The 130,544-nt window shown below is 40.3% G+C and overlaps 2 long non-coding RNA genes across 2 annotated transcripts; one reads left to right on the forward strand and one right to left on the reverse strand.

Annotated features, from left to right (window-relative positions):
* Positions 1 to 3,965: 3,965 nt before the first annotated feature.
* 4930467J12Rik (RIKEN cDNA 4930467J12 gene) lies at positions 3,966 to 24,538 on the reverse strand. The gene is made up of 2 exons (NR_152116.1): positions 24,373 to 24,538; positions 3,966 to 4,334 (listed from the first exon to the last, which is right to left on the reverse strand). It is a non-coding gene; the product is annotated as an RIKEN cDNA 4930467J12 gene (long non-coding RNA).
* A 143-nt stretch (positions 24,539 to 24,681) lies between these two features.
* 4930544M13Rik (RIKEN cDNA 4930544M13 gene) lies at positions 24,682 to 115,276 on the forward strand. The gene is made up of 7 exons (NR_045976.1): positions 24,682 to 25,090; positions 26,394 to 26,459; positions 28,812 to 28,950; positions 100,431 to 100,544; positions 107,249 to 107,396; positions 114,634 to 114,993; positions 115,101 to 115,276. It is a non-coding gene; the product is annotated as an RIKEN cDNA 4930544M13 gene (long non-coding RNA).
* The last annotated feature ends 15,268 nt before the right edge of the window (positions 115,277 to 130,544 follow it).

A 130,544-nucleotide genomic window follows, 5' to 3' on the forward strand; every position in this document is an offset into this window, starting at 1 on the left:
ATACTCAACTGCCTTATCTAATCAAGTTTGGAGTCAATAAACACAAATTCCTAATTGTGCCAAACTTTTCTCATTATTCAAGACTGAAAAGGTATTTGGATTCAGCACAAAGATTTCTAATTCTTTATTATATAGAGAGTGTTATAAGGAAAAAGAGATCTCGCCTGGTTCTTGGGAAACAGAGACTAGATGCTATGGTTACTTGCTTGCTCTTCACACATTATACTTAGGTTCATCTATTTCCTTCTCAACCATGGTTTACTGTTTATTTGTTAATGGTTTTATTATTGATGTCCCATTTGTTTTAGAAATTCTCTGTCTTTGGTAAGAAGGAATCAGAGGTCTGAATAATGAATACATAGAAAGAATCCCATTCTATGGTGACTGTGTTAAGCACCTCCTTTCAACCTATATACCTTTGAATGAGAATTAACTTCTTCAGAAGAAGCAGACAGAGTATCCACTATGCGCTAGGTCAGGACATACAGCTGTTCACAGGGGCCATAGACCTTTGCTCTTTCTTTTGAATAGAATTTTAAAAACACTCATATCTAAAAACACAGGCTACTAAAAAAAAAGTACCGTGACTGATTTTATTATATGCAGGATATTAATGACAACAAGCATTTATTAATAATGCATGCTTTCCTGCTTACTAACAAATATTTCAAGGAACTAGTTGATATATATTTCCACTAACAGAGGACAAGCCAAGGCATAGGAAAGACTCTAGAGCTGGGGTTTAAAAAAATATGCTTTGCCCTTAGAATCAATTGTAAATTTAACACTTTGAAATTCACTTTGGAAACCTTTAACATGATGTTGGAGGGAGATATGAGATCCAAAAAAGAAACCTGGCGGTGATGTATGTCATATTGGGAGGGGGGTCATCAACTCACCATGCTCCTTAGTTACCAAGGTCCCCGGTGTTCTCCACTGTCTTTGGAGATCGAAGGACTTGGTGAAACTCCAGATTCTCGAACACCCCTTGCTTTGGCTCTGAAAATTTCTTTTCCTTGAAACACGTTGTTGTTTTTAGCAAGGGATGGACATTATTGCTTTAGTGTGTTTATTTAATATTTTTCCTTTACAAACCATTGTGAGCTCCCAACCAAGAAACACAGCATTTAAAATGAGAGGCCTCTGCATGGTATATGAAGCTTCATTTTTTTTTTTTTTAAGATATGGTCAATCCACGTTGGCTTTTATGAGTGATTAAGCTGAGGAGGTGAAAAAGGCTGATAGTGGCCTAGTGATATTGTAAGAAACGGGACACCTTGGCTAGAGTGACTAATTGATATTGTAAACAATTAAAACATCAATTGTTTTAGATGATACAATGATTTTCTGCTACTGTTTTAATTAGAGTGATGGATTGGAAATACTATGGGAACAGTAGATGGGAATTTGGGACTCAGGCACATGAAAGCTTGTTATCAATTCTGTCTACTATATTTTTATGTTTGTATCATAAATAGTTTTAGCATAAAGCTAAAAAAAAAAAAGCAAGGCATTTAAAACAATGTTCTACAATTTTTTTTCAGTCTTTTTTTCCTGTTTGTTAGCTCAAGCTTTAGGCCTAGAAACTGTGAAGCAACAACAGCAGGCCTAGAATTGGTGACCACCAGAGCTGTGTATTTGCTGTCATGGCTTTGTCGTGTGTCTGTGTAACTGTGTGTTACACAATATCTACATAGGACATTCATTAAATGGAAAATTCAAAACTCCTTTAAGTGCCCTTTAATGTCTTTCTTAAAAAACTTAAATTGCTATGCTTTGTTTTTCTTTTTTATTAGTTACCTGCAACCATGTAATAGCCCTTGAGACTTGGAAGTATATTTAATTCTCATTTTGTGAGTAGTCTTATCAGCACACTTACGAGCAAACGAGCTACTTTTACTCACTCACTAAAAGTTTTTTTAGGAACACTTTAGCAGCTTGCTATCATCCTCAGAGAGCGAAGTAAGGGCAGAAAGCAAGCGATAGGGATAGTTTTAACTCTCAGTCGATCCCTCTTCATGTTATCTTAACATTCCCATGAATTCTATTCACAATTTTTATTTCCTACTATAACCAAATCAAATACTTTAAAACTTAGGCATCATGGAACAAGTTCAGAAAATGAAGTGCCAGCTGGATTTTGGCACCATTCCGCACATATTTGTCATCAAGAGTCAAACATAATAGGGAAGAAATTAGCCAGATGAAAGCAGTTTGGTTTCACAGAAACGGAATAGACATCGTACAGTCAGTGCTGTGGAATTCTGGGTCCCACTTCCATCACCAGCACCCCCCTCCTCTAATCAGTTTCAGCAGACACGTTGGGTCGAATTAACACCCGGAAATGTTTCCCTACAGTGAAACCAAATCATCCTGCTTACGTCTCCCAGGTTTATTCATAGCTTATGTTTATGCATTCAATGTTTCGAAACTATTATAAGTGGCCTGTCACTGACTGATTCTCAATTACTATCCCCTTGGTGACTTTTGTCAGGAAGGTTGCCTAAATTTTTGACCCCCTAACGCATGTTTAGGTTGCTTTTGGGGGGCATTTTTGTGGGGAGAGGGTAGAGGTTGTCAAAGTTTTAATTCTATTTTTTTTTTTTTGGCATGGCTCTCTGTTATCCAGGACTTTTAGCAAAAAAGTGATCCCAGTTCCAGACAATGATTCGTATTTTCCTTCCTCAACACAAAATTTTGAGCTCCTCTCCTTACACACAGACTTAAGTTCACCCGATTCTCAGACATCATATTTTGGGGATTTCAGATAAAGCTGTGCGTGTCTAGATTGCAGAGCCGAATTGTTAGGGAAGAGTCATTAATTTGTCTAGAACAGAGTTGAAATGTATGTACAATGCCTGAGATCACCATGGCTTAGAATACAAGACTCCCACACCACTGAGGAAAGCAACAGGCAGTGTTCTTACGGTTGTGGCTTATTTATTGCCCTACATCACAGATTGAACACCGAGCTAAAGATTGCAGAGGATGCTCTGTTTTGGTGTCAGTAGGCACAGTTGTGACCGAGGAATAAATAATATTCAAAGATTACCCTTTCTTACTGGTAATTTCTAGGTAATTAATTTTTTTAAAGTTTATGTTGTTTAGAATTCGTAGATGAGCATTATATTTATATCATTTTTGTCCTCTCCCTTTTCCAACTTCTCCCATAACCCTCATCTGACCCCATAAATTCCTTTCAAATTTGTGACTCTCTTTTTTATTAATTATTATTGCTACATATGCATATTCACATATATGTGTACATAAATACAACATGCTGCGTTCATTTAGCATTGCTTGTATGTATATATGTTTAGAGACGATCACTCGGGATTAGATAACCTATCAGGGGGCTTCTTCCTGGAGAAGACTGAATCTCCCTCTCTTGGGAGCCATAGCTCTTCATCTAGGGGAGAGGCCTTTTGAGATTTCTCCCATCCATGTTGGCATACAAACTGATATTTTCATTGTGCTGGCCTTGTTTAGGTGACCATATTGTTGAGACCGTATTCTATGGCTGAATATTCTCTACCATGTATAGAAGATATTATCTCACTGCAGGCATCCTGGTCCTTTGGCTCTCAGTCCTTATGTCTCTTCTTCAATGTCTCATGAGCCTCAGATTGTATTGTACTGGGGAGAGGGCTGAGCCCATGGACAGTTCTTTTCTGCATTTTGACCAGTTGTAGGCTTCTGTACTTATCATTGTGTTCTGCAAAAAGAAATTTCTTTGATGCTGAGAGTTACATTTACCTGTGGTAATAAGGATAAACATTTAGAATGCAGTTAGAAGTTATATTGGTTTAGAAAGAGGGCAGTAATAGGTTCCTGGTTAGGCTTCATGGTCTCACTAGCCATGGATAGTTGTTGTCTAGGTTTACAATACCAGGCACACATTCCTTCCTATCTAATGGGCTGTTTGTAACAATCAAGGTCTGTGTCATATTTGTACCCATGGGATATCTTGACATACTGTTTATTACTGTCATTTATAGGGTTCACATCTGTGTAGGACTATTGATTTCTGCTTTTGCAGCTGACACGGTGCCTTTCAGAGACTGCGAAAGATAGTCTCAAGGAAGAGGCTTCTAGGTCATTGGCAGCTTTCTCTCCCCAAGTCCTGTGTCTGAAGTATGTGGTGTCTTCAGCAGTAGAGTCTTATTTGCCACCTTCAGATGTCATAACAGTTTTGCATCGTGGTTACCCTTGGAGTTACTCTGGGGATTAATGACCTTGCTAGTGGCAGCTCTGCAGGAGACAGGAGCAAATAGCATTGTATGCTTCACTTCCTTTGAATGTTGAGAATGGTTTAGTCTCTTCAGTGAAAAAGTCTAAGGAAAGAGGAAGAACAGTATAATGATAACAGTTGTGTACCAGTGCAGAGCTGATTATAACAACAAAAGAATCAATTCCTGTTCATCATATCATCAAAGAGATGGTTTACCTTGGTTCTAAATGGTAAATTCTACCAGATTAAGTAAATTAGTCTGCCAGTGGCCCTTAGGGAAAAAGAGAAGAAAGGAAGAATACTGAACATGTGAAAAATGGTGCTTCTGAATTTAACTATCCTCCATGTGTCCTTTTAATGGCAAATCTCTTCCTTGCTTTCCAACTGGGACAGCCCTCCCTGGACTACAAATACAGCTGAGATTACAGTTTACAATCTTTCAGTGATAGTGTTATTGTGTGTCTTAGGGTTTCTGCTGCTGTGAAGAGATACTATGACCATGGCAAATTTGGGAAGACTTACTGCCAGGCAGCCTGGAGGAGAGTTGAATTGTTTAACCTCACAGTGACACTCTTCCTCCAATAAAGCCACACATATTCCAACAAGGGCACCTCTCCTAATAGTGCCATTCCCTGGGCCAAGCATATTCCAACCACCACATTCCACTCCCTGGTCCCACTCAAACACATGAATCTATGGGGACCATACCTAGGCTTAGAATAATGAAAAATACATTTAGTCCAACTTCAAAAGTCCCATAGTCTATAACAGTCTCAACAATGCTCAAAAATCAGTCCAATCAATTAACTGAAATTCTGTATGAAATTAAAATCAAAAAAGCAGATCACATAACTCCAACAACATAGAATATATATTACCATTCCAAAACGTCATAGTAAGAAAATACTGGACAAACGCAAGACAAAAAACATGCAGGGCAAACTCCAAATTCTGCATCTCCATGTCTGATGTCAAAGCTATTTTTAGCTTTTTAATTGCTTTCATCTTTGTTGACTGCTGTTGGCAGATCTGGCAGTCAGCAGCAACAAACTTTGCTCTCTTCAGCTGGCTCCACTCCCAGGTATCTCATGGCTGTGATCTCTCTAACATCTTGGGGTAACCAAGGCAATGCCACACATGATATTCTGGGCTCTTCAAAAGGATTGGGTTAATTCTCTAGTTTTGCCCTCTGTAGCACTTCAAGGTCTGGTTGACTCCACACCACTCCACTGCTGCTGCTGTTCCTGGTGGTCATCTCATTCTACTGGCATCTTTAGCATGCTGGGGTTTCTCTCTGCAACTAGGCTTCACCAATTGCTTATCATAGGCTCCCTTTATGGTGTCAAGCCAAAACTTCTTTGCATGACCCTTTCGCTCCTGGGTTATCAACTGCAACTGAGGCTGCACCTTCACCAGTGAGCTTTTCTGAACTCTCACAGCGCCAAGTGTTTTCCATGACCCCTTTATGCTTTCAAAACCAGTACCATCTTGGTGATTCTTACATTACCAAGACTAACTGCCTCAGGAGTGGCTATATCAGGAATATAGCTTCTTTATGCTCTTGGAAAACACTTCCCAGATGATTTCACCTCAGTGATACTGGTCTCTTCTTAATCACTGATAGTTTCTTAGCTCCAGCTAACCAGTCATCCTTTCTATTTTCCCTAAAACCAGAGCCACATGGTCAAAGCTGTTGAGTCCTGCTGCTTACTGGAGCTGGAATATGGCTTCCCTTTTGTATTACATTATCACCAGTTTTCTGTTTCCAACTCCTTCACTGCCTAAATTTGGCTGTCCTGGAACTTGCTATGTACACTGACCTTGAACTCAGAGATCTGAATGTCTCTGTCTCCTGAGTTCTGGGATTAAAGGTGTTTACCACCCCACCTGTACCTAAGCTTTTCTCTACTTGGAACTTGATCTGTACCAGTGTCTTAGTTAGGGTTTTATTGCTGTGAACAGACACCATGACCAATGCAACTCTTATAAAGAACAACATTTACTTGGGCCTGGCTTACAGGTTCAGAAGTTTAGTTCATGATCATCAAGGTGGGAACATGGCAGCATCTGGGCTGGCATGATGCAGGAGGAGCTAAGAGTTCTACTTCTTCATCTGAAGACTGCTACCAGAATACTCACTTCCAGGCAGCTAGGATGAGAGTCTTAAAGCCCACACCCACAGGGAAACACCTACTCCAACAAGGCCACACCTTCTAATAGTTCCACTCCCTGAGCCAAGCATGTACAAAGCATGAATTGAACTCAGTCATATGCTTGCCTGTCTCCTGGGATTAAAGGTATATACTATCATGCCTGGGCCTAAGCTTTTCAGGGCCTCTGTTCCTCAAGATCCAGATCAAAAGCCTGTGTCTTCAAGCCCCAAGATCTGGATCACAACTGTGCTCTAAGTTTCTGGATTATAGTTCATTTCAGAGTAAAAGTCCAAATGAAAACAATGATCAAGTTTCATGTTCAACTGCAAAAGCATGAACAATAAGTTTAGCAGGGTGAGATCTTGCTTCTCTTAATTCGTTTATCTCCTTGAACACAGGATTCAGTTTCATTTTACTTCCTGGTGCCCTTTTATCCTTTGAATCATACATTTTGTATTTTTCCTTTCTAAGCTTGCTTCTCTTCATTAAAATGATCTTCATGAGAGCAAACCAGAGAACAAAGTCTATGTTGGGCTTTTCTGAAACTTCCTTTGTCAGTGCTATTAACTGAAATCTCTTTACTTCAGCCTCATGTGGAATCTTCAGACAAGGGCAAAAAGCAGCCATATTCTTCACCAAAATTATAAGAGCAGACTCTAGGCCACACAGTAAAATTCTTCTCCTCCGAAATCTCTTGAATTAGTAGGCTTACACAGTTCAAATCACCTCAGCACCAATGTCTTCCATATTCCTACTAGGGTGGCCCATGAAGCCCTACTTAAAGTATCCACTGTTTTCCAAAGTCCCAAGATTCACATTACTTCAAAAAAGCATGGTCAGGCTTATCATGGTAATATTTTAGTCCCTGATACTAATCTCTGTCTTTGTTAGGATTTCATTGCCGTGAAGAGACACCAGGACCAAGGTAACTCTTATAAAGAACAGTATAGAGAACTTCAGACCAATTTCTCTTATGAACATCGATGCAAAAATCCTTAATAAAATTCTCGCTAACCGAATCCAAGAACACATTAAAGCAATCATCCATCCTGACCAAGTAGGTTTTATTCCAGGGATGCAGGGATGGTTTAATATACGAAAATCCATCAATGTAATCCATTATATAAACAAACTCAAAGACAAAAACCACATGATCATCTCGTTAGATGCAGAAAAAGCATTTGACAAGATCCAACACCCATTCATGATAAAAGTTCTGGAAAGATCAGGAATTCAAGGCCAATACCTAAACATGATAAAAGCAATCTACAGCAAACCAGTAGCCAACATCAAAGTAAATGGAGAGAAGCTGGAAGCAATCCCACTAAAATCAGGGACTAGACAAGGCTGCCCACTTTCTCCCTACCTTTTCAACATAGTACTTGAAGTATTAGCCAGAGCAATTCGACAACAAAAGGAGATCAAGGGGATACAAATTGGAAAAGAGGAAGTCAAAATATCACTTTTTGCAGATGATATGATAGTATATATAAGTGACCCTAAAAATTCCAACAGAGAACTCCTAAACCTGATAAACAGCTTCGGTGAAGTAGCTGGATATAAAATTAACTCAAACAAGTCAATGGCCTTTCTCTACACAAAGAATAAACAGGCTGAGAAAGAAATTAGGGAAACAACACCCTTCTCAATAGCCACAAATAATATAAAATATCTCGGCGTGACTCTAACGAAGGAAGTGAAAGATCTGTATGATAAAAACTTCAAGTCCCTGAAGAAAGAAATTAAAGAAGATCTCAGAAGATGGAAAGATCTCCCATGCTCATGGATTGGCAGGACCAACATTGTAAAAATGGCTATCTTGCCAAAAGCAATCTACAGATTCAATGCAATCCCCATTAAAATTCCAACTCAATTCTTCAACGAATTAGAAGGAGCAATTTGCAAATTCATCTGGAATAACAAAAAACCGAGGATAGCAAAAACTCTTCTCAAGGATAAAAGAACCTCTGGTGGAATCACCATGCCTGACCTAAAGCTTTACTACAGAGCAATTGTGATAAAAACTGCATGGTACTGGTATAGAGACAGACAAGTGGACCAATGGAATAGAATTGAAGACCCAGAAATGAACCCACACACCTATGGTCACTTGATCTTCGACAAGGGAGCCAAAACCATCCAGTGGAAGAAAGACAGCATTTTCAACAATTGGTGCTGGCACAACTGGTTGTTATCATGTAGAAGAATGCGAATCGATCCATACTTATCTCCTTGTACTAAGGTCAAATCTAAGTGGATCAAGGAACTTCACATAAAACCAGAGACACTGAAACTTATAGAGGAGAAAGTGGGGAAAAGCCTTGAAGATATGGGCACAGGGGAAAAATTCCTGAACAGAACAGCAATGGCTTGTGCTGTAAGATCGAGAATTGACAAATGGGACCTAATGAAACTCCAAAGTTTCTGCAAGGCAAAAGACACTGTCTATAAGACAAAAAGACCACCAACAGACTGGGAAAGGATCTTTACCTATCCTAAATCAGATAGGGGACTAATATCCAACATATATAAAGAACTCAAGAAGGTGGACCTCAGAAAATCAAATAACCCCCTTAAAAAATGGGGCTCAGAACTGAACAAAGAATTCTCACCTGAGGAATACCGAATGGCAGAGAAGCACCTAAAAAAATGTTCAACATCCTTAATCATCAGGGAAATGCAAATCAAAACAACCCTGAGATTCCACCTCACACCAGTGAGAATGGCTAAGATCAAAAATTCAGGTGACAGCAGATGCTGGCGAGGATGTGGAGAAAGAGGAACACTCCTCCATTGTTGGTGGGATTGCAGGCTTGTACAACCACTCTGGAAATCAGTCTGGCGGTTCCTCAGAAAATTGGACATAGTACTACCGGAGGATCCAGCAATACCTCTCCTGGGCATATATCCAGAAGAAGCCCCAACTGGTAAGAAGGACACATGCTCCACTATGTTCATAGCAGCCTTATTTATAATAGCCAGAAACTGGAAAGAACCCAGATGCCCCTCAACAGAGGAATGGATACAGAAAATGTGGTACATCTACACAATGGAGTACTACTCAGCTATTAAAAAGAATGAATTTATGAAATTCCTAGCCAAATGGATGGACCTGGAGAGCATCATCCTGAGTGAGGTAACACAATCACAAAGGAACTCACACAATATGTACTCACTGATAAGTGGATACTAGCCCAAAACCTAGGATACCCACGATATAAGATACAATTTCCTAAACACATGAAACTCAAGAAAAATGAAGACTGAAGTGTGGACACTATGCCCCTCCTTAGAAGTGGGAACAAAACACCCATGGAAGGAGTTACAGAAACAAAGTTTGGAGCTGAGATGAAAGGATGGACCATGTAGAGACTGCCATATCCAGGGATCCACCCCATAATCAGCATCCAAACGCTGACACCATTGCATATACTAGCAAGATTTTATCGAAAGGACCCAGATGTAGCTGTCTCTTGTGAGACTATGCCGGGGCCTAGCAAACACAGAAGTGGATGCTCACAGTCAGCTAATGGATGGATCACAGGGCTCCCAATGGAGGAGCTAGAGAAAGTACCCAAGGAGCTAAAGGGATCTTCAACCCTATAGGTGGAACAACATTATGAACTAACCAGTACCCCTGAGCTCTTGACTCTAGCTGCATATGTATCAAAAGATGGCCTAGTTGGCCATCACTGGAAAGAGAGGCCCATTGGACACGCAGACTTTGTGTGTCCCGGTACAGGGGAACGCCAGGGCCAAAGGGGGGGAGTGGGTGGGTAGGGGAGTGGGGGTGGGTGGGTAAGGGGGACTTTTGGTATAGCATTGGAAATGTAAATGAGCTAAATACCTAATAAAAAATGGAAAAAAAAAAAAAAAAAAAAAGAACAGTATTTTATTAGAGCTGGCTAACAGGTTCAGAAGTTCATTCCATTATCATCATAGTACGAATCATAGCAGCATTCAGGCAGGCATGGTGTTGGATTAGCTGAGAGTGCTACATTTTCTTCAGAAGGTAAACAGGAGAAGACTGACTTCAGGCAGCTAAGAGGAGGGTCTCATTGCTCACCCTCACAGGACACACTTCCTCCAACAGGGCCACACCTGCTCCAACATTGCCACACCTCTGAATAGTGACATTCCCTGGGCCAAGCATATAACCAGCATGGGGATCCTTAGGATGAAAATATATATAAAGGCTATTCATTTGTATTCCTAACTTATTCTCTTATAATTAGTTCATTTTTTTAGCTTGAAGAGATAAACACATTTCAGAAAATGCCAGTATTCAGTGTTTGATAATTCATTTCCTGGACGATAAAGTGGGTTAGGAAGGGCCTGGGCTTGTCATCTATATAGCTTGCCTAAATGATGAGAAATATACCACAAAAAACATCTCCCCAGTGGAGCCTGGATACATAGCTATCTAACCAAAGTTATTAATCACCATGGAAAATAAAAATGAAAGACTACTGTTTTGCACAATTCTTGACAAACCATTGAAAAACACAATATGAAATGCTTATTAAACACCTTACTGACACATATTAACACTCTCACTAATATTAATGTTGGCTCCACAAACTCATACCACAAAGAAATGTGACATCTGTGGAGCATTTAAGCTCAGTAAGTAGGTCACAAAAATACTAAACAGAGACCCAAACTCACTTGGAAATGTTTACTTTTATTTAAAAACAGAATTCCCAAGTGCCTCTCTGCTTTTTGAATTCATTCAGGACAAGAACGAAAATACCGAATTATGGCATGACTTCTACCAGAATGAAAGCCAAAAAAAAAAAAAAAAAAAAAAAAAAAATCCAAAACCAAAACCAAACCAAAAAAACCCAACCAAACCACTGAAAACAGCATTCAGATTTCTCCTGATTTTCCAGGTCAAAGACTTCCATCGGTGATTCCTAACCCCTGTGACTGCATGGGTACCTGTGAAAGTATAACCTAAAAACAAAATTCTAGGCCTTTAGGCCAAGCCTTGGGAATGTGACCTCTGTGACTCATTGTTCCAAGGTATGCTAATCATAAAACAGATAGCGACATTCCTCCACCCACCCCCTTCCTGGGTTCAAAGAGTGTTCAATCGAAGAAAGTCACCCTGACCATTGCTGGAACCCGCTATGCAAATGTGCTATTGTTAGGGGCTCTTAGAAACTGTCTTGAGAGATAACCTGCACAATTACCAGGTATTCCTTGTGACTCTTGTGACTTTGCACTTCCTTGGGACTCTTAACTGGTATCTTTGGTATTTTCCAACAACGCCCTCCCCACTTCCTTGAGTTGTGGTTTCTTCCTTTAAATACCCTCTTACTCAGCTACTCAGGGCGCCACGGTCCTCTACCCCTGCGTGGTGTATGGCCGTGGACCCAAGAGCGCTCTTGAATAAAAAAGTCCTCTTGCAGTTTGCAGCAAGACTGTTTCTTGTGGGTGATTTGGGGTGTCGCCTCTCCTGAGTCAGAACGTGGGGGAGTCCTCACGTTGTGGGTCTTTCACCTGGACATCCATCATAGTTTCTTGTCTCAGTTAGGGTTTTTATTGCTGTGAAGACACAACATGACCATGGCGACTCTTATAAAGAAAAACATTTAACTGGGACTGTCTTACAGCTCAATAGGGTTAGCCCATTATCACCATGGTGAGATGAGGGCTGCAAGCCAGGCATCTGAATCCACTAGCAGCAGGAACAGAGAGTGAGCCATTAGGCCTGCTTGATATTCTGAAACCTCAAAGCCTACCCTCCAGTGACACACTTCCTCCAACAAAGCCATGTCTACTCCAACAAGATTATACCTTTTAATAGTGCCACTCCTTATGGACCTCTGGGGATCTTTTCATTCAAACCACCACAATTGTTATCAGCTCCACTGTATACACACTTGGACAAGTAACTTCCCTGCTGATGGTTTATTTGGCACCCTGTCTTGGCTCTGGTGTCACTCTGCTCCCCATAGTAGGGTGCTGGGAAAAATACTTAATTTTTTTAAAAAAAGAAAATCACAATGACTCCCAAACACCCCCCCCCCCAAAAAAAAACCTGAGGAATTTGTCTTCTATATTTTCATATTAGTTTGTTCTCAGAACACTTATCATTTGTACTTTGAGCTACTGGCTGGGCAAAAAAAGAATATGAAAGAAACATTTAGCTACCTTTTCTCCCTAAAGAACAACATTACATTGCTATTAATATAGCCTTTGTTTTGCTTCTCTTTGACACATGGCTTCTGTAAATTTTTTAGTCAGTTTTTTTCCTTTGGGATTAAGTACTCAATTCCAAGGAATAATGATGGTGATGATGATGATGATGATAATACACTGAAAGTGTGATTTAAAAATATTATGAGCTTAGTTTCTTGAGATTATCTCTCAAGTCATTATTTATGTCATAAAAAGATGCTGTCAATTTTGCCAAATTTTGATGAAATTTATTAGTATTGTTATCTTGTACTATCACAATCACACTTCCTTTTCTTTTACCCTTATCTCATTTTTTTAAGATCAAATATGGCACATGGGGGCTGATAGTCTCATATCAGCTTGACATATCTGATCTTATAAAATATGACAGATAAAGAGCTTAAAAGGGAAACAGATGATCAAATTTGTCAGGGAACAATACTTTGTTCTGTCTAAATTTTGTTTTGAAGCAGAATAAATTAGATCTATGTTATTATTTATTTATTTCCAGAATTTGGATCTGGTTTTGTTCTGGTTATATCACCACCTTAATTAGTACATCTGGGAGTGTCTTCCATAGTAACTATTGTTTGTTTTGGTCATTCTTCTGTCACCTGTAAACTATCCTTTATCTGTGGCTTACTGCCTCTGCTAGCCTAGACCTAGTCCAGTAAGCTTCTAGCCTTTGTACAATTTAATATACAGCCTCTGAGACTTGCTTTTGAATAAGCTCACCCTATCTCGTTCATTCTGATCTCTGGCTGGTTCAACTGAGCTGTTCTGGCTCAAACTCCTCTCCAAGCTAATTATATCTGGTTTTCCTCTTTCTGCCTCTCTTGAATTGCCCTGCTTGGCCTCAAACTGTCAATCTGTTCTAATTTTCTGGTTTCTTCTTATTCCCTGGCTCACTCTGTCTTTACCTGTGTCTAGCTTGTTCTCCCTCTGCAACCTGTCTCTCTAGCACTGTCCTGGTAAAACTGCCTCCTCCTTTTTTTCTTTCTTTCTTTGCACTGTTCTTGAAGGAAGTAGCTTCCCTTTTCCCTCTTTTCTTGAGAAAGTTGAGCGATCCTATTCTACCAAATCTTTCTCTGATTCGTCACTTTGTTTGCCACTCAATTAGACATCATTTTCAAACATGGTACTTCCGTCTACAAGCTAACTTTACCTTCATTGTTTGGGATTAAACGGTGGGTATGTTCTGGCCAGAGGGATAAAAGGTGTGTGTCAAGGCTAAGACAACACGACAACTAGAAATATGTTTTTTCAGTAAACAATACAATCTCGGGGTTCACAGTATGAGCATGTATCCTGCAATAGTCACCTATATTAGTTTCAATCCTACACCTCACCCATTGTGTATTATATGAAAATATAGCAAAACAATAGTAAAATCTGGTGACTATCTATGAGAAAGGTAGGGTGAAACCAAGAACATCCTGGGGGCTATGAGTTCAGCAGAGAGGATGTCTCCATAGTCAATTTGCTAGCGAGTGGACTTGGATTCAGACCATCAATTCTGATATCTGCTTCCTACACTGATGGTATCTGTCAGATGTGCCATTCAGATGGAAGCTCCTGGATGTGTGTCCTTTCATGTTCAACTTTGACCTGTATTCCTGATATTTGGTCCCCTGCTTACACAGCCTTGTACTGTAGCACAGGAGATGTCCATGTCTACGATGATTAGGAGTGAGAATCTCAGGAGAAAATGGCTCATCTTGATAGCTGGATCTCAACCACTCAGGGGGTTACTCTGATTTGTCTTCTATGCACAGTGCTTGTTCTCCTCTCAGAGATACTCGCCGATTACACTTTTATATATGCAAATCGTTCCCTCTCTGTCAGAAGGGAAGGAGAATGGTACCAAAGAATTCCTTTTTATCTCTTAAGTTGTCAGCTGATTCCATCTAGATGGCCTGGAAGAATCTTCCAGACTGCTTGCTATTTATTAGTGTGCTGGCTTTTTATGTTCGGGTACAATCTGTTTTAAAGAGATGAAGTCAGCTTACAACACATTGACACTGTATAACCTTGCCTTTTATTTCTGTGTCCTGTGCCTGATGGTTAACTAGGTACATTATACAATGGGTGGCATGGTGATGGTATCTTTTTGCTTGGTTCCTCACTTCTCTGTGCTCAGAATCCTGCTTTCCTCTTATCACTACAGCAGTCTTGCTTTTCCCCTCTGGCATCTTTTGAAACCAGCTGAGCACAGATGGGTAGGTCCTTTAAGAAAATATTTCCAAGGTCACATTGTTTCTAGCTGTGCTCCCCTTTCAGCCTGGCCTCTGCTCCTTAGCCTCTGCAGTTCTTGAGGTAAGATTGCCACCCTTGCTCTCCCTAGAGCCTTTATGACTGGACAACCTGTTCTGGTTCCTTTCAGTCTCTGTCACCAGATACTCCCACCCTGTCCCCAGATCTTGAGACCCAAAAGCTTGACAGTTTATTCTTCTGGCTCAGACATCTTGGTCCTCTCTTTCTTCCCAGCTCTGTTTTGTAAGAGCCTGACTGCTTTATGGAGTGTAACACTACATCTTTCATGTCATGTGGGTTCTGTTTGGGTTCAGTAATGGTGAAGATTAAGTAATAATTAACAACAATATATATTGGACAAAACCACCAAACCACGCAGTCCAAATTAAGTAGATATTATAGGAATTATCTAGCAAATTATTATTAATATATAATCAATCAATCCATCCATCCATCAGTCAATTAATAGACATGAAGTAAGAGTGTGCAGGTAATTTCTTCTCTCTGTTTCTTATTTCGGTAATTTTGTTTTACCTAAGTAGCCCTCCAATTTAAAAAACTTCACTACTATTTCTTTGTTTACTCACATATATGTGTAATTTGTAGGTTGGGGGTACATGTGTACTGTAGCTCACATGTGAAAGTCAGAGAACAACTTGTGGGATTTTACTTTCTCCTCCTACAGTATGGGTCTTGATAGATCAGAGTCAGGTGGTTAGGTTTGGCAGCAGCTGCTTCTCCTTATTTAGTGGTCTCTCCAGCCTTAGGTAGACCTTCTCTGAATGCTCTCATTTTCATTGGGAACAAGAGCCTCTCTTTGGGTTTTAGAGCTGTCTGAGTTTGCTTTATATCATTGTGATAAAACACTGACCAAAAGCAACCTGGGGGGGGGGAGAAAGAATTTACATGGTTTACATGTCCTGTTACAGTCCATTGTCTATTGAAATCAGGACAGGAACTCAAGGCAGGAACCTAGAGACAGGAACTGAAGCAAGGACCATGCATTCCTGACTCACTTTCCACAGCTATAGCTGTTAAGGCTCCATCACTGGAAAGCTTGTTTTAGTCGGATGGGAAGTTGAAGGTACAACCGAACCATTTCCAGCAATGTTACAGAATTGAGATGGTGTGAGTATGTATGAGAGTATGCTTGTATGTTGGTGTGCATGTGTACATACATGTATGTGTTGGGAATTAAATATAGTGAGCCTAGGGCTTTGTGCATGAGAAGCAAAAAACTGAGCACTGAGCTCATCCCAATTTTGGGCTCTGTACTTTTTACATTGACCAGGAAGAAGTATTCATCACATCTGCCTGGCCAAGAGGAATGACAAATGATTTGTTGTTTTTCTTTAGGAGCTGCAAAGTCTATCGTGACGACAGAAGTGGAGACCCATCGAGCCCCTGGTCACCCTGATGTGTATTCACTTTTTAAGGAGTACTTCTTAGTGATCAGGCAATGATATCAAATTCGAACTTCTGTTCAGACCAGTATGTTGGTCATTGAAGCATTGCCTCAGCTGGTTGAGCTACAGCCTAACACATCTCTGTACCCTTAAATCTTTTCAGATTACAAGAAGTTTGGGGTATCATGACTGTAAGCAGACACTGATATGTATTGGACCACACAGCCAAAATTAAGTAGATACTATAGGAATTATCTAGCAAGTTATTTTGTGCCAACAGTCTAATGGGATTATTTTGGATTTGATTTTTTTTTTCTCTTTTGAATTATGCAGCCAGTCTGAATTGGCTAGGAAACATGCAAGTTAGGGGAAGATTGTGGGCTTTGACACAATGACTAACATTAGCAGAATAAAATAGAGTCATGTCTATGGAAATAGTGAAATCCCTTGTGTTTCATCTGGGCTTTGAAAGGAATGGGAACAAGGAATATAAATGTAACTTATTTTTGGCACCAAGAGGTTAAAAGGGAGATAAAATCCAGCATTCCAAACTGAAGTTTCCTAGTGTGACATTTGAGGTTCTAGAGAAAAACTAACAAGGAATAGTCACCTCTGACTGATGGCAGTTGAAATGGCTGACAGCCTAGGCCCAACTTTCCAGATTTCTGCTCTGTTTTGGGCAAAGGAAGTTTCAGGCAGAGCCTGTCTTTCCCTGAATTGGATCCACAGCCTCTGTGTTTCTTCAGTTAAGAGCCGCACAACCCACACTCATGGTGAACAGAGCTATTATTTGATGGAATCTTTCCACTGTGAAAAAGTTATTTTAATTGGCCTAAAATAATACTAAATGTGAAGAGCCAAGTACATGGCCTCTGGCCTGACTGGTGTTTCAGATATCATAACCCTCATAGTTTCTGGTGAGAGTCTCAGGCCCGCCTCTGAAGAGCATCCAGATGGAAATCAATTCATAGTGTTTAGATCAGGGCTTTGCCAATGTATATTATAGCTCATATAAGCCCTGACTATATAACTTCCTTCCTTGGGTTTTACAGAGTTCTTGTTTGTTGACATTTGGGGTGTGTCTAGAAAGTGTATTTTTGATTTATGCGACTCACCTAGGCAGAGTTCCCTAGACCTTAGAGGATCTGGTTTGTACTCCGTGGTTTATTTTTTGTGGTTGTGTGTTTCTTATGTTTTGCTCATATGCCTTAAAACTTCTTAGGAAAAGCTTGACAGCTCATTTTTATAAATCAATAAATAAGTAAGTAATACATCATGGATCAAAGACCACGGAACAGCACCACAGAGAGAATTATATTGTCTTGGGCACTTATGGACTTATAATGATGATATCCTTGGACTTGAGGCCGAAGACATTTTTCATTAGAACTATTAGATTCCATATAAGATCAACAGTTACAAACACTCTAGTCAGTATGATTAAAATTTAACAGGCTTCTTTTACAAGCTTCATAGTTTAGTACTCTCATGTCCTCTTCCTTGGCCTGGCTTCTTCCTGTAGCTCAGAATCCTCTTGTTTGACTTCCAAAAGCTACTCTGTTGATACCTCTTAAACCCAGAGGCAGAATTGAAGAAGAATAAAACTTGGAATTCCTGAGTCTTTAATGAGCCTCCAAGGAGCCAGGTCTAGTTTAGGAATTCTATCCAGCCGCAAGGCCGCCTGAAAGTCTCCATGTAGCAGGTCAGACTTCAGAACACCGAGGGGTTTCTTCAGAATTATCACCCAGCATGTACACTGTGCATCCGTGTTGGCCACTCTCGCCTGTCCCCCAACATGTCCCTGGCACAGAAGCTTTGAACATCGTTTGCCAGATTCACGAACGACCATGTTCAAATTTTAAAAGCAGACAGAAGAACAAAACAAAACAAGATTTGAATGGATGGTGTCTGATTTCTAATATCTCCTTATCACCTACATTTCAAAGGAAAAACAAAGAGGATTTTATGAATAGAGGAAGATACAATGCAGAGAAAAGGAGGGATGCGATGCAAAGAAGACAAGAGATTATATTTGTTCTAACAGCTTGACTCTTTTCCTGATGATATGCTCTCTTTTTTTTTAATCAATTACAGTCATTTTCTTCTTGCTCTGTAATGGAGGCAGAGGGCATGTCCAAGGAAAATTATAGTCATTGAAATTTGTTCTAAAATCATCAGCACAGCCTTCTCTTTAATTATTTTATTACCTAATAGTAAGATCAACAGCAGTAAAGTAGCTCCTATGTTTTGAAGCCTTGTTCTTTGCCAGGTATGAGCTAAGGGTGCTAAATGCGTAAGTAGATAGAATCCCATGTTAGCCTTGTAAAGCAGACACCTTGATCTCCTTCATCCTGCAGATGAGATCCGGAAGGTTACCGAAGATAAATTCTTGCTCGGGATCGCAGTGCTTTTCCGTGGCAGATTTGAACTCAGGCTGTCTTGTCTCACACCTCCCCTAGGGTGCCTGGTGTCCTCCCAGCATCTTCTTGGAGCCAGTAACCCCAATTACAACCCTCTTTCAGGCTCTGAAGCCTTACGAGTTTTGCATTCTATCCAGACATGTGTTGTATACTGCATAATTGTGTGTGTGTGCCGTAGACTCGTATGTTGATACTTTATTATCATTATCAATGGTATTCTGGGGTGGGACTTGGGAGGCGATTGGATTATGAGGTATAGCTCCCATATGTGATGAGGCAGAGAGCTTTTTGAGCCTTCTACTGTATGGGGACACAGAGAAAGACTACGGACAAGAGGCAGGCCCTTGTCAAACATTGAATGCAACGGCACAAGCATCTTGGCTCTTGAAGCCGTCAAAATTGGGAGAAATAAGTTTCTGATGTTTATAAGCCACTCTCTGCACTGTACAGTTCCAGCAGCCCAAATGGACAAAGTTAATGGGCTTTTCTAACCTCACACCCTTCCAAACTTGTTTATGTCCTTGAGGGTCTTGCTCTGAAGCATCAATCCTTGCCATTAGGTTAAGGGCTGATAATGAATGAAATTGTGACCATTCCAAGGGAGCTCACTTATATATTTAACAGAAGCTCTCTGAAGACTGTGTCTTGCCCAAGGGAGGGATTGCACTATTGTGAAGTTCAAACCATTGGCAGATATTTGAAAAGGGGGCCCTAATTTGGTCCAGGCTGACTTCTCAGAGCCTTTCGCAGCCCACTGAAGGAGCAGATGCCTTTTTGGCTCGAGTTCTGGGAAGATGTGGTAGGGGAGAGAGTGGTGTGTGTTCTTTCATTATTGACAACTCATCCTAGTCAACCTCATTTGTATGTATAGTCTCATTTCCCCCTTTGGCTATAAGAGCACCTAGGAAAGCATTGGCCTATATCCCTTGGACAGGACTGTGGGGGACTGGGGAGTGGTGTTCTTGGGAAAGAGGATGGTATGGAGCAAGAAGAGACTGCCTGATCTTTTTCATTGGCATTCAAAAGCAAACGTGCTTTTCTGTGGGGTGGCTGTGTTCTGAATCAATGTCAGATTTTTTCCTGTAGTGTTGTTGTTTGCTGTGGCCCATGTGTGTGGATGGAGAAGGAAGAAGGTATGTATTGGGGTATGAGGAGGGATTAATGGAAGGGGGAGAGGGAGAAGAAGAGGGAGAGAGAAATAATTAAATCACATAAAATTAATTGATTGGGAAGTGAGTTTCACATCTGTACTTTTTTTTAATTGGGTATTTATTTCATTTACATTTCCAATGCTATCCCAAAAGTCCCCCACACGCTCCCCTACCCACTCCCCTACCCACCCACTCCCACTTCTTGGCCCTGGCATTCCCCTGTACTGAAGCATATAAAGTTTGCACGACCAATGGGCCTCTCTTTCCACTGATGGCCGACTAGGCCATCTTCTGATTCATATGCAGCTAGAGACACGAGCTCCGGGTGGGGAGGGGTATTGGTTAGTTCATATTGTTGTTCCACTTATAGGATTGCAGATCCCTTCAGCTCCTTGGATACTTTCTCTAGCTCCTCCATTTTGGGGGCCCTGTGATCCATCCAATAGCTGACTGTGAGCATCCACTTCTGTGTTAAGTGAGACAGTAAACATTAAAAAAAATTGATCTTGAATTAACTGATTTCAACTCTAACTGTATATTTAGCCTAATAACCACGATTCAAAACTCAGAAAGAAGCATTAGCGGTGGGAAGAACAGGGATGCCGAGCCAAGCCAGAAGGCTTTGATGTTCTATTCACCTTAGTGGGTGGTGGCTATGTAATCCTAAGCTCTGTACCTCACCTCTGAGGCTACGAGATCTTCTCTTCAAGGATATCCCGTTACTCAACGATAACGACTCAAATATTTGTCCCTTTACTTCAAGGATTCTGCCAGCTGTCTTAGGTTGTCCAGTTGTGGTCCTGCCCCAGAAGCAAGTGTTTTGTAAAGGACATGCAATAGGGAAGAGGTCGAGCAAATGGGAAACGAAGCAAAAGCGTGGAAGCCAAGCGAACAGTGTTTCGGGGAAGTCCTGGCGAGCATAGCTCCAGTCTTACTCACTTGGAGGTCTGGAACGGAATTTTCATGCCTTCGGGCAAGGGAGCTGGGATCCAACCTCCGCACACACTTGCTAGACACTACTTTGTCTATGCCGCTTTTCCCTCATTTCCCCTCGGGGTTGATTTTTCCGGCAGCGTGTTTACAGAGGGGTCCAAGGGCACTTCTCCCGAGAAGACTAGCTGCTGGCTATTGGAAGTGCAAGCCATGCCAAAGAGAACGACTCACAAGAACGTGAAGGAGATATTTGAGGAGGTCCAGGTGGGGTACCATTCTGTTCCATTCCACCACACGCTGGGAGAAGACTCTCTTGCGTCGTTAAGCTGCCAAGCCACAATCAACATGGAATATACACGGACAGACAGATGGTTAACAGCCACTTGAGGCTAAATATCATTGTCAGATGAAACTAATTCTTACCCTCTGGTCCGACTGCTTTGAAAGTTCCAGGACACATGGAGACAAGGTCTGCTCTGATTCCCTTCAAGAACATTGTAACAGGTTTTCACATCATTTAAAGGCAGAGACAGTATTAGGGTGACAGTTGTCTGTTCTTTTGGGTGGCGTTCAGAGTCTTATAAAGGAAACTCATCTAAAAGGCAATCATAAGAACGATAAAAACAAACAAAAGTGTAGCTGGAGAGAGGGACCCTTGCATATTCAAATATTCCGAACAGGCAATGCGTTTACACTCAGTTTTCAGGCAAGCATCTTATTTCCTCTGCAGATACTTTTTTTTTTTTTTAATGAGCCACTTTATTTTCTTTGAAAACACCTACATATTTAAACTGTTTTCCTTATGAATCATTTTTTTTATTTGACAGAAGTTAAGATACTTGTGCCCATAAAAAAAAAAAAGCCATGTGTTTTTCAAGTGTTAGAAAAAACAGGTCTCTGGCACTAAACAAAGCTAAGGCAGGAACACAGGGGAGCGGCTACAGGGTGAGAGAAAAAATGGAAGATAATGAGGCATGTGAGAGAATGTATAATTTAATGTGGGGCCTCGAAGCAAGTGGGAGGAAGAGGGCCGTAAATGAGAAAACAGTTAAAAATAGCGACTGAATTGACTTTAAATCCAATAACACAGAAGATGAATCAATTAGTGCTTAAATGTTGGAGGAGGCATGGTGTTGTGAAAGAATCTGGAAAAGGCGGACAGATTTCTAGTCTATGAATTTAAATTCATAGGACCAACAATCTCTCTGCCTCGAGAAATTTATACGCTGGTGTTCCTCCTCGCAGTAGCTGACAAAATGACTTCCTTCCCACTTTCTGAGACGTGGCCCAATCTGTTAGAAAAGCCTCAGTTTGCAGTTTTCTGAAAACATTGCCCAAGATGTATGGCAAAAATGTGTTCACGTTTTAGAAAATTCTCGTAATTCTCCTAAACTGTGGCTCTCTCTGCATATGGATATTAGAGGGGATTCTCAAGGGGTGACCTGGGTTGGCTATTTGTGGCAGGGCTGGCAGGGATCTGGGGAGTGATGGCAAATAGCCTGTGGTCCTTCCTTATGCTGCCGCTTTCTTCTTCTTCTTCTTCTTCTTCTTCTTCTTCTTCTTCTTCTTCTTCTTCTTCTTCTTCTTCTTCCTCTTCCTCTTCCTCTTCCTCTTCCTCTTCCTCTTCCTCTTCCTCTTCCTCTTCCTCTTCCTCTTCCTCTTCCTCCTCCTCCTCCTCCTCCTCCTCCTCCTCCTCCTCCTCCTCTTCTTCTTCTTCTTCTTCTTCTTCTTCTTCTTCTTCTTCTTCTTCGCTTCTTCCTGGCTTTAACTATATTATGCCTCTTGCTGGGTATTAGATCCTGTAACAATAACAGCTGGAGCTTTCCGGAGCTCGCTTACTCCATGGGAAGTTGCAGAAAGCCTTTAAGAGCCCAAAGGTATTTGAAGAGCAGCTTGGCTAGCAGTCTGCTTGGGATGGCTTACCTGAAGCTTGCCTTTGTGGAGGTAGATCTCTAGACAACGTTAGTGATCTTTACATGTGGAGGAAAATACAAATGCCCCTCAATTTGCAATAAAGTTATGTCCCAGTAAGCTGATTCCCCCCCCCCCCCACACACACACCCAAGTCAAACTCTACTGAGTACACCAAGCCTACCATACATTCTGGCTCAGCCCCCAGTGCATTGGTGGTGAACTGATCTGGTGATCTTAGGGCTCCTGCACTTCAGCACTGTCACAGCTATGTGTCACCTGCTCAAAAAAATGTCAAAAATTAAAATTTCTACTACTTTTCTCCTTCATATGTGTGTGTGTGTGTGTTGTATATGTTCATGTGTATGCATGCTTAAATGTGTATGGGCCCATGTTGCATGTGTGGATGCATGTGTATAAGCAGGAGCCAGAGGTTATAGTCCAATATCTTCCTTGATTGTTCTCCACTTTCTATTTTGGGGCAGGGTCCCTTTATGACGGGAAAGTTGACCGGTTCAGCTAGTCTACCTAGCCGGCTAGTCATCTTGCTCCCAGAATTCTCTGTCTTTGCCTGCTGCCCTGGGATTAGGCTCAGCTGGCCTTTATGTGATAACTCCAATCTTTCACACTTGTGTGGTGAACACTTTATCAAATGTGGACCCAGTTCCCCAGCCTGCTGCACTGTGTTCTCTACTGACAGCGTATCACTTCATCCTGGAAAACCACAAGTCCCACCAAGTGAGCCATGTCTCTGTGCTCTCTGCAATAAATATCTACTCATCACTGATTGAGGACATGAAGGGGTTAAAACAAAACAAAACAAAACAAAAAACTATGAAAATCAGATTTGTGGAGTCTATCTCCAAAAGAATTTTTTTTTTCAAAATGACATTCTTAGTTAGAATTTTGGAACACTAAGAAGTCTTTTATTTTTAGCTAAATGTCCAACCTCACCAACACCTTCTCTACTCACCCAGGTACACATCAAACCACCTTCAAATAACTATGCCTTTCAGATGGTTTCAACGTTGAAGTTTTTCTCCAAACCAATGATATAAAAGTACTGAAGGAACATCCCTGGGTATTATTCATTTCATGAGGTTAGAAGCTGTGCTCAATGACGTTCATTGGGAGAATGTATTTTACAAGGAAATCTATATCAGAATATGATGACCGCCTGTGGTCTCCAAGCAAGCCCAGCTCATTTATATTTAGATAGTGTTTCTAAACGGTGAGCCTTCCTTTCGTCTCAGAACCATCTCACCATCCTTGTTAAAATTCAGATCCCCCAAACAAAACGAAAGGGCTTAGGCACCGAAATGAAACCCACACCTTCTCCATCCCACCCTTGCAAGGTGATTCTTGTGAGCATGTAATGTTGGAAGTGCTGCTCCACGTGCGCGTGAGCGGAGTGGAGCACTGGAGAAGCTGGCCCATTGGCCTCATCTGCTGTGATCTAGCGGCTCTGTCGCCACTTGTGGCCCTGTTTGCACCTTTGACTTTGTTGTTCATCCCTTCCAATGTAATGAATTCACTCTGAAGTACTGAGGACTTGATTTGCCACCCTTCCTCGGCTATCTTCAGAATGGCTGAAGACACAAAGGTGAACCTAGATGATTAGCCTTCTCCTGGTGGACTTGTGGCCATGGTGGTGGAGCAGTTACTAGCTACAGAGAAAGTGCCTCAGTGACCATCGCATGGCCAAAGGAACTCGACACCCACACTCACCTCCTCACCAGTTGGCTCTTCTGAAGCGCTGTTAGGTCCCTGGAAACCAGAGTCGGGATAGGGGTCGGGCAAAACCAGCATAAATCTTCTGTCTCTCGTGGTTTCTCTAAAAGTTTTTAATTAGGGAAAATTCTTCCCTTGCCCCAAATGAGAACTTGTATAGTTCCATGACCTTTATGGTCTTAAAAAAATGCAGTCTCCCTGGAATCATTTATGGTGTCTAATTTCATGTCATAATCAAAACTTAGAACTTGAATTAAAATAGAACCCCACCCCCCACCTCATAGAACAGAATAAAATAGAATCTCCTTTTTCCCCAGTGAGGCTTGCTTCTGGGCTGTCTACTTGCTTTGGCCTTGATTCCCTTCCCTGTTGTTAGCCTTAGCTATTTATCCTTATCCCACAAGGATGAAGTTAAGGGGGCATGGGAGACCTGAGGATTAGCGGTCTTCACCCTTTGTCCATGTGGTCCAGATGAGTATTGGTTTAGTTTGTTCCAGATCCTATAAGGCTTAGAACTCAGATTAACTATCAAGTCGTCCTGAGCACCATTTTCAAGTGGCTTTACATGTGTGGCCACACTCATGCCTTTCCACAAAGACAGATTGCCGGCACAATCCAGTCTACAGCCCTACAGGCCTTCCCTGCTGGCTTTAGATCAGAAGCTGGCCGTTCCAGAGTATCTATGGCTGTGTACCAAGTGACTCAGTGGCTTCAAGTAAAAATGATTTCTTATATCCTGTGGCTCTTTAGGTTTGCTGAGTGCTGCCATGCCAGGTTTATCTGATACTACTCAGACACTGATAACATTGCTTCCTGCTAGAGGCTTAGATGGCCGGAGGACCCAAGATAGCCTGTTTTATTGGCTGTTGCTGGGGACAACAAGGGTGGAGTCACTGGGAAAGCTTGGTGGGTCTCTTCTGTTGTTATAGGGGCTTGGTGGCATGTGGCAGCCTTGATGCAGTGTTCCAAGAGAAACAGACAGAATCAAGACATGGCAAATGGTCAATGGGATTTGTAGTCAGTTTTATTTTTTCCTTCGCATTCTATTTTTTAAAGATTTATTTATTTATTTATTGTATGTGAGTACACTCGCAGATGATTGTGAGCCTTCGTGTGATTGTTGGGAATTGAATTTTTAGGACTCTCTGCTCTCTCCGGTCAACCCCGCTCGCTCAGTCCCTGACTGCTCCGGCCCAAAGATTTATTTATTATTATACATAAGTACCCGGTAGCTAACTTCAGATGCACCAGAAGAGGGCGTCAGATCTCATTACGGGTGGGTGGTTGTGAGCCACCATGTGGTTGCTGGGATTTGAACTCAGGACCTTTGGAAGAGCAGTCAGTGCTCTTACCTGCTGAGCCATCTCGCCAGCTCTTTTCTCCACATTCTAATGTGTGCACATGGAGGTGGGATGGAGGATGATGCTTGATTTGGTCCTCATCTTCCACCTTGTTTGAGGCAGAGTCTCTTGCTTGGTTTCTACTTTGTACTGCAGGATGGTTACCAAAAGAATTCTGTGTAAGGGAGGCTCAGGGATTACAGAGTATTGTGGTGCAGGCACAAACTTTCTTTTTTTTTTTTAATTGGATATTTTTTATATTTACATTTCAAATGTTATCCCCTTTCCATGGCTCCCCTCTGGAAACCCCCACCCTATTGCCCCACCCCACCCCTGCTTCTATGAGGGTGCCCTCCCTCCACTCCCGCCTTTTTGCCCTAGCATTCCCTTACACCAGGGCATCAAACCCACACAGGCCCAAGTGTCTGATGTCCAACAAGTCCACCCTCTGCCACACACCAGCTGGAGCCATGGCTTCTTCCATGTGTACTCTTTGGTTGGTGGTCCAGTCACGGGCAGCCACGGGGTGGGGGGAGGGACTGGCCGGATGACACTGTTGCTCCCTGCACGGAGTTGCAAACCCCCTCAGCTCCTTCACTCCCTTCTCTAACTCCTCCATCTGGGGCCCTGCGCTCAGTCCAATGGTTGGCTGCGAGCATCCGCCTCTGTATTTGTCAGGCTCTCTGAGGATTCGAACTCAGACTCTCATGCTCATTTGGCAAACACTGAAGAGTTATTTCACAGGTATGTGGTCAGACATTTTTTTAAAAGAGACATTTTGGTTTTTAGATTTATGCCAAACTCCAATTTACCGTGTCCCTATAACAGCAGGAGAGAGCCCCCTCCCCCCGAGCTTTCCCAACCACTCCACTAAAGAAATCCCCTCTCACAGGACTTGACATCAGGCAAGCGGAAGACCTGATGGACACATAAAACTGTTTATTCTAAAGAAACCCTCTATAAACATTCTGAAACCCTGTGTGCCAACAGCGTGAGCTGGTTATTGAAAGTCATGTGTGTATTATTCCATTGCAAATTCTTTTTCTGCGTGGCTTCATTTCTCCTTTAAAATGCAGTGTTTATTGTATTGGGTGACTTAGCCAAAAATCCCATTTTAATATTTTACTATATTTACTTGACAAAGATGTCCAAAGGGAGCCTGACTTCTGAGCAAGTGGTAACTCTGGTTGCAGCCACAGAGTCCCGCGGGCCAGGCTCCTCAGATCTGCCACCTGCTTTTGTCAAAGCCTTACAGGGTGATCTCAGCAGTGGGCCACAGCCCACCATTGAGAGGACTCTGCCCATTCCATTTTTGCCTGCAATTTGTCTGTAGTTGCTAACTTCCTGTAAGATGAGGTCAGCCTGGGGCCTCTCAATGAGTGTTAGAGAAAGAAACAAAAAAGAATATTCTTTCTTCTTGCCTTTCTTCCTTGTCTAGTTTTAGTTGCTAGTGAATAAGTATATGATACTCAGTTTGCTCAGGTTGCTTTTCAAGACCAAGAGGAAACAAGCCGGAACACAAAAGGCCTTTTTAATTTTTATTTTACTTTTTTACACCAAAAACAGTCCAAAAAAAAAATTCTGGAAGATCCTGGACTGAATTGGAAATACCACTTTCAAAACGCTTTACTATAAAGGGAGCAAAATGTTACTTGTATTTTGTTACTGATGGCTGAGTGTTTTTTTTAATTTTCATTTTTTTATTGTAGCCTACAACATCCTAATTTAATATAGTGGTATTGTTGCAGACAAGGGAAAAATTAGTATTTGAGCTTGTCATGTAAATTTAAACAAATATATAAAATAGTTGAGAGAATTAGTGTGCTGGCTAAGACATGTCACACAGCAGTAGCAATCAGGAACCTAAAGACAAGGGACTTGCATCCACACACCTACTAAACGCAAGTCCCCAGAAAGCACACCGGGTATGGCCTGTGTTCTTGAAGTCTGCCCTCTCCTATTTGTCCTTTTCCTAGCAAGTTGCTTATGTAAGTTTTTAAAAATTCTTTATAGTTAAACCCTTGTATTGCACAAATATACCTGAAATCACATTTAAAAACTAAAAGTTGGGGGTAGATGCTTTTGGCAATAGTTTCTTGTCTGGCTATGACAAAAATATGGGAGAGGGGAGTTAGAGGGGGGACCTGGGAGGAATGGAGGGAGAGGATGCTGCGGTCAGAATGTATTGTATGAAGGAATCCTCCTCCTCCTCCCCCCTCCTCCTCCCTCTCTCCCCCTCTCCTCCTCCCTCTCCCCCTCCTCCTCCCCATCTTCCCCCTCCTCCTCCTCCTCCTCCCTCTCCCCCTCCTCCTCCCCATCTTCCCCCTCCCCCCTCCTCCCCATCCTCCTCCTCCTCCTCCTTGTTGTCATCGTTGTCGTCGTCGTCATCATCATCATCATCATCATCATCATCATCATCATCATCCTATCCCAGGCAGGGCAGTTTAAGAAAAGAAGGGTTTATTTGGGGTCACAGCTTGAGGTGAGGCAGCCACTTTTACTGAGCTTTAGTGGCAGGTCAGGGAGCAGAGAAAGAATGCAGGTACTCAGCTCTCTTCCCCCTTTATATTAAGTTAGGGACCCCAGCCCATGGGACGATGCTGCCCACGTCAGTTAACCTATGTAGAAACACCATCACAGACATGCCCTGTCGCTTGTCTTTTTGTTGATTCCAGACCTGAGAAGTTGCTAACCAGTACTGACCATTACAGTAATCATGGAGAACTTGTTTGAATTTTTAGTTCCTTCAGATTCTCAAATATTAATCATAATAATTTTGTCAGATAATCAAATAATAACCATAATAATTAATTATGTCAGATTATCAAATAATAATCATATTAATTATGATATAAATAATCTTCTTTTTGTCCTCATTATGATTATGATGGTCAGAAACAATATTGGCATTTACCACAGTGGCTGAGATGGGGTAAGCTGTCAGTGGACAGGAGCAGGTATTATGGGAAAGATAAAACATGCTCTTCTGAGACAGTTCAAACAGGGATGATTGGTGTTAACCTCAGTGTTATGTATTTCCATCACTGTTTTTATGTTAGAATCAATCTCAAAAGGACTTTTTTCTTCTTATTTTAGAAGACTCTTGTAATGTTTCTTCCTGTCATCTGTCCTGGAAAAGGATGCTTATGGAGGCAGAAAGCGATCCACTGGAGAATGATAATCTAACGGTGACCCAGATGGATTAAAGGACGGCGAGGACAGGATGGATCTAAAGGTACCCACTGATTTCTAGAGGATTTCAGGAGGAAAAGCCACATGTCAGGTGATGATTTAGAGTTAATGGGAAAACCCAAGACTTTTCAGTTACTGAGGGATGGAACTGAGATGATGTCTGAGGGATAGAAGCGAGATGATGTCTACTTAGTTATTCACAGGGGAAGGTTGAGTCTCCACCTTTACCGTGAGGGGCAGCCATGAACATATCCTTTCACATGAGAGGCACAGATATGGAACCCTTGGGGTTCACATATTGGGAATGATTTTTTGTAGTCAACTATGGCTGAGGGCTACCTGGAGGGTGAGTAGGGTATCTAAGGATGAAGGTTGAAACAGCAAGAAACACTAAGAAGGGGTAAGCTGTCCAAGTAGTCATCTTCAAGAAAGGCCAGTGACTGAAGACTCGTGAGGCAGCAATGATTCGTGATCCCCCTAGGAGGACAGATACAGTGTCTCTTTGCAGTAATTTCTACCAATTTATCCCGAAACTGGCACATTTGAGAATCCAAATGGCACACCATGGATAACTAAGAAAACCTCAATAATGTGCTGATGAGGGTCTGGTCTACTTGAAAGTAATTGCAGGTATTATCTAAAACTGGACCACATGCTGAGACAGACAGTCCCAGTCAGATAGCCACAGAAAGATGAGTTCAGGGTTAGGTGAGATCCCACGGGACAGGTGGAACATTGCAGCCACTTACAATGTCTTCCAGGTAGAAGGTGGAGGACGGAGGGCATTTTTGAAAATCCTAATGGACAATGAGGAACGTTGTGAAGGCAAGGGCAATGGAGGGTTTTTTTCTTTTTTCTTGACTGAATCCACTTGATTAATTAATTAACACTCCATATTTTATACCTCTCCCCTCCCCTGTCCACCCTCCAACTGTTCCACATCTCCACGAGGATGTCCCCAACCCCCACGGCACCTGACCTTTAAACTCTCTGGGGCTTCCAGTCTCTTGAGGGTTAGGTGCATCATCTCTGAATGAACACAGACCTGGCAGGCTAAGATCAAAACCACAAGTGACAACACATGTTGCAGAGGATGTGGAGAACGAGGAACACTCCTCCATTGCTGGTGGGATTACAAACTGGTACAACCACTCTGGAAATCAATCTGGAGGTTCCTCAGAAAATTGGAAATAGATCTACCTGAAGACCCAGCTATACTACTCTGGAGAATATACCCAAAAGATGCCCCACTATGCTACAAGGGCACATGTTCCACTATGTTCATAGCAACCTTATTTGTGATAGCCAGAAGCTGTAAACAACCCAGATATCCCACAACAGAAGAATGGATACAGAAAATGTGGTTCATTTACACAATGGAATACTACTCAGCAATTAAGAATGAGGACATACATTTGCAGGCAAATGTATGGAACTAGAAAATACCATCCCGAGTGCAGTAACTCAGACTCAAAAGGACATCCATTTAATTTATTATATTTCCCGTTTACAATTGCTTCAGTTAGTTCACTGAAAATTCATAAAATATAGAGATCACATTTACTTTCATATTTAACTCCTTCCAGATCTGCCCCTACCTCCTTGCCCATCTCTTCTGAACTTCCTTTATTTCTTGTCAAAATGTAATACCCCACGGACTCCAATTTGTGCTAGCCATGTACTTTTGGGTGTGAGGCCACCCACTGGAGTGTGGTCTCCTCACTAGGAGCCACACCCTTAAGGAAACTTGGCTCTCTCTCCCCAAGAAAGCCACCTACTGTCCATGGCTTCTCAGAGTAGAGGCTCAGGACCTTCTTTCCACTCCACACTAGAATGTCACCTAGCTTGATCTTGTGCAGGCAACCACAGGGGCTATGAGTTCATGGGTCCAGTAGTCCTGTCACGGCCAAAAGAGACTGTGTTGCTCTGATCCTCCCCGACTTATAGCTCTTAACACTCTTCCCACCCCTTCTTTCATGTTGGAGCACCTTGAGGATGACTTGTCTTATAGATGTCCTATTTGTGAGTGGGTATACTCCACAGACACTCACTCACTTGGTGGAAGATGTTTCTGTGGTCAAAGAAACAGGCTCCAAGTGAAAAATATTAATATCAGAACCCAAGTCTGTCGGAGGTAGCCAAACCATAAATCAACAACTGGGAAAGCCTTCTGTTTTAGTTCACAATTTTATTTCATTTCAGACTTCCTATCCAGTCTAGCATGTCTTACAGTTAGCATGCAAGGTGGCCCTTCCTTTTGATCTCCAGCTGCTGGTGCTGTCTTGGGAGACTGTGGAATCCTTGAACACGGGCCTTCCCTGTTGCAGTTCGGGCCAAAGGATTGTAATTTGGGGGTCATAGCCCAACCCTGTTTCTTGTCTAGGTCTTTGATTTCCAGATGCAGACATGATACAGCCACTCACCTCCTGCCTATGCTGCTACAGTTGTGGGCTACTATATCTTCCTTGCCAGGATAACTGTATCCTTTCAAACTATGAGCCAAAATAAATAAATCCTTCTTTTCTTAAAATTTACCTTTCAGATACTACCGTTAGCTCTATTAGCTTGCCCCTGGCTTGTCTTCACTGTCTTGGTATGGTTTTCAGTTGGACTGCAAGAAGTCCCTTTGATGAAATTCTCCTTCAGGCAGTTCTGTTGAGCAATGATCTCAAGTTGGCTTGCATACCTTTCTCATCTCTGCTCTGAAATCAGTAGGCACCCCTGTGCTGTGTGTGGGCTAAACAAGATAATCAAATGCAAAGGATGCAGGCATGAGATTCACAGATAAGTACTTTATGTCATGTTGGCCCCAAGTGTTCTGGGGGCATGTCTCTGTTCTCTTCTGAACCATGTTCTCCTTCTATCAACTGAAGTCACGCTGACCAAGGAACCTTGTGACAAAGATGATATACAGAATGAGAAGTAACTGCCTATGGATCTCGCTTTGAGGTTATGTCCCAACTAGCCTGCTGTAAGATGTCAGCTACACCACTCAATGGGGGATACGTGTCCTAAAGGTGGGTAGAGGAGGACTGAATTGCACTGAAAGGCAATTTGGAGTCCTTGGAGCAAGAAGACAAGCCAAACCAAGCTTGTCTGGGAAAGTCTTTATCCTTTGCAGATTCAGGGCCAGAGGCCGGCTTCTGCTGGAAATGAGAGCAGAGTGGGGTTAGGGCCAGAGACGGGTGATAGGTAATTAGTATGGAGAAGGTTCCAGAAGGATGGTAGCAACCAACCTCAGGGCACTCACAACCTGGCTCCTGCACTGGGTCCTGAATGTATGGGCGTGTCTGCCTGATGTGGAAGGCCAGAGGCAAGGCAGATGTAGACTTTGCCAAGTGAGCCAAGGGTTCTTCAAACATAAACGCTCAACGAGCTTTCTTCTGGAGTTGATCCAAATACCAAAAATGTATATAATTTTTGAATCTTCTCCATTTTGTGATGGGGAAGAAGCTACATCTCTTGTGGGAAGAAAGGAAGAAACAGGGCTACAAATTGAAAGTGTGTTCTTGCAAGAAAGGGAGCTCCAGCGGGCTCCGAGGTAGAGCAGAGTCAGTTCTTGATGGATAGGGAAGTGTGTTAATGTGCAACTTAACTCAGAGGCTTTGAGCCAGAAATGAGATGGCAATGATGAACACAAATCATTATAAGACCAGGCTCCCTGAGAGCTGATTCTGAGAAAGACGTGCCCTCAGCAATGCTGTTTATCAAGAAGCAATGGAAACACAATTGAGACTATGGGGAGACGGGGTGTCAGTGGGGTGGCATCAAAGGCCCCAGCTAATCTCATCAGAGATTGGTGATGGGATGAGTCTTGAGACCCCATTTTCAGCAAGCATTTGAGGCAGAAGATCCGTGGCCGAGGTTTATCCTTGGGTAAGGGTGATTCTCGTGGAGAAGTACAGTTCTGAGCCAGGAACAAAATCATGGCTAATATGTCCTATAGCTAAAAGTGAAAAGAGCAAGCTGACCTACATGGCTCATTTCAGGGACCATTATCCACCCTAACTGTCGTTGTCCCCTCTAGTCAGAGTGACTCAAGTCAAGGACTGGTAGCATTCAGCATAAGTCTACCTTAAGTTATGCAAATTGCTGTGCAACTGTTGCTTTAAAAAGGCTGCTAATATTTTTGTGTGCCTGTTCCTGAGAACTTGATCAGTCTGTTAGCAATTGGTATCTTCTATTTTAGAATGAGGTTCTGCACAAATAACCTATCTATCCCTTAGTGAATATCCATCCAAAGGGAAAAGCAGGAATAACTCCACGATACCAGTTCTACATCAAACGTTTTTCTCCCCTTATAGCTCTCATCTAGAGACATGTCCATGCATGTCAGTTACATAGACAGGAGACATTCAACATGCCCTACCTTCAATTAGGGGAAGGTCATCACTGCCTTTTGATGGAACTCACTCCTTATGACAGTAAGTGTTTGTAGATGTTCTCCAGTCACATTTGCGAGGTGCCCCAAATTAGATTTGCATTGTCTTAAAAGGATATTTATTCAAAGTCTCAGCTCCAGAGTTTCCCTGTCCCTGTCTTGGCAGCAATTAATAAATGAAGCATGCAGCACAGTTGGTCTAGCAGGGTGTTAAGAGTAATTGTGTTTTGGGAACCAAGAAAAACATTATGTGCGTGGTACATGGATACTACATTAACTGTTTCTAGCTCTATCAGATAGATAGAGTGACACCCTAATTTAACACACAGTGTTGCTGAAAGTAAATATGAGATGGTTTGCTCAAGCACATGCAGGCGGTAGGCGGCTGAGCTATGGTTCAAAGGCTGGTAGTTTTCTTCAACGCTTGAGAAGTTACCCTAAGACATCCTTACTTCTCCCTTACAGTCTCAGTCATCAACTGCAATATTCTACAAGGCAATATTCTACGACTAAATGCTTTGAGATTCAGAAAATAGAGTGCTCTTAAATGTAAAGAAATTTAAAAAATGAAATAAGCATTTTTTCAATAAAGCATGTAGAATTAGTCTTTAAAGCCCCTTTATACCCCACCTGCTTTTCATTTCAAGTCTAGTTTGATATCAGGGTGACTCTCAGTGCAGACCCTCCATCTGAGGGGGGCCCAGGGAAGAACCTTTAAGTGGAGAAGTTAAAATATCCTAACATACCCCAAAGCCAGAAAGGTTCACAGTTCACCATTAACGTGTTAGAAAAAGATCACATTGCGGCAGCTGCTTATGCGGATTACCTAGTCTAGCCATTCTGCTAAGGGTAAAAGAAAAAATAACCGTCTGAGTTGTGGAAAGGACAAAAAGAAAACAAGCCTTGGAAATATCAAGTTGGTGCTTGTTGATGGAGCTATGATTTCCCGTTTGTTGCTCCAGAGGACTCAGGTGAATCTGAAACAATGTTAAGATGTTTCCCAGACTCCAGGCAGTGCAAGGGTCACAAGGCCTTGAGTTTGCTTCTCCCAGACCCCTATGCTGTCTCCAGAACCATAGCTCCTTCCCTCCCTCCCTCCCTCCCTCCCTCCCTCCCTCCCTCCCTCCCTCCCTCCCTCCCCCTCCCTCCCTCCCTCCCTTCCCTATTTCTTCATTCCTGGAACATTTTACAGCTCATCCAAACCACACTAGAAAAGATCAATCCCTTCTACGCAACTTCTTCAATTTTAATACTTTGCGTGCGTGCGATTAAATATATTTATATATGCTACCTTCAATTAAGTTTTCAGGAATGTCAGTGATACTTTGGGTGTGCGCACATGAGTGTGTATGAACGTCTGTGACCTTTTAGGATTTAATGCACGTTCTACAGCATTAATTAAAATGTTAATCTTCAAAATATTACTACTGAACTTAGTTTTATCTCGTGTTGGGGATGGAGCCCAGATCTTCAAGCATTCTGGGCAAGTTTTCTATAAATGCTCAGCCCCTCCACTGTGATAATTGTACAGTTGGATTCTTCCCTTTCCTCATTTCGTGCTTATTGTTGGGACTAATACGAGTAAGGAAAACTAAAGAAATCTGGTCCTCAGCAGACTATTTCTTTGTACAGATTATGGTAAAGACCTATCTCTGATGCCATGGATACCGTTTCTATCTATTCACCTAGATTCTGAGATGGGAACAATACATTTTCCTGGTTTAGAGAGCACTAGAGAGTAAGAGTTCTAACATAGGGTATAGTGTTTTGCCACAAGGAGCAAAACTGTCAACTTAGTTTGAGGATGTTTATGAAAGACTATGAGTTACCTGTCAAGGATTCATGGGCTGAACGCAGGACATTGTGTCTCGTGTTCTTCTTGTTTACAATGTCAGTGTTATAGGCTACTGTGGTGAATTGCTTTCTCAACGGGAAATCTTGGGTTCCTCATGCATGGAGAGAGGTGGCATGGAAGAACACACAACTGATGTCACCTTCAGAAGGCCAGCGAGTTCAGGGTGTTACTCTTGGAAGATAAAGGAGAAGAAATCCCTGTGGCAGACCCCTTGCTTTATAGTTTGCATAGTATATTGGCGAAGGCTTTGCTTTGCTCCTGTAGCTTACACCTGGACTACAGTGGATAAACAAACTAGGGGAGACCCTTCCAACTTCACGGGGCCCACAGAGAAAGAATCTAATGTCACTTTTCAAGGATGTCCCTAAAGATCCAGAGTCCTCCTCTTTTCTTGGCCTGTCATATGAAAATAGGGTTTTTGTTCTCATTGTCTTAAGTTCCATGTTATGCATCAAATCCAGACTTCAGGGTCAGGACAAAAAAGGGAAAAGGAACACATTTTTAAACTTATATTTTCTCGCTTGTAAGCAGCAGTATTTAAAAATATCCTTTCCAGAATCCCACATAATAGAGGTTCTTCTATATATCATTGGCAAGAACTGCTTGTTTTACTTTGGTACAAGTGAGTTTGGGGAGATGTTTTCAGAAGCCACCTTGATTTTTTTTAATGGATAAGGGACGAATAGAGGATAATTTTTGGATGGAAAGCCAAGATTTAGAAGGATGGTTAATGCCAGTGGCCAAGAAAGAATGCACCCTTTATTTCTTCTTTTTATTTAGTGTTTTAAAGATTCACTTATTTCATTTTACCTGTACCAGTGCAAGTATGTGCACCAGAGTGAATATCGGGTGTCTGTGGAGGTCAGAAGAGGGCACAGGAACTTCTGCAACTGGAGTTAGGGATGGTTGTGGGTGGTGATTCAGATGCTAAGAATGCAACCAGGGTTCTTTGTAAGTGCAAGTACTCTTAATGGCTGAGCTGTCTCTCCAACCCCCTTTTTCTTTCTTTGAAGGCATTATTCGTGGTGTATTTTGTGAGGTGAAATGTGCCACCTTCTTTAAAGTTTCTATCCCTCTTGCTCTAGATCTTTGTGCACATTGTTAGCCATTTTATCAGGTCCTCCTTCGTGGTTTCTGTTTTCTGGGCCTGAGTTTTTCTCAGACAAGACCACTTTCAGAATCTTTTATCTGACAAATAGGAGAAAGTCGAAGGGCTATTTAGAAAAAAAAAAAAAGGCCAAAATAAATTGTCGTGGGTTATTATGTCTACGAAATGGGCTCTGAGACCCTGGCATCAATCTACAGGCCCCTTGCATAGATTTTTTTTTTTTTTTTTGCATCTGGCTTTCTATTCCCTCTCCTAAGCTTCAAATTTTAGAACTCCCTTCCACCATCTCCCACAACCCAAAGTCCTGCCTTATCCCCGACTTTTTATCTCCATCAAAAGGAGAGCGTTCATCATCAAAGGCTGACAATCGGCCAGGTGGGGAGATTACTCCTCACCTGAATAAGGATAGCAAGGCAGGGACTGTGCCCAGTCCATTACGGAGTCAATTCGTCTATAAATAAACCTTATTATCCCCACCCTCTTGGAGATGTGGTCAATAGAGATCCCTATCTAACTGGTGGAGGAGCCCAAAGGTTTGAGTCAGAGGTATGCCACACTTGGGGATCAAAGTGTAAGCACAGGCACACAGCGACTTTTGTAAATGACATGGCTAGATGACATGACTGTTATTCATACATCTGTCTACTTAGATTTTCCAACCCTGGTCATGCCTAATTTCTAAGGTTCCATTTCTGTCTTATGATTTTTGCTTGATATTTTTTTTTCCTGTAAAAGTCTATTCTGTGGGCCAAATTTGGTCTGCTATTGTAACACGGCCAAGTCCATTCAATTAACCTTGACAACTGCTTTCTTCTTCCTCGCCCCGCCCCTATGGCAGAGTTTAGCAATTATGATAGTTGCTTCCCTGGACAGGAGCATGTTAGTTGGCCTTTTTATGAGGCAAATTGTCTGATGAAGGGAAATCTGTCATTCCAAGATTTTTTTTTTCAAAAATAACTTTTGTTTTCTGGGTTCTGCTTGCTCCAGCTCAGGAGCGTAACCAGACACACCTCTGAGACCCAGGATTCAGCCATGTGTAGAACTGTTCTGGGGTTCAGTAGGCCAACATTTCATCCTTAGCCCTTTTCTGACCTTTGCCTGTAGAGAAGATGGGAATCTTTTTAAATACCAAGAAACCTTTTACTTGTATTTCACTTATATTGGTCACTGGCCATTAAACCTTCAGCTCCACTGTCTTACTCCAATACACCACAGCCCTAGAGACAAACATAGTCCATATAACTATTCTTTTTCATAAATTTCAAAGTCCAAGCTATTTTTACCTGCCATTGCCTTTCAATGTCCCATTGTTCCAACCTACTTTACAACTCAAGGCTGGTTTCCAGGGTTCTTAACAAGTAGGGTTGTACAGGGCCATGTCTTTCAGAGATCCCATGCTTGATTTCGTACTATACTGTCATCTTCTTGATATGCTTGCACTTTTCTCTTTGGACTGTGTTTCATATGTGAAGTTCTGTGAGGCAGTAGAGAGATACAAGCGTTTAGATCATAGGCCAATGTCTTGGGTGTATGTGAAATAATATTATATTGGCATTTAAGACATAGTGAGCAAAGATAAACATAAACTTTAAGACTTGTGTTAATAATTAGTGATTTTTATTGATAATAGCAAAAGGAAGTAAGACCTCTACGAGAGTGAGGACTGACTGGAAGACTAGAGACTTTGGCAGAACGGTTTTGTTGTTATCTGCTTATTTTTCTCTCTTTTTGCATTTTAATTTGGGGCTTTTGAAAATTCTGTGCTTGGTTCTTCACCTTTTTGTAGTCATACCTATATCACATGGTACGATCCATCAGTGAACAGTCTACCTGCTGTTTGTTGTCCGTGGGTTAGTGAGACCTGCTTTACAATCTCCATAAATGTGGATGGGCTCCCAGTAGAAACCCTAATAATGGGGTTTGTTTTAAGGTCTACTTAGGCCTGATTGTTGGGTCATCTGTGAGGAGTTAGGGAGGCCCTAGGACAGTGACAAGTCACACCACATAGTGTGAGTGTGACAAGACCTCAGAATGATCTTACCGGGAGCTGGAAAACTGATATGCCTCTTCAGACTCCCAACTAAGGCATGGTACCTGGGCTTTCTGCCTCCCCCGAACAGTCACGGCCAAGCTGCACTCAAGAGGAGGCTACCCGTGCTGGTCAGGTGCTCTCTTTCAGATGAGGGCAAGCCCTGGATAAGGACTGACTTGTAAGGCATGACAGGTGCTGGATGAATCCTTGAAGCAGCTGAGAATGAGCACCTCCGTCCAAGATGTGGTCTGAATGGTCCATCCTCCACTGAAGGATGTCCAGGCAGGAGCTTGCACCAGGAAGGCATGCATAGATGGCAAAAGAAGCTAAAGGTTTCCTCACACACAAACTTCCAGGTTATGAACATTTAGATAATGCAGGCTGCTGTCAGATATACTATGTAATTTCTTCAGTGGTTCAACTGTAACTGTTGACATATTGAAAAACCATCAGGCGAGGCCGATTTTGGTACCAGAGAGCCAGTACTTTTTTTTTTTTTTGAAAAAATAATTTCTCCCCTACTTTTTTGGTTCCAGATATTCAGTCTCAAAACGTATTTGAGACAACATCTTCTCTTCTAAAGAAAGGTAGAAGCTTGAACGCTCTGCTTCAGACAGGTTCATCGTGAGGTTTTATTACAGCAGGGAAGGTTTTAATTGTATGACAGTAAAGTCCGGGACAGTCAGCCTAGAGTTACAAAGTAGCCGACCGTGCAGAAAGGGGTTTTGGAAATAAAGAGTTCAACCTTCCCTTATGATTGATGAGACTACAAATGGGAGAGGCAGAGATGGCGTGTGAATATGTTTGAATGTGGGTATGCTGGTTGGTGGTAGAGTGAGGTGGTGGGGGAGGGGGGCACCTTACAAGTTTGAACTGAGCAAGCCCAAAGGAATCATGTTTGGCCTAGGTCCCATAGTACAAGTTTGTACTGGGCCATGAAAGATGATGCTTGGTTCTGTGTGTGACACCTGGTGCCTAAGCTGAAAGGAAGGCATGCCTTGTCAAGGCTTTTCCCAGATGCTTTCTGGATTTCTCCATCATTGTCAGCAGCTCTCTTCAGACAAACAAAGGATGTGGACCATGCATTGCCAAGATGCCATTCTGGGAGCAGCCTGCTAGTTATTCATTCTTATTGGAATGATTTTTAGTGGAGGGGTAGATCAGCAATAAATAGGTTCCTTACCCCATCTAATCAACGCTGTATTCACTGGTTTAAAAGAAAGAATCACCTTGCTTGGGCATTGGATGGAGAATCTGAGGAAATGACCAAGCTCTATCTTTCCCTGTTCAGTCTAGGATAGGAGGGTCACAAGTAGAGGTCAAACAGCATCGTGTAGAGAAACTCAAAGCTCCAGCCTCCAAAAGCACAGAGATTGTTATTAGACGCGTTCTCACGACCGGCCAGGAAGAACACCACAGACCAGAATCTTCTGCGGCAAAGCTTTATTCTTACATCTTCAGGAAAAGAGAGCAAGAAGCAAGAGAGCAAGAAGCAAGAGAGCAAGAAGCAAGAGAGCAAGAAGCAAGAGAGCAAGAAGCAAGAGAGAGAGAAAACGAAAACCCCGTCCCTCTTAAGGAGCATTCTCCTTCGCCTCGGACGTGTCACTCCTTGATTGGCTGCAGCCCATCGGCCGAGTTGACGTCACGGGGAAGGCAGAGCACAAGTAGTCATAAGATACCCTTGGCACATGCGCAGATTATTTGTTTACCACTTAGAACACAGGATGTCAGCGCCATCTTGTAACGGCGAATGTGGGGGCGGCTCCCAACATCTCCCCCTTTTTCTTTTAATAAGAGCAAATAGGCCACCCATATTAATGAGAGTGGAGATAGAGGTCAAATCCCCAGTGTGTAGGTAAAGGAGCCATGTACAGGATTAGCTCTTAGGCTTACAGGCTTTTACCCAGAGCAACCCTGACCTGCTCCCGTGTCGTTTTGCCTGAGGGAAGGGAACTAGGACACTGAACCTTCATGAAAGATGACATGTCTCCCTAGAATAGGCTCATATATGCCGCAGAGCCTTTCCATTGCAGTGCTTAGCCTTGCAACTCTCTCGGGCTGCTGAAGCACACTCACTCTATCTCGTGCAATGAGACTAGCCTCGTGAGATATAAGAGCTGAGTGGCCAGCGACCTATTGCCTAAGCATAGATATATCAGGGGAAGCTCCATGTTCTAGTCCTGCAAGCGCCTGGGCAATAACCACCTTGTCTCTCCTAGTTTAGGCCTTAAGCTTACAGACCAATCAAAGAAGCAACACTAATCCACAGCAAAGTGTATCTCCAAATAATATTAATCCCACCCATTTTTTAAAGAAAGAAAATGCTGAGGAGATCCAATTGGGTAATCCTTTGGTCAGGGACAGGTCCAAGCGCGTGGAGTTGACCTGAATGATGGCAAGCCTCGAAGGGTCTGTTCAAATTCAGCCATCCAATTCTGTAACATATACTGAAAAAGACTTTTTGACAAATTAGCTGCCCTAGTAAATTTAACATACTGAATGGAAATAACACACAATCCCGGAAACTTTTGTTCACATCCCTGCTGAGTTATTTGTCATAATACATCTAGTTGTATCTGGACAAGATCTATGAGTTGATTAACCAGCATGAGACCTCTCTGTATCTTGACATTAGCTGAGGCCTGTTCATCTATGACTGTAGTCACTGAGGCTGACAAAGTGTTAATGGTGTCAGTCATCTGGACCTGTCCAGACAGAACCAAGGCTGTCTGAATTAAGGCCAAACCCAGTTCCTAGTTAGTGGTAAAAAAGCAGGAGAATACTTGAGCATTATACATCACCGTCATTGGGAGTGGAAATGTCGACATTATCCCCCAACGCTGCTCTCTCTTTATTATTGACGCCCTGGACATCACCAAGACGAGGGACATTAGTATTCCCTTGGTCAGTCTGGATTTTTCGGGTGAGTCTTTCTGGTACCCAAAATGGGTTGTCTTCATTCTGTGGGAAAACACAGATAGCTCCCCTGGATCTTATCAAGATAGGATCCGGGCCATACCATTTATTATCAAGGACATTTTTCCATTTAACCATCTCATTGGGCCTATCTGGCTCTGAACAATGACGTTCAGCCGCAGTATGGCCATGAGCATCAATATTTAAAAAATTAAGTGTAAAGAGTGCCAAAGACACCGACACTCTTGGTGCTCGGGGTACAGTCTCCTCAAAAGTTCCCCTCTTCTGTTTTATAAGATAGGCTTTGAGGGTGCGATGCGCACGCTCAACAATACCCTGTCCTTGAGGGTTGTATGGAAGTCCAGTCAGGTGGGTCACGTCCATCTGACGGCAGAACTGTTGGAATTTTTGAGACGTATAAGCTGGTCCATTATCAGTCTTAAGGAGTCTGGGTTTCCCCCAAGCACTCCATGCCTCAAGACAATGTTGAATCACATGTGAGGCTTTTTCTCCAGTTAACGGAGAAGCAAACATGATGCCAGAACATGTGTCAATGGACACATGGAGATATTGAAGTTTTCCAAAGGAAGAAACATGTGTAACATCCATTTGCCAGACCTGTAGAGGTCGAATACCGCGTGGGTTAATTCCCACATGAGGAACTGGCAAGAACTCACAGCAGCTTTGACATTGAGTAACAATGTCACGGGCTTCTTTTCTTGTCAAGGAGAAACGACTGCGTAATGTTTCAGCCGTCACATGAAAATTATTATGAAAATTTCTTGCAGCCTCTACCGGGGATGATAGGGCAGCAGCCACCACTTTAGTGGCCTTATCTGCCAAATCATTTCCCAGAGCCATGGGGCCAGGTAGGCCTGAATGGGCTCTAACATGAGTAATATAAACAGGAGATCTTCTAGATAACAAAACTAATTGTATCTGCTGAAAAATATTGGCAACTCTACTGGAAGGCTTAATCACTCCAGCCACTTCTAAAAGATTTACTGCATTAACCACATAATAGGAATCTGACACAATATTAAGGGGTTTTAAAAAGGTTTTTAAAACTTCTAAGACCACTAAACATTCTACCACTTGAGGTGAATTTTCATTATATTGTTTGGATACCACTTTACCATTAGCCACATAGGCACCTATGCCAGTTTTTGATCCATCAGTATATACCACAATCCCATTTTTAAGTGGGTTTCTTACTGTTATTTGTGGAAACACAACAGATTGATTTTGGGCAAACTGTAAGATTGGATGCTTTGGATAATGGTTATCTATTTTTCCTGAAAAGGAGGTAACTAAAACTGCCCAATCATTAGATGCGGCTGCCAAGGTTTGAACCTGTGCAGCGGTATAAGGTACAATTAAAAGATATGGACTTTGCCCAAAGTGGGTGATTGCTGCTTTTAGACCTTTAAGGGCAAGCTGTGCAATTGCATCAGGATACCAATCTATTATTTTAGCTGGGGATACGTTTGGATGGATCCACAACAATGGCCCATTTTGCCACAAAACTGCAGTTGGCAATTGTGCTGTCTTAAAGACACACAAACTGAAAGGCTGCGAATCCTCAATACGTTGTAATTGTGCATTCTGTAAGGCCTTTTCCACTTTTTGTAAGGCCTGGTTAGCAGCTAGAGTAAGAGTCCTAGGGGAGGAGATATGAGGATCTCCTTCTAAAATACTAAACAAAGGCCTTAACTCAGCAGAAGGAATCTTTAAAAAGGGTCTGAGCCAATTAATATCTCCCAACAGCTTTTGAAAATCATTTAAGGTATGGAGGTGATCTCTTCTTATCTCTACCTTTTGGGGCACAATCTTATCTGGGGACACCACAGAGCCCAAGAATTGTCCTGTATCAGAAATTTGGACCTTTTCTGTGGCTATCTGTAAACCCCACTGACTTAAAGTTTTAAGTAGAAAAGGATATGCCTTTTGTAGCATGGTAAGGTCTTTATGGCACAGGAGGATGTCATCCATGTAAAGGAGCAAAATTAAAGAGGGGAATTGTTCCCTCACTGGCAAAAGAGCTTTTTGTATATAAAGCTGGCACATTGTAGGACTATTGGACATCCCCTGTGGTAAGACCTTCCATTGATACCTCTTATCAGGTTTAGCAGAATAAGCTCTCTGACCCGTTAACAAGTCAAAAGTCCAATCTCTCTGCTCTGGAGTTAAAGCAGCAGCGTTTGCTCGGGCCTGCGCCTGTGCCGCCTCCTGCCACAGAGCTCGCCATTCCACATATTTGGCCATACTAGGGAGAGCGGCTTTTGCAATCATTTGCCAGTCGGCAGGAGTTAGTGCCATGCTGGCAAGCCTGTCTAACTGCACCAAGGTAAAATTAGCATTGATTCCATATTTAATCTGCACATATTCTACCGGAGCGTGGACACGCCCACCCTCGGCTCCTTCAAAGACTGGAAATGCCTGTTGTATTTTCCTTTGTTCCTCTCGGGGAATGAATGAGTCTGCGCACTGCCTTTCTGCGCACTGCCTCTCTGCGCATTGCTGACGCACTACGGGCTGACGCACTACGCAGGGCGGGGACTCCGCATAGGGCGGGAGTGCACCTGGTAGCCGATTGCCCTGAGGCCAATTAGCAAACTGGCCTTCGCCAGCCGCTTTTGGCTTTTTTCTTGACCGATTAGCTGGCTGGTAATGGGCTGCTTCTTCCTCCCAGTCTGTTTCCTCAGAGGAGGATTCTTCACTTGCTTCAGAGCTACTAAGAGCTGGCTTCCTGAGCTCATCTAGTGACGAGTATCTCCTAGAGACCTCCGCTAATCGATCTTTTTTCTTCTCCCTTTTTCCTCTTTTTCTTCTAATCTCTCTCCAGGTATTCTTACCTGACCTAAACTTTTCCTCGGGTTCAAGACCCTTGGAAAGGCCTGTATACTTACCGTTTCTCCTCGCTCCTACTCTCTCTCCCCGCTTTACTTCTGATAGACTGTCCTGAATTTCCTCTAGAATTTTTAGCCCTGCCTTAAGCACTATATAACATGTGAAAAGGAACAAAAGGGCTCCTAACACTAGAAAAAGTTCAAGGCCAAACATACCTGGTAAAGCCATTTCTCACTTCCGTTCCCCAGCTGATGAGTTCTGAATTCGGCAGTTGAATCCTTCTCAACAGTCTGCTTTACGGGAACCTTTATCACCGTCGTTCCCCAGCTGATGAGTTCTGAATTCGGCAGTTGAATCCTTCTCAACAGTCTGTGTTACGGGAACCTTATAACCTTGATTCGCAGTTCTGGTTCTGGAATGAAGTATCCCTCCTGCGCCAGTCCGGAGTTTTTTCTCGTCCCGGATTTTCTCGTCCCGGAATTCGGCACCAATTGTTATTCGACGCGTTCTCACGACCGGCCAGGAAGAACACCACAGACCAGAATCTTCTGCGGCAAAGCTTTATTCTTACATCTTCAGGAAAAGAGAGCAAGAAGCAAGAGAGCAAGAAGCAAGAGAGCAAGAAGCAAGAGAGCAAGAAGCAAGAGAGCAAGAAGCAAGAGAGAGAGAAAACGAAAACCCCGTCCCTCTTAAGGAGCATTCTCCTTCGCCTCGGACGTGTCACTCCTTGATTGGCTGCAGCCCATCGGCCGAGTTGACGTCACGGGGAAGGCAGAGCACAAGTAGTCATAAGATACCCTTGGCACATGCGCAGATTATTTGTTTACCACTTAGAACACAGGATGTCAGCGCCATCTTGTAACGGCGAATGTGGGGGCGGCTCCCAACAAGAGATGATGAAGTCATGACCTTTTATTTATTCTAATTTAGAACGGTGAATGAGTGTGTGGGTGTGTGTGAATGTGTGTGTGTATATGTGTGTGAATATGTGTATGTACATGTGTGTGTGTATGTGTGTGTGAATATGTGTATGTGTGTGAGAATATGTGTATGTACGTGTGTGTGTGTGTATGTGTGTGTGTGTATGTAAAACAAATAGAGTAAAGAGGTTATCAATTTGAGACAGGGAGCATGGGAAGTGTTGGAGGGAGGAAAGGAAGGGAGACAATGATGTAATTCTATTCCAATTAAAAACATTAAAAAAGATTTAGTGCTTGATTCGTGAGGCTCACTCATGCTCCTCTGGGCTCTAAGGTGTTCCATTTCTCCCCTCTGCCATTTGCAGCCCAGACAAATTGTTTCCTAGGCTCAGGCTAGCTCCACTCTATGGCAATTGCTACCCTGGGTTTTCCCATGATACTGGCATTTCCAATCTAGGGTCTCCATTGCAAGTGGGATGCACGTTCACCAACAGCTTCTCTTGGCTTTCTTTAGGGACTCTGACCCTGCCAATGGTGGCCAAACCTCAGCCTCTCTCCATAACTTCTTCAATCCTGAGGTTTTTTTACTGTTAAAAGAAACTTCACCTTCAGCATGGCTTTTCCTGCCCTTCAAGTGACAAACCTCAGCTGTTCTCCATGACCCGTTCACACCTTCAAAATCAGAAACACCTGGGAAGCTCTTACACATGACTAAATTTGGCTGCTAGCACAAAGCACAGCCGTGGCCCCACTAAATCACAACTTCTGTGCACGGACCCCTAGGAAACACTTCTCAGATGATTTTCTTCTATAATGCTGATTCGTATCGATTATCCCAGCAAAGCAATGGTTTCACCTTAGTCCTTCTTAATTCAACATGTTTAATGACTACCATAGTCCTTAAGCTGCTCTCTGAAACTTCAGAAGCCAGGTCTCAATTGCATGCAATGCTCAAAGCCTTACATTCTAAATTCCCACAATAGCTCACCAAACTCTGAACACGCAACAGTTTTTTCCAGCCCAAAGTTCAAGTGTCAACAGAGTCTTCCCCCGAACACACGGTCAAGTCTGTCATAGCAAAACTCTACTCTTGTTACCAATTTCTGTCTTTGTTAGGGTTTCTATTGCTATGTTAAATTACAATATTTGGAGGAAAGGGTCTGTTTCAGTTTACAGCTCTTAGGTCACACTACATCATGAAAGTCAGGGCAGAAATTCAAGGCAGGAAGCTGGAGGGAGGAGCTGAAGCAGAGATCATGGCACAGTGTTGCTTACCGATGTACTATCATAGCTTGTATGCCTTTCTATAGCACACAGGCCTATAAGCCCAGGTGTGTCACTGCCCACGTGAGCTTCTGTATCAGTAGCCAATCAAGAAAATGTACCATAGGCTTGTCCATAGGCCAATACGGTGGAGGCATTTTCTCAACTGAAGTTCCCTCTTCAAAAATGATTCTAGCTTTTGTAAAGTTGACACAAGGCTATCCATCAGATCCCAACCCCTTCCTTGTATATGTGTGTGTGTGTGTGTGTGTGTGTGTATTTGCACTTGTGTGCACTCAAAGGCATTCACCTGGAAGCCAGAGAGATTAGATTCATCTAGAACTAGAGTCACTCAGCATGGAACCAGGGACTGAACTGTTCCTCTGAAAGAGCAGGACATTCTTTGAGAATGTAATGTATATTATATATGTGTGTGCAATAAAATATAACACATCCACCCTTAATTTCCTCCTTTCAATAGCATCTCCTAAAATAAATCTCCTTGACAAGCCCCCTCTTAACTCCACTCTTCCTCTTTCTCTTCTTTTTCCTCCTCCTCCTCTTCTTCCCCACTCACTGGTCTATTAGTGCTGCTCATATGTGTTAGGATGTAGGTTCATTTACTAGAATCTGGGCAACTTACCAGTGGCCATACCCTTAAAAAAGAACGAGTCTCCCTTTGTACTTAGTTACAATCTTAGTGAAAGAGCAGTGTGTCACCCATCATTTGGAGACTTCATTTGACCTTGAAGTTGGTTGGTTCCATCTAGTTAATTAAGTAGAGCACAAATTGGCACTGGATGAGCTCAGCATAGAGGAAGCATTCTTTCTGAGGTAGGGAGAAAGGTTTGCACATTATTACTCTAATGTAGTAAAACAAACTTGGGCTAAATTCTCTTCTTTGCAAACCAACAGCTTGTCCATTGGTTTCCCCAAGAAGACTGCATCCCAGAAACTCTACCTTCACCCAATTTCTCAATGCCTACCCTGCTACATAGCAGAAAGCCAGACTCAACAGAATACACATTCATTCATGTAAATGCTTTATCTATGAGGCATTTGACTATTGCACTTTCCCTCGTTACCCACCCTCCCCTGCCACTTTCTAGTTTTCTCAACACCTAGGAAACATAAAAATGTCACAGCATTCAAGAAAACTTCTCTTCTCATAAAACAATAATCGCATTGTAAACCCCAAGAGTTCTGCAATAGGTGTCTCTCTGCTCCTTTATTAATGCCACTGGTATTTGTCTAGCCTTAAAAAAAAGTTTTGGCTCTCTATCCCATTCATATTTTGGGGCTATAGCTTGCTAGAATTGTTGGGACAAGTAAAACATTTCCCTTTCAGCATTCATTATGACAAGGAAAAAAAAAAACCTATTGTATGTCTTTTTAAAGTGACTCGTGACTCATCTCCTTTTTTGGGATGGGTATAGCTTGAGATTTGGCCAGTGGCATGCTTTTCAGTTGTGAAAGGAAGCACAAGCTCTGAGAGGATGAGAGGCTCTGGGTGTGAGGTATTTTATTCAACATCTGCCACCAGGTCAGGATTCTGGTGACATGGGATGTAAGCACTTTAATGACTAAATGTTACGGTGTCTTAGCAGATTCCCCATGTTTAAGGCACAACAGCTAGTTCTAGGTGAAATGAACACAGAGAGAGGGCAAAGCCGCATTTGCACAGGATTTTTAAAAACTGACTTTTATATTTTTGATATTTGAAAAAATAAAACCAGCTTCTTTTGTGATCACTAAGTAAATGCTTATATTTTAAAGTTAAGAAGGACACATACTTGTTCACACTGTCATAAATCTTTCAGATTAGACAGTGATAGCTAAGGAAGAAAACAGAGATTATTTATGGTGACTTTTACCACCTCTCAGCAATTTGCATTAAGGGATGGTTTATTTATTTTGACTATTTTCTACATGTAAATACACATGACTTTATTTATTTTGTCAACACAGGGTTTTACCATAATTTTGGCTTATGATTTACCTTTTATTCATTAAAATCTTATTTCTACATTTCCTATCTTAAATATTTTAAATTATATTTGTGTGTATGCATATGTGTGTGTGTGTGTGTGTGTGCATCTATACCTGTGTGTGAGCGATCACATGTGTGTGCTTCTATGTATGTGTGTGTGTGTGAGCATATGTGCTTTCCCTGGGCCACCGTGTTTGAGTAGAAGACAATCGTGGGAGTCAATTATTTCTTTCTGTTACATGGGTCCTGATGAGGTTTGGAGACAAGCATCCTTACCTACTGAGCCATCCTGTGCACCTCCTTTCTTTAACAGAAAATACCTCATGGGAACATTTACATAGCAAATGGCTTATATATCATTTTGCCAGCAGCTTGATAGAAAACTGAATAAGTGAGAAGGAACAACTTAAGATATTTTGTTGAAAGCTTCTTGCTCAATTGTAATAAAGGGAAGTGTCTGGAGACAAAGGATGATAGTACCAAATGATTGAAAGTTATCATAAGCCTTCCTGAGACCTTAGGCTGGGGCTGCCTATGGACCTGCTCGTGTTCTCAGGAAGTAAAGGGCTGAGTGTTATCCTGGGCCTCTTGCTAGAAGACTGGACAAAGTGCTGGTGAAGATTTTGTTTGTTTGCTTGCTTTTGAGTTAGAGTCTCACTATGTAGCCCTGGGTGGCCCAGATGGGACCTGTGGACCAGGGTGGCCTTGCTCACAGCATCCTGAATAGCAGAATTAAAGGGCTTCCTCATGACACCTGGCACTGGAGATACTTTAAATTAGTTAATAAATCGATTGACTTTTTCAGTGCTGAGAATTGAGCTTAGGACCTCACCCAGGCTAGGCAGGGTCTCTACAGTAAGCTATAGTCCCCGATAAAGGCAAAAAAACCAAACCAAAACATTTTCTTTCTCATAATTGTACAACTACAACTCAAAAGTATTATTTCTTTTCAGATTATCTTCAGTTACATTTTTCTTTCTAATTTTGTACAGAACCCCAAATGAATTCAGGTCAAGAATGAGTGTGTGGAGGTTAAGTTTGTTTAAATGAAGTCTTTTTTTTTCTTTTTAAGCCAAATATAAACTTGCTTTTTTCTAAAGTTTTTATTGAATGACACATTTTGTGTGTGTGTGTGTGTGTGTGTGCAAATAAATGGAAAGTACCTGATGCTATTTGAACGCCATAGAAATTTACCTGTTGGGATTGTGTGAAAGAAGTGGGAGGCACCCAAAGTACCCTGCATTTTTAAATTCTTCTAAGGGTAGGAAACCTTAACTGGTTTAATTCTAACTCTTTCTTGGATCCTGAACTTTTCTTGTTCTTTTACTTCTTTTTCCTGAACTTTTCTTCTTTTCCTTACTTGGAGTCATAGCACGAATGCTAGATGGAGCTACCCCCACGTGAAATCGGCCTCCTCACTGTTCATCCTAAAGGGAGGTTTCGTCTTTAATGCACTTACTTTGTGCGTTTCTGTAAGGAAGCTTACAATGCAGAGAGAGGGAAGCTCCTGGAAAGACAGTCTAAAAACTCCGAAATCACAGTTGTCTTGGCTTAAGCAACTACATGAATCACAGGATTCTGAAAGCCCGTGACTGAATCACGGGGCTAGAAACAACAGAATCCTGTAGTTCACTGAGTTGTTTAAGGCACAAGCAAAAATATATCCCTGCTTGCCTTGCTTCTGGTTCAAATCCTGTATGTTTAAACCAGAAAACATTTACGTTTTTTAGTCATTATTATATTTACTTTTGCTTAGTCATAGTAACTGTGGCAGAACCCAAAACCGAACACTGAGTGGTGAAGTTTCCCATAGAGTTAATTTGTAACACTGAAAAGATTAAATCATTAAAGTTGTCTAATTGTATAACAAATTCAAGTACACACTTGTGTATTTGTCAGATCAACAATCGCATGTTGTCCCAGATGTACTTTTTAAAACTAGTTTCCTTACAATTAAGCTAAGGGCATCATTCTTAGAAAATATGTTTGAAAATATCTTGGAAAATGTTTATGAAATTTTGTCCTATATTCAACAGTAAAATATTTAACCTTCTACATTTTTTTTACCATTTGCCAAAACAACACTAGAGGAAGTAACACAATTCATATTGATTGAGGCTTCTCTAAGTTGAATTCATACTGTTAAAAAAAAAGTTATATTTTTCTTTTGTTTCTGCATCCACATTTTTGATCATTTGAAATGAATTTAGACCAAGATAAAGTCATATGCAGACACGGCTCATAAGATTATAATTACATCTGTCAGTTAAGTCACAGACATGTAAGGAGCCAAATAGAAAGTTAGAGGTTTAGTTTGTTGCAGATAGGCCGTAATTAATCACTGGATAGGGGATGAAGACAATGCCTTGAAGGCTAGGTTACAGAACACCGATCTTAGCATCTCTGTTGTATGAGAGCCAGAGTAGGTAAACATCAAGACTGCTCTCAGCATCCGGTTGACTGCTATGACTGCTATGTGTTCATTCACACTCAGTGTGATTTGGCATGACTGAATTCACAGAAGTTGCACATCTTAGTTCTGAAGATAAATGTATAGTTTTTGTTTTGTTTTGTTTTGTTTTTTTAGTTTCCACTTGGTTGATTTCTGCCCTAAGTTTGATTATTTCCTACCGTCTACTCCTCTTGGGTGAATTTGCTTCCTTTCGTTCTAGAGCTTCTAGGTGTGCTGTCAAACTGTTAGTATATGCTCTCTCTAGTTTCTTTTTTGGAGGCACTCAGGGCTATAAGTTTTCCTCTTAGGACTGCTTTCATTGTGTTCCATAAGTTTGGGTATGTTGTGGCTTCATTTTCATTAAAGTCTAAAAAGTCTTTAAATTCTTTCTTTATTTCTTCCTTGACCAAGGTATCATTGAGTAGAGTGTTGTTCAGTTTCCACATGAATGTTGGCTTTCTATTATTTATGTTGTTATTGAAGATCAGCCTTAATCTGTGGTGATCTGATTGGATGTATGGGATAATTTCAATATTTTTGTATCTGTTGAGGCCTGTTTTGTGACCAATTATATGGTCAATTTTGGAGGAGGTACTAAGAGGTGCTGAGAAGAAGGTATATCCTTTTGTTTTAGGATAAAATGTTCTGTAGATATCTGTTAAATCCATTTGTTTCATAACTTCTGTTAGTGTCCATGTGTCTCTGTTTAGTTTCTGTTTCCAGGATCTGTCCATTGGTGAGAGTGGGGTGTTGAAGTCTTCCACTATTATTGTGTGAGATGCATTGTGTGTTTAAAGGATTTCTCCTACAGTTTCTTCATTATCACAGTCTCTATGGGAGGGAGTGACATGGTGATGATGTTATAATACAGAGTATGCCCCAATGCTGTGCATTTCCTTGCAGCTAACTATGACTCCTGTAGCCAATGCAAACAGTAAGCACGGCTTCCCCATTGTCCTCATGATAGACACCTGGGCCACACCTGGTCTCTTGACTTCCTACTTGCTCTGATCTTGTGTTTTTGATTTTTATAGCATTTGTGATTAAGTTCCTAAATTGAAGTTGATGTCAGTTTTAGCTTCCTAAGACCTGGCCCTCAGCAGCCTTAAGGGTCTTTTTTTTTCTTGTGGCTGTGGACCATTCTTTGTCGCTGTCACATCTCGCCTGGCCTCACCTGACCTCAGTGAAGCTGTCACTTCATTTTTCCTAAAGGGTGAACTAACATCCCATAAGTAAATAGCATTTTTGAATCAATTTGACGGTATGTACAGAGGTATAATTCCATGATAAAGTTGTCATAACCATTATTCTGGGATGATATATTCAGGTGTCAAATGATCTTCAGAGGGTTTATTTGGCTCTAGGTGCAATTGTTTTGGTATAACTCATGGAGAGAGCCATGGCTGTGGTAATGTTTAGCACCGTGGTCTGCCCGTAGAAATACTGTCTTAGCGCCACAAATCCACTTTCATCACCACTGGCATATGGAATACGATGATCCACTTCAAGTTTGTCAAAAAGAAAAAAGAATTTCAGGCTCTCTTGTGCTGATTCATCTCTATCCATCAAGCTAACTAGCAACTTTAGGACCAAGGTAAATCTTCCTTGTGGGTATGATCTGACTCCCAAGGCCACTAAAATTGCATCTGGAAGGTAGTCTTTTAGCACAAAATGTCTTCTAGTATCTGATGCCTATTGAGAAACCCAATTGCCCATGTAGCTTCATAGCAAGATTATGGAGATTTAGCCCATACCTGGTGTTGAGAAAATACTACTTCTTGAAGTAATTATGCATTCCACCCTGACTGTTATGACCAGTTGTGCAGTTAGCCTCAAATACTTAATACTATTTAGTGAAACTTCAACAGAACTTTTGATCCACTTATTTCAAGACGAGTTGAAGGCCACAGTCAGAATTCAAACATACCAAGGAGGAGAAACTTCAAATTTCAGAGCAAAAAAGTGATTGAGAGCATTGTGATTGTTTTAAGACTGAAGAAGAGAAACAAAGGACTAGGCTAGATGTATCTCCAAATACTGGAGAGTTGAAGAGGAAACTAGACCCATCCCCTGCACTCTCAATGGAAAGAATTAAAACCAACACAAGGGACAAAAGTAGACATTTCAGTTCAGCATGAGTAAGGGATGGGTCTGTCACTCTAACTATGGTGAAGATAAGTGGTGGCCATGGAGGTGATGCTATCTGTTGCCCGATGTGAGTTGTTGGGAATATAAAATGCATAAGTCATAGTTTCTTTCTTCAAGTGACTCTCAATGCAGTGAGGGAAAGGCATAAAGGTTGAGACAGCCATACACAGAAGAAAGCAGCATGTGTCATCCGACTTGCTCACTGGGATCTAAGCTTCTTGGGGACAAATCTGTTTGAATCCCTGATACCTCATCTGTTCTTGGTGCACAGAAAAGATTCCATATATTCATGTTGGCTGATTTGTACTGACAGTTGCAAGTTTACTCTGGTTGTGATTTCTGTATTGGAATCCTAAAGAGAAGGCAATTGCAGCAACACAGGAATGATACAGGGATTGTGTAACTGGCAAAAGCAGCCAAGACAAAAGGATGGAGGTGCATTTGAGAGGTATTTCAGGTATGAAATTTATGGGATTTCTGCGACTGATGTGATGTGGGTGGGGGGTGGAACTGGCAAACTTGTTACGGTGAGAAGCTGGTGAGTCATGGCAACCAAGCAGGATTTGGAAATAGAGGGAGTGGAGAATTTGGACGCTTCAGCAGAGAGAGCCTTGTATAGGGCATTTGACACTGAATAATGGTTTGTGTATAGACCACAATTATATGTCATCAGTGCACACTAGGGTGAAGTTAGTGTGGATGAAGTCAGCGCAGGCAAGTGGGCAAAGTAAAGTAAGAAGAGTGAGGTTAAGCTCTGGGAATGCACGTGTTAAGGAGGTTGAAGGTGAACACTAAATAGGAAGTGATCCCAAGGAAAGCTCCAGTTGTGAAGGAGTATACCTACAGAACTCGGCACTGAAACATGAAGCAGGGTTCCTTCACAAAGAGATGGCCAGTATTCATTGGCAATACCATTGTTAACGCTTCCAATGACAAGACATAACTGGGGGAATGGTGAGTATTGAGTGGACAGATGGTGATACATCTGAAAAACCTTTCATAGGAACTCTCAGAGTGGGGTAGTCTTTCCATGTTTAAAACATACAAATAATCTCCCCCAGATCACTGGCAATGGGATGTTCAGAAAAAAGTTTAGATGGCTATGTTGAACCATTTTATACTATTGCTTTTTTTTAATGTGACATGTCAACATGAATGCACATATTTGTATATTTTCTTTTTTTAATTTATTATTTCTATAGGGGGCTCTGAGGTTTTAAAATTTATGTATTTCTTCTCCCTCTTCTAGGTTTGACTAAATGAAAATAGAAATTCATTGTTGAAGGCTGCTTCATTTAATCAGTTTGCACAGAAAAAGATATGGTCAACCTGACATTCAATGCTCATCTGACATCTTATAATGATAGGATGTCTCACTGTAAGGCTTCATAAGTTCTTAAACTCTTAGTTTACTGTGTGTTTTGTGTACTGAACCAAACATAGACATAAACAAATATATGGAAATACATTCATTTCTTTTTCTCTAATATATGTGCAAGTCTTTTGGTTCTTCATTGGCAGCTAGCTGCTCTCCTAGGACATGTTTCTGGGCAGAAGCCAAACACAAGTTTAGTGCCCGGGGAAGAGGAACATTGTGAAATCAGTAAGACAGCAACCTTGCCGATCCAACAGAGCAAGACGCTTTTATAGTTGGAGAGTGAGCCAAAGAAAAATACTTGAAAAGACCGGAGAGTTCTATCTCTCACTTGACTCTGATTTGCTTAAATTTCATTTCTATGGAATCTTGGGCAATAAGTGTATCACCAAATGCAGTCATCAGTTTGAGTGGAACCATGGCTAACTATGGGGAAGCTCACACACTTCCTTGATACTATACTTTGTCTTGTTTTTTCCATGAACATCAAGTGACCCTGAACAGTTCCCCACCCCCCAACATTGTAACAACAAGGGACTTGAAAAAAAAATTGAAATTCATGAGACAGCTATCTTTCTTGGCTCCTGAAAAGGCTGCCTCTTAATTGTCCCAAGAAAGATGAAATGATGTTACTGACCCCATTTCTCAGGAATGATAAATGGGTTGCTTCAGCAATAAATGCAAGAATAGATACTGGTGAGGAACACTTTTACAGCCTTATTTTTCCCTTATATGTTTATTATGAATTCAATCAATTAAAAGCTGAACCAAGTTAGGGATGAACACATCAGTTGCTTTCTGAGGGTTGCAAAGATTTCAAATGTAATACATTGCACAAAAGGCCTCCAATACATTTTTGAATCTTTCTCTCCCATCTCTAAGTTCCATGTAAACAAAGTATGTTTCTTGCATTGTACCATTAGCTATGCCAGATTATCAATTTTCTCTTGAACAATGTTTGGATGCTTTCCTTACAATTTCCCTGTAATATAATTATGATATTTTGAAGGAAATAAAAAGTCATTAGGAAATATTTTTTTAAATTATTGGCAAAAATATCTGCTTAATTCTGGAAGGAATCAAGGCTTTGAGCTCAAGAGACAAAAATGGAAAGCTACACTTCATACTTGATCATCTACAGAAGGCTTTCTTGCTTCCTGTGTAAGCAAACACAAAACTTTCCATGGCTAAAAATCATCAATTAAAACTTCCTTATTGAAGATGACAGTGATGGGAAGTATTGGAAGCTTTTAATTGTTTTATACATTGATTTATACTCTACACTAAGCTTTAAGACAATCAAAAGATAAGCTGGATAGATCAAAAAAGTTTTCTTTTTCAGAAAAAAACCCATCAAACAATATCTTGTTTAGAAATTCTGAACTGGATATGAAGTTTAAAAAGAATAATTTGAATGTCATTTCACATATCTGTCTATATTCTATCTATCTATCTATCTATCTATCTATCTATCTATCTATCTATCAATCTTCTTATTCTTCATCATCTATCCTTTTTGATAATTTATCTATCATATATGTCTAACATCTATCTATATCTATCTATCTATCTATCTATCTATCTATCTATCTATCTTCCTTCTTAGTGTTTAGCATAATGCTTGACATATAGGAGATAGTGAAGAAATCTGTGATGTAGAATAGTAGACATCTTTACCAGTATCTTTTTGTGGAGGATTCATCTTTTGGTATAATTTGAACTTAACTGGTTTCCCTGTTCTTTATTTCTTTATTATTTTCAAAATGGTGTACACATTCCTCCTTCCTGTTCACCATATTTTAACATCTTTATGTTATCTGGACAAATAGCATGAGTGTGAAGGGAAAATTACCTACTCAGAAGGATACTGCCCATTGTCTTTGGATTTTGGTAGGAAGATCTTTCTGCAGTAAATCAGTGCTTGCAGAGCTGGGTGGATAGTCATATACCTAATACTATAACTTGTATTGATGTAATCAATATCTTTTGCTTAGGACTAAATCTTTCTATAGACCTTATTTAGTAAGAACAATCTATTCAGCCATCCATAGGTGTGTATGTTGTTTTAGGGATGCCTTACCCATGAGTCTCAGTGATTGGACCACCACGGTTTTAGTGTCATTGACTCTTCCACCTGGCTGCTGGGCCTCAGGGTGGCTGAAAAAGGTGTGTCCCAACAAGCCAAGGCATCTTCCTTTCAGACAGGTAATAGTTTGACACTTAGTTTATAACTAGGTGTTACCTTAGCTGGAGGGGTGAGACAGGACTGGGACAGGCCAAGGAAGGAGTGTCTTGGCAAAGAGTATGTGGTCGATGCTGGAGGCTCGTGACAGACTAACCTGAATCTCAGACGGGACGACAGGAAGAATCTGATCCAACAGGTCAGAACCGCCAGTTGGTAGAGAGTGAAACTGACGATTAGTATGCAGAGAGAATTCTCCAAGGTTGATTGATACAACTGTGGGGAAAACTGAACTTTGACCTAAAAACCAGTCACCAGACCACATCCTGTAGAGAGAAAACTCAGCATCTTCAAAGGTCTACACAGTGTGCTTGGGCTGGACATAACTTGACATATCACTATGCTGTCTGGGCAAGACTAATAGAAAGTTTTTTGTTTTTTGTGTTTTGTTTTTTTCTGAGAAGTATTTTGTTTGTTCTTTCTATTGAGATCTAGATCCTAAGAGGAAAACTCGCAAAGTTAATCATTTCATTGCTTTTGGAACAAATAAGTGAGAGAATACATCTTAGTGAAGACAAATTTCCATAGACAGCTATCAAGCATGGGAGCTTTTCCTGACCCAGCTTGCATTTCTATGATGTTGGTTACTAACCGATACCAGCTAGAATCTGATAATATTACATAAAATTTCTCTTTGTTTGTGGTCTAATTTTGCATATTCTGAGAAGACAAGTATGAATCACAGGTATTCAGCAAGTGAACAGATTCTGAGTACTTGCCAACTTCTGTAGTAACTTGAAAATTCCCCTGTTGGCTTCTAGCCAACAGGCCCTGTAGGCAGCATGAGATGCTGATCTTTGAACTTCAGGGATAGTAAATGCTTTAATGTAGTAAAAAGAGTATGAAGAACAGCTCCTCTCCTTTCCCCTACAACTCCATCTTTTCCTCAGATGGAAATCTCAGTCAGTAGTCTGCCCGAACTCACTAACCCACTACTGAGGTTCTATGATGAGTGAAGATGCGTTAGTCATTTTTCACTGGAGAAATATCTGAGAAAACAATGTAAGGGAGGAAGGAGCTTGCTTTAGCTCATTGCTTGAGTCCATGGTTACTGAGGCCACACTAACTTCATGGAGGTTGAGGCAGAATGAAGTAGGGGGCTGTGTGGTGAAGTGACTCACCTCATGGTGGAGAGGAGACAGACAGAGGAAGAGCCTGAGGAGAAGAGACACCATTGAAAGGCATGACCCCAGCCACCCACTTCCTTCAATATGATCCACGTTCCAATGGTGTATTCAATTATGAATTCATCAATGGTAAGTCCATTAAGTATGTCACCTTTCTCAGGATCCAGTCTCTTAGCCAAACCATTAGCATATAACCAAGCACATGGGCTTTTTGATGAGATGATTTATGCCCAAATCACAAAAGTGATAACTTTGATTTCATGAGGGTTTTAAATTTTCCTATCAGGACTGAAATTTAGTAATATAACTGACTACTCAAGAGGGTTTTTCTTGAGTGAAAAGAGAAACCTTGTTTTGAATATAGGGTAAAATTAAAGGCTGTGTATAGCAAAGAATATTAGCCTAGTAACAATCCCATCAATATTTTTGACTCCAGTGATGTTGAATTCTTTATTTCTCTTCTTGTTGAGACAAGCCTATCAGGGAAACTATTTGTTTATCATCTTCTAAGAACAAGGGCTCTTCTGGATAGATAATTCTATTGTTTGCTGTGACGTTATAACCAAGTATATGGGATTAGGACATTTTACCATTTTCAATATCTATTTCAATATTGACAACTATTGTACCAAGTTTCAACCACTGTCACGTACATACAGATGTCAATTAGCTCAAAGGAGCAAAATTTAGTTACAGAGAGCAGGGACCAAGAGGTTTTCCAAGAGTATATTCTGTGTGAATGAAGGTCCAGTTGTCCATTGTATATGTGACAAAGCAGTATATAGAGAGCTGAGCAGATCAGTGCTAGGGACACTGTAACTCAGTATTTATAATATTAGTCTATGAGCGCCAAATGCTTTCTTGTACATTATTTAGCAGGTGCAGTCCTGCTGCCTCTCTGTAGGTGTGTGCAGTATCTTCAGTTTGCTTTGCGTGTGTCTTCTCAAGTATGCGATGGAAGAGATTTCTGCTTTCCAGAATATTTAGAGAAGAATTTCTAGGTTCATCTCAGTGGAGTGAAGCAGTGTTTTAAAGTAGTGGTTAGTAGGCAGTGGTTAGCCTAAGAATTGCCATGGGCCTCTTTCAAAGCTTTCTAAATGATTATGGGTTTTAAATCTACCGTGGCTTACTCTAAATTATGAAATCACATTTTTAAGGAAGTATATGACCTGAAAATATAAACATTATTTAAAAGAATCAAGCTGAGAAATCACTATAGAGGCATGTGCTCTGACTCAAAGTGTATATATCCTAGGACCTCCGGAACGGAACTTAATTTTCAAGAACTTGTGGTGTAGCTTTAATAGGTTCTATTTTCCTCTAACCAACCCACAAAATTATTGACTAGTGTCAGAGTATTTGCTCTGATAGCTGTCTGTTGCTAGGTCCCTGTTCTAGCCTCCTTGAATTTCATGGCTATTATCTGTAAATGAAGAGATTTGGCTACTTGCCACTTTATATTCTCGGCCATGTTTGAAATTCTGTGATCTGGTGTAATAGTTGAAACCAACTATTTTTCTTGGGTGAAAAACATCCCTACAAATCACCCTGCACCATTGATTTCATTCTATTGTCATGATATTCCATGCATATTATTATTCTTAATATTTCTTTGTTCATTTTTTTTGTTTCCTAGAACGTCATGATATAAATTTACTAGCTATTGGAAAGAGCCTGGAAAATATATTTTGACCCATCAGTTTTTTTTCTGTAAGGGCAAAGAGTATGTCTCCAAAGAGTTCATCAGGAAACACAGACTGTACTTGGCAATGGACCTGTTTAACACACGTACATGGAGCTGAAGAACGCGTGGGCAGCAGGGAGCTGCTTTAATTTTATTCAAGACGGAACATTTTATGTCTCAATATTTTTGTCTTCTCCTAATCACTTGCCTTTCTTCCCGTGTCCTTTGCTTTCAGGCCAGATAAGCTGACATGTTGTTTTACATAGCGAGGGTGTTGATGGTGTCTGAACGGAAAACACTCTGATTTGGGGTGGGGGGGGAGATTGTTTTTTGTGGGTCAGCACTTTTGTCACTATAACAGACCATGACTGATTAAGACGAATGGTTGTTGGATCACTGCAAGGAGGAAGGTTTTGTTCAGTGAGAATCTGTAGAGGGGAAGGGCTCTGGACTTTGAGAGCTGCCAAGCTTTTACAGCTGTGGAACATATACTCTTGCTGTAGATACCCAGGCTTGGCAAAATCAGGTCTTCTTCCACTTGACTATGCTAGGTTCTTGGATAGAGCTGAGCAGGGTGGGTGATACTGTAATTAAAGGCAAATTCAATAAGGCAACAGTGTTGTCTTCTTTGCTGACCAGAATACTCCGTCTTGCCTTGAAATTTAGAGGAGAAATAAATGCCTAAAAAGATATCCTTGGCCCAAGTGTTACCACAGGACTGTAGACTGTTAGAAAATAGAAAATAGATCTGAAGATGAAAAATAAACTGATATTAATGTTGAATTTTTTGACTTTAATAGTCATACTGTGAGTATGTAAAATAATGCCTTCACTCGAAGGAATTCAACAAGGAGCAAGTCACAGGAAAGGATCTGATTTATGCAGGTGAATAAATATATACATATACATAAAATACATTATACACACACACACACACATATACATATATAGAGAGAGAGGGAGGAGGGAGGGAGGGAGAGAGAGAGAGGTAACAATGAATAAAACAACCTTACTTGCAACTGTTTTATAGTATATTAATTTTTTTTTTAAGAAATGAGAAAGAGGATGGGGGCGTCCTTTTGCAGCACTGGGAAGGAATGCTAACATGCTAACTAGTAACCAGGCCACCACTTGCCTGTAGCCAGGACCAGAAAGCTGGTGAGCTTCTAAATGTGAAATGCAGGGGTTTAGTTGAAAGTCACAGTGCTAAGCTTAGGAAACCATAAGCCCTTGCCTGTCTTTGCTCTGCATCACAGCCTTTCCCGTTGTCTCGTTATCCTTTGTCTGCAACAGCCTGGGAAGAGCTTGACTTAATGAGTTCCACTCTCTCAGAAAGTCCTCCTAATACCTTGACCTAAGCCAGAAGAAATATGTGTAAAATCTCCCCAGGAACTGGGAAACCCTCAGTAGTTTTCAAGCCAGAGGCCCCCTTTCTTGTTGTAAGCCAAGGGCTATAGATTATATTTCACCTTTCTCCCACCCCGGCTCAGTCTGGTCTTTTTTCTCACTGTTATGGGGAAACCCCTATATTCTGGTTCTTTATTTAAAGCCATATTTATAGGCAAGCTCAGTTTGCTGAACTACCAAGAACAATTCTGTCCAGTCAATAGTGCAGAACAAGTTATTTTTTTTCTTTCTTGAGTATTAAATTAAAATGGACACAGAATCCTATTTTCTCTGAGTTTCTTGCAAGAGTCATACCAGGGGCCAAGGGGAGAAGGAGAGAGAGAAAGAGAGAGAGAGAGAGAGAGAGAGAGAGAGAGAGAGAGAGAGAGAGAGAGAGAGAGAGAGAGAGATCGGCAAGGGTCTTTTGTTTTAACGGAGCGTTTGTTTTTCCACGTGGGGCTTCATGCTCCTGGAGCATTAAGGGCATAACACGAAGGATGCTCGTCTCGTATTTTCAATTCCCACCCAAAGAGCTACCTTTGATCTCATCTGGAGTTCATATTCTGGGAGTCTCGGGGAATAAAGAGCTTTTCTTGCTCCTTCATAGCTGTAAAAGCATGTCTGATTCGGGAGCTTCATGGAAACGGCCCGTGAAGTTGAGGCAGCTTTGAAGGAATCTGCTCAGCTGTAACATTCCTTCAGTAGAAGGAGGATGGTTTGGAAAATGTAGGGTTTTTTTTTCTTTCTTGGAAACAAAGATCCTCACCAGACATGCCAGGCTGAAGGAGGTTAGAAGGATACTTTTGCCTTCGGGGTGTCCCATCTCAGCCGCTGGGTGCTAGTCCAGGCAGGTAACGCTTTAGTTGACACCTTCAGGATGAACAGACAGGGAGAAACTTGTAGTCATTTTTCTTGGCAGAAGCCACAACCCAGCCCAGGTTAATTATGTCTGAGAAGAAGAATAGCGTCTGGGCACCTGCAATTTTCAATTTGGTACCTTGTTTTCCTGTGCCAAGTGTTCTATCAAGCCATTCACATGTATCCCCACACAGTCCTTTCCTGGTCTCATGCTAGACAATGGGAACACTGAGTTTATAAACGTCTGTGTAATTGTCTCTGTTTACTGAGAACTTTATATGTGCCAGGTCTGATTAAGAGCTGTGCGTGCATCCTGTCATTTAATCTTCATGACAACACTGTGAGGGACATAAATTTATTGCTCACACTTAGCAGTGGAGAGAATGGGGGCTTACACAATGTCTTGCCCTAATTGATATGACTAAATAATGTGGAACCAGAGCTTGAAATTAAACCTAGCAGCCTGAAGGACTCAAAGGTTTTTATAAAGCTCTGTCAGCACTGCACAAACACACACACACACACACACACACACACACACACACACACACACACACACAGGAGAGAGAGAGAGAGAGAGAGAGAGAGAGAGAGAGAGAGAGAGAGAGAGAGAGAGAGAGGGAGAAACTTTCCTTTGAATTAGAGGATGGTCAATAATGGTTTTGATGTTATAAACAGGTTTAATTTAGGAATAATTTTTGAGAAATACAGTTTGTTAATGCCAAATTCAGAATGTCTATTTCCTGTTTAACTTTCTACATTTAATGATAAAAATGACTAATGTTGGATCTTAGACCATGATGCCCCCAAGTATGTATGGTTCTGTGGAATACTGAGTACTTTGAGCTGAGGAAACTGTAAGGAACTTAGAAGCACAAAGTTCAATCTGAACTTCTGTCCTTCTGTCCCCTTCCCTCAGTTCCTCCATGAGGCAGATGCTTAGACCCGGAGTACCTCCAATGGCCCATGTGTTAAAAGCTTCATAGTGATATTGGCAGGTGGTGACATCTTAAAGAAATGGAACCCAGTGGAGACTTTAACCCATGAAGAGTGATTCCTCAAAGAGCACTGTGGGACCCTAATCTCTCTTTGTCTTCTCAGGCACCAGGAGGTGGGTAGCTTCCTCTACCTTACACTCCTGCTGGGATGCACTTCTATACAAAAGAAATGTGGCAGCAACCATGGAAAGACTAAGAGACAATATAAACCTTCCATCTTATTAAGTTTATTGCCCTGGGTATTATGGCAACAGAAAGCTGACAGCATAGCTGGTAACAAAAACTAGAACCTTCTTCCCCAGTGCAGATGTTAGGATCAACAACTTCTTTTTCCTAAAGCCACAACACCTGACCATATAACTCTCTGAACTCACATCTCTCCTGCAAACCCTCAGTTGGAGATATTTCCCACCCCACAGCAAACTGGAAGGAGGGGTAGTTCACAGAAACACTGAGAGGAATTTGACTAAATGGACTGTGCTAGAATTCACTCTTCTCACTTTACTATGTTTGTATCGTCTTCCTTTGTCCAAACACATTTCTCCAAGACTTTCTATTTTAAATCAAATCCAAGTACACACAGTATATTTTTCTTTGATTCTCAGAGATTCTATTCCTATGTTAGGCAAAATTATCATTAAATTTTTTATATATTTCTGTTGTTACCCTGGTTCTTGTAAATTGCGGTGAATAATACATCATACCCTTTACCATCAGACCTACTCTGGTCATGTGTTATCCAGTACTGTGGCCTCTCCCAGCTCTCATCTTATTGATCTTCTTTATCCGTCACTCTTAGACAAAAGTCATTTCCAGCATTTGTTGTTGTCTTACCTGATTCTTATTGTGTAACTCCTTTACAAAATGGTGCATCCTTATTGTACACTGTATGGACTTACATAAGGGCATCTCCACACAAGCATACATTGTCCTTAGAGTGTGTTCCCCCGAAAGTCCCTACCCTCGCCATTCTCACCCTCCTCTGTCTCCTAAATGTCTTTGCTTCTGTTTTTACATCATATGTATACACATGGTTTTATGTCTCTCTATAGAATCTGGGATCACAGAGCAGAGAGAGCATATGATATTTACCTTTCTGACACTGGCTTAATTTATTATGACACACTTTAATAACAAGAGTTTTCAATGGACACAATTCCATTTTTCTTTATGTTTGAATAAAATTCCTTTGTGTATGGGCCACATTTTTTAATTCTAATGGAGTGTCAAATGTGTCCTAAATGAGGCCAAGGTGGCCAGGCCTCTTACTCTCTGAGTATTGAGACTTTCTCTCCTTTGAGCACTTTTGTTAAAATTTTATGTTTTGCTGAACAAAAGCTTAGTAAATACTCGGCTGTGAGCTGTGTATGGCTCACTCTGGTTTGAGACAGTCCAGTCTCTCAGAACTACCATTTGCCCAAGGAAAGAGCCACTCAGATGTTCCATAGTTGAACAATGGAGTGGCATATGATGACACAAACTCTATAAGCACAAACCTGGGGGCAGCCTTTATCTTACAATCACAACTACTGTACTACTACACCCGCTACTGTCACATCCCCTGAAACACACTATTTTGGCAAGTGCACACTCCTAAGTTATATATCTCATTTATTCTTAATTTTCACATAGATTTGTTTTTGTCTGCCCACTTAGACTAATTATTAACTGAGGATGTATTGAATCATCTGTCTACACCTGTGGCTCTCATACTTGTCAGTTAGTTTTTATTTCCTAGGTTTTCCATACAGATATTAAGCGCATGCACATTTGTGTCTTCTTTGACTCCTTTGTCGCTATGAAATGCACAATTTCTTGCTTTGCTGCAAATATTTCTTGCTTTGCTTCCACAGTGTCTTTCTTATGCTTAATATCCATATGCATTTCTCTATCCATTCTTTGGTCTGAGTTTTTGTATTTGAAGCAAGCTTCTTGAAGACACCATACAGCTGGGTTTTACCTCCTCATCAAAGTGGATAGATCTGCCATTTACATTGAGAATTTGTAGCAATAATAATGGACCTGACTGCTCCTACCATTCTGTTTCAATCTACCTTCTTTACATTTGTTTTCTATTAAGCCTGTATAATTGTGTTTCTATTTTAGCCTTCCTTTTGATTCTAGCATACCATGCGATTAAACTTCTACTACTAACTTAGGGCTTGCAATTCTTTGGTTATATTTTAACCATTGCAGCTAGATTTATAGTATATGTACAACTTATCACCATTTACCTTCAAATCACACTATCCTGTTCACACTTAAAATAAGGCCCTTATAACAGTATTTGTCTATTTTTGGTCCCATCCCTTGGGATATTTTATGTGATATCCAAAACACATTACTAGTTGTCTTAGGGTAAATATTGCTGTGATAAAACACCATGACCAAAACAACTTATGGAGGAAAGGTTTTATTTGGCTTGCACTTCCAGAACACTGTTCATTTCCAAAGGAAGTCAGGACAGGAACTCAATCAGGCTAGGAACCTTAAGGCAAGAGCTGATGCAGAAGCCAAGGAGGCGTGCTGCCTATTGGCTTGCTCCACATGGCTTGCTCAGCCTGCTTTCTTATAGAACCCAGAACCACAAGCCCAGGAGTGTCCTTACCCATAATGGGCTGAGACTTCCTACATCAATCATTAATTAAGAAACTGACTTACTGTCAGACCTCATAGGACGTTTTCTCAAGGCTCCCTTCTTTCAGATAACTCAAGCTTGTATCAAGTTGACATAAAACTATACAGCACAATTGGTATTTTGGCCTTAAATGTTTAGCTATCTTTTAGAGATATAAAAATGTTCTGGAATGTATTCACATATATGTCACCTCTCTTATTCCTTTGTATAAATTTACATTTTTAAAAATCTGCCCAAATTTCCCTCTGTCTAAACAATGGCCTGCAGTGCAGGCCTATTGAAAAATAAGATATTTGGATTTTTTTTTTGGTTCCAGTAATATTTATTTTGCATTCACTTTGAAAAATATTTCCACTAGATGTAGAATTCTCAGTTGACACTTGTTTTCTTTCATCACTTAAAAAATAAAATATCAGGGAAAAAGCAAGCCTTGGGGTCTTACATTACACACCCCGCATTTCTGTAATAAGTAATTACTGTAATAATTCCATGTTCCAGTTCATCCATAGTTCAGGGGCCTCTCAAGTGTGTAATAAAGATATGCACACTTCCTCTACTTATCTATAATTACATCAGCTTTCTAATTACAAAATAGGATAGAATGTATACACACACACACACACACACACATACACACACACACACACACACACACACACACACACACACACACTTCTTCAGCTCCTCAGATTCTCAGCTGTGTCTGGTTCTCTATGAAAGCAAAGAACACTTTCCCTCCAGTCAATATCATCTATCCATAGCACCTTATATAATCCTACACAACATCGTCCCATCCTCTTTTTCTGTGTTGGATTCCATAATGTAAACTTAAGTTATTCATTATTAGGTTACTAGAGTGACTAGATCATAAGTTGTCTGCTAACTTTCTTGTTTGTTAATTATAAGAACTGGGGATTTAAAAACCCAAGCTAACAAGGCCTCACCCTTTCCCCACTCAGAAAAGATGAAGCTAGGTGTTTGCTTGATCTCCACTTTCAGCTCCATTTGTGTAGTGTTTTCTTCCGTAGATGGTATTCTCTCTGATGATCTTGCTGTTCTCTGAAGAGCAGCTATAATACCTAAGGAACTCCACTGTAACCTTTTACTTGCACATTGATTTTTACTCTTATCTTATCTATAGAAAAGCATGTACAATATCTGTCCATGGCCCAATTCATCTGATATATACATATTCTCAAGAGTGTTTGTTGCATGAGTGAATGAAGGAACAAAATATGAAGCAATTACTGGATTGCTATTGCCTCTATTCTGAAGCTACTCAGGAATATGTGATGGTCAGTCTTGTCCAGAGTTTTGATTTTAGAAGTAACAACAAACTTTCAAAACATATATAGTCTATTTCCTGAAGTCACTGTGAAGAATATCAAGAAATCTGTTTGGAGAGGGAAAGAAAGATAACGAGATCTTTGTGAAATTTGGGGGAAAATCTTCCAATGTCATAAAAATGTTGGAGATACAATTAAGCAGATAACTTTTGTGATGTTTGTGATTTTTAAAATATATATGAACAATCCAGTAGAGACTAGATGGGGGGAAAAGTATTTTTAGAAGTGGTTGAGTTCTTAATGTGTGAGGCCAAACTGTGATGCAAGAGTCCATGATAGGGACTTGGACACACCGCAGTAGTACAGATCCCTGGAGAATTCAGGCCTATTTATATAGAGACTTCTCCAGAGTGGAGCCGGTAGGGTCAGGAAATTGAGGCAGAGGGTCTCTTCTGTCTCCTCTTTTCCATTGCAGGAGTCCAAGAGGAATGCTTTGGCAGAATTTTCGAGACCGATGACTTGTCCAATCTAAATATAAAGTTACCCTTAGGAATGAACAGTAGTCCACTGACCCTTGATACGACCCACAGAAAAATTTAATTTATTTATTTTGTGAACGGGTAAAATACTCATTACCAATTTCTACAGTGAACACAACAGAATTCAAGTATACAAAACTATTCATAAAAGAAGGGAAAAAAAGAGAGAGAGGGAGACAGAATACTGCTGTACACATGCTCCTCACGGTAGCCTGGGGGATGTTTATTGGAGGTAGGCAGAGATGTTCCAAATTTTGCATAATTTAGTTTGGGAGCTGTTTGTACTGAGAGAACCTTGGCAAGGACTACAGACAATGGATTCAGAATTAAATTTATTTTTTTAAGAGAAAAACATATTACATGATAATGAGACCTCAGGATTAACGCTGTTGTGCCCAATTTTTAGTCACATCTGTGATGCAGATTTGGTTTTTAGTTCTTAGTCCTAGAACTAGAGAAACGTGTTATGCTTGTAAATATCACTAAAGGAGGTTACACATGTAAGTTCAAATGTACGCATAGATCCCTAATAGATACTTGTTTATAAATGGGATCACAATTCCCACGTAATCTAGAGCCTATAGGTTATATTTACATGCTTGTGTTTTTTTTTTCTAATAAGTGACTAAACTCCAGAAGTTTTTTATCAACTATCTCCGGCCAGAAGCAGAAACTTGGACGCTCTTGGGATTGTATGCATTTGAATTTGATGGATTAACTTTGTGTGTGTGTGCTCTAGTTTGTGATATATTCCTGCCATTCAGGAACATGGCAGACAGACAGCATTGAAGGAGCCCCCGTAAGCATGCCCATCTCAGGGAGTTGCTCAGGTACTGTTTGTGGAACAATACAGGCCATCTGCATATGATGCAAGATCTGACCTTTTTAATTGAGAAGTCATAGTGATGTTTGCTTGGAGCCACACAGCTATGCTTATGTTAGGCTGTACTTCCAACCATGAGCCTTCAAGATGGAGCACACCTCATGACTGAGTGGGATTTATCCCTTAGATTACATTTTAAACCATTTCTTTGAGACAAGGGCTAATATAGCTAGTGCTAGCCTCCATTTGGTATGTAGCTGAAGACTGATCTTAATCCTCCTGCCTCTACCTCCTGAGTACATGCATGCAGCACTGGAGGGTGAACTGGGGTGCTGTGTGTGTTAAGCAGGCATTCCACTAATAGGGCGATGTTCTCAACCACATTTTAAAACATCCGTAGTCTAGAATTTTAGATTCTCATCTTTATAAATGCCTTTAAGCATCACATTCTTGACCTTCGAATTTTTGCGTAATATTTTAAAGAGTTTCTTCTGAAGTTAGGCAACTTGACTTTGTCACCTTTACATAGAAGGTTTGCCACAAGGGGCTACCATGGCTACCATCTATTGCATGATGCTATTTTGTGGAGTCTAGTGGTGTCTCTTAAGATGCTCAGCATCTGGGAAGTTCTTGATAAACATAAACTGCCCTTATTACAATTAAAACCGTCATTGGTGAACTACAATAAAGTTAATCTCTACTAGACGCTTGTTCTAAGAAAGTGGTAGTAACTGCCGAGATACTGATAAATATTCAACTTCATAGAAGACCAAGTAAACAACTGTACTTCTGTGCATTTCATATACAAGGAAAAAAGCCATATGCAGCCATACACTTAAATAGGCCTGTAGTTTTAAAGCATCATAGTATGTGAAAGCAAAGTTAAATAAAGAACATTATGAATCCAGACCTCATTTAATGTCACATTGGCAATTACATGGGATTATCTTAGAGTGATTTTTTCCAAACGATTTACCTTATCACCTAAACTAATTCATTTTGTACATACACAGCAAGCACTCACTTGTATGTGAACATGTAGGATCCAATTATTGATTTAGGAACAAAGACTCCCTGAAGGAGTTTAAAAAAACCACTCTGTCCCAGCATGCCATTCTATATTTTACGTCCCAGTCTGAGTCAGCAGAAATGCATGGGGGAATCCTATAAAGTCTGATAACTCCCTTGCTGGTCCATGAAGTCAGAACCCACACATGGGGTGGTATGAATTACTTATCCTATCCCAGGTCTGGAACATATCATTACCACTGAATTCATTGCCTGTGCACTCACCAGAGATGACGATAATGCGAGAATAGCTGGGGCATAAAACCACAGTCAATTGACAGAACCGTCTAGCATACAGTGGGTCAGACGCAGAGGTGCTGCTGTGTGATCTTTACAGAACCAATAACATCTTGTGAGCTGAACAGCAGATCACCGACTGAGGGGCTGGACGATAAAATCACATCTTTGTCATTAGCTGTGCTGAAATCCACAACTGCTTACCTGCTTTCTTGTATATGTAAATGAACATGGACTCAGAGACCTACTATGTCATTGCAAACTGTTTCGGGGCCAAGATTAAGGCAAAAACTACAGTGTCCACTCTTTTGCATGATTCTGCCACTTGAATTTTGGATAAGAGACATTTCAGTGACCACATATGAGCAGTAGCTACATGGTTAGCACATGTCTCCATCTTGAATGCAGTATTGAGGTATGCCTTGTATTTGAAGTACACACACACACACACACACACACACACACACACACACACATACGTGTGTTATGAGCGTGTTATTGAGGACAGAATGCATATATATAATGTCTTATTTTCTTTTCACAATTCACAGTACAGAATAGGCACTCAATAAGTGCGTTGAAAAAATGAGTATAATACCATAGAAACAAATGGATAATGACAATCTCTGAGGATCCAGGTTAACTGTTTTCACTTTTATTTTTTAAATCTGAAACAGCTTACTTACTTGACCCTAGTGAAATTCTACTTGTAGTCTTATTTTTTAATAAATGGATTAATTTATTTTTTCAATTTTTTATTAGATATTTTCTTCAATTGCATTTCAAATGCTATGACGAAAGTCCCCTCTACCCTCCCCCTGCCCTGCTCCCCTACACACCCACTCCCACTTCTTGGCCCTGGTGTTCCCCTGTATTGGGGCATATAAAGTTTGCAAGACCAAGGGCCTTTCTTCCCAATCATGGCTGACTAGGCCATCTTGTGCTACATATGCATCTAGAGACACGAGCTCTGGAGGTACTGGTTAGTTCATATTGTTGTTCCATGTATAGGGTTGCAGACCCCTTCAGCTCCTTAGATACTTTCTCTAGCTCCTCCATTGGGGGCCCTGTGTTCCATCCAATAGATGACTGTGAGCATCCACTTCTGTATTTGCCAGGCACTGGCATGGCCTCACACGAGACAGCTATATCAGGGTCCTTTCAGGAAAATCTTGCTGGCATATGCAATAGTGTCTGCATTTGGTGGCTGATTATGGGATGGATCCCCGGGTGGGGCAGTCTCTTTTACACAATCAAGTACTACTCAGTTATTAAAAGCAATGCATTTATGAAATTCTTAGGCAAATGGATGTATCTGGAGGATATCATCCTGAGTGAGGTAACCCAATCACGAAAGAAGTCACTTGATATGCACTCACTGATAAGTGGATATTAGCTCAGAAACTTTTAATATACAAGATACAATTTGTAAAACACAATAAAATCAAGAGAAGGAAGACCAAAGTATGGATTCTTCATTCCTTCTTAGAATAGGGAACAAAATACCCATGGAAGGAGTTACAGAGACAAAGTTTGGAGCTAAGATGAAAGGATGGACCAACTACTTGTAGTCTTATTGACTCTCAGTATTGGCTTTCCACTCCTCCATTCAACCAGACTTTACTAAATATTCAGTTGTATAAACAAAGTGCTACATGACTACAATAGGTATTGTTCTAGAAGATTACACTTAATAGAGTAACTGACATTGCTAAACAAACAGTCTTTGTCACAGTGGTCTCCTAATTTAGAAAAAAACTTACAGTTTTCTAAGCACCGGATTTGAGAAAGGGCACACACCTCAGCATGCTGGTCAGTCCCCAAGGATGTTGCATGCCTAAAGAGTTAAGTGTATTTGCCTAGGAATCTATTTTAAGGATGCCAAACAACTTTCATAAAAATGTACTCCCCTAAATGTTATTACTAATAAAGACCGAAGTGAGTCAATATTTTAAATTCGTATTACTAACTTGCAGTAAGTTATCCCAAGGGGACTTAAAAATTAATATTATTTTGGGCACAGGAGGAAAAATTAACATTATATTCTATAAATATATCCAAATACAAATCCAATCCAGTGGTGTGGGAGCATCAGTTCCCCAAGAGAGTTTCCAAATCCCTGTTCTGACCCTGAGTGTTCAATTATGTCTTTGGAACTTTAGTTTGTAGCAAGCATTTATTTGTCTGGTGCCTTTCTTGAACTGGGAGTTTTTTGTAGGTCAGGAATAAAATCTATATATCACCTATCTCTCTATCACTCATATATGTATGTATGTATGTATGTATGTATGTATGTATGTATGTATGTGTGTATGTATTATCTATCTATCTATCTATCTATCTATCTATCTATCTATCTTTCTATCTATCTATCTATCATCTATCTATCATCTATCTATCTATCTATCTATCTATCTATCTATCTATCTATCTATCTATCAATCATCTTTCTACCATCTATCTTAGGTATCTGTTTACCTACCATTTACCTGTCTGTCTGTCTGTCTGTCTGTCTGTCTGTCTGTCTGTCTTTCCATCCAGTTGAGTGCATCGCATAATTTCTGGCATGTCTTGGTAGTTCAATGATCGCCTGTTGGAGTTATGCAAGTACAGTTCATGTTGATTTTCGCCTGTGAGTAATTTTGTGAATCCTCTGAAATCAATGCTGTGCATTTGCTAAAGAAGAACAATTTGTGAGTGACGAGGGCCGTGCCTTCCACTGTGCTGCTGTTCACTGACTAACCTTGTCCACAGGTTGTGGTGTGCTTTCTTATTATGCTTTTATTTCCTCACACATTTCCCTCTTCATCTGACTCACATTGTTACAACCCTCGTGTATTAATCACTTTGAAACCACAGTGTTCTGAATCATGGCTGAGTCCTGGGTTACAAGGAAATCCGTCCACTAGGAAATGAGAGCGTTTCTAGGAAACATCTTCTTGCCACGCTTGTATTCTGATAAGGTTCCTGGCTGCCAACCTGGGTCCATGTAAAGCAAAGCCCTGGAAGCAACCTTCGGTTCTCCTGTAGGTAACTAACAAGTGTGTTCTCTTTCGTGCTGATGGTTTCTCATAGCTATTGCGTGTATGGGAAAATCTTGTCATGCAACAGCTCACAATCTTTATGAGCAAAGCATGTAATATGTGATTGAGAAATGAGTTTTTAACACAGAAACTCTATAGTGGTCATTAAACTACTTTCCTTTTTCCGCTCCTGATTCATTTGTACATCATTAGATGATGAACTTCCAGGGTTTGTTTGTAGACATAAAACTTGGTTGTCAAAGCCTCTTAGGATAGAAGCCTTTAATCTTTCTATCTATCCATCTTAACATGGGTTATGTTTGTTTTTATAAACATACTAGTAAAAGATTTGAAACAATTTGGGCTCTGTGGGGGAAAATTGCCGACTGAATAACTGAATGGATTGTTGGAAGGCTCTGTAGTGGGTGTTTTACTGGTTGTGAAATCAAAGGCTGCATGATCTCAGATGATTTTCCCTGTCACACTAGGCTGCCTCCAGATGAGGGAGGTGACACATTTTAGTCAGAGGAGAAACTTGGAGGCATTTCACATCCTTCAATACCATTGTGCACCATCCATGGCTGCCTACTTTGCTTCCCAGAACAAATAATTGCTTCTTGATTTTTATTTTAAGTTTTAAAAGCATGCGTCAGACGTGCCAATGTTTTTTGGAGAAACTTATAACTTCCTCTGTGATCACAAAGCTCTGCAGGATTTCAACATCCTCTTGACCCAATTTGGTAAAATAGCATCCGATGCCAGAATACTGGAAAGTGAGACTTGTAGTTTACATTCAAGACAATAGTATGGTTTTGATGCAGTCCATCCAAGTTCATTCCAGAAGTCTGGCCCTAACTAGTCACTAGCTTCATGTTGGCCACACTGTCTCACAGAAAGTGTGTTTTTTTGTCAAGAGTTACAAGACATAGCACCAGTCTGCACTTTTTTTTTCTTTTCTTTTCGGATTAAAGCAACTGTTTAAATCAGGCTTCTTGGCCTGAGGTTTGTGGCTCCCAGGAGTAGATCAGAGTAGAGAATCATTCTTGGTTTGTCATGTGACCGATCATCCCAAATCTGTCTCCATTAAAATTTCTTGCCACAACTGACACACTTGGATGGTTTTATGGATTGAGTTGCATCCACTCAAATAATAATACGAAGTCATATCACACTGTGAATGAATAATATGAAGTGCTTGTGAATACAACCACTTTTGGAAACAGGGTCTTTGTAAGTAAAATTCTCACGAGATGAGATCACTAGAGTGGACCCCAATCCAATGTGACTGGTATGCTCATAATCAGAAGGTGCAGATATGTACACAGAACAGCACAAATTGGCAGAGGGGAATGGACTAATCCATCTGCAAGCCCCCAAATCCCACTCCGTGCTGGAACAGCACTGCCAAGAAGGTCCTGTCTTGGAATCTTTAGAAAGAGCACAGCCCTTCTGATACCCTAATATTAGAGTCCTAGCTGCCAGAAATGTAGTAGAATAAACACTAAAGATTGTGCCATATACTTTATTATAGCAAGGGAACTAGTTAGTTATTAATATTTATGCAGATTGAAGGATATAGCTGCCCCTATGTGTTTTTTTTTTAAAACCAGTACCAGAATAGACAAGAAGAGACTCAGAGGGTGTGCCAGACTGATACCCTGACTCAAGATGTCTAGCTCCCAGGGGAAAGAGATTTCTGTTGCTCTAGTGTTTGATGTGTTACCTGCTGTAGCTGTGGAAGATCACTATAGATGATATTCTTTCTGACGTGACACAATCATGACTTTTCTTTCTGTATTTTTCCCAACTGGTTTCTAGACACTGTGTAATTGAATCCGATCATAGTGGGAAAGCAGTAATTTCTTCGCTTTGCTGGTGAAGTTTATCTTCACGAGTGAGTCACGTATCATCCCGTTGTATGTCCCAGACTACAAGGAAAGGGAGCCAACGCTCGCATTCCCAATTCAGCCAAACCTTTACAAGCCTTTCCTTGGAGTGAAGCCATGGAGGAGAAAAGGCAGGTTGCAAGTCTGCCCTGAGCATGGAGAACCTCACTTGGAGACCAATGCTATTCTCCATGATTGTTTTGGAGCCTCTACCAAAACTGAGACCAAAGCCCTTCCACTTCTAACACTATCAGGTTTACTGAAATTAAATTGGACACAGAATTTTATGAATTTGTTAAAAATTGTATATTCATTTGTTCCATCTCTGGTCTGTGCACATACATACATACATACATGTGTGAGTATTACCTCTCTCTGTTTTTTTTTTTTTTGATTAAATTTCTGACCCTAATCCTGAGTACTTCATCAGGGATTTTTTGGAGCCACTCCTATGTTTTATTGGTAATTCACTACCATCAATATCACTATTTTTTGCTGTAATTTTCTTCTTTCTCTGGTTTACTTTATTGTTGCTTAGCTTCTAGAGTTAGAGGTGCATTTAGTTTTATAAAATATTTAACATTAATTACTACACATTTCGTGAATATTGATTTGATTGAACAACAAATGTGCCTGTTCAATGTATATCTTCCTGCTGCTTTTTTTTCTTTCCAATTTCTAAGACCTCAGTAATCTATCCCACATCTAGATGTATGATTTTTTTTCAGCATTTCTGCTTTCACTTGATTTCTTCTTTTATCCAAAGGTTCTGTTCCTCTGGAGTCTGTTGTGAGCTTTTGTGTTGCTGACATTTTGATGTGAAATCTGGGTTTTAGTTGGATTTTATTTTACAGGATTTCAATATAGTTGTATTGGATTCTAACACATTAAATGGTCCAGTCTGTCTTTTGCTCTGAAGCTATTACTATTGTTTTTCTTTAATTTTCTAATGCATGGAGTATTTGTAAATGCCTGTGTGTCTGTAATGTACCTGTATTCTATGTTTAGGGAACAAAATCCTACAGCGCATTATATTTCAACGAATATGAACATTAATATTTTTTGTATATTTTTAATGTTTTTAAAGATAGTTGAGTTCAATTTTCTCACTGGTTGTGGTACCGTCAGATTTTAAGTTTTATAAGATTTTTATTTTAAAGGTAAATTGAGAGGAGTGTGACTATTCATGACCCTACTAATGTTTTAGTGGGTTTTACATTTCATTAGTGTGAAACATCAACATCCTTCTTCCCTCTTTTAATATTTTCACCATTAATTCTATCTTGTCTTTAATTTTACTATATCTACTATTTATTTTGGTGGCACTTGCTTCAGTGGCCTTTTGTTGTCCTTGATTTTCACCTCCTTCCTTCCTGGTGTTGATTTGTTGTACTTGAGTTTCTGAAGAAACTATAAGTTCAGTGTTCCTCCCACTGTAAGAATCTTTCTCTTTCAACCCAAACTGATAATCTCTGATCCAAAACCCCAAATCTTTTATTTATTTATTTTTATTAGATATTTTCTTTATATACATTTCAAATGCTATCCCGAAAGTTCCCTATACCCTCCCCCCACCCTGTTCCCCTACCCACCCACTCCTGCTTCTTGGCCCTGGCATTCCCCTGTACTGGGGTATATAAAGTTTGCAATACCAATGGGCCTCTCTTCCCAGTGATGGCCGACTAGGCCATCTTCTGCTACATATGCAGCTAGAGACACAAGCTCTGGGGGGTACTGGTTAGTTCATATTGTTGTTCCGCCTATAGGGTTGCAGACTCCTTCAGCTCCTTGGATGCTCTCTCTAGCTTCTCCACTGGGGGTCCGTGTTTCATCTTATAGCTGATGATGAGCAACCAATTCTGTATTTGCCAGGCACTGGCAAAGCCTCACAAGAGACAGCTATACCAGGGTCCCTTCACCAAAATCTTGCTGGCATATGCAATAGTGTCTGGGTCTGGTGGCTGATTATGGGATGGATCCCTGGGTGGGGGGTAGTCTCCAGATTGTCCATCCTTTCGTCTTAGCTCCAAACTTTGTCTATGTAACTCCTTTCATGGGTATTTTGTTCCCTATTCTAAGGAGGAATGAAGTATCCACCATTGGTCTTCCCTCTTCTTGATTTTCTTGTGCTTTGCAAATTGTATCTTGAAAAACCCCAAATCTTAACTGCTCCAAAGTTTGAAAGATTTTGAATGCTCATACAGGTGAAAAATATTCTATATTGTGAAATAAACTACTTGAAACAGTGAAATATAATTTGCTATACAAAATATAAAATACAGTTTGTCTTATGCATAAGATTACTCATGCCTTTTATAAAAGGGCCTCCTAGCAAACTTTTAAGTTTACATTAAACGTAAGTAAACTTTAATTTCAGATTTGGATATCATCCCAATATATCTCATAGTGTATATGCAGATATTCCTTGTGGTGGTTTGAATATGCTTGACCCAGGGATTGGCACTATTGGAAGTGTGGCCCTGTTGGAGGAAGTGTATCACCGTGGGCCTGGGTTTTAATACCCTTATTCTAGCTGCCTGGAAGCCAGTCTTCTTCTAGGGCCTTCAGATGAAGAGGTTGGACTCTGAGATCCTCTTGCACCATGACTGCCTGGGCACTGTGATCCTCCTGCCTTGATGATAATTAATGCACTGAAACTCTGAAGCTGTAAGCCAGCTCCAGTTAAATGGTGTCCTTATGAGAGTTATCTTGGTCATGGTGTCTCTTCACAGCAATGAGACCCTAACTAAGACTTTCCTTACAACTAAAAATATATAAAGCTAGAAATAGTTCAGGTCCTAAGCATTTGGAGTAAGCATGTTTACCAGTGCATGGGTTTAACCCAGAGACAGCATGATAATTACTGATATAGTTGGTTGTGTTTTTGTAATCATATTTTGTAGTTTCTTATTTGTGTGCTTCTTGATATATCCTTTTCTGTAAGTACATACAAACATACATACACTCATATATAAGGCACATGCATGTCATACAATTAAGTTCTTTGAACATTTTCTTTCCTCAAACTGGTTTAAGAGTAATATATTCTAGTCTGCTATGGTCAGACTTGACTTTTTGTTTGTTTGTTTGTTTGTTTGTTTGGTTTCATTTGTTTGTTCATTTTTTTTTACAAGCAGGCTATATTGTGTAACAAACTCAAATTCCAGAGCTGATCAGCACTTGACTTTCTTCCCACATGATTGGATCACCAGCCCTCTGTTGGATCACCAGCCCTTTCTTTATCTTTCTCTTGCCTTTGGCACACTCTGCTGGCTTTTTTCACTTTCCTTTTATGCTTTGTAACCCTCAGCCCTCCACAGAGATTTACCTGAGTCTTCTCTTCATGAAGCTTAGCATTTAGGTTGGGGACCGGTGAAATTACAGGCTTTAGTTATTTTGTGTTGATGGCAGAAGTCTGTAAGTGATGAACATACTTCAGACTTGAAACAGGCAAAAGAAAGTCTTTAAGATGAAGATAATATGACTCCCATAGTTAGCACATATTAAATTATAGTGTGCCATTTCTAAAACAATAAACATGATAAGTAAAGAGACAGGAAATTATAACACCTACTTGCAAAATAATTCAGTTGAAAGTTTCCCCAAAGTCAACTTAATGCCACATTCTACCCAAACCACGAACACAAAGTTCATGAAGAAACTCAAACAATTAAAGATGTGGAGCAAGTCAAGACATAATTTATAAAGAAAACTGAAAACATCCATAAAGAAATTGATACTCTAAAAAAATTGTAGTGGAAATTAACAGATGAAAAATTATAAAGGAACTGTACCATAGGCCTTGGTTCAGCCTGTGTATGCTCTTTGGTTGGTGGCAGAATCTCAGAGATCTGCCAGGGGTCCAGGTTAGTTGACTCTGTCTTCCTGTTGAGTTCTTGTTTCCTTCAGGGCCTTCAATTCTTCCCCGAACTCTTCCATAATAGTCCCTGATGTCCATCCCATGTTAGGCTGTGGGTATCTGCATCTGTTTCTGTTAGCTGCTGGGTAGAGCCATGCAGAGGACAGCCATGCTAGGCTTCTGTCTGCAAGCATAGCAGACTATCATTAATAGTATCAGGGATTGGTAATTGCCCATGGGATGGATCTCAAGTTGGACCGATTATTGGTTCATCATTCTTTCAGTCTCTGCTCCATCTTTGTCCCTGCATTGCTTTTAGATAGGACAAATTTTGGGCTGAAGGTTTTGTGGGTGAGTTGGTGTTCTTATCCGGAGGTTCCTGCCTGGTTACAGGAGGGGGCTTCTTTTGATTTCATGTCCCCACTGTTAGGCATCTCTGCTAAGGTCACCTGCATTGATACCTGGGTGCCTCCCCCATCCCACGTCTCTGGTGCTTTCTAGAGATTCCCCTGATGCCCTGCCCCAGCGACTGCAGATTTCCATCCATTCTACACTCTCTCTGGACCTCTCTCTTGTCTTTCCCACACCTAATGCTGATGCCCCCTCAGTCCCTCTCCAAGACCTCTCCTTTCCATTTCCCTTCCTCCCCCTGCCTCCTATGACTATTTTATTCCCCCTTCTAAGTGAGATTCAAGCATCCTCATTTGGGCCTTCCTTCTTGTTTAACTTCTTTGGTTCTGTGGGATGTAGCATGGGTATCCTGTACTTTATGGCTAATATCTACTTATCAGTGTGTATATACCATGAATATCCTTTTAGGTCTGGGTTACCTCACTCAGGATGATGTTTTCTAGTTCCATGCATTTGCTTGCAAAGTACGTGATGTCCTTGTTCTTGATAGCTGAGTAGTATTTCATTGTGTAAATGAACCACATTTTCTGTATCCATTCTTTAGTTGAGGGACATCTGGGCTGTTTCCAGTTTCTGGCTATGACCAATAAAGCTGCTATGAACATAGTGGAGCATATATCCTTGTGGGATGGTGGAGTATCTTTTGGGTATATGCCCAGGAGAGGTATAGGGTATCTATTTCCAATTTTCTGAGAAACTGCTAGACTAATTTCCAGAGTGGTTTTTCAAGTTTGCAATTCCCCAACAATGGAGGAGTGTTGCTTGAGTTATTGATCTTAGTCACTCTGACTGGTGTATGGTAGAATCTCAGGGTTGTTTTGATTTGCATTTCCCTGATGACTAACTATGCTAAACATATCCTTAAGTTTTTCTCAGCTATTCAAGATTCCCGTATTGGGACTTCTCTGTTTAGTTCTGCATCCCATTTGAAAAATTGGTTTTATTGAATATTTGTATTGTTCTCATTATTTCTAGTTGATTAATTTCAGTAATGAGTTTGACTATTTCCTGGCATTTACCCCTCTTGGGCATGTTTGCTTCTTTTCATTCTAGAGCTTCCAGGTGTGCTGTTAAGATGCTAGTATGAGATCTGTCCAATTTCTTTATCAAGTCATTTAGTGTTATGAATTTTCCTTTTAGCACTGTGTTCATTGTGTCCTATAAGTTTGGATATGTTGTGCTTTCATTTTCATTGAATTCTCGAAAGCCTTATACATTTATAGCCATCTTGTTCTTTAAGTTAGGGAAGTTTTCTTCCTTGATTTTGCTGAAGATGTTTTCTGTTCCTTTGAACTGGGAATCTTCACACTTTTCTATTTCTATTATTCTTAGGTTTGCCCTTTTCATAGTGTCTCAGATTTCCTGGATGTTTTGAGTTAGAAACTTTTCACATTTGGCATTTTCTTTGACCACTGTATCAGTTTCTTCTATGGTATCTTCTATGGCTAAGATTCTCTCTTCCTTCTCTTGTAATCTGATGATGCTTGTGTATGTAGTTCTTGTTTTTTTCCTAGGTTTTCCATCTCCAGGGTTGCATTTATTTGTGTTTTCTTTATTGCTTCTATTTCCATTTTTAGGTCTTGGACTGTTTTATTTCTTTCTTTCATCTGTTTAATTGTAGTTCCTTGTATTTTTTAAGGGATTTATTTATTTATTTATTTCCATCTTAAGGGCTTTTTATCAATTTGACTGTGTTTTCCTGAGTTTCTTTAAGGAATTTATTTATGTCATCTTTAAAGACCTCTATCATCTTTACGAGATGAGATTTAAGGTCACAATTTTGCTCTTCATGTGTGGTAGGATATCTAGGGGTTTCTGTAGTGGAGAGCTGGGTTCTGATTGTGACACATTGCACTGGCTTCTGTTGATTATGCTCTTGTGCCTGGCTTTTGCCATCAAGTTGTCTCTAATGCTGACTGACCTGGTAGTCCTTGGGAGTAGTAATCCTCTGGGACTGGTTGTCCCAGACAGCTGTAGGCCTCCCACAAGGCAGACAGAGCTGTAGGCTGGGGCGTGGGATGCAGATCCTCAGTTGCAGCTGGAGCTGTGTGCTGAAAGGAAGATGGAGCACCTGGTTGATCAAAATGGTTTTTATTAATGATCACCATGGGATACTTGACATTGCTAATATTTGAAATTTTTTTTGTAGTTAAAATGACATTAAGTTGTGAATAAAGCACTATGCCAAACCAAGAACAATATATTAAAGAAAATGGTTGTGAATGTTATCCTTAATTAAAAATTTTAATTCATAAAAATCTGCATGAAAATGGTGTAGTGCTATAATTAGATATAAGCACACATGAAATAGTCAATTAAAACTTCTATTTCCCTAAATATTGTGATATTTAAATTTTTTTTCTGTTGTTTGTTTTCGAGACAGAGTTTCTCTGTATAGCCCTGGCTGTTCTGGAATTCACTTTGTAGACCAGGCTGGCCTCGAACTCAGAAATCTGCCTGCCTCTGCCTCCTGAGTGTTGAGATTAAAGGCATGCGCCAACATGCCCAGCTTAAATTTTTTTTTAATTTTACTTTTTTATTTATTCACTTTATACCCCACTCACTGCCTCCTTCTGTCCCTGCTACAATCCTTTTCCCACCCCTTCCCTTCTCCTCTGAGTGGGTTGAGGCCCCCTGGGTATCCCTCCCACCCTTCCACATCAATTTTCTGTGGGGCCAGGCGCATCCTCTTCCACTGAGGTTAGACAAGGAAGCCCAGCTATAACGTAGCCCAAGGACAGGTAACAGCTCTTGGGATAGGCCCCTCTCCAGTTATTCCAGACCAACATGAAGACCAAACTGCACATCTGCTACATATGTGCAGAGAGGCCTAGGTTCAGCCTAAGTATACTCTTTGGTTTGTGGTTCTGTCTCTGAGAGCCCCAATGGTCCAGGTTAGTTGACTCTGTTGGTCTTCTTGTGGAGTTCCTATCCCCATAGGGGGTCCCCAATCACTCCCCCTATTCTTTCATAAGAGCTCCCAAGCTCCATCTACTGATTCACGGTGGATGTCTGCATCTGTTTAAGTCAGTTCCTGCATGGAGCCTCTCAGATGACAGACTAGACTCCTGTCTACAAGCATAATATAGTAAGATTAAAAATGTCAGGGATTGGTGATTGCCCATGAGATGGGTCTCAAATAGGGCTGGTTATTGGTTGGTCAATCCCTCAGTCTCTGCTCCATCCCTGTCCCTGTATTTCATGTAGACAGAGTGAATTTTGGGCAGAAAGTTTTGTGGGTGGGTTGGTGTCCTTATCACTCCACTGGGGTTCCTGCCTGGCTACAGAAGGTACCTCTTCAGGTTCGGTAACCCCTGTGCTATGAATCACAGCTAAAGTCACCTTCATTGATTCTTGGGCACCTCCCTTATCTTTGTCATGCCCTCCACCTCCTCATGCCCATCAGTTCCAGATTTCCATTCATTCTCAAGGCCATCTGGCCATCTCTCCTATCTCTCTGCACACTTGATTCTGACACCCCCATTCCCCTCACTATCCCCTCCCACCCAGCTCCCTCTCCTATGACTATTTTATTCCTCCTTCTAAGTAAGATTCAAGTATCTTCATTAGGCCTTCCTTCTTGTTTAGCTTCTCTGGGTCTTTGGAGTATAGTATGGGTATCCTATGATGTTATGGCTAATATTCACTTATAAATGAGTATATACCATGAATGTCCTTTTGAAACTGGGTCACTGCACTCAGGATGATATTCTCAAGTTCCATCTATTTGTCTGCAAAATTCATGGTGGCTTTGTTTTTAATCGCTGAATAGTATTTCCTTGAGTAGATGTGTCACATTCTCTTTATCTACTCTTCAGTTTAGGGCTATCTAGGTTGCTTCCAGTTTCTGGTTATTACAAATAAAGCTGCTATGAATATACTTAAGCAAGTGTCCTTGTGGGATGGAAGAGCATCTTTTGGGTACTTGCCCAGAAGTGGTATATCTGGATCTTTAGGTAGAAGTGTTCTGAGTTCTCTGAAAAACCATCAAATTGGTTTCCAGAGTTGTTGTATAAGTTGGCACTCCCAACAATGGAGGAATGTTCTCCCAGCTCCACATTCTTTTGATCATGTGCTATCACTTGAGTTTTTGATCTCATCTATTCTGATTTGTGTAATGTAGAATCTCAATGCTATTTTGATTTGCATTTCCCTGATGACCAAGGTTCTTTAGCATTTCTTTAAGTGTGTCTTGGCCATTTGAGATTCCTCTGTTGAGAATTCTGTTTAGGTTTGTACACCACTTTTAATTGGGTTATTTGGGTTGTTGATGTCTAACTCCATAAGTTCTTTTTAAATTTGAATATTATCCCTCAGATGTTGGGTTGGTGAAGATCCTTTGCCAATCTATAGGCTGTTGTTTTGTCCTATGGATGAAACCCTTGGCCTTATAGAAGCTTTGCAGTTTCATGAGGTACCATTTATTAATTTTTGATCTTAGAGGCTGAGCCATTAATGTTCTGTTCAGGAAACTGTCTCTTATACCAATGCACCCAACGCTATTTCCCACTTTCAATTCTGTAAGACTTAGTGTATCTGGTTTTATGTTGAGGTCCTTGATCCACTTGGACTTGAGTTTTGTGCAGAGTAATAAATATGGATCAATTTGCATTCTTCTATATGTAGATGTCCAGTTAGACCATTTGTTAAAGATGCCTTTTTCTTTTCTTTTCTTTTTTTTCTTTTTTTTTTTTTTTGTCATTGTATGGTTTTGGCTTCTGTATAAAAAATGAAGAGTCCATAGGTGTATGGATTTCTAGATTTTTGATTCTTTCTATTGATCAATGTGTCTGTTTCTGTGCTAGGACCATTCAGTTTTGTTTTATTTTATTTTGTTTTGTTTTGTTTTGTTTTGTTTTGTTTTGTTTTGTTTTGTTTTTTATCACTATTGTTCTGTCGTACAGCTTGAGGTCAGGGATGGCAATTCTTCCCAAGCTTCTTTATTGTTCAGCTGTTTTGGCTATTCTGGGCTTTTTGATTTTCTATATGAAGTTTAGAATTGCTGTTCCAAGGTCTATAAAGGATTGTGTTAGAATGTTGAGGGGGATTGCATTAAATCTGTTGATTGCTTTCTGGTAAGATGGCCATTTTTACTATGTTAATCTTACCTATCCATGAACATGGGAAATCTTTCCATCTCTAATAAATTCATCAATTTTTTTTCTTCAGAGACTTGAAGTTCTTGTCATAAAGATCTTTTACTTGCTTTGTAAGAGTTACATTAAGATATTTTATATTATTCGTAACTATTGTGAATGTCGTTGTTTCCCTGATTTCCTGGGATAAAGGAGGACTACTGATTTCTTTGAGTTAATTTTGTATCTAGTCACTTTGTTGAAGGTGTTTATCAGATGTAGGAAGTCTCTGGTAGAATTTTGCTGTCATTTATATATACTATCATATCATTTGCAAATAGTGATACTTTGACTTCTTCCTTTCCAATTTGTATTCCCTGGATCTCTTTTAGTGGTCTTATTTCTCCGGATAGAACTTTTTAAGTACTACATTGAATAGATAGGGAAAGAGTAGGCAGCCTTGTCTTATCGCTGATTTTAGTGGAATTACTTTAAGTTTCTCTCCATTTAGTTTGATGTAGGCCATTGGCTTGCTGTATATTGCTTTGATTATGTTTAGGTATGTGCCTTTAATCTCTGATCTCTCTAATACAGTTAATATGAACGGATGTTGATTTTGTCAAAGGTTTTCAGCATTTAATGAGGTGATCATGTGATTTTTTTCTTTCAGTTTGTTTATATGGTGAATTATGTTGATGGAATTTTGTATATTGAACCATCCCTGCATCCCTGGGATGAAGCCTACTTGATCATAGATGATGATGTTTCCAGATTTAGTTTGTGAGTATTTTATTATTTTTGCATCAATGTTCATAAAGGAAATTAGTCTGAAATTATCTTTCTTTGTGTGGTTTAGATGTCAGGGTAACCATGGCTTCATAGAATGAGTTTGGCAATGTTCCTTCTGTTTCTATTTTGTAGAATAGTTTGAGGAGTATTGGTACTAGCTCTTCTTTGAAAGTCCTGTAGAATTCTGCACGTAAACCATCAGGCCCTCAATTTTTTTGGTTAGGAGACATTTGATGACTGCTTATATTTCTTTAGGGGTTATAGAGCTGTTTAAATACTTTACTTGATTTTGATTTAACTTTGATAAGTGTTATCTGTCTAGAAAAATCATCAATTTCATTAAGATTTCCTAATTTTGTGTAATACAGGCTTTTGAAGTAAGACCTAATAATTTTTTGAATACTTTAAGTACTGTAGTACCTAAACACTATATTGAATAGCGTGTGGGAAACCTTGTCTTGTTCCTGATTTTAGTGGAATTGCTTTAAGTTCTCAAAGTCCTTAGTGTCCATTGTTATCTCTCCCATTCCATATTTGATTTTGTTTATTTGAATACTGTCTCTGTCGTTTGGTTATTTTGTCTAGGGTTGTCTATCCTGTAGATTTTCTCAAAGAAACAGCTCTTGATTTCATTGATTCTTTGTACTGTTCTATTTGGTTGTAACTGATTGGTTTCAGCCCTAATTTTCATTATTTCCTGTTTTCTACTTCTCTTTGGTGTACTTGCTTATTTTTTCTATAGCATTTAGGTATATTTTTAAATTGCCGGTATGAGTACTTTCTAATTTCTCTATGAAAGCACTTAGCACTATGATCTTTACTCTTAGCACCGTTTTCATTGTATACCATCAATTTGGGTATGTTATAGCTTAACTTTCATTGAATTCTAGAAAGTCTTTAATTTCTTTCTTTACTTTTTTCCCTGACACAGGGGTCATCGAGTAGAGAGTTGTTAAATTTCCATGAGTGTGTAGGCTTTCTATTGTTTTTGTCGTTGAAGTCCAACTTTACTACATGGTAGTCTGAGAAGATACAAGGCATTATTTCAATTTTCTTGTATATGTTGCTTTGAGGCTTTCTTTGTGGTGGACTGTATGGTCAATTTTGAAGAAGGATCCATGAGGTGCTGAGAATAAAGTGTATTCTTTTGTGTTTGGGTGAAAGATTCTATAGATGTCTGTTAGGTCCATTTATTTCATAATATCTGTTAGTTTTGTTATTTCTCTGTTTAGTTTTTGTCTGGATGACCTCTCAATTGGTGAGTGGAATGTTGAAGTCTCCCATTATTAATGTGTGGGGTTCAGTGTGTGATCTAAGTGTTAGCAGTGCTTCTTTTACAAATGTGGGTGCCTTTGTGTTTGGGGCATAGATGTTCAGGATTAGGATATCATCTTGGTAGATTTTTCTTTGATGAATATGAAATATCTTTCCCTGTCTACTTTGATTAATTTTGGTTGAAAAGTTGATTCTTGCATTTGTTTGCTTGGAAAACTTTTTTCTAGCCCTTTTACTCTGAGGTAATGTCTATCTTTATTGCTGAACTATGTTTCTTATGTGCAGCAGAATGATGGAGCCTGTTTTGTAATTCATTCTGTTAGTCTGCGTCTTTTTATTGATGAATTGAGTCTGAAGTGGAAATTTAGGGGTTCTATTGAAAGTCGGTTGGATGGTGTTTTAGTGGGGCAAACACATGAAAGAATGTTTAGCTGAAGTAGACACAGGTGAAAAACTAAGGCAGGCTCGTGAAGGAACATCTAGCTAAAGCAGACACTGATGAAAGAATGTTTTGCTAAAGCAAACACATGAAAGGACATGTGGTGAAGAATTCTGTGTTAGTGACTTGCATATTTGGTCTGCCTTACATTGTGTAGTTGAGGTGCATTGTTAGGACTCGATAGAGAGAAACTCGCCAAAGAAACTGGTGGTGTGCTGCAATTTCTTGCTGCTTGGACTCAGGCTGATTGGCAAAGTGATGTCAGCTGAGATAGATGCAGATGTTGAGGCAAGACACATGCTGAGGCAAGACACATGGAGGACGTGTAATGTTTGGAGGGTATAAAAAAGGACTCAATGTACAGCCTAAGTGGCTGCGCTAGGCTTGCTTATAGAGCTAGCTGTGCAAAGCTGTGGCTCTCACATCTTCCCTGATCTTCACGTCCCTGAGAGAGGCACAGCTGAGAACATTTCCTGGCATCTTTTCTGATCCCTCCTGCTGACTCATGCCTGGCTGTCTTTTCTATGTAGTGCCACCTCAGCTGATTGGTGTTTGCTATCCAGACTCTAACCAAGTAGATTGCTGCTGTATCTGTGAAGTGTTTGCAAGTAGATCGAGCTGCTGCTGCTGCTAACCTGTAATGAACTATCGGACTTGTCTATTTCCAGACAACACAGATAGGAGTTGCTCCAAAGAACTTTTCTAAACAGGTCCACTCCCCCCATATCCTTTCTTTACTGGTACCTCTGGTAGTTTGTGGCTAAAAGGAAGGTTAAAACATTTTAGAACTATCATTAAAAATGGGCTTTACAAAATAAAAATTACATGAGTCCACTGATATTGAGAGATATTAATGACAAGTGATTGTTGATTCCTATTATTTTGATGTTGGTGGTGTGTGTGCTTTCTTTGGTTTTGTTGGCATGGAGTTTCTTATTTCCTGTCTTTCCTTGGATGTAGTTATCCTTCTTTGGTTAGAGTTTTCCTTTTAGTATTTTCTATAGGGCTGGATTAATGGATAGATATTATTTGAATTTGAATTCGTCTTAAAATATCTTGTTTATTTTCTATGTATGGTGATTGAGAGTTTTGCTGGGTATAATAGTGTAGGTTGGCATCTGTGTTTTTTTGTTTTTTGTTTTTTGTTTTTTTTTTTTGACATCACAAGGTTTCTGTCTAAGCTCTTCTAGCTTTTAGAGTTTCTGTTGAGAAATTGGATGTAATTCTGATAGGTCTGCATTTGTATGTTACCTGGTCTTTTGCCCTTGCAGGTTTTAATATTCTTTGCCCTGTAGATTTTGTGTTTTGATTATTATGTGGCAGGAGTTCATTTCTGGTCCAGTCTAATTGGTGTTCCACAAGCTTTTTGGGCATTTCTTTCTTTAGGTTGGGAAAGTTTTCTTCTATGATTTTGTTGAAAATACTTTCTGGGCCTTGGAGCTGGTACTCTTTACCTTCTTCTATTTCTATTATACTTAGGTTAGACCTTTTCATGGTATCTCGGATTGCCTGGGTGCTTTGTGTCAAGATTTTTTTTTTTGTATTTAACATTTCTTTGACTGATGTATCAGTTTCTTCTGTGTCTTCTATGTACCTTCTATGCCTGAGATCTTCTCTTCCATCTCCTATATTCTATTGGTGATTCTTGCATCTTTTGTTCCTGTTCTCTTCCCTAGGTTTTCCATCTTCAGGATTTCTTCAGTTTGTGTTTTCTTTATTGCTTCTATTTCCACTTTCAGGTCTTGCACTGTTTCATTTATTTTCTTCACTTTTTTGATTGCATTTTCCTGTATTTCTTTAAGGGATCCATTCATTTTTCTTTTAAAAGGCCTGTGTTAGTATATTCAGTGCTTGCTGATGTAGGGTAGCTATTCTTTGAAGGTGTCATATTGCCCTGGCTTTTGTTGATTGTGTTCTTTTGAGGGCCTTTAGCTATCTAGATAGTCCCTGGATATTCCTGTTGAAGTAGCTATTAGCGGCAGGGGGTGGGGGTGTGGGGGTTATCCTCGATGGTCCTAGTGTGACAGGCCTATGATGAATATCCTTGTGATATATGCTTCCAGGTCAGCACGTCTGTGTGGTTCAGGAGGCACAGATCTAATAAAAGTGAGCAGAGAAGGGATGGCAGAATGGAGGTCTGTCGGGGTATCAGACTGCTCAGGGCATCTTGGGGGTGCCCTAGAGGATTCCAAGAGCAGGGAAGATGGGTGGGGGAAGGTATGGTCATTTTTATACAATAAGAATGTCCACTTTCCTCTAATTATTTTGAGTTATTAACTATAGTATTCTACCATATTCTAAAGTATCAGAACGACTTCCTCCACTCTTATCTGTATTTTGATACCCACTATTGGCTTTTATCTCTCTTTTTGTTCCCCTTTTAACCCACTAGTGACCTCTATTGTGCTCTCTAATACTAATATGGTCAATTAACTGCTCTAGTCTCTATGAGTAGAAACATGATGAATTTGGTTTTTGGTACCTGTTTTATTTGAGTTAAGATAATACCCCCCCCCCACACACACTTCCCTTTCATATTATCATGAAAGGTAATACCTTATTCTTTTCATTCTGATATATATTTTAATAAAATTTTATTAGTCTGTCTATAACATCTCAGACATCTTAGTTGATTTTCTGTATTGCAATCAATCATAATGCTACAATAAATGATGCTATTCACATTTGATATAATGGCCTTAATTCCTTTGGATTAGACAAAGCAGTGAAATTTACAGATGTATGTAACAATTCGATTAAAAAAAATATTTTGGTGTGCAGAGAGGTATCAGGAGAATGAAGGTCTGCTGGGGATAGCAGATGGCTCAGGGCTACACAACCACTACCTGATGACTAGACATTTTTACTTTTCTATCAATAGGGTACAAGAATTTTTCTGTATCTTCATCCTTACTGACATAAGTTAATTTTTGTCTGTTTGATAATAACAATTGGATTTGGCTGCAGTTCCATGCCAGACAAGCCTGGGTACCTGAGAAGAAAGGGAAAGTGACTGCCCTCTTCCTGCTTCCAGCCTGCACATTTCCACCCGTACATGTGGAGGACAACATGCTGTGTCTCAAGTGTGTTCACAGGAGCAAAGTCTTAACTCGGAGCCTCTGAGGAAAAGGGAGGATCCCTTAGGTTAGGACCAGCTCCTGGCATCCACCATTCTTGTGGTCTACAGAACTGCAGCTGACACCGAGACTCATAGAAAGCCATATCTATTCTCTTGAAGGTGCCCATTTCACCCAGAAATTATGGGACATTGTTGGTTAGTTGTTGCTTAAGTACAAGCTTGGAAACAAAAACCAAAACCCAACAGGTGCAGCTCTGTGGACACTGGGAGTGACCTCCTACTCTTTTGTGAAGATAAGAAAGGACCCTAGTACTTTGCTGCATGAAGGACCTTGGGCAGGAATATAACATATCTAGATACAACAATTGCTTGTCCTGTCACCAGCCATTTCCAAGGTCCAGCCTGTTCAGCAGTCAACTATAAAGACTAAGCTTGTGCCTGCTGCCTCTGCACCATGCCCTTCCCTGGGTGATTATGTTGTTAGTGTTCAGTACTTCAGTTTGTTTTGTATTGTTGCAAAGCATTACACAGAATCTGGTTTGTGACTTTTGGTTTTGTTTCTTGTCTGTAGGACTAGCTGCTTTCCTTTGAATTTCTTCCCCCCCCCCCCGCCCACATCAGTTTGAAAGGACTTTGAAACAATTCTTGGAGCAGAGGGAGGCAGGGTAGTGGCACCATCCCAAAGAAGGAAGAGTTAGTCTACTAACTAGCCACTGTGCTCAGGGTGATGGGTGTGAACACCACCATCACCACTTTATGTTCCCTTGTGCCAGGCATGCATGTGTACATTACTCCATAAAGATGTTGAATGAACAAGGAACTTGCTTGCTTGGCTCCCCTGGGGAATTAAGTATAGGATATGGTGGATGCTTTTCATGAGATTGTTAGGCTTCTGTTGAAGTGTCATCTACAGATGGACCCCTGCTGTTTGTATTTGATAATGTGATACACTCAACTGCCAACCCCCACTTCTGCCTCCCTCTCTTCCCTGAAATGGACATGAAGATGGAAGTCAGTACTTCATGTACCTCAGATGAAGTCCACCATAGGAGGATTGATGGCATGCAGATCATGCTCTTGGGGACTAAAGATAAGGTTTGCACTTCAGTTTTCTACCTAGATGGTAGAGTCTGGACAGACAGATAGGTCACTGCCCACAGTGGTATGGTGTGACTGCATATAGATGGCAGTAGGAATCATGGCATGCTTTCTTTATCTCTAGTCAGCCCTCCATTTTCCCTCTAAAAGCACATGGAAAGTTCCAAGAGTAGGTTCCAAAGTCAGAGGACCTGACACACCATTGTTGATGAAGAAAAATGAGTTTGCATAAAGAAATCCTGTGCCCTCCCTGACCACAGGTACATGTGAGTGCATCCAGGAATTCCTAGTCAGGAATGGTGGGGAATGCAGAATAGAAGGCAAGCTGAGCAAACCCTGGGGAAGCAAGCCAGTAAGCAGCACCCCTCCATGACTTCTGCATGAGTCCTGCCTCTAGGATCCTGTCCTGTTTGAGGTTCTGTTCTGACTTCCTTCAGTAATGAACAGCAGTATGGAAGTGGAAACTAAATAAACCCCTTTTCTCCCAAATTTCTTTTTAGTCATGGTGTTTTGTCACATCAATAGAAACCCTAAGACAGTTTCATATAAATTATATATATATTACTGTCCAGAAAATGCCATTTTGATGTAGAGTTAATCAAATATGTGGATTGTTTTGGGTAGGTTGGGCATTTAAATAATTTTAATTTACACACTCCATGAGCATAGATTCTCCCTCCCCCCATGTGAAACCTCTGTAATTTTTATCTGTTTCTTATACTTCTCATTATAGAAATGATTTGCTTTCCTTTTATTTTTGATGCAGGAGGCTAAGGCAAGACTATTAGAAGTTCAAGGCCAGTCATGGCAATTGAAGGAGACCCCATTTCAAAGTGAAGGAGAAGAAGGAGGAGGAGGAGGAGGAGGAGGAGCAGGAGGGGAAGGGGAAGGAGGAGAAGAAGAAGGAGGAGGGGGGGAGGGGAAGTGGGAGGCGGCTTGGGATGTAGTTAAGTAGTAGTAGAGTACTTCCCTAGCATGTATGAGTCTTTGAGTTCAATCTACAGTAAACACACATAGTCACACAGATACACACACACACACACACACACACACACACACACACACAGACACACACACAGAGTTAATTTTTCTATGCATGCATAAACATTTTATAGCTGCCTTATTTTATATATTAATTTATGATTTTCAACCTTACTTTGTTACCTCACAAATTCTAGCAATTTTAGAGAATATTTAGGGTTTCTACATATGGAAGTAACATGAAAGGAATAATTTGGCACTTTTTTTTTCTCATTTGGGCATCATTTGTTTTTCTTGTAGTATAGGAAGGTACCATGCAAATTGCCAAGGGAGAAAAGTTATTAATGGTCTTAGTCAGTTGTGCCCAGGGAGGTCATGAGATCCCTTGGAAATGGAGTTACATACAATTGTAGACTGCCATGTGAAGGCTGAGATCTCAACCCAGGTCCTCTGCAAGAGCAGCAAGTGTTTTAACCATTGAGCCATCTCTCCAGCCCCTCTAACTGCATCCTTAGTACATATCTTGTATTCCTAATACTTATCCTTATAACCAAAGATAAGTGCATAGCTCACCGTGCAGCAAAAAAGCTTCTTCTTGGAGCAGATTGAGACCATAAGAGAAAACCACATGTGAGTGAACCATAGAGAACCACTGACCGTGGATGCCTAGTCTCAAATGATACATCTACAACATAAACCTACCCGCTAAAGCTTGGGAAACATCAAGGAAGAGAAGGTGGAAACATTGTAAGAGTCAGACCAAGACATTTTCTGTGTGAGTGTGTCATCTATATTACAGGGAAACTGCACTTATGAAATCTCCACAGTATATCTGCCTAAACAAGACATGAATAATTATTATATTAAGTGGCAGGCCCCAGAGAGGGACATCTCACCAACCCACCCCTAGATGAAGAGCTATAGGCAATTAATAACTTCTATGAGAGAGAAAATCAGTCTTCTCCAGAGATAATGCCCCCAAACTGGTTATCTAGTATCAAGTGGTCAGTTATAAAAAACATTTACATACAAACAACACTAGGACTTGGTAAGCTGTATTTATATATGTATATATACACACACACACACACCACATATATACACATGTATATGTAACAATCATTTTAAAGAAAAGGGCATGAATTTGAGAGTGAGACAAGGGGACATGAGAGAGGCAAGAGAGGTGGGGGAATAATGTAAATAGAGTATACATACATGAAAATTACAAGAAGAACTCTGGTAGTATGTTGAATAGGAGTGTTGAAAAAATACCTTTGTCTTGTTGCAGATATTTCAAAAACATTTCCAAGTTTTCTCACTTTAGCATGTTGTGAGCTGTGGGTTTGTCATATATCACTTACTATGTTGAGGTACGATCCTTCAACAAATTCTTCAACTTGTTGAAGGATTTTAAAATGAAGGTCTTTTAAATTTGTTCAAATCCCTTTTCTGTGTTTACTACTATGGATTTTTTTTTGTCATTCAGTCTCTTGGAGTGCAATATTATGTTTATTGTTTTGCATATATTGAGTCACTTCTTGCAAGCTGGGATGAATCCCATGTGATTGTGGTGTATAAGGTTTATAATGTGTTGATGGATTCAGTTTGCTGGTTCTTGGTTGATAATTTTTACATATATGTTCATCAAGAATGTTGGGTTCTAGTTTTCTTGCTTTGGTTTTGGTATCACTGTAATGCTTGTTTTGGGGGCTGAGTCTGGCCAGGTTCTTTCCTTTTCAATATATTGAAATACTTTTATGACAAATTAGCATCATTCTTCTTTCAATGTTTTGTAGACTTAACTATTGAAGACATCAAGTCCTGATCTTTACTACTTTTCTGTATCCTTGAGGTTCACTACTTATAGATTTTTTATGTGCTGTAAAGTTTATCATTTCTTATAGATTTTTAGTTGTTTAGTATACAGTTGTTTATAATCATCTCTAATAACTTTTTTGTGACAAAGAGTTTAAACCTTAAATATTTGGTATAACAACATATTAGTAGTAATGGCTCCTTTGAAAGTTGAGTATGAATTTTTGGAGTATTTTCTTTTATATTTACTTAGCTTAGTTGTATATTTATTCACTCCATTTCCTCTCCCTGCAATGGCAACCCTGTTTTATTGCTCTTTTGAATTTATCTATTTTATTCATTTCTGGTCCAATCTTTGGGTATATCTGTAGGGGATTACCTTGATGACATTACATTGATGTTGGAAAGTACCTTTTAATTGTGTGTGTCTCTGTGTGTGTGTGTGTGTGTGTGTGTGTGTGTGTGTGTGTGTGTGTGTGATTGCTTCCAGAACAGGAAATCCTGGACTGTAGAAAAAGGAGAGGCCCAGGATCATAGGATCAGAGGTGAGGAAGACACAACATCTGCCCCAACACTGGAAGTAACTGGGACCAGCTGGACCCCAGCACCCAGGAACTCTCTGATCAGTGGCACACGCTCCTTCTGGTCTGGGCCGGTGCCCTGAGCAGACCTTGGGCCTGAACTCTGCAGGAAGTCACACAACACTCAGTGGAAGAACCACTCCCAGGCGCTCTAACACTCCTATGATCATAGGATCATAAGTAAGGAGGACACAACACCTGCCCCAACACCGGAAGTCTGGGACCAGCGGGACTCAGGAACTCCGCCTGACCAGCGGCAAGAGTTCCTTGCAGTCTGGGCTGGTGCCCTGAGCAGACCTTGAGCATGAAGTCCACAGCCAGTTCCACAACTCCCAGAAAAAAGCTCCACTCCCAGGCGCTCTAATAAGTCCAGCTCCACAGGCTCACAGGATCCCAGGATCTCAGGAGCTTGGTCACATCAGGAACTCAGGATCCCAGAGGCAACTTGATACCCAGGAGCTCTGACATACTCAGGATATCAGGATCGCAGGATCACAGAGTCACAGGATCACAGAGACATCTGAACTCTGAGAAGTTCTGACACAACCAGGATTACAGGAAGGACAGGCTCTAGTCAGATATAGTGAAGGCAGGTAGCACTAGAGATAATTAGATGGCAGGAGGCAAGTGTAAGGACATAAGCAACAGAAACCATGGTCAGCATACACGTATAAGTGATGGTAGCAGTGTGAGGATATAGCCTTTAAAGACGATGTTTGAGGAAGTGACTGGAACTCAGCAATGGAAAATAGGAATCCTGTAAGAAACAAAGACAAAGCATAGCAAGTAGAGACCTGACTTCCCAGCCTCAGGTCAGGGGGACTCAGTTTTTTACTAGACACTCTGGATTTAAGATAAACAGTAAATGGGACAATCCTCAGACTTCCTTGCTATAGATGAGAGAAATCTTAGAGATATGAGAATTTCTCAATGGACATTATTATAGAGCCAAATGGAAAGAGCTGCCTAGAGTTCTTTGTAGAGAAAGTGGTACCTCTACTCCGCCATCTTGGATTCTCTTTTCTTTATGTTGTATTTATACCACCCCTTTGTAAACTTTGTGGCTGACAATCCCCTTCTCTTTCTTTTAGAAAAGGGCTGGTAAATAAGTGTGAGATTCCCCTTTGGGGGGAGCAGAGAGTGAGGGTAGACTAGGACAGTGATCTGAGCTGCCTAGTTGTGATTTTTTTCCAGTGTTTCAGCCATAGTTCCATGCCAGGGGAGAGGAAGAGAGTCTTGACTCCATGCCACACTCTTCAATCTAGCTGTACCAATAACAAAATGACAGTTGGATGCCCATCTGATTCTGTTACTGCTTTCTGAAATAGAAATAGGGTAAAAACATTATCAGTAGATATCGTTATTTTCTGTTCCTCAAACAGACCTTACAGTCTGATGGTATTGTTGTTTATTCTTAGGAAACAACATTGTAGCTACCCTAGTCATCACAAAGGACTTTTATACTTACTACTAGATGCAGAAGGCAGATTTTGGTAGGAGGACGAGAAGAAACATATCACTGTTATGGTTCGGGTATGTTGAAACCATGTAACACTGCGGTTATATTAGCTCATTCTAAGGCTTTGCTTTAGTGCATGGCTGAAGTAGGCATGCTGTGGGGTTGAGAAAGTCAAAATAGTAAGCACAGATCATGCTATGGAAGTCCTCAGTAAATCAATGCTAATTTGTTGTTATTGCTAAAATGTGGAAGTGTTTTTCACACAGAAGCATACACACTCTTCCCAATCTTCTTTCCTCTGGCTTTGCTTTCTTGATTCAGTAAACTTACTTGGAAAGGACTTAGAGATTCCTGGGCCATGCTTAGATGAGACGAAATGGAAGGATATTCAGAACAGTACAGCTAGGTAAGAAAGCCTCTCTTCTAGTACAGTTTCCTCAGATAATGCACGATTGTTAGTTTCTTACCCAGCCGGCCATATGCTTGCATGTGTTGAGTATCTACCTCCACTTAGATAGAGATTGTAGTGTAGTGGGTGAACAATTGTATACAACTGACGAGGCGTCATTGTGATAATAGAGACAATGAGTAAGATATCACCTGACACAGTCATTGATTGACTGAAAGCCTTCTTGGAACTGATGACGAAGGAGGTGAATTTGAGTAGCAAAAGGTTTAAGTTCAAAATATTGAGTCCTTTGACACTTTTGAGACTTGGGAATTAGGAAAATTGGGTGATGATCATTTGCTCGCCATGATTTTACTAAATGTATATCATTTAGAGTCATTTAGCTTTATTGATTACCAAAGCAAATACTTGGAATGTATGCAAGTGCCGGTGAATGGCTTCAAAGCTATCCTGGGTTTTCAACCCCATTTTTTACATACAGAATTCAAGCTGCAGATGTTACATATAGTCCTGCTAAATATATGTTACATATACATATATTACATATAATATATTTAGTTTGCATCAGTAGTTACATTGAATTTGCTCTGATATTTATTCTTTTATAACTCCTACACTACGAAATTGTTCAAATATCTGAATTATGTACATGCATTCTTGAATCCTTCGTGGTGTTCTGTCCATCAGCCACATAGGCATCCAGTAAATAAATACATGCTAAACTAGTACAAGTATCTCATCCAAATACTCGCTTTGACTAGATCGAGTGGAGAAATCCATATTTCTGTACACTTCAAAGCTTTTCCCTTTTATTCCCCTCCATCCACCTGGAACACTGTGCACACAGTGTTATTACTTTGCTGACATCCAGTCTCATCCTACCTCCTAATTCCCCCCAAATGATGAGTATAGATGGATATGCTTCTTGGGTGATGAAGTTAATTTAAGGCAATGCTCTGCAAAGCCCTGCCCCCACCCTCCATACACACACACACACACACACACACACACACACACACACATCTCCTAAGGCTCATATTCTTATTTCCAGGGATTTGTATCAGCAGCTTCCATAAGGCAGCCTTCCAGGAAGCAAACTCCCTTATACATCATTCTGATGGTTACTGTATACTTGCTCCATCTACTCAAACTCTGCACGTTATAACAGAAACTTTACTCATTTTGTGGTTAGTACACACTGCTCCTATAATTGTGTGCTTTAGTAGAATTCTGATGAAAATGATCACGAGTCATCTTTGAAAGTTACTACCACCCCAGAATGTGGTTTTTCGTGCTTTTAACAATGGAGATTTGAGTCTCCTTGCTCTCAAATTGTCAAACAGAAGTCTAAACTTGCTCTGTTACTAGAGCAGGGTTTTAATAAATGGAATTAAGGTGTGCCAGCCACGTCCTGCTGCCAGTCCCATGGACTCACTTCCAGCTGATTGCTGTGTTGACAGATTGCCCAGAGGGAAGCCCTTCTCTAGAAGTTTCCCTCTTTCAAAGAACGGACACCCAAAGTGGGTCCAGCGCTGTGCTTTCTCACTTGGATGTGTAGCCATCTGGCGAATGTGTCCGTAGAGCCAAAGGCCTGGCCCTTTGCTGCATTTAAGACAACTCTAATTGATCTTCTTGAGTTCAGGGTTCCATGAAAGGTACCTGCTGCTATGGTTTCTTGTTTTAATCCTTTTGGCTCTTTCGGGTTCCCTTCACCCATTTGGCAAGTACTGTTCCCCAAAACTCTGTCCTTGATTTTTTTCACATACCTCTTATCTGGCTGCATTTTCCTATTCTATGGTGTATTTATCACGGCACTCAGGAAATAAGAATTATGTATATGATATGTATGACTTATATAACACTATTTATAGGAGAATAAGTAGTTAAAATAAAGTGAGATGAGGGAAAAAATCTTCATCTAAAAATGATTTTGCTAGGTATTTCATATACTCCTAAATGGTAAAAACACTAATATTATTGTTTCCTACCTCTGTATTAACTGATTTCGACTGTTTTCCTATTTTTCTTGAGAAAAACCTACCTCAGTCAAATGTAGTCATGAAAAAGCAGATTTTATCAAACTCTGCCATTACCACATCAAAATGACTCATCATTCAAAGCCCTGCTCTTTACTTCCTTTTACCCAATCTCCGTTTTGTGGAATTTGTGGAAATTCCACAGCAGTGGAATTAATATTATTATTTTTTTAATTCCCAATTTGGCCATTAAGTTGTACTTCCTCAACAGGTAATCTCTTATTCAGGCGCAGTGCCAGATGCAAGGGATAAAAACACAAACAAGAAGGCTCTGTTCTCAAGCTATTGACATCCACTTTGTGTTCATTGGGGCTGGGCAGAAGCAGAAATCAGATGGGGAGGTGAAGTCACAGAGGGTGACCAGCTCAGCTGTAGTGTAGGAGGCTGGGCCAGTACCCAGGGGCTGTAGGAGCACACAACAGCGGCAAACGCCCCAGGTGAATTAGTTCCTGTAAATGATGCTAGAGAAGAGAACAGTAATTATGGGAAGCACAAGCAGTTACAGTCTGTGGAGATTAGCTGAAAAGACAAGCCCCGGGGACGTGAATAAGACTATCTTGGATTTTCAAGTCTCACTCTGTTCCCTCAGATAACTACAGACACACGAGAGACAGACAGCTACAGCTAGAACGTGCCAAACCCTGCTCTGGTGAAAGCCTCAGACTGCAGAGTCAGGAGCTGATAGGCTGTGGTTGTCTCGGTCTTTTGGGGTGGTTTGTTATACAGTAACAGCTAAGGCAAACACCTGGGTTAATTATTCACCCAAGCGCGAGTCCCGTTACCAACCAAGTTTCCATTCGGCTAGAAAACCTGTCTCACAGGATGTGTTCTTACACAGTTCATGCTGCCCAAGGTGTGGGGACAAGAGGCTCTTGCTATTCTCCAGCATTTCTTTCCCCACAGTATCCAAGTATTAGCAAATATTCACTGGCCTGCAATGCTCGGGGACAGGGAGAGTTATTGAGAAGAAAGCCCAGTCCCAAATGGAATCTTTTCCTTTTGGTTTTATTTGAATATAGTTTGTTTCTTTGCAACCAGAATTGCCACAGCCAAATAGAACTCCCTTTAACTGATTAAAGTACTGTATTACTGTCAACAAAGAGGATTTGGGTGTGTGTGTGCAATAATCACTGCCACCACTATCACAACAAAACTCCTTCCACACTGCAGTTTGGTTTGCACGAGTGAACAGCCTCGAGAAACATCTCTAGCTCCATCTGGGTTTGAGAGTAACAAAGGGTATGAAAGTGAGAGCCCAGGGAGGAAGGAGACCTCTCAGATGCACCATTGTTTGCCTTAGGGTGGGAACAAATGGGCTCTGCATTCAAGAGACTACTTCCTCCATGTGAAAGTGATGGTTTTAAAGAACATCAGGTACTGGCGAGAGTGGGTAGATCGCCTTTTACTTCCTATCCTCAGGATATGAGTTGTCCTCAACATAATTTGTATTAATGAAGGGTAAGTTTCTCTCTAGGGGAGTGTCTTTGCTTTGACGAGGTGGCTCCCTAGAGTCTTGTTACACAACAGATTACAGAATCTGCACTTGCTCTGGAAATGTGCAGCAGTTTGTGCTGAGCTGACCCTCCCTAAGCCTGGAGTATTTGACAAACAGAATGAGATATAAAAGGCAAAACAGAGTTCAGCTATTTGTTTCTTTATTAACTAAATGTAACCTAAGTAGACTCCAAATGATGACTCAAAAGCAATGAACCACTTTTGCTTAGCAAAGATTTGATGAAATCGTTGATCATATGATAAGGCTTAACCATTACATCACTGAAAGAAACCGGAGACAAATTTGATAGAGTAGGGTGGTCTTGTCCCCTCCAAAGCCCTAGTATAAAACAACTTTCTTATTTAATTCTATTTATACGCTGAAGTAGTTACATCTCTCTTGGAATAAAACTTTCAATGTGCTCTGAACTTCACTCAGGGAGACTTGGCTTACAGGTCTTTCCCAGAGTCTTTGATAACCTTGGCCATTTCCCTTCCAACACCCATCTACTAACAAATCTTTAATCAACGTCTACATTTGCCGTCGTTCTTCCTACAGCTTGGTGGCCATAAGTGATACCATCGGAGAAGTGATGCTGCTGACCACATACAGAACTCAGTGCAACAAGCTGTGTCTTTGTAGCTTTGATCAGTCCTTGCTGCAGGCCATCCTCATCCTTCACATGCATAAGTCACATCGCCCACTACCTCCTTTCCCTTTATCAGATGACTGCTTCAGACAGAACCCAGCAGGAAAACAGAACCCACAGTTGGCATTTGTCAAAGGATATGGCGTGTAGGAAACTGACTACAGGAAAAAGTTAAAAAAACAAAAAACAAAGCCACCAGACAGAACAGGGAACTTGGAGATAACGCAGCAAAAGTGACTGTAAGAAATGTGTACTCTCTATTAATGCTAGGGAAAGGGAAAGTAAAAAAGAAAAAAAAGACAGTTGGGGGTATTGATGAAGCTTGGTGACAGGGGATCTGCAGAGCTCAGGACCCCTGAGGAGAGATTGTGGCATGGGTACTGTCATATTTTTAAAAGGTCCAATGAGGCTGAAGGAAATTACCCAAGAAGCTGATGAAGAAGTCTGTGGACAGCTGTTTATAGATCTGTAGAGCCATCATGGTAAGAACATGGTATAAACAGTGCTATTCAGAAAGGCAGTAGCACAATGACTGGGGCAATACATTCTTTTATGTGTTAGCCTGCTCTCTTGAAAACAATGAATGTTGAAACAAAGCCTTTTGTCCTTTGACCTAAGCAAGTAGTAGATAGGAGTAAGTTATAGGAGGAAAGTGTCACATGCTGCTCAGCAGCTCAGCTTTTAAAGGGTCACTGTACTGTGCCTGGATATTGTGCTTGAGCAGAGAAAACTGCCCTTCCCCATGTTACTCTACTATGACCATCTCAGAGACAATGTCTGAAATCTAAAAGATCCAAATCTTAGATCAATTAAAGCAACTGTTGACATTCTTAAGATTGTCTGAGGTCTCATTTGCAAGCCTATTGAATGTCAGTTCACCCTTCTGTCTTCCTACCATCTTTTCTCTGGTCCTTCCAGTTGTATCTTACAAGAGAAGTCTCCTACAGTCCCCAATGACTTTCACGCAACCCTCCATTTCTGTTTCCAGAAAATGAGTGCAAGCTAGTGGAAAGGAGCTAATCCTGGGAAGCAGTTTCTGGAATGGAATTTTGTGGCTCAGTCACTCACAGATGCTTTGGCTCTGAGGACACCATTACCGGTGGTAGGTGGAATGATGGTACTCCTTGGCATGCAAAGGAAAACTGATCATGAGAACTTTTACCAGAAATGAACCAACGGAGCATATAGGTGGAAGGGGACACGTCACGTACTAGAACACCTTAGGCATTTCAAGGGTATGAAAGAAATGGTAAGGGTAGGAGCTATGAAATTGGTTGGCTCTTTTGAGCACTCTTAAATTATTAAAGATATAATGGTAGGTGTAGAGATATTGTTCACTAAGTCAAGAGGAATGATAAATGCTAGACTGTCCCCTGTGAGCATTCCAGGAAACCTTTAAATGTCCTGGAGCCAGAGGACAAAACCAAAGAAGAGGCCAAGTTAATCATTCAAGTAGGAAGGGCTTGACAGAAAGTAGAATTACTTTCAGCAGATGTTTTGTATCAAGCAAAGGGAACGAATGGAGACAGCAGGTGACTCTCAGATTTGGGATGGTAAAATCCAAGTGCATACATTTTAGAACCAAGTCCCCAGAAACCTAAAGTTTTATAGAATTGCTCTGTCACTCCCATTAGAAACTGGAGATGTCTTCTTTTATGACCATGCAAAGGTCTGAAATGAGGGAGAGACTTGCAAGGGTTGGGCCTAGATCAAATTGCCTGTTGGGCAACTGGTGTCTGACAACAGGAGCCACATATTTCCAGCCAGACTGGAAGATGCTGGTCTGATAAAGTAAAAGTGTTATTATGCTAAAGAAACTGAAACAAATGTGACAGACACTTTGAAAGAGTATAGTTAGAGTAAGTACTAAGGATGAGGGAGGGATCATGGAAAGTAGAGAACGCAGTTATCTAAGAGAGTACTCAACACTGGCAAGAATTCCTGTAGCCAATGCTTTGTATCCACTCCCTTTCTGCTTACTCACATTCTCTCTAAACCATCTTGCCCTAAAATGTTTATCTTCGTTACTACGGGGCACCGACCAAGAAAGGAGGCCATGAGGGACACTAAGGCGACTCTAATCAATGGACTTACCTTATAAATATTGGGGAAAGCTCTTCATATGGTAACTAAAGATGCACAACTTAAAACAATAGGCTGATTCCTCCTGTCAAGTGAACAAGGATGTAAAAGATTGAGAAAAAGATCCATGAGAATGGTGCGAATTTGGTACTTCATAAATGATTGCTAAGATATCAAAAGGCTATGATAGCTCCTGAGAGTGCATTATCCAAATGTTCCTAGGTCAAGATAACAGAGGCTCCTTCATCTTGTGTTCTCTCTGAAGCCAGTCTGGACTTAAGTAGAATCTGATCTCCTTGATTTCAGTTTCCATTCTAGGAGCCAAAGATCAGCTGCCCTAGCTAACCTATCTTAGCTTTTGTTAAAACTGCTTGGTTTTGTGTAGAACCTTCTCTAGTTAATTGCTTATCTTAGCTGCCTGTTTATGTGGAACCACTCCTCCTCCTGCTGGCTTACTGCTTATCTTAGCTTCTGTTAAAATTGCTTGCTTCAAACTGCTTAAACGGGTCAAGGTTTCTGCCCTTAAAAACTTTGTGTTCTGGACACTCAGGGCAGCATGTAGGTCCCTTACACATTTGGGTATAGATCTGGAAAGCTGGAATAAAGCTTTTAAACTGGCTACACTCAGTGTCTGAGTGGTCATCTCTAGTGGGCTCCCTGTAACAAGACATACATATTTTCATATTTGACCAAATAGCTATTGCAGTCTTCTGCATTGTTTCATTTTTTTGTCTCTTAAAAATTTAAGAAACTACATAATGAATGCCTCTGATTCTCATATATTACAAATATTTGTATAATTTTACATTGTTTCTAAGTTATATTTATCAAGACTGGAACTAAGGTAAGGAGAGGGAAATGCTTTTCATGCAAAACTCAAGGAGTTACTTGGGAAGGAGAGGGGAATTACTGGGCGAGAAGAGAGAGAGAGAGAGAGAGAGAGAGAGAGAGAGAGAGAGAGATGCACCTTCAGTGACAGAGACACACAGAAAGACACAGAGAGACAGACAGAGGTAGAGACATACACACAGAGACAGATAGAGAGAGGCAGAGAGAGAGAGAGAGACAGAGAGACAGAGAGAGGGAGCAAGGGAGAAAAAGAATGATTTTTCTTGTGTCTGTCTGATGGGACTCTGTAGATAATTTCTTGGGAAGAAGAGCCCCCCAAAATATGTCATTGCCTAAACTGAGAAGCAAGATAAGAGTATACACCAAGCACCTGATGATGGAGATCTGATCTGTAATCCTAGTTCCTCAGAAGACAAGAGCAGAAGGGTCACATATTCAAAGTCTATGTGGGCTACAGAAAGAGTTCAAGGCCAGCTTGGGGGAACTTACTGAGATCGGGTATTATGAAGAGGAATAGAAAACCGACTGGCTAGCTGTGATAGAGTGCACTCTTAGTATTCACAGGCCCTTGGTTTAATCCCCAGCATTCCCTCTCAATAAGACAGCTTATGGTAGTTTAAGCAGTAGGAATTTATGGCACAGAGGACCAGAGGAGAAAAGCCCCAGACTCGCAGAGGCGTTTCTCTAATGATCTCACTGTTGAATGTTGATGCATTCATGCATACAGCAAAGCTGTATGGGCCTGAGCACAGAGCTACTGATGGGTGAGAAGGTTAGACAGGGCACAACTCACAGAGGGCAGAAAGTATCTACAATTAGACCAATTGGAATAGAAAAGTCATCATTGAATACCTATTCCTCCCCCACCCCCAGAACAGCCAAATAGCCAATATTTTAGCACATCTAAAATCCAAGCCTTGGAGGAAATCTAGTTTATTTGCAAATTAATTGCCTATTTTATTCAATCTTGGGTTCTGTGTGTGTGTGTGTGTGTGTGTGTGTGTGTGTGTCTGTCTGTGTGTGTGTGTGTGTGTGTGTGATGTACATGTGTGTGTTTGCATGGTTCTGTGTTTGAGCATTAGCATGTGCATGCTACATATGTGAAGGTCAGGAGACAACCTCTAGTGTTGGTACTTGTATTCTTGTTTGAGACCTTGTCTTGTTCTTCATCCATTTGCTATTCTTGATGATGCATGAACTTCTAGGGATTCTCCTGTCTCTACTTTGCATCTTTCTTTTTGTAGAGGAGCAGGGATTATAGGTACCTGTGATGGGTTCTGAGTATATCAAGTTGGTCCTTGTGTTTGGCAGAGGCTTTACATACTAAGCCATGCCCACTGTCCCCAACTTTGACAACCATGGAAGGAACATAATAAAATCCAGATATTCATGACACACGATCACAATGCCCACTATCAAAACCAAAATCACTTGATGATAAAGAAGAATGGAAACGTGACTAATAGCTGGGAAGAAAAAACAGTCTTGAAAATTACCCAACAACTTTAGATGACAGAATAATGGAAGACGATAGGCTTAAAGGACAGGAGGATCATGAGGAAAAACATGGAGGATATAATAAAGACTAAATGGGACTTTAAGAAATCAAAAACATACTATCTGGGTTCATAATCAATGCATGTTCACCTCTGACCATACTGCATAGGAAATATATATAATTTTGAGTCAATAACAAATATCTGAGCTGAAGCACTCAGTAAAATGACTGAGAATAATGAAGGAAGATTTCCACTATGTTCTTGAGAACAGAAACCTCTAGTCTAACTTGTGCACTTGGCGTCTCAGTGGAAAAAAAAAAGATTGCTAATCAAGTATGTAAATAATTGGAGAAGATTCTAGATGAAAATCATAAACCTGTAAGTCAATGGCCCCGAATGATGTCTAAACAAAATAAATAAAAAGGTGAAGCACTCACAATGCCAAGAGCACACCAAGAAGCTGAAGATTGTCCAGTGATCAATGATACTTTTTTATTATTAGATATTTTCTTCATTTACATTTCAAATGCTATCCCAAAGTCCCCTATACCTCCCCCCCCCCCCGGCTCTGCTCCCCAACCCACCCACTCCTGCTTCGAGGCCCTGGCATTTCCCTGTACTGGGGCATATAATCTTCGCAAGACCAAGGGCCTCTCCCCACAATGATGGCCGGCTAGGCCATCCTCTGCTACATATGCAACTAGAGACATACGCTCTGGGGGGTACTGGTTAGTTCATATTGTTGTTCCTCCTATAGGGTTGCAGTCTCCTTTAGCTCCTTGGGTACTTTCTCTAGCTCCACCTTATTGAGAAGGCATGCGTTAGCAGAAAGCCTTTGTTGGATATTGTATAAACCAAAAGACAGCATCCCTACAGTGTAAATGGAGAAATAGAATAATATTCTGAAGATTTATGGAAACTAAATAAACCTTCAGGTAGTTTAGAATTCTAAAACCTAGTAAAATCATATTTTATAAATAAAAAAGGAAATAATTTCTTAGGCAAGCAAAAGAATCTATCATTATTATGTATTTACTAAGAGAAGGGAAGTTTTACAGACTGAAGCAAATAGTAGTAGATGAAAATTTGGATCTACGTGAAGAAAAAAATCACAAATTGTAAATATGAAGGAAGAGAAAGTGAATATTTCCTTTGTTCCTAAATTTCTTTAAAATTGATATGGTAAGACAAAAGAATAAGGTTTATTATTTTAATATGTAGAAAAATTAGAGGATGAATTTTATGCAGCAAATTGAAGGGCAAAACAATAGCATTGTCTTCTCACTCCTTAGGTTTTATGTGAGGGTAGATGTCACAGTCTTGATATAAAATAGAGACACTGGGCAGCCATGGGCCACACACCCAGAGGAAGTGAGCTATATAGTGGATAAGCCAATGATGATGATCATTAAATATACAGCACAGGGGGAATGTTTGAAATGGAAAAGACTCGTTAAACTTCCTGTTGGTGAGGACATAAATGAGCAGAAGTTCTCATATTCTGATGAGAATACAAAATGGAAAGCCCATTTGCAAAATGTAAGACTGCTTGGCTGGCTAGTGTACAATTAGTGGTTCATTATTCCACTAGTAATTACACTCTAGTATAACAATCCAATAAGAATAAAATTTTATTCATATATGTACTGGCTAGTTTTTATGTCAAGTTGACACAGGCTAGAGTCATTTTGGAAGAGGGACCCTCAATTGAGAAAATGTCCCCCCCCCATCACATATTGATGTGGAAGGATCCAGCTCACCATGGTGCCTTCCCTGGGCTGTGTGGTATTGGGTGCTATAAGAAAGCAGCCTGAGGAAGTCATGAAGAGCGAGCCAGCAAGTGGTACCCTCCAAGGCTTCTACATCAGATCCTGCCGCCAGGTTCCTGCCCTGTTTGAGCTCCTGACTCGGCTTCCCGCAGTGATGGGCTGTGATGAAACTGTAAGCTGAAATAGCTCCTTTCCTTTTCAATGTTTTGGGGTAACTCCATGGAGAATACAAAAGTTTGTCTTGCTGGCCTGAGGCTGCCAGGAGAACTTGCCCAAATCCTGCTTTCTGAGCCTAGCCATTCTTTGTCTTTTATGAACAAAAGCAATATTCTGGTTGCTACACTTCAAAAAAAAAAAGATAGCAATAAATGAAAACTACAGAAGCCCCAATGCAAGCTTACTACATTTAGGGGTTGTCCTTGATCCTGGAACTATGAACTAGGTCTTTGATGGATTAGATGTGTGTTTGCATTTTGGCAGGTGTTGGAGCCTATGAGCTAGGTTTGTTTGTTTTTTTTTTTTTGCCATTTTTATTTTATTTTTATTTTTAATTTTTTAAACATTTTTTTAATTAGGTATTTTCTTCTTTTACATTTCCAATGCTATCCCAAAAGTCCCCCTTACCCACCCCCACAATCCCCTACCCACCCACTCCCCCTTTTTGGCCCTGGCGTTCCCCTGTACTGGGGCATATAAGGTTTATGAGCTAGGTTTTAAGGTTAGAATGGTGCCTCCAACATGAAGTCAGTTGTGCCCAGGTCTTGGGGCCTGTTACACCGAGTTGCCTGTGGTTGTGGTGTTTTATCACAGCAACAGAAACTTAACTAAGGCAATAGACAAAGACCAATGTATGACCAAATACATTTTTTACTAACAACCCAATCTGGAAGTGACCCAGATTTTCATGACAAGGTAAATGGATGCACCAACTTTGCGTGTATTAATTTATACATGGAAAAATAAATGAGCTAATGACAAATACAGTAATGCAGGTGTATGACAAACCCATGCCGAGTGAAAGAAGTCAGACTCAAAAGAGTACACGCATGTGAGTCCATTTCTATGAAATTCTAGAATAAAGAAATGAGCTTAATCTCAATGGATCTGTGATGATGTGAGGTTGACTGTAAATTATCACAGAATAACTTTGTATTTAATGCATTTTGTGTCTTGACTATAGAGGTAATTATATGATTGTATCTGTCAAAGTATCTTGGTTATAATTGAGCCATACACTTACAATAACACATTGGATGTGTAAATAATATATCAATAAGTTTGATTAAATTGATTGAACATGAGTAGCCTTTGAAATAAAATTGTCTCACAATTTATCACAAGAGTATGGACAATTGTTTAGAAACTACCAAAATGCGTTTATTGCTATGGTCTCTACATTCTTTGGAAACCACACTTAATTTATAATCATCATGATGTTTAGTGTAATTTTCAACTTGGCAGAATCTGAGACAACCTAGGAGAGAGACCTCTGGGAAAACTGTGGGGAATTATTTAGATGAAGTTAGCCTCTGAGCATAGTTGCTTGATTGGGTTAATTGAAATAGGGATCTAACCTTAAGGGGGCTGGTAATATTCACTGGGCTTAGATCCTGGACTGAATGACAAGTAGGAAGCCTTCGACCATGAAGATTCAACTCTATCTGCTTCCCGACTGCAGAAGCAATATGACACGTTGCCTCACGTTCCTGTCACCAGGGCTTCCCTCCATGATGGACCAAGCCTTCAAACTGCGAGGTAAAGAAAGCTTCCTTTCCTTAAGTTACGGTCCTTTCTTTTTGAGATTATAACGATAATTACATCATTCTTCTTGTCCCTTTCCTCCCTCCAAGTCCTTTGTACTTCTTCTCAAATTCACGGCCTCTTTGTAAAATTAATTGTTGTTACACACACACACACACACACACACACACACACACACACACACACACAGACTTGCCCGCACCTGCACACATTTTATTTGTGCCTATGTACACATACATACACACACATGTTGGTGTTCTTTGGAGAAACAGAACCATAGAGTATAACCTAGCTTCTATAGTTTATCTAATTTCATTAAGGAATTGATCACTAGAACCTTTGTGAGTTCCACATAGGATGGGGAGACTACCAGGGTGTGGGTCCAGGAGAATTAGTTCTCTTTCAGAGGCCATCTGCTGCAGAACCATGAGGAATAGAGGTTGTAGATGCATCGAAGGCCTCTGTGCTAGAGAACTTCCTCCTCTGGAGTGGGTCAGTTTTGTTATTTTTAATTTTGACTGATTGAATGAGGCCACTCATTGGTGGGCAATCTGCCTTCCTCAGATTCCACCAATTTCAATGTCAATCGTATCAGGACATGATCTTATAAAAACTTTCCGAATAACGTTGTTTTAATAAATACCCAGGCACAAGCCAAGGTATACACAAAATTATCATTGAAATATCACTTTTTCCTTTAAATGCTTTTACAGTCACTGTTTTTTTTTTTTTTTTGAAGCTGGGGTATTTGTTAAATATGTAACCACTAGAGTGAAGATGGTTGTTTGTTTATTAATCATTTTCCATTTCATTTATTTTCAATGTGATTTTTACTGAAGTAGAATACACAAAATATCAAATTTATTGGTTTTAAATTTTAAAGTGCATATTTCTTTGAAACCTAGAACACTTACATTCTTATGCAACCATCAGCATTAACCATTTAACACAAGCATTAGCAAAGAAAAGAGATCGAGACGTTAAGTCACGAGGAGAGCAGAGGATGTTTGAACAGCTCCATTCTTTCCCTCTTCATTTTAAAGAAAGGACTCTGGCATTTTTATTCTGCTGCATGTTCAATGACAGAGCCCTCTAAGGACATTCCAAAACAGTAAATCCTAAACTCTGTTTCCAGAAAAAAAATGTTATGATCTTACTTTTTGTCTTTACTTTTGGTTGTTCTAAGCATTGATCTCATGTCCTGTGTGTGATGGGCAAGCTCACCTTCAACAAGCCAAAGGTCCCAGTCCAAGTTCTTATTATCATTATCATTATTTTGCTGAGTCTTCTGATGGAGCCCAGGACTTCATGTATGCTGGCCTGCCACTCTATCATTGGGCTACACCCTCTAGCCCAAGACTCTATTAAAAATACTTATTTACGAGACTCTATTAAAAATACTTATTTACGTGGGCGTGGTGGCGCACGCCTTTAATCCCAGCACTCGGGAGGCAGAGGCAGACAGATTTCTGAGTTTGAGGCCAGCCTGGTCTACAAAGTGAGTTCCAGGACAGCCAAGGCTAAACAGAGAAACCCTGTCTTGAAAAAACAAAAACAAAAACATAAAACAAAACAAAAAAACAAACAAAAAAACAAAACAAAAAATACTTATTTACTTATTCCTTACATAAATGCCTGTGTGAATGTATGCCATGCATGCTGGTGCCTGAAAAACAGAAGATCATTAGACTCCCTTAGCCCCCAAAACTGGTTTACAGATAGTTAATCATTGACCTCACTACTGACACCCAAACTCCAGTCCTCTTAGTAGAGCAGTGAGTGCTTTTTACTGCTAAGCTGTCTCTACAGCCCTGAAACTCCACTTTCAATATGGAAGTCACATGTGAATGACCTATTAATTGTGTTTTAGTTATCTTGTTTTTGTATTATGTATCCTTTCTCTCTTAACTTTCTTTTCATGTGAGTTCACTCACTGATGCTATACAGAGTCCTTCAGTAAAAAGAGAGTGGGGAGTCTGCATTGGGGATGATTTCCTGCTATTTTCTTCTTTCATATAAAAGAATCCTGTTAAAATAATCTTAGCCTTTGGTTTGTTTGTTTGTTTGTTTGTTTGTTTGTTTGTTTGTTTGTTTTGTCTCCAAGGAAATAGAAATGCCTCTACTCTGACCAATGAATTTGTATAAGGTAGCTGGCCCTCTGTCCTTGAGATCTGCCTGTCTCTAGAGAATACACCCTCTTTTGCCCTTTGTCTATTTGATGTAAAGGCCATTTATGTGATTACCAGGCATGCAAATTTCCAGTCTGTCGAATTCTGGAGTTCAGATTTAGAAGCTAATGTCATGGCAAACGGAAGCCATGCTCTCCAGCATGATCTTTAACAGTTGTGAAGTCTCCATGTTGCTTTTCCTCTATATTACCTCTGAATTCTGTTAGTTGGGTTTTGTTATCTATGTCAAGCTCAGAGTTTATGCTTATCTCCTAAAATCCTACATATTACAAAGATCAGTCTCTATGGAGGATTGTGAAACCAAGAACTTCCTAGCTCTGTAGATCTTGGCTGAATACTTGTTGAAGGTGACTATTCCAGAAAACTGGCTTTGAGCCCTGAACATCATTTTCGTAACAGTTGAGGTAGATAATAGTAATAGAACATCATCACCTCCCCTTATGATTCTGATATAAATTTTTGTGCGTACAAAAAAAGCAAAGGTTTTATACCTAAGATTTGATTTTCACAGAATCTGCATGGTTTTCTCTTTTTATACGTTTGGTGGTTGGAATATGCTTGGCCCATGGGAAGTGGCACTATTAGGAGGAATGGTCTTCTTGGAATAGGTGTGGCCTTGTTGGAAGAAGTATGTCACTGTGTAGGCAGGCTTTGAGGTCTCCTAGTGCAAAAACTCAACCCAGTTCAGAAGAGACTCTTCTTCTGGCTGCCTGCAGAAGATGGTCTCCTCCTGGCTGACTTCAGATCAAGATGTAGAACTCTTGGCTTCTCTAGTACCAAGTCTGCCTGCAGGATGCCATGCTTCCCACCATGATGATAATGGACTAAACCTCTGAAAGTGTAAGCCAGCCCCAATTAAATGCTTGTTTTATAAGAGTTGCCTGTCATGGTGTCTCTTCACAGCAATAAGACTCAAACTAAGACAATGTGTTATAACATTGAAGTTACAGGGAAAGTAAAGCTGTATGCTTGGTCCCTTTAGAAGTTATCTGAGGCCTGTTGTGATACACCATTAATTCCAGCATTCAGAAGGCAGACACTAGTGAATGTCTGTGAATTTCAAACCAGCCTGGGCTACATAGTGATACCTTGTCTTGAAAAGTTTACTTTTATCTTCTTATAAAATTATGACCTTTGGGTAAGAAGTATACAAAATTCAATGTAACCCTGTTCAAATGTGTTCTTTTATAGCAGCTGTGAGTGCCTACCCAAGATTATGTCCAACTACATGCTGTCATGATGTTGGGAGAGACTCAGAAGTCTCCATTAATCTCTAAGGAGCAATGGTTGCTGGAAAAGAGGGAGACATTTTCTCCAGTGTAAATTGCCACTGGTAAAATACCCAGACTCCTTCAAGCAACTCTAATGAGGCTCATTGTGTTTTGGACACAAAACTAGACATGAAAGTAGAAGGCTGACTGGTTGTGAAGAGCAAAGGAATCAGCAGAAGTTGTAGGGGGAACAACAAGATAATGGGTGGAGAACTCCATCAAGATTTTATATATATAATATTATATATAATAATATTCATTCTCATTATAAATAATTAATATATACTAATCAACTTGTATTCTTGAATAAAAAACATCAACCTAGTACTTTGCATTTAAGGGTTGTGTCTACCCAAATCATTCATTCAAAATTTGAGTCTAAATAAGCAAGTTTTGGACCAACCATGATGATACCCATGTGTAATTCCCTCAGTCAGAAGGCAGAGGCAGAAGCATGATGCCAACCTAGCCTATAGAGCTAGACCAAAAGTCCAAAATTAATAAACAAATGAGAGAATATGAGCATCCTAAATTTATGTGTAACTATTCCACTACCCATTCTCGTAAATAAATCAAGTAGAATTTAAAATTTTCCATCTGTATTGTTTTATGCATTCAAAGAAAAGCTTGCCAAATCTTATGTGTAGACATCTAGTTTTATTGTCCATCAAGTATTTTTGAGCAATCTACACTCCAATGAAAATGTCCCTAGGTACTAAAAATGAAAATTGGTATTATACAGTCAGCCAACACATATCATTAACATTTGAAAATCAGTGGGTGGCTATTGGTAAGACAGTACAGATTTTAAAATGGGAAAAACAAAGAAACTCATTTTAGTATTGTAAGTAACTGAGATGGATAATACATGCATTGGGAACTATGTTTGTATTACATGTCAAATCCCATTACAAAATATGTCATTAACAGGGAAAGGTTCACAGGGAAAGGGATGTCCACACCCCTGGCTGACAGCCCATTTGTTTCAAGCAACATTCAATATAAAACAGAGACATTTTCCTACCTTTGGAATTCACTAATAAATTTGGCTTCTATTGCCATATACCTCCAGCCAAAAGATTCACATCTAGGCACATTCCCCAGTACAGAGATCCTAAATTGTGTTCTGTATCATCCCATTCCACATTCCCTTGAATTCCCTCTGCATTCCTGCTGGTCTCCTGACCTGCACCACAGATTTTACTTTCTAAAGTTTTAGAAATGGGTGAAAAGCATTTGAGACAAATCAACGGTCCTGTAAGAGTTCTCCCGCAATCCGATTATTCCAGTGGATACAGCATTGTCTTCCAACCCATGTCAGGATTGGAAACATAATCTGTGACATCATCCCGTTTGCCTTGGGGCTTCCAGAGGATTGATTTAGGTGGTCTCCAGTGAGAACCAGAATCTAGTCTTAACAATGTCTGCCTTTCTGTGAGAACAAATCAAGACAACATATGATAAAATTGTCTAAGTTGGCCTGATAGAATTGAACGAGTCCCTGATACAAGCAGCAAGCAACTTAAGTCCTGGAAATAAACTCCTTCCTGAATGGAATAATTTTACTCTCAAAGGTTGTTAACCTCATTTGGTAAGGGTTACAACCTGAGTCCAAGGAACTAGATCTCAGTGAGGAAGTACTTTCTGGTGTTCAGAAAGACACAAATTAGCAGGCAGTTGAATCATGACTTAGCCGTGCCATTCGATAGTTAGCGGAAACGAACAAGGGCTGCACTTTAAATAGCAGCTATGGGAATCTTTCTCCAGTAGAGATGATTGGCAATATTTTGTAAAGCGTTAAAAATCACATCATCTGAATTTAGACTTATCAATCCATTGGGCCATCCACAGCCAGACATGTACCACTTGCCTGCCAAGTGAGCTCAAATCGTCTCTTGGTTAAGGATTAAACAATTTAAAGATATTCTGTGCCTATGGGTAGTTCTTGTTGAATGAGAAGCCACAAGGAAAAGAGAAAGCTTTAAAATACCCTTTCCTTCATGTTATATGGCGTGCAAACAATGGAAGCAATGAATGTGAATGAACAGCTCAGTTCATTCATGCATGGGGAGACAAATGGACAGGAGAACTAGGAAATGAACATTTTCAGACACCCATTTGCCCCAGGGAGATCCTGCTTCTTACTCTCTGTGTCCCCAAGGCCATGACTCTCACCTGACCATGACATGGTATTGTGGTCTTGCTGCCCACTAAGGCATTGTCCCAGTTTTCTGGTTCAACACAGAAAAAAAGTTTGTCTTTTCCCTGATACGATTGGACCTAAGGAAGCTGGTATCCTTTCCATCTACTAAAGGTGGACTTATATGCACATCAGGAATCTGAAAGTCAATCTAAAGTCCTTTGTGTTAAGTTCCAGAAGTTAGACAAAACTCTCAAGAGACCAAAGTTTTCAGAAACATCAGCTTCTGTCCTAAGAATTTGTCTAATTTTTTTTTTGTCAACTAACACCAAGTTCTTCTAAATTCATTTTTCTTCTTATTTAGTGACCTGTTCAGTTGAAATAGAAATGTTCGTTGTTTGTTTCTTTGTTTTCTTCCTAATAACAGTATGACTTTATGAATGTTGTGTAGCATTGATCTTTCTAAATGCTATCTTTCTTGTTTGTTCTACACAACTTTTAAATTGGACTCAGTGTCTTATGTAATTATTATTCCTCTCTGAAAGGTATCAAAGAATGCTGCAGAACCTTGTTAAGAACGTAGAGGAAGCATGTGGATTTTTGTACTGCAGTTTTCAAAATAGAAACCAACCAGGCACCTGTACATTCTACGGCAATAACGACCAGTTCTACCTTAGCTTTATCCCCATAAATCATTTTTAAAAAGTTTTTTTTTTTAAAAAAGCATTTTTTAGCAGAAGATGGCCTAGTCAGACATCATTGGGAAGAGAGGCCCCTTGGTCTTGCAAACTTTATATGCCCTGGTACAGGGGAAACACTAAGGCCAAGAAGTGGGAGTGGGTGGGTAGGGGAACAGGGGTGTGTGTGTGGGAGGGTATAGGGGACTTTCAGGATAGCATTTGAAATGTAAATGAAGTAAATACCTAATAAAAAATTGGAGGAAAAAAAAAGTTGGGTTTGGTGGTATGGACTTTTAATGCCTGCACTACGCAAGCAGAGACTGATGAGTGTCTGAGACATGCTGGCTGGCCAGATAGTCTAACCTACTTGGTGAGCTTTGAGTCAATAAGAGACTCTAAACAACAACAACAACAACAAAAAAACCATACATACACACACACACAGACACACACACACACCCCTAAACACCAAGGTGATGGTACCTAAAGAATTACATTCAAGATTGACTTCTGGCATCCATATACACATATTTTACTCCCTCCCCCAACACACACACACACACACACACACACACACACACACACACACACACGCACGCACGCACGCAGGCACATGCACATGCATGTGAAAGAACATGCACACACAATTTTTCAGAAATAAATAAATCTTTAGTTTCACCTGGCCCATGAGCTACATACCCAGTAGCCCATGTGATGAGTGACTTCCATGTGGTAAGTATAGGAACAAGACATTTGCATCATGACAGAGAAGCCTACGGAGAAATTTTTGCTCTTTTATGAGAAGAAACAAACCATGATTTTAAATGTATTTTAGATGTATTTTATGATTTTGAAATGATATGACACCCAATTGTCAAAATTCTAGGCAATAAGAAATACTGTATAATCATATGTTTTACTCTGCAATGTTCATCTTATTTCACACTTCAGGAAAAAAATTGTCTTTACAAGATTGTGCCATCATTCCCCAAATTTGGTGAGGTGCTCAGATAGAATTGAAGCTGACATCCCAGACCACTGAATGTGTGGACACTGCAGGGACCAGACAAAACCTGGATAAGCGTTACATGTGACGAGAGCCTCAGATAGCGCTCTGGAGAGCCCATCGATGCACCTTGTGACCTGCACACTGAAGTGCAAGCCTGTCTATTTTGCTTTCTTTGTAAATTGTGCTTGAAAGTGAGGGCTGCTTGTTTCAGTACCAGCAGCAGATTTGTAGTGACTAAAGCGTGTATCCAGTTACTATGTATGACAACTTGGAAATGTAGAGACAACTTCACATTTTTAACTGTGAGTACAGACACTCAAGCATTGGCATTAATTAACTTGTATGATCAAAATGAATGTAGCAAATGCCCTACGACAAGTCACATTCTCTTATCTTTTTTTTTTTTCAGTTGGGATGTCATGCTTGAACATAATACTCAGCAACTGAAGAAATGGCAAGAAATCTATAGAAAAAGATGCCTAAATACCAATTAGCAAGTACATATGTAGAGTTTTCCCTGTAGAGATCTACTACTAATTCCTATGTGAACTTTACTCTTTGCAAAAGAATAAATCCTAATGCTCCAAGAGCTGATGGATCTGTCTTTCCTGATTCTAATGCTGAGGGTTCAAAGTCTCTCACTCATCCCTTATTAGAGCAGAGACATTTGAAGTCAGGTACCAAAATGAATATTTGTCTTCATCTATTTCTGTTCCTTGAGGTTAAAGCCTCACCTATTATCTGCCTCCACTATTTGTGGATGAAGATTCAGGATTAGTTTATTTAGTTCTTATTTCATTTACATTTTATGTAAATGCTACTATATCAGAGAAACCCCAGAGACTGTCTTCATCTTGACAAAGATAACAGATACCAATGACACTTTTGAAGATGGTAGAAGATTAAAAATGTAATGGATGCAGGGATGGTACTCTTCATTACATCCCCAATTAAAGTACCAGTCTGGTTCCTGCAAAAACTGATGGTGCCTGACAGGATGACAGTCGGCTAATGAAAACTTAACTAGTCACAGCTGCTGTGCCAAATGTAGCCTCTTTATTAGAGCAGAATATCACTCTCCTGAGTTGGTATGATGCTACTGAACTGACAAATACATTCTTTTCAATAGCCACCAGACACGACTATCATCAGAAGTTCACACTTGCACAGGGTGGGCAATAGTAGCCATTGGACAGCTAGCCCTGATCTGTGAGCATTATTTCTGTATTATAATGTTGTTAATTAGATACAGTGATAAACACAGGCAATCAATGCTTATCTTCACAAGATACTTATGTTTCAGATGAAACAAGACAAATTACAAAGAGATTCAGGATCCTGCTACAGTTATGATTTTTTAAAAGTAGATCTCAGCTTTGGAGGGCATGCTATAACATCTTCACCCAACTTTACTTCTCCTAATGTTAAAAGGAAATGCACTCATTCATATATCTTTGTACTTGGGAGTACTGCTGTGATCTATTTACTTGATAATTTGGAAGAATGCAGGTGTGAAATTGATCTATGAACAGAAGGATGTTGTAGCAGGCTTGGGCTGTGTAGCAAGCATCACCACCATTTGGGCTATGGCGCCTGCAGAGCCAATGGTGTTGGAGATTCTAGAAAACAATACTATGTGGATTCTTTCTGCAAAGTTACAATAAAAGAATTGAAGCAAAGAGTCCTGGAATAAGACCATGCTACCTTCTACAGAACATCAGATACTATTTTACAATGCAGGCACACTCTATTAGGCCCTGTTAGAATTTGAGCATCTATTTGCTTAAAATTAAGTAACCATTCGGTCATATCTTCCCTTTCTGAGCTGGATGCCACCACAATGAGTAGTAAGTTTGGGCCTAGTACCAAATTGATTACAAAGTGGAAATAGAAGATCCAACACGGGCCTAGAGCAAACGTCAGATGAGTACCATGTATTCTTAGTTCGCATGCCAATATTTTAGTGCCCCTCCCTTGGATCTCAGATAAGGGATCTGGGAGTTTCTTGCCACTAACAATGGAGCAGACAAAAGCCTGATCTTGATTCATTATTAGTCAGTCTGGTATTTATGTGTAAGCTAGTAAAGAACTGCTTGCTGTTCTCCCAGTCACGTGGAAAAGGCTACTGAATGGCAGGTGGAGGGTTTTTGTTTTTTTTTTTTTTTTTCACAATGATCTGTTTTAGTCATCTTGTTGGAAGGGGTAGTAGATGGAAGTAGACTTTTGGAGACCTATATAAAATGGTGAATAACTTAGGGGATTGGAAATACATAAACCAACAGACAACAGTGTGTAGTTTAGTTGGTTGGCTAGAAACCCGATTCAGCAGTAGTGAAAGACCAGGGATAAAGATGACTTTGAAAGAGAAACTTGCATAGCCTCTACTCCCAATGGAAAATATACATAACTTTGGGTTGCATGATACTGATAAGATGCTAAACAATGTGGACATGACCTCAACCTGACTCTATACCCAGCCACGTCAGGCTTAGGCAGTGAATGGGCTTTCGAATGATGCAGACATAGTAGGAGAGAAGGAGGCTTTGTATGAATTCTCTCTCACTCCTAAAAGCTGATTAACCCATTGGTGTTACTGATAACCGAGCTTATTGGTACCCAAACCAGTGCTGCATCTGTCTACCAAGACACTATTTCCTATAAGAAGACTAAGGCTTGACTTTGGCTCCCTCTCTACACTAAAGAAAAAAGTGGTTTATTCTTATAAGATTCTCGTGTACTACAGAATGTGTTGACACTATGGTGGCATTGCTATCTAAGGGTTCACAAAGTATCTACTGAATGGGCTTTCACATTGGATTGCCTAAAGAGAGGAATAAGGATTATTGCAGAGGAGATGTGAGGATGAGTTCATGGCTGTGAAGCCTATTAGTCTTGCTACGACACACACCATTCCCAAACTTGATGGCCTGATAAAAAGCAGAATGGAATTTCTTCTCACCAACTTGAAGGGACACTCATAAGGTTAGGGTGCCATCCTATAAATGTTAACCGGTGACATAGTGGAACCAACAGCTGTAATGGTTTCAAGGGTCTTAGAGTTCTCGGTGGTAAAGTGAAATGCTAAACCACCCAGATCTGTGTGAATGCCAGAGGAAGGAGGGAGAACGCTGAACTGTTTTAAGTCGTGAAGAGAAACTGTATTTGGGAGAAGGGAACTTAACATGAGAATTGTGTGTCTCTGGCACTGTGGGAGTTAGATGGCAGTGATGCTGCTCAAGTCCTGTTCGAATCCACTTTAAAGGAAGGTGTACTTAACTCTCAGCTACTGTGACTATTAGATAGCCACCTCCTCTTCTGGAGTCTTGTCCTCAGCCAACATAGCCTGTCTCCTGGAGGTGGTATTTTTATTTTCCTCAGGAAGCTGACACAGGATAAAGAACTATGCCTTGCTTGCTTAGAGATGGGAAAAACCCCTGGCCAGTATTTGCTATCGAACTTCCCATGGGACCAGATAGAAACCAGCATTCATTCTCAATAGCATCTCTGTTTCTCTGCCCCCTCCACCCTCACCCTTTGCAATTAGAGATACTATATGCTGTGGTAATTTGCCAATAGATGAAACAAAACAGAGAGACAGAATCATTTGCTGTATGTATTCCAAATTTTCCTCCCCTGATAATGAGTTTCTCCAAAAAAAAAAAAAAATCTTGCACAAGAATCATCTCAGGTTCTGTTTCTAAAGAACTTGTATTAGGATGAGGCATGGAGCCAATTTCCAAGAATCTTGAGGGCGATGAATCCCAAACACAAGTATTTATAGTCAAATGGATTTCTCAGTAAAGGAGGTCACGTGCCCACACATATGTTGTATGTTTCAATGAGTAAGTCGACTTCTATTCTCCTTCTTCACTAATGGGCTGGGAATCCTCTCCAACACCAGAAAGAATGAAGCCTCAGATGCTGCATGGCAGACATGCCTGCTTCAGTGACTTGTGGGTACAAGCATCTCCTTGGAAAGCTTTATAACTGTTTGCCTGCATGGGAGTGCCTGGGATAAATGCATGACACAGGCACATGTCTTGGAGAAGAACCAGTAGGTTTACAGGCTGCTGTGTAGAACACAGGTGAAGCAATTTTGAGTTATACATATACTTTAGGAAGACCTTTCTCTTAGGCAATGAGCCGGACTCTTTCACTTAGGCTTGGGTCTAATGCCTCAGACTTGACTCTTAGTAGATTTTTACAATTAGAAATATTACATTGGGAAGATAATTTATAAATAGATGAAAAATAAAAAAGGGGGAGATAAGATCATCTTGCCTGCGACAGAGATGTGTGCACACTTTGCAGATCAAGATGCTGAGAGAAAATGCTCAATGACTAGCACAAAGCACCATTACAGCAGGAATAACTGTCTAGATCAGAAGATCTGGACCACAGAACACCCCCAAATAAAAATTTAAAAACCCACTTTATTTGTCTGCTAGAAGCTTTCCTGGAGCCACATATGCAGTTATTGAAATATTTGATAAATGTCAGAGTGACTCTGGCTCAACATTTTAGTACATTTGGTTTAGTTTCATTAACTATTTAATTTTGAAGTTGACCTTCTCAGTTATCTCTTCTGTGCTAAAAATATCAAAAGAAAACTTAGAAAATTGATATTATCTAATAATAAATTAAAGTTGCTCAGGCCATTTTTCATGAAGGCAGGGATATTTTAAATCCCTTGGAGGGATTACTCATCAAGTGACTTTGGGTGAGGACAGATTTTAAATATAAATAAGACTTCCCCAGACAAAAGGGGGCTGCAATAATATCTGGCTCTTGGTTCTGGACAGGTGTAAAACTGAAGTACAAATAGGAGATGTATGTTGCAGTTTTACCGATTCTCCCTCTGAAGCACTCTGTGGAACCTCTTTCAGGTCTTTGGGATCTTGTGTTCAGCAGTAGCTGTAACCATACCAAGTTCAGCTATATGTAATGGCCCTATGACTTCTTCCTGTTTGAGTGGTCCTCTCTTACCTGACTAAGAAAAATGCCATTTTGGAAGATCACTGCTGCAGGCTATCCCTTTGGCTCACAGAGCAATTTGGTTCATACAAGTCTTGTCCTCTGAGTCATGCCACCTGAGCTGGAGGATTGGAACCTGAGCAGGGAGTGATCCAGGCAAGCGATAAACGGACATCAAAAGATTTGGTGCTCAGGTCGATGGAAGCCCCTAAGAGGACAGACAGTTCTCCAAACCCCAGGTGCTCTCTAGTGCCAGAAAATCTGGACTGGAAATCTGACAATGGGACGATCTCCCATGAAGTGTCTGGTACTGTATGTTGTTTCCCACCAGGTCATAAATGCCATGACCACACATTTGAAAAATTGTATTTTAGTTCCAATTATAGTCTTTTCCCAAAGACAAAACAAAAAAATCAGATAGGTGAATTGCTGACAGAAGAGAAGGCAATCGGCTGCCTTAGTGGAGCCCAGGGACATTCTGATCCAGGAGATGCTGAGGGTGTTCCTACTCAGAGTTTTCTAGTTCCACTAGCAATTTAAAAACGAAGGTTCTGATAGACACCTGGCTAATGCCTCTACCAGAATTGTTCATCTATTGAGAAGCAACTGTTTCCAGTTGACAAGGATAGAAACTTGACAGCAAAATTTCTACTGATCAAGGGTATACTTGCACATCCCTGGGTTAATATAAACCCACAGCCAAAGATGTCATTGTCTTTCAGAATATGAGGAATCACTAGGTCTGCAATGTGGGATTTTGAAGTAATAAAAACCAACCAACCAACCAAACAAACAAACAACATTAACAAAACAAGGGAAGATAGTAGAACGTTTTGCTGAGAAGGTTGAGGGAGATATGTGTGGGAATAATGAACCTATTTTGGTGGGGATGGTGTCTCTGTGTGTAGGGAGACACATCTGTACTGATCATCAGCCCCTGCAGTCCTAGAAAAATATCAGAATCCATTCTCCAGAGCCTAGCCGTTGTTGGAGTCTTTTTTACCACGTCAACATTTCTATAATCTCTAAAGAAACAAATTTCTAAAGGAAAGAATTGAAATTCTGAGGAAAGAAAATATCCTTTCATTGAATTCATCCTTTGTATTAGTTGCTTTTCTGTTACTCTGATAAAACACCATGACTCCAAATGACTTATGAAAGGAAGAGTTGATTTGAATCAACAGTGCCAGAAGGGAAGGGTCCATTGAACTGGGGAGGTATGGCAACAAGGAGTAGGCATGGCAGCAGGAGCAGGAAGCTGAGAGATTACATCCTCAACTTCAATCATGAAGCAGAGGGAACTGGAAATGGGGTATGGCTATGAACTCTCAAATCCCACGCCTAGTGATGTACTTCCTCTGCATGTCTTTATCTCCTAAACCTCTCCAAACAATGGGGGTGGGATGGGGCAAGTGTCCAACTATGTGAACCCATACGGAACATATTTGGACACATCCTTATTTGTATCTAGTATAAGTCAAGTAAAACAACCTTGTAATGAGGACACGCTTCTTTCTCTGCTCTCGACAGTTCTACCTGTTTCCCTATAGAATACCATAAAGGCTGAGGGCCTTATCATTCTCTCTGTTTTTTGAGTTTATTGAATGAAGGTTTATTCTCAGATGTTTATGATTCTTTGGAGTCACAAATAAGAAGAAGTAGAATGGTGCTTTCGAAGGAGTGCAGAGTTCCTGGGCACGAATATACCAACCCCACAAAATGCTCCATTTAAAAGGTCAGGCATCACAAATGACTTAATTCTCAGGTGCCATTGTCTTAAAATCCTTCAAATATTTGAGCAACTTACCTGCCTTTTCATTTGTTACTGGGCCTCGTAGCATGCAGCTGGCCCAATTATCCAAGCTTATTCGAGGAATCAAAAAGCCCAAGCAACTAAAGTAACTAAATGAAAGAATACTTCATCTGTTGGGATCATGCAAAATGAAGAAAAGAAATGAATTCCAGAGGGACATGTGTCTGCATGCAATTGCTAGAAGCCAATTTCTTTAATTTAAGATGTGTTATTTTAGTGATAATTTCATAGAAATTTGCACCTTACAACTGATATCATTTTGCCTAGACACTAAAGAATTGTGTTAGCTTGTGCTGATTATTTGAGCCAAGCCCACTGCACAAAGAACCAGAGGTTTTGATTTAGAAGAGTCATGGGGGAGAGGAAGAGGGGAGAGGATGAGGAGAGGAGAAAAGAGCAGTGTGTGTGTGTGTGTGTGTGTGTGTGTGTGTGTGAGAGAGAGAGAGAGAGAGAGAGAGAGAGAGAGAGAGAGAGAGAGAGAGAGAGAGAGAGAGAGAGTAAGCATGCACACATGCATGTAGTGGTAGAATGCAACCTCAGGCCATGTTCCATACTGGTTGGATTCTCTTGTTCTTTACTGGTCTATCAAGCTACCTGGTCTACATTTAAAATACTATTTGCACAAAGCTGTATTATACATACTGAAAACTATGTTTGATAGAAAGATTAAGATTAGGGTACATGATGTGAAATTCACATAGAATTAATAAAAAAAAAGAAAGAAAAAAGATTAGAGTTTAAAAGAACAGCTCACCAAGAAGGAAATGGAAAAGTCTTTAAAACTATCAAATATAATTTAGAGAATATGATTGGCAGGAAAAATATCTGAAGGCTAGAAAAGGAGACAGGAGGAGCGAAACCGTCAGGCACATCGACCTGTTCAGTTTGGGTGACATTCATTACAATAGGCACCATATCATGCTAATGTAACATTTCAGATCTAAATTAAGAACTGAGATGTTTTCCAGAGAGCTTTGAGGAAAGGAACAGACTGTAACATGGCTCCTAACTTCAATATGGAGAAACCCTGTAGTACATTGCTGTATAACACAAAAGTGTGTCTGCGTGGTAAGTTTTCTGGCAAAAAGGGGACAAGAATATTTTTTTTCTTATCAATTTTTGTACATCAGAATAAGGACAGATTAGGGAATGTTTCTCTGAATATACCAGAAGTGTTAGCCCCAGCTCCACAGATAAGTTTGTGTTTGATTGTGGCTTCAGGACTAAAGAACCTGGAGAGAGGCACACACAGAATACTGGCTCTACTACTTTCATCATGATGACAACTACTACCAACATACAGTCAGGGGTCTGTGTCTTTTGAGATTCTGAGCTTCACGATGTGCTACAAATGTCGGCTACTTGGATGCTTCTATACCTTCCCAATATTAAAATCACTCGCCCCAGCAGCAGTGCTAACAAAGAAGTGTGGATCCTAGACAGAGCTAATTATCTCTGACATCTCTATGGAGTTACCAAGTGATTTCTTCACTTGGTTCCCAGTCTCTGCCCTGGATTTTCTCAGGTGTGACTGTTGTTCTTTCCATTCTCTGTATTACTTGCTCCCACTCTGTTTCTCACTTGCCCTGATTGTTTTCATTCAGCAAAATGCTAATGACCCGAGTTTAGTTGTAGGGTGGACTTAGATTTTTGAGGGTGATTACTGTAGATGTAATCCTTCTGTCTGCTTCACTTACACATATTGGAACCCTACGCCCTTATATATGCTGGTCTGGAGAGATAGGTCTTTGAAAAGATGAGTATGTCAGGGCCTGGAGCCTTCAAGATAGAATTCTGTCTTTAAAAATAGAGATATAGGATAGCTTGCTTCCCTTGGAAGAAACCATGTGTTGAAAAAGTCAGGAAGAGAAGAGGGCCCTCATCAAACCCTCCAATTTTGTGGATCTGATCTAGGTCTTCCAGACTCCAGAGGGACATAAAAGAAATTTTTGTTGTTTAAACCATCTACTCTCTGCTCAAACTAAGGCTGTGATAACACAGCACCACTGAAGAGTCAAGCTGATAAAGAGAATACCAATCATAGCTGCTTTGACATCCATGAACAATAGTCTGTCAGTTCTCATTGTTTGTTGGCTCTATATCTTCCTTACCCTTGACCAGGTCTTTGTTTCGTGCCTGGCTCCAGTCTATCTACTAGCTTCAAGAATGGGTTAGCCCCCAAAGCCATTCATTATTTATTATAGTGTAACTTATCACTTTGACTCCTGCTTTAACTAATCATATCATAGAGCATGTTTTAGTACAGAATGCTTTCCACTGTGGGTCAATGCTGATTCACAGCACAAATGTTTTACAGAGCTGTCTCTGCTTGTCTAAAAAGCAGTCTAGCATTGGTGTGAGACTTATCAGTGCAAAAACAATGGGTCAAAACAAAACAAACATACAAAAATAATCGAAGCTTAGAAAATTTATTTTAAAAATTAAATGAAAATTCACACATGGAGATAGACATAATTAGTGACTTAGGTAAGAAATCTTCTTTCTGGTTAGCATATAGGACAGGGGATATTTTGTATTCTTTCTTCTGGTGGTACAAGTCAAGCATGATCTCATAATCTTAATGATACAATTCAGGCAATTGCGTATCATAGGATACATATAAGAGTTTATAAATATAAAACTTCGAATTGAATTGTATATATGCATTTCAATAATATATAAAATCAAGACTGCTGACATTTTAATTTATCATAGGATGCATCCTTATTCCCAACGGCCATAACATCTGTGTACTTGGTAGTTGGAAATTATGTTCATCATCCTGCAATCTAGAAAATTGAGGGTCAAATTGGCCATTAAAAGGTTTGAAAGCCAAATGATTATTTAGAAATATGCAATAGCAAACTGTAGAGTGTATTTTGTTTTGGAGATATTTTACCTCTGTTCAAAAATTTCTGACAAACTTTCACTCTCCCAATGTCTCTTACCAAAAGATTTTTTTTTTCAGATCAGGCCACCCTCTTTCCTTTGACTGACATTTAAAAACAACAAATGGATATTCATGCTTGATCTATAATTAGTCATTAACTCATGTAAGTGATGAGCTTACCCCTCAGAATTCAAAAGTTATCTCAAGTCATGATTTGTATATGACATTGTGGAGAATCAGGGCTCTGGTTATGTATCTCTGGGTCCCATGGTCCTAGAGCTGAGCTCTGCTTGGGCTTCTATTAGCTTTTAGTGCTTGTTGCTTCTCCAGCAGCTTAGATGCTATTCAGGAGATGACCTAGGAGACAAGTATAATCAATGTGGATTAGAAGGCCCTTGTTTAATAAGATGGGTGAAATTGCTGATATGGAATTCAGATCTGTTTCCCCACTACGTAGGTATTTTAGTTTGTTCAGTGTTTCTACTGGACTAGGGTAAGAGTGGATTCGTGTCCTTTTCATTCATTTCTGGCCTCCTCTTTGGGGCAGAGATTTTTATTAATGGGAAAATCAGAGAAAAAAATGAAAGACCTGAGTTAGTTAATTTGCACAGGAGCTGAGAGTGCGTGGAGGAAGAGAGAGGGTGACAGGCTTTGTATAAGGGAGAACTTGTTTTGCTACAACTTGTTAAGTCAGGAGTAATCAATGAAAGAGTAGAGAAAAGACTTGAGGAAACAGAATTTGAGTAAGGACCAGGAGTTGAGCTGCAGTGACTAATAACTCAGACAAGTAAAGACTAACATTGTTGTAATAATATCTGGTTATGTTACTGGACTGTTTCTTTGAGTGAAACATCTTGGCAAGGCTAGGACCCTGGAGCTCTGTGGCTTATTTGGATCCAGGCTAGAGGAAAGATATATTGTTCCTTTAGACTGAATCATGTCAAAAAGTATGAGTGCTTGATTCACGGGTATGTGGCCAGCACAGTGACTGAGAAGACCTTAAGATCAGAAATAATTCTGTGTGGTATAGATCAAGGGCAAAATTCTTGAGAGTTATATTTATGAATTTATGGTTTAAAAAAAATCCCATGGGTCCAGGAAACATATTTGAAGATTTGGATTGGGCAAAGAAGAGTATTGGTTGGAGACAGATGAAAATTGGTTGTTAGATGGCAGGACACAGTTAAGGGGTGAGAGGGACTGGAGTTGCAGGGATGAACATCTTCTCAGCCCTTGATACAGGCATGGAGTCCTTAACCTGGTGAATAGGTGCCTATCTAGTCTGGATTAAGCAAGTCACAGGAGAGATGCTTGAAGAATTTTCCCACAGCAACTGGTGAGAAGGGAACCTAGCAGAATGCACCTGTGGGAGTGCACAACACCTTCCATATTACAAGACCAGGTTTTCAGAGCCAGAGTGCTGGGAATAGAAGGCAGATGATGTTTGTTATTCTTGGAGAAGATCTCAATAGCTGGGGTTGCTTCCTTGTCATTTGGGTTTGTGGAGACCCACTGTTTCTTCTTCCAGCCTTCCTGATCTAACTGGTTTCTCTGTCTTCTGCTTAGGTTAGGGGATCTTCAAAGATAAACCACTCAGTATTAACTGGCCAGTTTCAATGATTTCCCTCCCAACCTAGCATTCCATTTGCATTTAAAATTGCTACTACAGAATATTCAGATAGATGTTTTTTAAAAAAAAACTGTGTTACTAACTTAAAATTTTAATTTCTTCTTTGCTTTGGTTAATATTAAATAGCAAATTTCAACTTTAAAACCCTTCAGAAGAAAATACCTTTTAAACAAGAAACCCTAGGTTTTCATTTTTGCACTGAGGCTCTCAAATTATGTAGGGTAACCTCGGGAAAGAAAGTTGTAAATCGTAGTTGCCGTGTGATGAGAGTGTAGGATGAAAATCGAGTCAACCTGTTGTGCTGTTGGAAATGGTGGCGGGGGTGAGGACTTTGGATAGGAAAACTGTTCCAGAACACCGGATCACCTTAGAATATGACCGTATTACTCAAATTATATTTATTCATGCACCCTCACCTCTCCTTGGCATATAGCACCTTTCGACTTCAGCACATGCAGTTCCTGAGACTCGACATTGTTTGCTAGGATGGTGTGTTACTCAATTGTCTTGAGGATTTGTCTTCCTTTTGTAGAAACAGACTCTAAGTAAGATGGTGATGGCAGGGCCATCTGCCAATACATGTGTCCCACCTTGCACTACCTATGCAAGTAATGCAAAGGGGCTGACCAGTGTGGAATGAGCTTGCCTAGCGCTAATCAAAGCAGGTGTGAGCAATAGAAACAGATGTGAAATCGATGGGACGGAAGCTATGGTGAGATTTTTTCGGCAGAGCTGTTTAAAAGGGGGCTTTACTCATGTGTGGGGTAAGTTTAAAGAAACTTAGAGAGGAAGGAGTGGCTCCTGCATCCCTCTTCGGGCACCTGGAAGAGGTTTCCATAATATGTTGAACAGACTTGAACATAGAAGGATCATGCAAGATAAATTCCTGCATAAACTTCTAATATTTCTAATATTGGAGACATTATGGTTATTAGAAATGGATAATGGCTTTCACAAAGATCAGTTAATAGGCTGGTTGAAGTCTACAAAATATTCTTAAAAATTTTTTACCTATATATCTAATTTTATAGCCAAAGAGATCAAAGTCTTATAAGTTAGATTATTTCCGTGCACACATGTGAATGGATGTTGCGTTTCCTGTCTTCTGGCATAGCTCTCTTCTGTTAGTGATTGATCTTAAAGAACATTCTTTCATAAATATGTATATCTGTTATGCTTTCAAAAATACTACTATGTAGAAGAAGGCAATAATAATCTTTACTTAAAATTTCTAATAGTATTAACCTAATCAATATATAGTTTTTACATTACCCTGTTTTATGTCAACCATAAAGTTAATTTCTTTTTCTCCTTCCTTTCTTCCTTCCTTCCTTCCTTCCTTCCTTCCTTCCTTCCTTCCTTCTTTCTCTCTTTCTCTCTTTCTCTCTTTCTCTCTTTCTTTCTTTCCTAGACAGGGCTTCTCTGTGTAGCCCTGACTGTCCTGGAACACAGAGCTCCGCTTGTCTCTACATCCCTAGTGCTGGGATTAAATGTGTGTGCTGCCACTGCTGCCCAGTTAATCTTTTTCTTTTAAATGGAATTTTAAAGTATTCATGAATTTTAATCTTTTGTTTATTAAATTCTTCCAAATGAAAACAAATGTCAGTTATGAGCGTTATAATTTAAAGAAGGGTAACACTTTTGGAGAAATCTCTGCAAACTCTATTGTTGAAATCATGGTGCCTTCAAACAAAGGAACCAAGAAAGACCACAAAGAGAAAGAATTGAAGGAATTTTTTTCCCTCTCCAACCAAGTACTGTAGTAATTAAGTACAATGCTGGGTAGCTTTAGAGTTTAGAACAGATGTCAGTCAGTGTGGCCTTATATTAGAACTTTTTATTCTTGTCTTTAAAAATTGAAAGCAAAAGCACAGAGAATAGTAACTTGCTTCTATTTTGGGGGAGAGATTAAAAATTTTGCTCAATGTTTTTTTTTTTGTGGAAAAAGACTGTAATAATATACAGGTACATACGTACAAAAAATTATTTTGTAGGGGGCATAGTAACCTGTAGTGAATTCTGAGAGTTCTCTATCATGATAAAGATGCAGAAAATTTCATCTTTGTCGAATTTTCTGCAAAAATAGAAATTTTCAAATGAATAATTTCTTGTATACACTAAAAGTAATTTAGATGCAGAAACCCACTTCAGACCACACATCATGTCAGTTCTGAAGGAACTGATTAAAGGGATCTAAAGCCCTTCATCTCATCAATTCATAGCCGAGGAAACCACCAGGCAAAGTTGGGAGGCATAAGGTGTGTGCGAGACAAGTTCACGAATCAGTGGCACATGGGGGCGTCTATAAATCAACATCTGTTGGCATTTTGTTTGTAATGTGGGCAAGCACATTTGCTGAAATATTCCACTTATTTAAACTTTCTGCTGAGTATCTTCCTAGTGAACACTGGTTTCCTTACATTCTTGGAATGGGCTTGGGAGGAGACAGAGGCAAGGAGGAGGCCTAACCAGAGAGAAAGCATTCCTCAAGGCAGGCTGCGATCTGCACAAACATCTCAGGAGTGTCTCTCAAAGGTACTCCTGTTCTTAATTTTGCTTGAAACCATGCACACCCTTTGATGTGCTGGCTTTAGTAATACACACCTTCTTCCTTTCCAGACAGCCATATGAACTTATTTAGATCCCAATCCCCTGCCAGAGGCCAGGAAGGAGATGTGTACAGTAATTCCAAACATGGCCAGAAAAAGGAAGTGGCTCAGTGGTTTTCATAAAAGTCAACGCCACCTATCAAAGGGCATTAGAGATATGTAAGGAGGACTGTTCACAGTTGCTTCAAATTGACATGATAGTACCTGCCTCACACGAAACTGTGTATTACTGGATGGTCTTTTAAACATTCATACAAAGTCAGGCAGTCAGCAAGATAGTTTCAACTGCTCAGAGAAAAACAGATGTTAAGTAGTGATTGCTCTTTGATTTAGAAACGAAGTCAAGGGTCTTCTATTGCTTTTGAGTAAGTCAAGCTGTCTGAAAGCAAAACAACTCAAATGAAAAACATTCTTTTTGTATTGTGGGTTTTCTCCTTGCAACTCACATCGTGTTGTCTTTCTGTGCAATGAGATCTATCATATAGAGTTAGGAAAACGTCTGCAAGCAAAGATTTAACTTTAAATTGCTAGTAATTGTATAAAACACTGAGCTCTACCTTCTTTGCTATACTGCAAGAAAATGATTAGTGATCAAAGCATGTGTCTGGTGTAGACAGGCCAGAAGCTATTTGTCACCTGTTCATTTTACACATGAAACAAAAATAATTATGCCAATTTTAATTATACATTGTTGGCTCTCTCTCTTTTAAATTTATAAATGGAAAATTTTATATTATCAAAACAATACAGCCTTTGAATTTTCCTCACTAATACTTATGTTCTGGTTTCAGACAGATGTGATAGGACCTGGAAATATCTTTCTAGTAAAACATTTAATTTGGGGTTAGATTCTTTCACTAAGTCTTGGGGTGCAAGCCTTCAAAAGCAGCTTATTCTTTTTTCTACCATCCTACAGTCCAAGCACTTCAGGCATCTTCCACACATTCTCTGTGTATGCAGAAATCACCACCTCACTCTTTCTTAAGAGTAGAGGGCTCACTCAACATTCCTTTGTATTTCCAAAACAATAACTTTTCCTCAGGTGTGATGGCAGCCCAACCTCATGATTAACATGAGAAATAATTATTAAGAATGTGAGATTAATGTCATATTCCATCTTTAATTACCCAAGGGAGTTTGGCTAGCTCAAGTATACATATGTATGTATGTATCCAGGCAATACAGTATGTGCGTGTTTGTATCCTTAAGGAGCAATTGAGATTTACATAACATGCTGATTGTAAAGGAAATGTTAATTTTAAGTATTAATATTTTCTCCATGAGCATACAAATCCCTGAGGTACAATTTAGTCCAATACTGCTTGGACAAAATTGCTAAGCAGTGACAGCCAAAATCCTGTTTACCAAGTCTTAGGCAGTTGCTCACGTGTTTCAGACAATATTCCATATTTTAGAAAACAAATTAGGGCACTCCCTTAGAGACTAAATTAATAAGACTTTCTAGAATTTGAAATCCCAAAATTTAAAATAATCAGCAGAATATTTCCAAATACCCAGCTGTTTGGCATTATATAGCTGAAATGCCTGGGTGTTTTTGTAGGAAGCCCTTCATCCTATTGTTTGAAGTCAGGTGGCAATGGTCTATGTCAACTCTGAAAGTAAGCATGGGGCCAGGATTTTCCCAGGGTTTATATGTGGTCGTTGTGTGCTCAAAGGAAACAGGCAATGTGCTTAATGGAAAGCAGGTGTCATGCCCTAGAGATGTGAAGTAGACACTCATTTTTAAAACGGTGAACTTTACATGTGGATGAAGCTCAACTTGCTATAGTAGTAGTGTTTTCTCAAATTAGGCTCCATTAAATGGTAAATGCATGACAACTTGTCAACCTTTAAAATCCACAAATCTCATTTACAGCAGCCTCTTTGCTTCTATGTCCACCTTTCATCAAATTTCACAGGACAATTTCTGCTCCCAT

This window comes from Mus musculus, chromosome 13 (assembly GCF_000001635.26).
Source record: "Mus musculus strain C57BL/6J chromosome 13, GRCm38.p6 C57BL/6J".
NCBI lineage: Eukaryota > Metazoa > Chordata > Mammalia > Rodentia > Muridae > Mus > Mus musculus.